The sequence below is a fragment of the Thalassophryne amazonica genome, chromosome 14 (assembly GCF_902500255.1).
Source record: "Thalassophryne amazonica chromosome 14, fThaAma1.1, whole genome shotgun sequence".
Taxonomy (NCBI): Eukaryota; Metazoa; Chordata; class Actinopteri; order Batrachoidiformes; family Batrachoididae; genus Thalassophryne; species Thalassophryne amazonica.
The window spans coordinates 70,661,256-70,793,119 of record NC_047116.1 but is presented as its reverse complement, the minus strand read 5'-3'; the positions used below and the strand labels follow the sequence as shown (position 1 = coordinate 70,793,119).

The 131,864-nt window shown below is 42.3% G+C and overlaps 2 long non-coding RNA genes across 2 annotated transcripts; both read right to left on the bottom strand.

The window, feature by feature from the left end:
* Positions 1 to 44,238: 44,238 nt before the first annotated feature.
* On the bottom strand, positions 44,239 to 45,027 carry LOC117525211. The gene is made up of 2 exons (XR_004564987.1): positions 44,484 to 45,027; positions 44,239 to 44,376 (listed from the first exon to the last, which is right to left on the bottom strand). It is a non-coding gene; the product is annotated as an uncharacterized LOC117525211 (long non-coding RNA).
* A 12,901-nt stretch (positions 45,028 to 57,928) lies between these two features.
* Positions 57,929 to 98,629, bottom strand: LOC117525212. Its single transcript, XR_004564988.1, has 2 exons — positions 98,544 to 98,629; positions 57,929 to 58,116 (listed from the first exon to the last, which is right to left on the bottom strand). It is a non-coding gene; the product is annotated as an uncharacterized LOC117525212 (long non-coding RNA).
* Positions 98,630 to 131,864: the final 33,235 nt, after the last annotated feature.

The following is a 131,864-nucleotide window of genomic DNA, read 5'->3' as shown; positions in this document are numbered from 1 at the left end:
GTCTTCAGTTATATTATTCATGTCAGTTCCATTCTAGTTTTAGCTTTTGATTTTCTTGTTCTCCAACCTGATTGTGTTCATGTCTAGTTTCTATGCCGTCTTGGATATTTTAGCATCATTTGTCATGTTCATCTTGTCACTGCACTCCTTTGTCTCAGTTCTCATATTTTCACATCCAGTTTCATTTGGATCACAGTCACGTCCTCAGATCACTCCACTCTTGCCCATCACCTTCTCAGATGGCCACGCCCAGTTTTGTTTGTCACCTCCTTGTCCACCTGTCACAGCCTTCTCTTGTCTCACAGCCTCTCTCCTCTGTTAGTCCTCCCCTCCTCCTGCCTGCACACCACACCTGCTCCATATCACTTCCTAATTAACTCAGTGTATTTAAGCACTGCATGTTTTCTTTTCCTTTGCTTGCTTGTTGATTTTGTTATCTTCGTCCTGGCTCCTTTGTAACAGGTTTTTTTGCTCCTGCGTTTTGCTCAACCTCGCTTCTATTCTGGATCTGGATTTTGTCTTTGCCCATGTTACACTGTTTGCTGTGGTATCGAACCCCACCTGTTTTTGACAACGCCTCTACTTATCACCTGCCTGTACCTCCGCAACGCTGACTGCCATTCTGTGTACCAGACCCTGCCTGATTTATTGATAAAGCCTTTTTCTTAATCCACCACCTGCCTGTGTGTCTGCATTTTGCTCCCTCCCACTTGCTGTGCCCTGACTACCTGTGAATCATGACATAATTAGGCCAGGTGCAAGATAATCAAGAATAGTAGACAAAAAAAGAAAGAAAATCTGGACACCGGTAAAGCTCCCAAAGTCTTTAATTGACCAAAAGCAACGTTTCGACCCTGAGGTCTTCTTCAAGCAACTATGCATTTTGTAACATTTTGTATAGTTGACTGAAGAAAACCTCAGGGTCGAAACCAGTGGCGCCAGCAAAAAAAAAATTCTAAGGGTGGCTAGTGGAGGCTAGGCAAAATAAAATAAAAAAAAACACAAAAAAAAAAAAACTTTGACGTAGCAACGCGGCTGTGTCTACTTTTAGGGCCCAAGCACCGAAGGTGCGGAGGACCCCATTGTGGTCTGTTTCTTATTCTTATTATATTATATATTATTATTGTTGTTGTTGTTGATGATGTTGCTGTTGCTCTTGTTTTTAACACCGTTTTCACATTATTCACTGTTGTGATTTAAAATATATTCCCTAAATCCAAACAAATCCAATGCGCCCTCATGTGGTGGCTGAGGGGTGGCTCAGAGTAATCTGGTGGTGGCTGTAACCACCACATGGGGGCGCCACTGGTCGAAACATTGCTTTTGGTCAATTAAAGATTTTGGGAGCTTTACCGGTCTGTGGATTTTCTTTCTTTTTTATTTGCCATAGAACACCAGAATTGGTTGGTCCACTGTGCTTTTCACAGATGAGAGCAGGTTCATCCTGAGCACATGTGACAGACATGAAAGAGTCTAGAGAAGCTGTGGAGAACGTTATGCTGCCTGCAACATCACTCAGCACGACCAGTTTGGTGGGTCAGTGATGGTCTGAGGAGCCATCTCCCTGGAAGGACACACAGACATCTACAGGCTAAACAACAGCACCCTGACTGACATCAGGTATGAGGATGAAGTCCTTAGAGTCATTGTCAGAGAATCGATTTCCTCCTTCATAGTTCTGACTCACAAATCTGCATTTGATGACTTCATGGCCTCCTTCAGAGTTCGGTGTATATCAGATATAACTCCTCTCCCTTCTTGGATAACGTGGATTGTGTCGACTCTCACCCTCCCCTGTAGTTGTATCTGTGTCACTAATCTCTGCTTTATGCTCCTGTCTGATTGGTTTGATGATGTCAGTTTTTGGTAGGTGGCTTTCAGTCATCTCCTTGTACAGAATCTTTTCACTCATGTTGCGATCTCTCTGAGTCTGACACTCATTTACACATTTGGTGATGAACTTCACCAACCTGTTTTTGAGTTCTCTTCCTGTGTCTGGATAAAAGACAAGATATGAAGAGCTGTTTTTGTCACAACCCACAAAAACTCCTTTTTCACACTGTGAGTTCAGTTTTTATCTTGTTCTGTTTGTGGACACAACACACCGACCCTAATGTTCTCATCCTTGAAAGCTCAGACTTCTTCCCTGTCCCATTTTGATGGAGACAGTAAGGAGCTGAGGTCTCAGGCTGAATGGTGTTTTAACAAAGTAGTGACTGAAACTCTGGAGATGTAAACTCGGTGCCATTATCTGATCTCATGCTTTTGATTTTTCAATAAGATGCTCCATCATCAATAAACTTCTCTGTAGCTTTAACTGTGTCACTCTCAGCTTTAAAAAAAAATACACAAAAGTAGCTCCTGAATAGTGATCAGTGAAAGCAGTAAATAATATAATCTGTGACGCTCTCATGAACAGTTTTTTGAAGGGATGTCAGCTCCGTATACAGGCTGATCACATGTGGCTTCACCTTACCAGCATCATGGTCTCTGAGAATCTGAAGCACCTGCCTTCTGTCTTCCGCTGCATCTCTCATCACAAGTGACAGACTTTTCTCATCCAACACATGAATCAGTTCAACAAACACCTCTTCATTTCTTTCAGCGTCTTCATCTGTGCCCTCCTCACCTTCATCTGGCTCTTGCAGTTTGGTCCTCTTTAGACCGAGCAGACGCAGGTGTGTGAGAAACTTAGTTTTCCATAACTCAGATTTTTTTCTCATCATCAAAACATAATCCATTCCATCGGCTTCCATACTCCTTTCTGGGTCCATAACCTGTTGATGTTGTCATCATAAAAGGACTTGAATACTGTGTCTTAACATAATGGAGGAACAAACTTACAGACAACCTTCAGTTTGTTTTACTGGCAGGAAAACTGCTCACAGGAGCAAAGTCACAGTCATTATTGATTATCTGCTGCACTCTGACAATGACAGCAGTATGAAGAGCACACTGAAGAACCCAACAGTTCAACATCTTTAAATTACAGGATTGGTGGACAGAATATCGCTTTTTTTCTTTCTTTTTCTCATCTCTGCGAATCTCTTGTCAATACTCCAGTCCAGTAGGTGGCGATAATGCGACGATAAGTTCGCAACGTGATGAGAATCCAACGAAGAAGAACTGTTTCACGTTGTCGTCCGAGGCTAAAGCTAGCTAGCTGTAGATGCTGGAAACTCTTCTCTGAACCGATAAAACTTCACTCTGTGATCCTCGAATATGCTTTTTGAAGAGCTCCAGAAGCACAAAGGTCGACAGTAAACCGGAAGAAGAAGAAAAGGCGAAGTTACCGCGAAAAGGTGGAACAGCTGAGAAGGTTGTTGAAACAGTGGCTAATTGCTGCTAATGCCGAGATATTTGAGTTGGTAGAAACAAACAGATCGTAGAGCAGCAAGAAGAAACGAGTGGATTTAAAGAAGAGAAGAAACTAGTCAACGTGCTGGATGCTGTTTTCAAAACTGAATTTCGCTGATCCAGAGCAGGTCTGTCCACTAAACTTTATTTCAGACCAACTCCATCACATCCAAATGATAGCTGTTAGTTTGTGTTGGAGTTCTTATTATAGAATGAACACCAAATATCAGCAAAAAAAAATCAAATGAATCAATGAATACTGTCAATTATAGTTTTTCCTCATTTTACACACAAAATGGAACTTTCACACAATTCATAAAATCTGAAGCTCATGAATCAACATCATGACTCCAAACTGCTGAACTCTGAGCACACTAACCACCACGCTACCCTATAATAAAAATAGCCAAATTAGAAGAAAATCAAATTGAAGATTCGTCAGGATAAGATAACTTTAAAAACCTCTTTAACACTGAGGGTGAATTATGGCTCCTGATAGTGTTGATAATATCACACATACAAATGATTTATTGCACATTCTGAGAGTGGAAGAGTTCTTGGACATGTGAGCAGCTGCAGACATGTTACTATTGGACATTTGAGGAACATAAAAAGATGGACTGATGAGACACAGGGGGGAGACAGCTGTTACTAGGGATGTGAATCGTACAACTCATGATTCAATTCGATTCCGATTCGTGGGGTGACGATTCGATTCAGAATCGATTTTTGATTCAAAGAGCTCTGAGAAATAGTTATATTACTTAAAAATGTTCATGTTTAAGAAAATGCAGCTTTACTAGGTTAATCAAGTGATTCTAGATGTAAATTTACTTATCTGCTTTGCTCGTTCGGAGTTGGCTGGCAGTTTAGTGAAGCTCTGGTCAGTAGTTGGCAGATACCGCTGCTCCCCTCTTTTAGCTCCGGGTGATGGCGTAGCATGTGGGTTTGCAGATTTGAAGTGTTTACAAAGTACTTGACTTTCATTTTGCAGATTTTGTACACTGCATAAGTCATGTCATGCTCCTTACGCAGCAAATAATAAAATCCAAAACCCAAACATTTGCCTTCAGCAAAGATGGTGCTGGCTGAATTATCTCTTCGTCTGCCATGCTAAGCTGCAGCTCACGAATGTTTGAAGCATGCCAGACCCTCCCCTCGCAGGGACACTGTAGTACGGAAGCCGTTGCCTGACAAACAGTACACGCAGCGAGTAAGCAAGAAAATGTTTAAAAAATGTTTTAAAAATTGATTCTTGGACATTTTGGATCGATTCAGAATTGTAATAAATAAGAATCGCGATTCAAACGTGAATCAGTTTTTTCCGACACCCCTAGCTGTTACGTTAATGAGTGTCAGAGGAGGAGTTATAGAGTCTAATATCTAATTTTGAGGCTACATTGCCCACCGCTAGGCTATATGACGTCATCAGTTGGTTGCTCGGTGTGAGCAGTAGATGTGATTGGCTGCTGCATTTTTTTTTTTTATTGCTGTAGGGTTTTTCTGTGTGTTTTGACTATTTTTCTGCTTGTGAATATTACTGTGCTGTTCAATGTACTGTACTGTATGTACATCTATCTCTGCCAGATCTATATCAGGGGGAGTCTCCCTGATGTTACTCCAGAGTGGCTGTTGTTTTTAAGGGTCTGTCGGAAAAATTATCATTTCTCTACATTGACTGCAGACCCGCTGTTTCTGCAGTAGGTCTGCTTTAAGGTTGAAGCAGTGGAGCAATGAAGCAGCGCTGCGACCCGCTGCTTCACTGGTTCTCTGCTTCGCTCCTTTTCAGAAGTGGTAGGTCTGCAATTTTTTCATTAACTCCCTCTCAAAGCCATTTAAAGATGTCAATCGTGTATCACCTTTGTGCTGATTAAAGTCACTGACTGGGACTCTTGTCTTGTTGCGGGCAAGAAACGAGAATCGTTCTCTGTTCCTCACCAGAGTTTTAAGCGATGATTCTCTGGTGTGGGCTGGACCTGTTTCGCCGATGCATAAACTGAAGTTGTCCAAACAAAATAATAATAGCCTCTGATTTGTGGGACTAACTGCATAACTCCAAACACTGCACAGCTCTCTGCCGAGTAAAGTTGGAAAGATAGATTTTCGTCGGAATTAATAACTTCAAAGGGAATTGGTGTATTAAATCAAATGACACCTTTTTCCAAATGTTGTAATATAGCTGATAAACTACAACTGACCCAAACCGTTTTTTTTTCTCCCAAAATGAGACATTCTCTGTTCTTTATGAATTGATCTTGATCATTGATCTTGATGTGTCTCATTTATATCTGAAAGGAAATGCTTTTGAAAAAAAAAAACTACAGATTTTGTTTATTTCTATCTATGTCCGGAGATCACAGATCCAGTGACCAATTTTATATTTATTTACTTTAAGACTCAATAAAATGTTGTTGACATAGAAAACCTATAAAGCCTACTTGTAGCACTGTGACGGGGTGCTTGCAGCACCGCGTCCCTCTCTGCCTTGCGTGCCCCTTTTCCTCTCTCCCTCTGTGCTCAGGGACTGTGTGATTACAGCCACTGGTTCTCTGCTTGAATTCATATACACTTCCTCCCCAGTTGTAGTGCAGTTGAGGGTGCACATTTTGGGTCTATATGTCCCTATTTTTGGATATTGAATGTTGACAAACTCTCTTACCTGTTGTTGCGCAGCTCTCAACTATCCTGACGGGGCTAAACTGAAGCGCTTTCTGGTTGTGCTTTAAGTAGCACATTGTGGCGTGCTTCAAGGGGTCAGCTGACCTCGGGCTGAACCATTTTTGTGTGTGTAGATTTGTTGTCTGATTTGTTACGTTTTCTTGTTTATTTTTCGGTACCAAAGATGGGTAATGAATTTTTATTGTGATTGAGTTATAGATTGGTGGGCAGAGTTAAAAGGGAAAAAAAAAAACACATTCCCCTCTGATTATCTCTTGGTACACCCAGGGGCGGGGCGTTGGGTATTGGGGGGGGGGTATTGCTGCTGGGGGGAGATGGTGTTGGAGCTTTGGTAGTGATGCATGGGTGGTGCTGTTGTCCATACGCTATCTGAGGTTTTTTTTTTTCCCTCTTCCCCTCCTCGTGGGTTTTTTTTTTTTTTGGAAATTGCTGGCCCTGAATAAAGTATATTGCTGGGAGACATCTTGGACTCAGCCATTATTATTATATTTTTGAGCAGTTTGAGCAGAACCCCGTGACATATGGTGTCAGAAGTGGGATGGCGAGTCGAAGAAAACGTTGGTCCCAGCGGCATAAAATGGAGGAAGAGGAGGAGCTGGTAAATCATGGAGAAGCTGAGTCAATAGGTGAGCTCCTGGACCTAATGAAAACCTTTATGATAAGCCAGCAGACACGAGAGGAGGGTTTCCTGGCTGAGTTTAAAGAACTCCGGGTGTGTTTGGCAGTAGCACAGCAGGACCAGCAAGCGCCCATGGCTGAGCAGAGAGCAGCAATGTCTGTCCCCTTACCTGAGGGGGCTCAGTCGCCAACTGAGGAGTCTAGTCTAAGCCCACGGCTGACGTCAAAGTTCCTCTATAGATCTACCCAGTGTTCATGTGAGTGGTGAAGAGGAACGTCCCAGGTCTGAGGTTCAATCCTATGGTGACCCTAAAATCCCTCAGTATGTGGCGGGAGAGGACATTGAAAACTATCTCCTTCCCTTTGAGCGTATTGCTAAGACATGGGGGTGGCCTCAGGATGAGTGGGCCTGCCGTCTGGTGCCATTACTTAGTGAGTAAGGCAGTGGAGGCCTATACGGCAATGGATGAGGAGAGGGCCCACCTGTATCCTGACCTGAGGGCGGCGCTCCTGGCCAAGTTTGACATCTCGCCGGAGACGTATCGTCAGCAGTTCCGGTCCAGCCTGGTTCCACCTGGGGAAAACCCACCGGGGACATACAATCGCCTGAAGGGACTCTATCGTCCATGGATCCGTCCTGAGCAGCACTCCAAGGAGCAGATCGGGGAACAGGTCATCCTGGAGCAGCTTCTGCGGGTCTTTCCAGCTGACATCCGTACCTGGGTGAAGGAGCATGAGCCTGTGGACGGACTAGCTGCGGCCAAGCTAGCACTGCAGTATCTTAATGCACGGAGGGGAGGCCTACCTGTACATCCCGGTGGACTTGGCTGTCAATCCATGGTGCAGCCCCGACGAGCATTTCGGACTAGCTACCAGCCACCAGCGGATCTGGGCCCAGCTCCTGGTCAACAAACAGACATTCCTATCCAACAGCAGACCTGACGGTGGTGGTGGATGAACAGCCCTATTTGCTGACGGTGGGGGTAGTGGACAAGCTACCTGTTGCGGCCATTTTGGGGTGGGACTTACCAGTGCTGCTGGATGTACTATTGGATGAAAAGGATAGTGACAGTGGGAACAGCTTATCAGGTCCTGTGATCACCCGGGCCCAGGCCAGGGCTGGAGTGATGTCCATACCGGAGACGGTTCAGGAAACGTGTAGACCCCTTTTCGATGTTGGATAGTAGTCTGTTTGACGGAGGGGTCAAAGGGCCATGGAAGTCTCGCCGCCAGCGGCGTTTTGAGAAGGGGCTGAAATCCAGGGAGCCCGACTGTGAGAAAGGGCTTACAAGGGACTTGTGGGAGGTGCCGGGAGACATTGGGGCCTTGCAAAAGGGGGATGGGGCTCTCCTGCTGCTGTTTGACAAGGTGGTTGTGGGTCAGAATTTGGCACAAGGGGACAAAGAGTGTTTTATTCTTGATAATGGCATCCTTTATGCAGTGACTGACGGTGTCAAGCGCCTTGTGGTTCCGGTGGCCTGTCGACAGATGATTCTGCATTTGGCACACACCTTGCCCTGGGCTGGTCATTTGGGTCGTAATAAAACCTTTTTGCGCATAGCCTCCCGATTCTATTGGCCCTCCATGTACTGTGATGTGCAAATGTATTGTAAGATCTGTCCTATCTGCCAGAAAACTTCCCACGTATGCCAATCCGATCGCGCCTACCTCCGACCGATGCCGGTGATTTCCACACCATTTCGGCGTATAGCTATGGACATTGTCGGTCCGTTAGTGAAGAGCAGCCAGGGCCATCAGTACATCTTAGTGGTCTCAGACCACATGTTCCCCGAGGCATTTCCACTGCACACCATCACTGCCCCTGCTGTGCTGCATTGTCTTGTGGCGGACACTGGGCGGGACTGGGATCGATGGTTACCCTTCCTGCTGTTTGCCTACCGTGAGGTCCCTCAGGCATCCACGGGTTTTTCCCCGTTCGAGTTGTTGTATGGCTGGGATGTTCAAGGGCCACTGGACCTGCTGCGGAAGAGTTGGGAGGCTCCTTCATCTGCAGCTAGTGAACGGAGTGTGGTCCAGTTTGTGCTTGAGATGCGGGAAAGGTTGGCCCAGTATCGGGAGGAAGCGGAGAGCAACCTACGGGAGGCCCAGCAGTCCCAGAAGTTGTGGTATGACCGCCACGCCCGACACCGAGAATTTAAGGCTGGTCAGAAGGTTTTGCTCCTGCTGCCGTCTTCCACCAGCAAGTTACTTGCCAAGTGGCAGGGTCCCTACACTGTGCTCCGGAAGATGGGCCCCGTGACGTATGAAATCTACCATCCTGAGAAGAGAAAGGCGAAGCAGACGTACCATGTTAACTTGTTGGAGTTGAAGGAAGTGCCTGCCTTGGTTCCAGTGGCCTCTCTGTTGGTGACGGAGGTGGATAGTGATGAGGAGGAGGAGTCATCATCTGTGGTCAGTTCCATCCAGTCTGCCGAGCCTGTGCTCTACCACCTCTCCACTACTCAGGCCAGTCAACTCGGCAAGGTGCTCCAGCGGGTGTCAAAGCTGTTTGCGGTCAGCCCGGGGAAGACCGACCTGATCGAGCATGCCATCCGTCTGAAAGAGAGGGGTCCAATCTGCCAGCAGTCCTACCGGGTGCCACAACAACTGGTGGGGAAGCTTCTGAAGAAAGTAGAGGAAATGCAGCGTCTGAGTGTGATTGAACCCTCACGGTCCGAGTGGTGCAGTCCAGTGGTCATTGTGGTAAAGAAAGATGGCTCGCTGCACATTTGCATTGACTTCCGGAAGCTCAACGCAGTGTCAGAGTTTGATGTCTATCCAATGCCTCGCATTGACGACTTGCTGGAGAAGATTGGACGGGCCTGGTTCATTACAACGTTGGACCTTTGCAAGGGCTATTGGCAGGTGCCGTTGGAAGTGTCCTGTCGCCCTTACACTGCTTTCTGGACACCCGCAGGCCTCTTCCAGTTTACTGTGATGCCCTTCGGGCTGCACGGAGCGCCTGCCACCTTCCAGAGGCTAATGGACTGTGTCTTGCATGGGTGTGAGGACTGCTGCGCAGCTTACTTGGACACCTGGAACGGGTCCTGAGCCGGATTCAAGAGGCGGGCCTGACGCTGAATCCGTCCAAGTGTGAGTGGGCGAAGGAGGAAGTTAAATACCTCGGCTGTCGGCTGGGGCATGGTGAGGTCCGTCCACAGCTGGACAAGGTGGAGGCGATCCGCAGTTGTCCACAGCCCCGCACGAAGAAGGAGGTGAGGTCCTTTCTGGGGCTGGCTGGCTGGCTGGTACAGGAGGTTTGCCCCGCAGTTTGCTTCCATCACCGCTCCCCTGACCGCCCTCACTGCGAAGAATCAGAGGAATCCTGTCCTTTGGAGTAAGGACTGCAAGACTGCTTTCCAGACCTTGAAGACTTGTCTGTGTACGCCACCTGTCCTGCGGAGTCCCGATTTCAACCAGAGGTTTCTGGTCCAGACCGATGCATCGGCCCTTGGGATCGGAGCTGTCCTGGCTCAGGGGACTCCGGGAGAAGAGCAACCCATCTTGTATCTAAGCCGCAAGCTGCTGACTCGGGAGACCAGGTACTCGATGGTGGAGAAGGAGGGCCTGGCTATCAAGTGGTCCCTGGAGAGCTTGCGGTACTATCTGCTGGGAAGGGAGTTCGACCTGGAGACTGACCACCGTGCTCTGACCTGGATGAATTCCATGAAAAATCACAACAGCCGTCTCACTTGGTGGTACCTGTTTTTTGTTTTTGTTTTTTTCCCCTCTTCCCCTCCTCGTGGGTTTTTTTTTTTTGAAATTGCTGGCCCTGAATAAAGTATATTGCTGGGAGACATCTTGGACTGAGCCATTATTATTATATTTTTGAGCAGAACCCCGTGAAGAAAATTCACAGGCAGTATCGATAAGGGAATCAATAAGGAATCAGATTGATAAGCGGAATCGATAATGGTATCAATTTCGATAAAATACGATAAGCTGCAATTTACGTATGATCCAACTAGTCGACTAATCACAAAAATAGTTGTTGACTAGTCGGCTATCAAAATAATCGTTTGTGGCAGCTCTAATCAGTATCAATAAAATCTTAGCAATACCCATCCCTACTGGTACCAAATCATTGTTAAATTACAAAATGCTTTGAAAGTTATTTACTACAGCATGAGATTATTTTGATCTGATTTTTCTATCTGACTTGGTTTCTTCAGGCTTCAGTTAAATTATGTATCACAATGAAGGTCAAAAATTTATCAGTATTCACCACTTTGGGTTATTTATTTTATTTTATTTTTTTGCAATATGGCCTAGCTCAAACTGAACCTTTGAGTTATTTTTCAACAAACCTGGGAAATGTAATTCACTCAACAAGGCTGCAAGTTTGACCATTGAGGCAACAAAACATAAAATATTTGTACATTAAAACTAAAACACAAAGTTTTATGTTAAAATTGAAGTTTTATTTATATATATATGTATATGTATATATGTGTGTGTGTTGCCACAAAATGGGGATAATGTCTCACTGTCTTCTCTTTCTGATCAATGACCGTGTTCAGAGCACTTAATTTTATTTTAACACCATCTTAGTTTTACTTAAACATCTTTTGGACATTAATATCATCTCTCGCTCTCTAATCAGCTGGTTGCAGCAGGTATGTAAGGAAAGCATGTTGATGTCTGGGATCAGGGTTGGTGACTCCTGTTTTAGGGCATTTGTCCCAGTGCAGGAACATTTCTGGGCAGCAGAGCAGCAGCAGATGATTAAATTAGCCTGTTTTTATTTTTTCCTCCACTTGGTCATTGACTCTCGCTTTCTTTTGTGTATTTTAAAGTCTTTTTTCAAACATGTCTGAAGTCCAGCAGCTGAGGGACATGTTGAAACTCCAGCTAACACCTGCTAATGAAGGAATGATCACAGACCAGGAAGAAGAAATGTGTCATTTAAAGGAAGAGAACACAAGAGGTAAAAGGCTGGATGCTGTTTTTAATCCTCCAAATCTCTTCTACAGAACAGGTTTGTTTACTCAGGATTGTTTGTGTTACTAATACTTTATAACATGTTGATGTAATGGTCAAATATTTTCCTCATCGGGTATCCATCCAGTAATTCTGCGAATAATTACGCAACAGGATGAGGATGATTTTGACGAAAGGTGCACGTAAAATTTCATGCTGAGGTTTGGTTTATTTTGATCCAGCACTTGGCACTAAAAGGTCAACATCAGTCACCTGTTGTACACGGGTAAGAGCAGCTCTGGTTATGAGCAGATGAAGAATACGAGGTCTATTAGATAATAAACCGACCCTTTTATTATTATTTTTTTAACTATATGGATTTGAATGACATGCGATTACACCAGTCTTGCTTGAACCCTCGTGCGCATGCGTGAGTTTTTTCACGCGTCGGTGATGTCATTTCCCTGTGGGCAGGCCTTGAGTGAGATGTGGTCCCGCCCTCTCGGCTGAATTCCTTTGTTTCACACGCTGCTCGAGACGGCGCGCGTTGCTTTATCAAAAATTTTTCTGGACCTGTGAGGAATATCCGAGTGGACACTATTCGAGAGATTAAGCTGGTTTTCGGTAAAAAGTTTAACGGCTGATGAGAGATTATGGGGTGTTTCTGTCGGTGTAAGGACTTCCCACGGAGCGGGACGTCTTGCAGCACTTCCAGGTGCCGTCGACAGCCTGTTTCGACCTGAAAACATCCTAATTTAAGGCTTAATTCACCCAGGACGTCGTGAGAGAACAGAGAAGATTCAGAAGAGGCCGGCATGAGGACTTTATGCGGACATTCCACTGTTTAAGGACATTTTGTAATGAAAGACGTGCATGCAAATTCGCTGAGTCATTTCCGTGACGACTCGGCAAATCTGTGTGCACCGCGACAGGAAAAAGACCTCCGTGTTGAAAACCATTTCTTTCAGGCGGCTTTTGATGGCTTTCAACAAGTGACTAACTGAGAAATTAACAGCTTGGGCATGTTCCAACTTGCCCGTGAAGGTTTCCAACGGAGGTGTTTTTCCTGTCGCGACCCCCCGCAGTCGGGTCCGGCCCGACATGCGACTCTGCCCGCACGTTCTTTCATTACAAAATGTCCGTTAACAATGGAATGTCCGAATAAAATCCTCATGCCCACTTCTTCTGAAAGTTCTCTGTTCTCTGACGACTTCCTGGATCAACAGAGCCTGAAATGTGGAAGTTTTCAACTTGAAACGGCGAGACGCTGCCGCGTTGAAGCGCAGATCGCCATCAGGCACCGTGGGCCGTCCTTAAAGCGACACTACCAGACCAAAATGTCTCATCAGCCGTTAAAATTTTTACCGAAAACAGCTGAATTTATCGAATGGTGTCCACTCAGTTGTGCCTTAGAGTTTTGAAAAAAGTTTGATCAAACAAAGCAGCAGTCTCTGAGACATTCCTAAACAATGAAAAAACGACAAGAGGGTGGGCCACTCGTCACTCAAAGAGTGACCACAGGCGAATGACATAACCGACAGGCGTGAAAAAACTCTCGCATGCCCACGAGGGTTCAAGCATGTCTGATGTAATCACACGTGATTCAAATCCATATGGTTTTTGAAAAAAAGAATAAGGTCGGATACTTTTCTAATAGACCTCGTAATATCTTTGCACCCAGAATGTATTCATTACTGCAATATTAATTCAAATCAAATCAACATGATTTTAATTAATAAAATCCATTATTTTCTGCAGCTCCCATCAATAACCCAAACTAGGGAACTTTTCCTTGGTAACCTGGTAGCATTAATAGCCAGCTTTGCTACCAGGTGTGACATGTTGACCCAAATAGTGTAAATGTGAAAGTGTGCAGAAGTGTGTGTGATATCAGTCCACTTAGCCTATAACAAATGCTGACTCAAGTCACTGAAACTCAAGTGGGTTCTTGTTGATGTTCATAACTGAAAATCTCTGCTCCCACAAATATGTGGATCTAAAAAAACTTCAGTTTTCATGATCTATTATTCTGTTCCTCTTGTTTGGCCTTGAAGGCTTTTGATGTAAATCAGCTCTTTTACTATGTTCATCTCAATGTTGGAGCCTCAAAAAAATCAGTAACTGATCAGTGTCAGAAGAATCTGTGCTTTAAATTCACCTCCGTCCCCCAGTTGTCTTTTTAATATCAGATGATGTGTCTTCAGTTCTCTGTGCCACAGTGTTACGAGCCAAACAAACGTCAGAAATTTGTTGCTTCTTCTCAGGGCAAATAACAAAATAGCAATAACATGACAGTTTTTGTTAAACTATCAAAAGTTTGTCATGTTTAGTGATCAACTTGGCCACTTCCCAGCCTGATTTGGTGATGTTTTCATGATATATCCACTCGAGGTAAGCGGCTCTGCACCTTTGCTGATAAGTCTGATCTATGAACTGCCTCAGTTTCCAAAACTGCTTTGAGGCCGCCTGAAACTCATTCTCTGTGGGCTCTGTTTCCTCCCAAACCCACTCATTTTTTTCTTTGACAACCACTGAGTTTCTGAGGAAAATTTAGACAGTGGACCCAACAAATCTTGTCGGATTGCTGCCTCACTGTGATGTTTATCTTAAATTTGAATCCTACTGCTCTTAAAAAGTTTTCAGTCTGTCTTGCATTCAGCAGTAGGAACCCTGTATTTGTGTGATAACATTAATAACAAATTTCCAAAAACATTTCTTTCACCTATAGGTCTTAAAATGGTCTTGTCATTCCTGCAGTATGTTGTATAGAACATGTAACTTGAATATGGAGTAAAAACGCTGCCAGAAAAGTCATGTGCATAAAAGTAACTATGCGTGCATGTTTGTCTGTAGTTGTGCATAAATGAAAATTTTGTAATCTCTGTCTTTAATTCTGTTGTGTGCCATTATTACGTTCAATTAATGCAAAGATATGTAGTGTGTATTCTGTCTGTAAGAATGTGACTAAAAAAGTTACAGCTTTTAAAAAATACAAATATGAAGTGTGTTTTTATGGTTGTGTTATCTTTATTATAAATCCAAATCAAAGTCTGTGACTATCAATAATGCATCATGGGGTCACAGGCATTATGTATCGAGTAGAAGATACATTGATTCCACATAGTGCGTGTAGTCATCTCATGCAACCTTTTAACATCATGGTGGCAGGATGGCTGATGAAAGAAATATTACCGGTGTTTCTTCTCTCTCTCTCACGCTTTATTCTGCTTTTCTCAGCAGTGTGTATTTTATGTACATGGACTTTTATTACCAAAATAAAATCAGTCAATCCAACACAGAACAAAATCAGGTAACATTACATTACATTATATTGTAGCAACATAATTAAAAATTTTATTTTACATTTGTTTGAAAGTGCATTTCAATCTTATATCGATTAGAGTAAAAACCAGCATGAAGTCTTTTTATCAGGTGGCTCGGCGTGGGTACTTAGTGAGTTCCCAGTGAGCATTTTTACACTGAAAAGACATTCAGAAGTGAAAGATTTTTCACACTCTATTTGTAGACATTAAATAAATGTTTGGGTTTTATTCTGTTTTTAAATGACATTTTCAAATAGTATTGTAATGAGTTAATTATAGCAAATCACAATTTTGGAACATAACTAGCAAGGCTAGTTTTTGTTGCTAGTTTTAACCAAAAAAAAAGTGATGGTCATTAATTAAGACTTCAACAAGGGAGCATTTTAACATTGAATAAATAACTTATCGATGTTGAATAAACGGCCAAAAGCTCTTTGAGCTTGTGTTTCAGACGGAAGTGTTGTAGAAATGCAGTTCATTAAGGTTGTGTTTTTGCCAACAGCAACATTACAAACTATTAATTTAATTAGTTGGCTTGTATATTTTTAATGAGTTGTAATGTCACTATACATGTGTTAATGCCATATAGGCTTGGGACTCTGGCAAGGACAGTCGCATTCCTCTCCTCTCCTCTCCTCCTTTCTGTTCTCTATCTCTTCTCCGACCTTCAAAGTCCCAGCTTCACCAGACTGTGAATTCTTTAAATTAAGATTTGGATTAACCATGGAATTGATCAGATGGTCTCTCAAGGCTATTGCCACCATTTTTTTTTCGACAAGGAAATCAGGGCTGGGGGACCCTGCGGGCCCTGATGGAACCTACCCAGCGGGCTATGCTCTCGACGCCTCAGAGAAATGGAGCGTGGCATGCTTGGCTCTACTCTCTGTGGAAGACGTTGAGGATTTATTTGTATTCACTTTTATGATGAGAGGTTTGGTGTTGATTGGTTTGTGCGCTGCCCTGAACTATGAGAAGATTAGCAAGATGGCTGCTACCAGAATCTCGTCCCCTCATCTGTCCGTCATGATTAATGAGTTGGGCAATGCTGTGTAATCTCAGACTGTGTGAACTCTTGAACTCAAACACAAACTGGATACCATCTTGGAGCATATCACTGCATTGCAAAGGAATGTGCTGCTGAGGACCGGAGAATATTTTCAGAAATTTGGACTCTAGACGGTCAGAGGTGCAGTAAATGGAATTCTGTTTCTCTCCGCTGTCAGATCCCACGCTGAGATACCCCTGTGTTGCAGGAGGCACTTGGACCAGCTCTCCGTCACAAGGGTCCAACCCTCAATCCCCCACAGGTATTACCCAACAGGGTGGATCGAAGGCTGTTTAAGCTGGTGGCGAGGAGATTCATTCAGCTGCTCACTGCCTCCATCCGGACGTCCATCCCGCTGATGCTGGACTCGCACCCCGACCAAATAGCCCTGGGGCCAGGATACAAGCCGGCCATGCCTATTAACGGCGGCTCTCCTGTAAAGGATCAGGGCTCTTGGAAGTTGCTAGATTTAGATTTTAGTGATCCATACAGCGGATCCCAGGGATGCGTTAATTTCGTTAAACTGTACCAACCCTCCAGAACTATTTGCTGTTAAACACCTAGTCACCTTACTTTTTACACCCTGAGAGGATTCAATAATCCACTGTCCACAACCAACACTTTAACTACAGGTTAACTTTTTATTGCAGAATTGGCAAGTGCTGGTAGCAGTTTAAAATGATTTTCACTCAATCTCTTTTTTGATTAGATTGATTAAAATAAAGAAAATTCACATTTAAAAATTATTAAAATGATGATGATTCAATAATATTTGGATATATTCCTGATTATATAATTCTAAAACTGATCACTCACTTCACTGGGTCAAGTCTAAATCACTTATAAAGTCCGGTTGGGAGAGAGAGGGAAAGTCCACTGGCCATGTGGGCTTATCCTTTGATGCAGAATCGCGATCCTCATCAGGTATCATCCAACTTTGTTCAAAATATTTGTAATCCACAAGGATCCTAATAGTGGTGGAGCTGAGAAAGTCGTCAATCCAAAGATTCCTACCTGGCTGAGGGATCGATGGTTATCCTCTGTAGCCTGATCCTCTTCTTTAGCTTTTTTGCATCACCAGGTTGTTGTCTAAAGTCTTTCTCTCATGATGAAAAGTGCTCCAAAAACTCTCTTCTTCAGCTGATATCTTGGGTCCAGCAGCTTGGAGTGGTCGACCCTGCGGCCACTAGATCCAGAGGACAGGAGAGGAATAACCCAGCTTTCCTCCGTTTGTCTGCTTTTAGACCCATATTCCAGTGGGCTTGTTTTTATCCTTATTTGGGCATCAGTTGATATGATGTTCTCATCTACTGATGTTTTGCATTTGGACATGTCTGGGCAAGTTCAGCTCACATAAGAATGACTTCATCCTTATTTCACAAGCTCAGTAGGCTGTTTCTCCCCCTCTCTCTCTGTGTTACTAACTTTCCTAAACTCTCTAAACCAAATACATTCTTTTGACATTAATCGTTTGAACTTTTCTCAGTACAATCATTATACATAATTCACCATCAATTAATAATCATAAAACCATTAATCAATCGAAAAAATCATTCATCAATTTCAGTACATCTCAATACATTCGTTTGAATACATTTTGTGACTACATAACGGTTCAATCATACAGTGTTAGTACAACATTACATCCTGCTGGAATTTCCCTTATTGATTAAATGAAAAGTCCCAGTCTCTCTGTATTCAGCATGGAAAGCACCCAGCCTTCTCCTCTTGATTTCAGCACTCCTTGCAGCTGATGTAGAGGGGATTCAGTCTTTCTTGACACCACCTAACATCAACATGGCAGCCGTATCAGCTCCTGAAGGTCAAATGCCCTGCTCTTCCCCCAGAAGGATCTACGGTCTTGGTGAAGGAATTCGGCTCCCCCTTCTTATCTATCTACCTGTTTCAAGTTTAGTGCACATAAACAATGTCAAATGTATATGTGTTGTCTTTAATTCTGATGTTCAACTAGTAATAATTGTGGATTAATTGCTGTATTTTGTCTGAGGTAATTGGAGTGTAAACGTAATTTCGTTGTTGTTGCACTCATGTAATGACAATGACAATAAATTTCATCTGATCTCTCATTATTTGATGAACTTTGACATCTTGTTCGAATGATATTTAAATAATAAATTTATAAAGCATTTTAAATGAAGATCCCCATATCCCAGGCAAAAACACAAAAGAATTAAGTACAACAAGCAAAAATCTTGAAAATAAGATCACAAACCATAAAACTAATTACAGGCAATAGAAAATATCTTAAAAATAGTCTTAAAAGCAGGCAGCCTTTTTCACAGGATATGCGCATGGCAAGACAAGGCTTTGAAGCCTGCTTGCTGCTTTTTCACCCTTGGGACACAGAGCAAGTCTGCGTCCAAGGACCGCAGGGCACAAGGAGGCACATAAGGCTGAACAAGTACAACAAGATAGTTGAGTTCATGACCGTTTAGAGCCTTATATGTCAGCAACAAAATCTGCTCTTCAAGGCAGAAGGACCCAGTGAAGGGAAGCCAGAATGGCTGCGATCAAACCTCCTGGTTTTCATCAAAACTCAAGCAGCAGCATTCTGTTCCGTTCTATACTATTTCATACCAATCCAGAAAATAAAACATTAAGATAGTAAATTTGTGAAATTTAAAACAAATCCTGGTATACATTTCAACTTTATCAGTTCCATCAGTGCAATAACTTACTGTCGTCATGTCAAACTCACCACTCTGATACTTTATTTTAATGAGTGTTGGTCTAACATCTATTATTAATTTTTTTTTCTTTGCAGACATGCAGCCGTTGTTGGTGATTAAAGAAGAAACTCTCCCTGAACACCAGAAATGGAATTTGAGTGTTGACCAGGAGACCTTTAAAGAAGAAGAGAAGCTGTGGATAAGACAGCACAGAGAGCAGCTTCAGCAGCTGGAAGAGGCAGATCTCACCAGGTTTGGTTTCACTGCCGTCCCTGTGAAGAGTGAAAATGATGATGACAAATCAGACGCTTCACAGCTTCATCAAAGCCAAAGTGATGAGAGCACAGAGGCAAAGCCTGTAGCCAGCAGCTTATCTGTACACAGAACACTGACAGCAGATGCTGATGGAGAGGACGATGGAGGACCACAACCAGCCAGCAATTCAGGTCCAAACAGTCACTTACAACCAGATACCAGTGGCAGGAGTTCAGACAGTTCTGGAACTGAGACTGATGACAGTTTCGACTGGGCACAGACCAGAGAACTTCAGTCAAGTTTTAACTGTCAAAAAAATACCAATATTGTTTGTTCAAGCAACACGGATGAGAAACAATTTAAAGGCTCTAAATATGGAAAAGCATCTGGTCACATGAGCAACTCAGAGAAACAAAAGGAGAGGCAAGCAAGCAGAAAACCATTTAGCTGTTCTGATCGGAGTAAAAGTCAGAAACAGAAGGGCACTCTGAATGAACACATTAGAATTCAGGCAGGACAAAAACCATTTGGCTGTTCTGAATGTGGTCGAAGATTTGGACGAAAGAGCACTCTGAACACACACATGATAATTCATACAGGAGAAAAGCCATTTGTCTGTTCTGAATGTGGTCAAACATTTGGACAAAAGGGCAACCTGAAAACACACATGATAATACATACAGGACAAAAAGCATTTGTCTGTTACGAGTGTGGTCAAAACTTTGGACTAAAGTGCAACCTGAAAACACACATGATAATTCATACAGGGCAAAAAGCATTTGTCTGTTCTGAGTGTGGTCAAAGATTTGGACGAAAGAGCACTCTGAACACACACATGATAATTCATACAGGGCAAAAAGAATTTGCCTGTTCTGAGTGTGGTCAAACATTTGGACAAAAGAGCAACCTGAACAAACACATGATAATTCATACAGGACAAAAAGCATTTGTCTGTTTTGAGTGTGGTCAAAGATTTGGACGCAAGGTCGACCTGAACAGACACAAAATAATTCATACAGGACAAAAAACATTCATCTGTTCTGAGTGTGGTCAAAGATTTGGACAAAAGAGCCACTTGAACAGACACATAATAATTCATACAGGACAAAAACCATTTGTCTGTTCTGAGTGTGGTCAGAGTTTTGGACGAAAGAGCCACCTGAACAGACACATAATAATTCATACAGGACAAAAAGATCTTTCACTGCTTCACTTACTCAAGGCATGAGTAGTGGGGCAGGAGGACAAAGGCAGTATTTGAGGAGAGGATAAAAAATAGAATTACCAACTGAAAAGAAAGAAGCCACCACAACTGCAAAACTACAATCAATTGCCTCTCAAATCATAACAAATAAAAAGGAAGAAGCCCAAAAAGAAGCACTAAAGGACCATCAGTCACTGGAGGAAGGGAAACAGCTCGAGTTTGAAAGGAGTCAGTGGAAGAGGGAGGAAGAATGGTTACTGGTGTGGGCAATGGAATATGCCAAATTAAAATACACCAAGAACCAGAGAGAAAGATGTAGAGAATGGCAGAGGATATTCCACCACCACTGCCCAAGTAAGAAAGGCATACAGGGCTGTGAAAACTCAGCGGATCCGCGATTCTGCGGATTCATCATGGGGAGGAGGGGTGGGGTGTTATTGATGTACTCTTTAATTGTGAACATCACTTAGTTTTTAAAATGCTTATCGCAAAGCGTTCTCTTTTTTTACAACATTGTGTAAGTTTTATAAGTCCGCGGACACTGATCTGTGTGTTACAGGTATAAATCTGTTTCCTCGGATCCGCGGAGTTTCGCGGAGGAAAAATGCCACTCAAAGCGTAGCTGTTGCGACAGTTGTCGTAAAGCAGGACTGGTTTGGTTGCTGCGGCGACGCTGTGTGGCTCCTGTGCGACGCTTAAGCTAAACTTAGCATGTGGACATCCCAAACTTTTAGAGCTTTCAAGTTTTTAAAAGAAGATTTGTGCAGCATGTCTGTGTCACGGGCCGACGTCGCACAGAGAGAAGATGGCGAGAAAGACTGTTTGAAAAGGTCTTATAAGGACAAGAATCCGTGGAATTGTCGCTGGCTTCATCGACACCTGAAAGATAAAAGAAACGGGAAAAGTGAAGTGTGCTCTCTCAGGAAAATGTGGTAAGAATTTTTCTCTCTGGAAAATAAACATTCTGCTGTTCAAACGGTGACTTTTTACTATAAGGTATGTTATTGATATTTTACCATGATTTTCCAAATATTCTACAAGCTTTTGCTGTGGTTTTTGAAATGCTGTAACAGTCTTTTCAGTCTTCATAAATTTCATGTAGTTTAATTGTTTTGAGTTAATGCATAATTTGGTTTACAATTAAAAGGAAAATCATTCCAGGTCCTACTTCCATGTCATATTCTGTTATTTCAACATCATCTTTGACAGGTCAAATAAAAGGTTGAATATAGGATCATTTAAATATCCACTAATTTTGAGATTTGTTCTTCCAGGATATGCTGAAAAAGTATCATTAGATAAAAATTTAATTCTGGGGCCCTACAGGGCCCTAGACCCTGGCTCCTGGGGAGCTGTCACAGTTTTCATTTCACAGCCCTGGGCATATCAAGAGGGCGACTTACCACCCAAATACACAGCTGACACAAAAAAACTTCTATGCGGAAATACAAGTGATGCAACATGAGGTTGGATAAATGGTCAGGGACAGCATCTGCCCTCTGACACAACCCATTGGACCACCGAGAAATGACTGTCTTCAAAAAAACATTCATCCAACAAAAAACACCAGACCAAGCCAGCCTCTCACACCAAAGAAGAAGTAGGAGTCAAACACAGCCCCATCAAAGTAGGAATCAAATACCACACCAACAAAAAAGGAATCTGGCACTGCTCACCCCAAAAACGAGCCATTCACTGCTTGTTTTTGAGATTGAGATTTGAGATTGAGGAAACAAGGAAAAAGGGCATGAAAGAGCGTCCAAAACTGACTAAATTAAAGGAGAATAAGAACTTAATTCAATCAATTCAATCAATTTTTTTTATATAGCGCCAAATCACAACAAACAGTTGCCCCAAGGCGCTTTATATTGTAAGGCAAGGCCATACAATAATTATGTAAAACCCCAACGGTCAAAACGACCCCCTGTGAGCAAGCACTTGGCTACAGTGGGAAGGAAAAACTCCCTTTTAACAGGAAGAAACCTCCAGCAGAACCAGGCTCAGGGAGGGGCAGTCTTCTGCTGGGACTGGTTGGGGCTGAGGGAGAGAACCAGGAAAAAGACATGCTGTGGAGGGGAGCAGAGATCGATCACTAATGATTAAATGCAGAGTGGTGCATACAGAGCAAAAAGAGAAAGAAACAGTGCATCATGGGAACCCCCCAGCAGTCTACGTCTATAGCAGCATAACTAAGGGATGGTTTAGGGTCACCTGATCCAGCCCTAACTATAAGCTTTAGCAAAAAGGAAAGTTTTAAGCCTAATCTTAAAAGTAGAGAGGGTGTCTGTCTCCCTGATCTGAATTGGGAGCTGGTTCCACAGGAGAGGAGCCTGAAAGCTGAAGGCTCTGCCTCCCATTCTACTCTTACAAACCCTAGGAACTATAAGTAAGCCTGCAGTCTGAGAGCGAAGCGCTCTATTGGGGTGATATGGTACTACGAGGTCCCTAAGATAAGATGGGACCTGATTAGTCAAAACCTTATAAGTAGGAAGAAGAATTTTAAATTCTATTCTAGAATTAACAGGAAGCCAATGAAGAGAGGCCAATATGGGTGAGATATGCTCTCTCCTTCTAGTCCCCGTCAGTACTCTAGCTGCAGCATTTTGAATTAACTGAAGGCTTTTTAGGGAACTTTTAGGACAACCTGATAATAATGAATTATAATAGTCCAGCCTAGAGGAAATAAATGCATGAATTAGTTTTTCAGCATCACTCTGAGACAAGACCTTTCTGATTTTAGAGATATTGCGTAAATGCAAAAAAGCAGTCCTACATATTTGTTTAATATGCGCTTTGAATGACATATCCTGATCAAAAATGACTCCAAGATTTCTCACAGTATTACTAGAGGTCAGGGTAATGCCATCCAGAGTAAGGATCTGGTTAGACACCATGTTTCTAAGATTTGTGGGGCCAAGTACAATAACTTCAGATTTATCTGAGTTTAAAAGCAGGAAATTAGAGGTCATCCATGTCTTTATGTCTGTAAGACAATCCTGCAGTTTAGCTAATTGGTGTGTGTCCTCTGGCTTTATGGATAGATAAAGCTGGGTATCATCTGCGTAACAATGAAAATTTAAGCAATACCGTCTAATAATACTGCCTAAGGGAAGCATGTATAAAGTGAATAAAATTGGTCCTAGCACAGAACCTTGTGGAACTCCATAATTAACTTTAGTCTGTGAAGAAGATTCCCCATTTACATGAACAAATTGTAATCTATTAGACAAATATGATTCAAACCACCGCAGCGCAGTGCCTTTAATACCTATGGCATGCTCTAATCTCTGTAATTGACGAGATACTCTATCTCCCTTACAGAGTTTAGGTAGCTACTCTGCACTGTGTTGGTATATGGCATTAGAGAACATAAAGAAGGAATCATATCCTTAAACCTAGTTACAGTGCTTTCTGAAAGACTTCTAGTGTAATGAAACTTATTCCCCACTGCTGGGTAGTCCATCAGAGTAAATGTAAATGTTATTAAGAAATGATCAGACAGAAGGGAGTTTTCAGGGAATACTGTTAAGTCTTCTATTTCCATACCATAAGTCAGAACAAGATCTAAGATATGATTAAAGTGGTGGGTGGACTCATTTACTTTTTGAGCAAAGCCAATAGAGTCTAATAATAGATTAAATGCAGTGTTGAGGCTGTCATTCTCAGCATCTGTGTGGATGTTAAAATCGCCCACTATAATTATCTTATCTGAGCTAAGCACTAAGTCAGACAAAAGGTCTGAAAATTCACAGAGAAACTCACAGTAACGACCAGGTGGACGATAGATAATAACAAATAAAACTGGTTTTTGGGACTTCCAATTTGGATGGACAAGACTAAGAGACAAGCTTTCAAATGAATTAAAGCTCTGTCTGGGTTTTTGATTAATTAATAAGCTGGAATGGAAGATTGCTGCTAATCCTCCGCCCCGGCCCGTGCTACGAGCATTCTGACAGTTAGTGTGACTCAGGGGTGTTGACTCATTTAAACTAACATATTCATCCTGCTGTAACCAGGTTTCTGTTAGGCAGAATAAATCAATATGTTGATCAATTATTATATAATTTACCAACAGGGACTTAGAAGAGAGAGACCTAATGTTTAATAGACCACATTTAACTGTTTTAGTCTGTGGTGCAGTTGAAGGTGCTATATTATTTTTTCTTTTTGAATTTTTATGCATAAATAGATTTTTGCTGGTTATTGGTGGTCTGGGAGCAGGCACCGTCTCTACGGGGATGGGGTAATGAGGGGATGGCAGGGGGAGAGAAGCTGCAGAGAGGTGTGTAAGACTACAACTCTGCTTCCTGGTCCCAACCCTGGATAGTCACAGTTTGGAGGATTTAAGAAAATTGGCCAGATTTCTAGAAATGAGAGCTGCTCCATCCAAAGTGGGATGGATGCCGTCTCTCCTAACAAGACCAGGTTTTCCCCAGAAGCTTTGCCAATTATCTATGAAGCCCACCTCATTTTTTGGACACCACTCAGACAGCCAGCAAGTGAAGGAGAACATGCGGCTAAACATGTCACTCCCGGTCCGATTGGGGAGGGGCCCAGAGAAAACTACAGAGTCCGACATTGTTTTTGCAAAGTTACACACCGATTCAATGTTAATTTTAGTGACCTCCGATTGGCGTAACCGAGTGTCATTACTGCCGACGTGAATTACAATCTTACCAAATTTACGCTTAGCCTTAGCCAGCAGTTTCAGGTTTCCTTCAATGTCGCCTGCTCTGGCCCCCGGAAGACAATTGACTATGGTTGCTGGTGTCGCTAACTTCACATTTCTCAAAACAGAGTCGCCAATAACCAGAGTTTGATCCTCAGCGGGTGTGTCGTCGAGTGGGGAAAAGTGGTTAGAAATGTGAACGGGTTGGCGGTGTACACGGGGCTTGTGTTTAGGACTACGCTTCCTCCTCAGAGTCACCCAGTCAGCCTGCTTTCCCGGCTGCTTGGGATCTGCCAGAGGGAAACTAACGGCGGCTAAGCTACCTTGGTCCGCACCGACTACAGGGGCCTGGCTAGCTGTAGAATTTTCCACGGTGTGGAGCCGAGTCTCCAATTCGCCCAGCCTGGCCTCCAAAGCTACGAATAAGCTACACTTATTACAAGTACCATTACTGTTAAAGGAGGCTGAGGAATAACTAAACATTTCACACCCAGAGCAGAAAAGTGCGGGAGAGACAGGAGAAGCCGCCATGCTAAACCGGCTAAGAGCTAGTAGCTGCGCTAAGCTAGCGGATTCCTAAAAACACACAAAGTGAATAATGTGTAAATAATTTAGAGGTGATTCAGTAGAGGGAGTGCTTTAGTTAAGGCACGTGAAGATTACACTGTGAAACAAATCGTTATCTAGGTAACTAGATCAATCTAACTGCGCAGATTAAACAGCTAACAGATACAGCAAAACACTGCTGTGCTCCGGAACAGGAAGTGATACCGCAGTGAGAGCCAACCACCAGTAGAGGCAAGCAAGAGCTCAACATCAACATCAAAGAGTCTAGATTAATAATAGTGTCACATAATCTTGTCTAAAATCTTGTCTGAACAGCACAATGTTATCTTCCAGGGAGAGAAAAAAATCTTACTGTGTTTCCTGATGGCACAGTTTGCTTTCATGTTCATCTTTCAGATGTGTTCATGAAGCCAGCGACAATTCCACAGATTAATTTAATTTAATTGAATTATCTTATAATGCTCCAAATCACAGCAAAAGCTGTCTCAAGGCACCTTACATAAAACAAGTCAACATAAAATTGAATAAATAATTAAAAATGAACAAAAAATTCAAATATTCAAACGGATTCTTGTCCTTATCAAACTTTCTCAAACATCTTCGCTCTGTCCGATGTCGCTCCGTGACACAGGCATGCTGCAAAATTCTTCTTTTAAAAACTTGAGCTCTAAAAGTTTGCGATGTCCACATACTACATTTAGCTTGAGAGTCTTGCAGGAGCCACACAGCATCGCCGCAGCAACCAACTAGTCCTGCTTTACGACAACTGTCGCAACAACTACACTTTGAGTGGCATTTTTTTCAGGTCTGGGTGACATGTTAGGCTGGACGCAAATGTAGGACTCTGACAACAAGCTCTGTAGGTAAAAGCAGTTTACTGAAACATTAAACAGGGTCCGGTACACAGTGCGGCTGTCCAACAAGTGTAAGAATACCAAAAACATCAGGTCAAAGGCATGGTCGAGGATACAGGCAGGTAGCCGTAACGCACGTGAGGCAAGCAGGTCGAGAATACACAAAACAGAGCTGGAGAGAAGGCCATAGGCGCATCAGTCTGGCAAAGGAATAAGGCAAAAAGAGGAGCTTAAATACACCCAGGTGCTGATTGGAAGCAGGTGTGTGTGTGGAACGCACCAGAAAGGGGGTGTGGCCATAGAGAGGGAAACACCCATCACCAAGAGCCAGCAGAGACAGACAGGAGAGAAAAGGACAGACAGACCCAAACAGGAAAAACTCCAGCAAGAGAACAAACAGAAAGTAACCGAAAAACAAAACGAAGAAAAATAAAAGCAAACCAAACTCAAATCCTGACACAAAGTTCCGCCGATCCGAGGACACAGATTTGTATCTGTAACACACAGATCAGTGTCCGTGGACTTCTAAAACTTGCATGATGTTGTAAAAAAAGGAAACATTTTGCGATAGACATTTTAAAAACTCAGTGACGATCACAATTACAACACTTATACCGCCTCCCCACCTCCTCCCCATGATGAAATCCGCGGAATTCCTTGGATCTGCGGAGTCTTCACAGCCCTGATAAAAAGATAGATGGTGAACAGCTTGAAAAAAAAAGTAAAAAAAAAAAAACAAAAAACAATCAGAAGGACTGTACCAGTTGTGGTGGCGAAACAGGCCTTACAAAGAAAAACCTGAAGAAATACCTTGAGGCAATCCCTGGTCCCAGTTATATATGGATTTTTTTTTTCTTTTACTCTGTTCACAATTCTGTCGGGCCAGACGGCACCAAGTGATCGGACACAAATGTATGTAGGATTCAGGTCTCAGCTTCACAGAGTTTAATGTCAGGACTTGCGTGAGTCGGTACACAAAAAGACAGTCGAAAAATATCAACAGTAACCGAAGCATTTGGCAGAGACAGGTTCCAGAAACAGGCAGACAGGTCGATACACGGTAAAGCAAAAACAGGACTGTGAAAACTCTGAAGGCAAACGCTCGAATGAGGCACAAGGAACAACAATCTCACAAGTGAGAGAGGAAGCAGGTTTGACTAATAAAGGGGATGTGATCAGGGTAAATGCACCGCAGGTGTGTGAGGAAAGATCCAGAAAGAGACGTGGCCACAGGAAGGGCAGACAGGAGGGAAACACCCAACACCAAACAAAACAAAAGAAATCCAGCCACCAAACCCCAGTGCAAAAACTGAATGCATACCCAAAGCAATAAACAATAACCCCCCCACAGACCCAATCATGACATCACCCCCGCCCCACGGCCGGCACCGGACGGCCCAGGAACCCCCAAAAGCGAGGCATGAAAGTCACGGATGAGAGCCGGATCCAGGACGAAGCGGGACGGCACCCAGGAACGCTACTCAGGACCGTAGCCCTCCCAATCCACCAAGTACTGTATGCCCCGGCCCCAACGACGAGCAGCCACGAGACGGCGGACAGAGAAGGCGGGACCGCCACCCACAAACCGGGAGGGCGGTGGGGGACTGGCCGGAGGTCATAAAGGGCTAGTCCTCACAGGTTTCACCCAACTCACGTGGAATGTAGGATGGACCCACAATGCCCCAGGGAGACGCAGACGAACTGACACAGGGTTGATCACCTTGATGATGGGAAAGGGACCCACAAGCCTGGGCGCGAGATTGCGAACTGTCCCCTGAAGTGGTAGATCCCTGGTCGACAACCAAACCCACTGGCCGGGCACGTAGGGAGGCGCGGGAGAACAATCTCGGTCCGCTGCTGTCTTGTATGAGGAGGAGGTCTTGAGCAAGGTTCGCTGAGCCCGAACCCAGATCCTCCTGCAACGCTGGATAAGAGCTAGTGCAGAGGGGACAGAAGAAGATGAGTCCGTGGAAAAAAACAGAGCTGGCTGATAACCGTGTACCACATGGAATGGGGAATAACTGGTGGCTGAGGTCGGAAGTTGGTTATGGGCCAGCCCATTGGGCCACCCAATGAAGTTGTGCAGCCCAGTTTGATTGACTGTGGGATGCTAGAATGCGAAGTCCCTTCTCCAGTTCTTGATTAGCACGTTCGACCTGGCCATTAGCCTGTGGATGATACCTAGATGTAAGACTAGCTGTTGCACTGATCAATTTGCAAAACTCAGCCCAGAAATGGGACACAAACTGAGGGCCCCAGTCGGACACTATATATATCCTACGGAAATCCATGCAGCTTAAACACATTCTGAAGCAGAACCTCAGCGGTCCTCTTGGCTGTGGGGAGTTTAGGGAGAGGCAAAAAGTGACACATCTTGGAAAACTGGTCAGTAACTGTAAGAATCATGGTGTGACCTTGCGGAACCGGAAGTCCGGTGACAAAGTCTATGGCTATATGCGACCATGGATGTTTGGGGACTGAGAGAGGAAGTAACTAGCCGGATGGTCTCTGATTGGATGATTTTTGGGCAGCGCAAATATGGCAGGCATTAACATAGTCAGTCACATCTCGGCCCATACTGGGCCACCAAAAGCGTTGAAGTATCACCCACTTAGTCTTTCTAATGCCTGGGTGGCATGTAAACTGACTATCATGAGCCCAGTGAATGACCTCGCCTCGGATTGTCTGTGGCACAAACAGTAACCCCTCCGGGCACCCTTGAGACACAGGCTCTTCCAAAACTGCCTTGACCTTATCCTCTATTCCCCATGTGAGGGCAGAAACAAAGCACGCTGAGGGAAGTACAATTTGTGGTTCAGAGGTGTGGTCCCCGGACTCGAACTGGCGTGACAGAGAGTCCGGCTTGCCATTCTCAGAGCCCGGTCGGTAGGAGAGTGTGAAGTTGAAACGGCTGAAGAACAGTGACCATCGAGCTTGCCTGGCATTAAGTCTTGTGGCTATGCGTAAATATTCCAGGTTCTTGTGGTCAGTTAGAACGAGGAATGGTAACTGGGCCCCCTCTAGCCAGTGATGCCACTCCTCCAAGGCCACCTTAATGGCCAACTAACTTGTGAAAGTACCGCCCCCACCCCAACGTCCGAGGCATCTACTTCGACCACAAACTGCCGACCGGGGTCAGGGAGGAGCAGCACAGGGGCGGACGTAAACCTTTTCTTTAGCTCCCAGAAAGCTTCCTCACACTCACAAGACCAGACAAACGCCTGGTGAATGGAGGTAAGATTGTGTAAGGGAGCCGCCACGGTACTAAAATTTCGTATGAACTTACGATAAAAGTTGGCAAAGCCTAGAAACCGTTAGACCTCCTTGCGATTGCGAGGAGTTTCCCATTCCTCTACAGCTGCCATTTTGGTTGGATCCATCTGAATCTCCCCCTCAGATATCACAAACCCCAGGAAAGACACAGTGGGTTTGTGGAACTCACATTTTTCCACCTTGACGTATAGCTGGTTCTCTAATAGATGTTGCAAAACGGTCTGGACATGTCGCTTATGTGTGTCTTCATCGGGGAGAAGATCAGAATGTCATCCAAATAAACAAAAACAAGTTTATCTAGGAAGTCCCTCAGTACATCATTAACCAACCCTTGAAACACAGCAGGTGCATTAGTAAGCCCAAAGGGCATAACCAAGTATTCATAATGGCCGGTCGGGGTGTTGAAGGCAGTTTTCCATTCCTCGCCTTCTCGGACCCAAACCAAATGATAGGCATTACGAAGGTCTAGCTTGGTAAATATCTTGGCCCCATCTAACAGTTCAAAAGCTGAGGACAATAATGGAAGGGGATATTTGTTCTTAACTGTGACCTCATTAAGACCTCGGTAATCAATACACGGACGAAGGGATTTATCCTTTTTTCCAACAAAGAAAACCCTGCACCCGCAGGTGAAGATGAAGGACGGATCAGACCCGCCGCGAGGGATTCCTGGATATATTCTTCCATAGCTTTACGTTCAGGGCCTGACAAAGAAAACAATTTTCCCCGCGGGGGATTTGAACCAGGTAATAAATCAATGGGACAGTCATAACTGCGATGCGGCGGAAGAGACTTAGCCTTAACTTTGCTAAACACCTTAGCCAAATCATGGTAGCACTGTGGGACTCCAGTCAGATCAGGATCTGAAGTAGCAGGCAGGTCTTGGCGGTTTAATAAACATGTCTTGCTACAATGTGGATCCCAAGAAACAATATGGCCATTGGCCCAGTCAAATGTGGGCCAGGGGTGCCCCAATATTGCCTGGTGAGTCATATTATTGAAAACATGAAAACTGATGGTCTCAGTATGGTCATCAGCAAAAGTCAATTGTACGGACTGAGTTCTGAGAGTGATTTTTCCCAAAATACTGCCATCCACCGCTTTAACCTCTAGAGGGCGCCAGAGACTGTGTTCTCAGGTTCAGATCTCTGACGAAAGAGGTGTGAAGTAAATTGGCGTCCGAACCTGAATCCAAAAAAACTGGCAACACAACTGATTGACCATTACCAGAAAGCGTGGCTTGAATAGAGTTTTTTGAAGGAGAAAAAATCTGGTTTTGACTCACCCGGACTGCTGGCTTATTTTGTGGAGCACCCCTGACCTGGCTACATGCAATCAGATGTCCATGCTGACCGCAGTAGAAACAGTGTCTCTTAAGTTGACGTCGGCGGCGCTCTTCTGCTGACAGACGGGTGCGTCCCAGCTGCATAGATTCCTCTTGCTTCTTTCTTGATCCAGAAGGAGCCGCATCACTTGGTGGTGCTGTGAGCGATGATTCCGATCTTCAGTTGGGGAGTTGTGTGTGCGGTTCGTGAGGACGAGCCCGATCGCGCGCCGGTCAGTCAGCCGTCTGTCGATCGTTATGGCGAGAGCGATTAATGCGTCGAGATTGTCCGGGAGATCAACAGCAATCAGCCGATCCTTAACTTCATCGGCGAGTCCTTGGACGAAAGCGTCTGACAGCGCCGCGGCGTTCCACTTGCTTTGAGTGGCCAGGATGCGGAAGTCGATGGCGTAGTCCGTCACCCGCTGTCTGCCCTGTCGGAGGTGCATGAGAGATCTTGCAGCCTCACGGCCTGGTGACGTGTGCTGAAACACCTGCTTCAAAGCTGCAGTGAATCTCTGGAGTGATTGGCAGGTGTCGGAGCGGCGGCTCCACTCAGCGGTGGCCCAGGATGCAGCTCTCCCCGTCAGATTGGATATCATGTACGCCATCTTCGCCCTGCCGGATGGGAACGTAGATGACATCAGCTCAAAATGGAGTTCACACTGTGTAATGAATGGATGAACGTCTCCTGATTCCCCTGAGAATCGTTCGGGTGGGGAGAGCTGGTTACACATCACTGGGTTATAATAGGGTGATGGTGTCTCTGGAGCTGGACCTGGAAGTGGATTAGCAGTTGCTTCGGCTCAGGACGGCCGTGGGTGTGGCACGTCCAAACGGCTCAGGAGCTGGCTCACCTGCGTGCTGAGGGATGAGAGGAGCAGGTCTTGTCGTTTGGATAGTTCACTGAGGCTGGTATGAAGAGCGAATAATTTGTCTCCATGCTGCGCCAGCTGGTGAGCTTGTACGCGCAGCGTCAGACAAGTGGGATCTGAATCCGCTGTGTCCATTGTTGGCGAGATTGTTCTGTCGGGCCAGACGGCACCAAGTAATTGGACACAAATGCAGGATTCAGGTCTCAGCTTCACAGAGTTTAATGTCAGGACTTGCGTGAGTCGGTACACAAAAAGAAAGTCCAAAAATATCAACAGTAACTGAAGCATTTGGCAGAGACAGGTTCCAGAAACAGGCAGACAGGTCGATACACGGTAAAGCAAAAACAGGACTGTGAAAACTCTGAAGACAAACGCTCGAATGAGGCACAAGGGACAACAATCTCGCAAGTGAGAGAGGAAGCAGGTTTGACTAATAAAGGGGATGTGATCAGGGTAAATGCACCGCAGGTGTGTGAGGAAAGATCCAGAAAGAGACGTGGCCACAGGAAGGGCAGACAGGAGGGAAACGCCCAACACCAAACAACACAAAAGAAATCCAGCCACCAAACCCCAGTGCAAAAACTAAATGCATACCCAAAGCAATAAACAATAACCCCCCCACAGACCCAAACATGACAAATTCTTCCTCACAGAATTTTGAAAATTTTAATTGTGGTAAAAGTGGTGAAATTGGTGAAAGGAAAATGATGAAAGGAAAGTGGTGAATGGAAAATGGTCTCACGATTTTACAGGAGGATGTAAGGAGGGCCCTGCCCAGGTCTAAGGTCAGGAAGGCGCCTGGGCCAGACGGTATTCCTCCTCGTGTTTTGAAGCTGTGCTCAGAGCAACTTGCACCTGTTTTAACTGTCCTTTTCAATATGTCTCTGAGGTGTTGTACTGTTCCACTCAGTTTTAAAAGGTCAGTTGTCATTCCAGTGCCTAAGAAGTCACCTATCACTTGTTTAAATGACTATAAGCCAGTCACGCTTACATCAGTGTTGATGAAAACCTTTGAATGTCTTGTGCTGGAGTACATTAAAGCCCACATTCCTCTGTCTGTTGATCCACTCCAGTTCGCATATAGACAGAACAGAAGCGTGGAGGATGCTATTTCATTTGCTTTGAACTCAGTGTACAAACACCTGGACAAGGAAAAATCCCAGGCTATGCTTTTTATTGACTGTAGCTCTGTTTTTAATTCTCTTGTCCCTGCAAGGCTCATCCAGAAACTGAGATTTTTGGGTTTGAGTGATGCCGTTTGCAAATTAATTTTTAGTTTTTTAACTGGAAGACTACAAAGAGTCAAGATCAATGGCTTTGTCTCTGATGAACTTATTGTTAATGCTGGCTCGCCACAAGGTTGTATTTTAAGCCCATTGTTGTACACTTTGTATACTTATGACTGTGTTGCGTCCTTTCCTAATAAGTTGATAATTAAGTATGCAGATGACACAACTATTATTGGTTTGATCTCTTCTCATGACGACTCTTTGTATAGATCTGAAATGCAAAAGGTGGTTTCCTGGAGTGAGGAAAACAATTTGAAGTTAAATACTGCAAATACTTTTGAGTTAGTTGTTGACTTCAGTAAAAATAGTTCTTATATTCCCATCATATTAAATGGCACTGAGGTGAAAACAGTTGAAAACTAAATTTCTGAGAGTGTTTTTATCTGATGACTTGAGCTGGAATTATAACACCAGTGAAATTGTTAAAAAGACTCGACAGCAGCTTTTTTTTTCTGCATAAGCTGAAAGAATTCACTCTTAAGAATATTCTTGTAAATTTTTATCACAGCTGCATTGAAAGTCTTCTTGCAAATGCTATAACTGCATGGTTTGGAAATGCCACTGCTAAAGAAAGAAATGCTTTGAATGTAGTGGTTCGTTCAGCCAGTAGGACTATTGGTGTGGAACTGTCTGTCCTGGAGGACATTTACAAAAAAAAAAAAAAAAGACTTCAGTCTTGGTCTTTGGCCATTACTAAAGACCTCCTGCATCCCGCCAGGGACCTGTTTGAGCTTCTTCCCTCAGGTAGGCACTATCGGCCTATTAAATGTGGGACATCACATTACAGAAAAAGTTTCTTCCCACAAGCTGTGGCAATGATCAACACTCTTTGACTAGTTTTAAATGTATCTTAAATTATTTTGTGGCTTTGTCATTTTTTATGGCGTTTTTTATTTTCTTTTATGTCTTTTTATTGTTTTTGTATGTCTTGCTAGTGCACTTTGAGCTCCTTGCACCCTTTTTCCAGTGTCGTTTTAATACTGCAAATGGCAAATGAACTTGATTTATCACATTTTCTCCTTCCATTTCAAATTTTCATTCTGAGGATTTTGTTTGATTCATTTTAACACTTCACAATTCTTACTCACAAAATTTAGAATTTCGTTGTAAACAGACTAGTTGTTTAAGAAAATAATAAAATTCACCCAAAATGCTTCTTTTTCTACAGTTTCTGATAAATTTTAATGCTGATGCTTTTGTTTGATTCATCAAAGCTCTGTTCTTGAACGCAAAGTTTTGAAATTTGAATTTGGGGAAAAATATGAACTTTTGGTCATGGAAACTGAAATTCACCAAAAATTGAGCATATTCCTGTCAGGTTCTTCCCCAGTTCAGGGTTCATGTCTGGGTTTATCACCTGCTCATGTCCAGGTTTCCTCTGAGGATTCTATGGTTTTATTTTTCATATGATTATACTTCTGTCATTTTAGTCTTCATTTGGTTTTGTTTATTTCTTTTCTTTGTCATGCTTTTGTCACTAGTTTCTTTTTTGTTTTATCATATTCTTTGTTGTGTAATCATTCTTTGCATTATCTGTATTTCATAGTTTCTGGTTTTGTTTCCTGTTCCTGTTCCTGTCCTGTTCTGTTTAGTCAATTGTTTGTGTTGTCATTTTATTGTTGTTCATTGTATTTACATTTTACTTTAGCCATAGTCAGCAGCTGCTCTGCTCTGTGTAAGCCTAATCCGTCAGATCTCACAAGCTAAGGGCCCTGTCCCACTGGCGTTTAGGAGGATTTGCGCATGAAATGAGGAGACAAAAGCTGAGCATCCGCAACAAAGGTGGGCGGAAATGACAAATGTCCCGGGGTGGATCAGCGAATACATGAGGAAGAAAAGCGGATATAACAGGGAACAGAAGCGAAGGCGACCGCGGAGGCGCCCCCATGAGGGGCACAGCGGCCGTGATGCACTTGCTTCATCCGTGCCCACTCTGTCTGCATTAGAGGATGACATTTTTCGGGAATTCCCGTGGGTCATGTGATTCCCGCGGGATGGGAGTCAAAATTTTATCAATCCCATGATTGGGATGGGACGGGAATAAAAATGAACGGGAGTGGGAATGCCAAAAATAGATGATGTTTTTCATCTATTTAATGCCGCGTTCACACTGGGCGCGATCAGACGCTACAAATTCGCGGGGGTCGGGTGGCAACAGATGCGCCTCCTTTGCCCGGTGTGTCGCTCTGCTTTTGCTGCGAAAATTCGCCCCGATGCGTTATCAAATAGGAGGAGCTTCCATTCCGCTCGCCGGCTCCGGTTGTCAGTCAAGTTAACATGATGGACCTTGATCACACGGAGCGAGTTGTGAAAAGCTCCCAATACAGAGAGTATCATTATTTGCTGCAGGAGCTGCATCTGGATGACGGCTGCTTTCAGTGGTCCTTCCGCCTCTGCAGGACCCAGTTTGAGGACCAACTGTCCTGTTCACGCGCGCACATGTAAACAATTAAAAAAAAAAAAAAAAAACTCCGCTGCTTGCTGCAGCTCGCTCTTCCACCAAAAAACTGTCATAATTGTGTTTAGGAACCAGTCACCATTTGTTCTATTATACATCTGTGTAGTTAATAAGTAAAATAATCTCCATTCACTTGCGCGCGCACGTAACATAAGAAGAAAAAGAAACTCCGCTCCTGCTGCTGTGGGGCTGCTGCTCGCTCCAAAAACTCTGTCATAATTGTGAAATAAAGGACAAAAGAGACATAAGTCCTGCTCACAGGCTGCTACCAGATACAGGACATGTTCATATCTTCAGTCAAACTCCAGACATCTCCACGTCACTACATATTCAGTTCCTGATTGATCATCACGGCGCGAGACATACGGGAGTGGGATGGGAGTGGGACTGATTTTGAGTGGGAGCGGGATGGGATTGGGAGTCATCTTTACAGGAGTGGGATGGGATAGGATTTATTTTTTTACTCCAGTCCAGGATTGGGACAGTCTGCATGCGCGATATACCATTTGCGACCGTGATGTGGCCGTGCTGGGCACGCGTCATATCTGTTTTGCACGCCGTCCCGGTCCGCCACCAAGCCGCGCCAACCCGTCGGTTGCGGATATCAGCAGATGACAGGGGATATGCGGCACATTGGTTGTGTATGTCCTGCGTATGTCTTCAGTATGTGTTCAGGCAGTGATGCGGATCTCATCTGCACCAGGATTTTTGAGCTGCTCAAAAATCCTGGCTGCGGACATGTGTGCCTCTGCAGATGATCACGGACGTGTTCAGATGGCGGCCGACTCATACAGGAATGTTACACGGTTATTGCGGTTGTTTGGCGGATGAGGGCCACTTTTGTGCGCATTCCATCCGCAAATCCTCCTAAACGCCAGTGGGACAGGGCCCTAAGCAGTGCGGGACCTGTTTGGAACACCAGCGGCTGTGTGTTTCTCCAGGTTGCACTGGAGTTGCATCAGGAAGGGCATCCAGCGTAAAACTTGTGCCACATACCATTGCGGATCTGGTTGTATCCACTGTGGCCACCCAGAACAAAACGGGAGCAGCCGAATGGACAAGAACAACTACTTTAGCCATAGTCAGTTTTGTTCTAGATTTTGTTGTAGTCATTTTTCTTGTTGTCCTCTGTTGAGGCTGATCATGTTGTGTGGGCCGCCAGAAGAGGAGGTACTGCTGGCCCACCACCAGAGGGCGCCCTGTCTGGAGTGCGGGCTCCAGGCACCAGAGGGCGCAGCCGCCTCACAGGAGCAGCCAGGGTGACAGCTGTCACGCATCACCTGCAACAGCTGTTACCAATCATCTGATCGGCAGGAGTATATCAGCAGGACGACGTCTCCACCTCTTTGCCGAGATATCGTTTCTACCTAGAAGGTAACGTATCTCAGCTGACGGATTGTATCCTTTTGGATTTTGTGCATTGTTCTGGAGATTACTTTTCCAACGAGAGGTGGAGGTAGCTTTCCTACCGTTCGGATTCCTGGGTGCAAACGCGCAGGTGGAGGCGCGCCCTCAGGGCGCTGCTGCGGCTCCCTCCTGTCGACCCTGTGCGTAACAGTGACGTTCCCCAGGTTGTTCAATGACCCCTCCCACCTTCCCCGGAAGCATACATAAGCCCTCCAGAGCCGTACGGAGGTTGTGTGGAGACGTGCGTGGACTTCCTTATGCAGTGTTCGCTCGTCTTCGCACAACGTCCTGTCATGTACGCGACTGATGCTAGCAAAATAGCTTATGTAATAAACCTGCTTCGCGGTGAGGCACGCGCTTGGGCTACAGCGCTCTGGGAGCAGAATTCACGGCTCCTTCAGACATATGATGGGTTTGTGAGGGAGTTCAGAACAGTGTTCGATCACCCAAATAGAGGAGAGACCGCTTCAGCCGTGCTGCTGTCAATGAGACAGGGGCGCCGGAGCGCAGCTGCCTATGCAGTCGACTTCCGCATCGCGGCTGCGAGGTCCGGCTGGAATAGCACTGCCCTCCGCGCCGCCTTTGTAAACGGACTGTCATTGGTTCTAAAGGAGCACCTGGTGGCTAAGGACGAACCGCAGGATTTAGATGGGCTTATTGATCTCGTCATACGATTAGACAATCGGTTAGAAGAACGGCGTCGGGAACGAGACGAAGGGCGTGGCCGGGCACGCGCCGTCCCTCTCCCTTCCGGTTCCGACCGCGTTCCGCCCTCCCCACGCTCCACGGCCCCTGCGCTCCGTGTGGTTACAGCTCCCCCTGCTGACGAAGCTATGGACACGAGCAGGGCCACATTTAGGGCACCAGATAGACAGAGGAGGCTGGCCCGCGGAGCGTGTTTTGTTTGTGGCTCGATAGAGCATCAGGTAAGAGACTGCCCCGAGCGGTTAAACACCAACGCCCGCCCCTAGAAACTGGGCTAGGGGTGGGCCGAGACATTCACGTGGGACACACCCACATTGCCACACGACTCCCAGTTACAATCCTTTGAGGATTCAACCCTGAAGGCCCCAGCACTGGTGGACACGGGCTCTGAAGGGAATCTGTTAGACAGCAGATGGGCCAGGGAGATAGGGCTCCCTCTGGTGGCGCTTACCTCGCCTGTGCAGGTGCGGGCACTAGATGGCTCCCTACTCCCTCCAATCACGCATAAGACACCACCTGTAACTCTGGTAGTGTCAGCAAATCACCGGGAGGACATCGAGTTTTTTGTGACTCCTGCTACCTCCCGTGTGATTTTAGGGTTCCCCTGGATGTTAAAACACAATCCCCGGATCGATTGGCCGTCCAGGGTAGTGGTTCAGTGGAGCGAGACCTGCCATCGGGTATGTTTAGGTTCCTCGGTTCCTCCCGGTTCCCAGGCTAAGGAGGAGGTCAGAGTCCCGCCCAATCTAGGGACGGTGCCGGTGGAGTACCACGACCTTGTAGATGTGTTCAGTAAGGATCTGGCGCTCACCCTTCCCCCCCACCGTCCGTACGATTGTGCCATTGATTTGGTTCCAGGCGTTGAGTTCCCGTCCAGCAGGCTGTACAACCTCTCACGACCTGAGCGCGAATCAATGGAGACCTACATCCGGGACTCTTTAGCCGCCGGGTTGATCCGGAATTCCACCTCCGCGATGGGTGCAGGTTTCTTTTTTGTGGGTAAAAAAGACGGCGGACTTCGTCCATGCATTGATTATAGGGGACTGAACGAAATCACGGTTCGTAATCGATACCCGTTGCCCCTGTTGGATTCAGTGTTCACGCCCCTGCATGGAGCCCGAATATTCACTAAGGTAGATCTTAGAAATGCGTATCACCTGGTTCGGATCCGGAAGGGAGACGAGTGGAAGACGGCATTTAACACCCCCTTAGGTCACTTTGAGTACCTGGTCATGCCGTTCGGCCTCACAAACGCCCCCGCGACGTTCCAAGCTTTGGTTAATGATGTCTTGCGGGATTTCCTGCACCGATTCGTCTTCGTATATCTAGACGATATACTCATCTTTTCTCCGGATCCTGAGACTCATGTCCGGCATGTACGTCAGGTCCTGCAGCGGTTGTTGGAGAACCGGCTGTTTGTGAAGGGCGAGAAGTGTGAGTTCCACCGCACATCTTTGTCCTTCCTGGGGTTTATCATCTCCCCCAACTCCGTCGCTCCTGATCCGGCCAAGGTTGCGGCGGTGAGAGACTGGCCCCAACCCACTAGCCGTAGGAAGCTGCAACAGTTCCTCGGCTTTGCTAATTTCTACAGGAGGTTCATTAAGGGCTACAGTCAGGTAGTTAGCCCCCTGACAGCCCTGACCTCTCCAAAAGTCCCCTTCACTTGGTCGGATCGTTGCGATGCCGCGTTCAAGGAGTTGAAACGGCGCTTCTCGTCTGCACCCGTTCTGGTGCAGCCCGATCCTAGTCGCCAGTTAGTGGTTGAAGTGGACGCCTCGGACTCAGGGATAGGAGCTGTGCTTTCCCAGAGCGGGAAGACCGATAAGGTCCTTCACCCGTGTGCCTATTTTTCCCGCAGGTTGACCCCGGCCGAACGGAATTATGACGTCGGCAATCGAGAACTCCTTGCGGTGAAAGAGGCTCTTGAAGAGTGGAGACATCTGTTGGAGGGAACGTCCGTGCCATTCACGGTTTTCACTGACCACCAGAACCTGGAGTATATCAGGACCGCCAAGCGGCTGAACCCCAGGCAAGCCCGCTGATCACTGTTCTTCGGCCGTTTTGACTTCCGGATTACCTACCGTCCCGGGACCAAAAACCAGAGATCGGATGCCTTGTCCCGGGTACATGAAGATGAAGTCAAAACGGAGTTGTCGGATCCACCGGAACCCATCATCCCGGAGTCCACTATCGTGGCCACCCTCACCTGGGACGTAGAGAGAACTGTCCGGGAGGCCCTGGCACGAAGCCCGGACCCCGGAACTGGGCCGAAGAACAGACTCTACGTCCCACCAGAAGCTAGGGCTGCAGTCCTGGACTTCTGTCACGGCTCTAAGCTCTCCTGTCATCCAGGGGTGCGAAGGACCGTGGCAGTTGTCCGGCAGCGCTTCTGGTGGGCGTCCCTAGAGGCCGACGTCCGGGATTATATCCAGGCCTGCACCACCTGCGCCAGGGGCAAGGCTGACCATCGCAGGGCTTCGGGACTGCTCCAGCCGCTGCCCGTGCCCCATCGCCCCTGGTCCCACATCGGCCTGGATTTTGTCACGGGCCTCCCGCCGTCCCAGGGCAACACCACCATCCTCACGATAGTGGACCGATTCTCCAAGGCGGCCCACTTCGTGGCCCTCCCGAAGCTCCCGACGGCCCAGGAAACAGCGGACCTCCTGGTTCACCACGTCGTCCGGCTGCATGGGATCCCAACAGACATCGTCTCCGATCGTGGTCCCCAGTTCTCCTCGCACGTCTGGAGGAGCTTCTGCCGGGAACTGGGGGCCACGGTGAGTCTCTCATCCGGGTATCATCCCCAGACCAACGGGCAAGCAGAACGGGCCAATCAAGAGATGGAGCAGGCCCTGCGTTGCGTGACAGCCGCGCACCCGGCGGCCTGGAGTACCCATCTGGCCTGGATCGAGTATGCCCATAACAGCCAGGTGTCGTCAGCCACCGGCCTCTCCCCTTTCGAGGTATGTCTGGGGTACCAACCTCCTTTGTTTCCGGTGGTTGAGGGAGAGATCGTTGTGCCCTCGGTCCAGGCCCACCTACGGAAGTGCCGTCGGGTGTGGCGTGCCGCCCGTTCTGCCTTGCTGAAGGCCCGGATGAGGACGAAGGCCCATGCAGACCATCGGCGGACCCCGGCCCCTACGTACCGGCCAGGGCAGGCAGTGTGGTTGTCTACCAAGGACATACCCCTTCAAGTGGACTCCCCTAAACTGCAGGACCGGTATATCGGTCCGTTCAAGATCATCAAGGTCATCAGTCCAGCCGCAGTGAGGCTTCAGCTTCCGGCCTCACTGCGGATCCATCCCGTTTTCCACGTGTCCCGGATCAAGCCCCATCACACCTCACCCCTCTGTACTCCCGGCCCGGCACCACCTCCTGCCCGGATCATCGATGGCGAGCCGGCTTGGACTGTGCGCCGGCTCTTAGATGTCCGTAGGATGGGCCGGGGCTTCCAGTATTTGGTGGACTGGGAGGGGTACGGACCTGAAGAACGCTCCTGGGTGAAGAGGAGCTTCATCCTGGACCCGGCCCTCCTGGCCGATTTCTACCGCCGCCACCCGGACAAGCCTGGTCGGGCACCAGGAGGCACCCGTTGAGGGTGGGGTCCTGTTGTGTGGGCCGCCAGAAGAGGAGGTACTGCTGGCCTACCACCAGAGGGCGCCCTGTCTGGAGTGCGGGCTCCAGGCACCAGAGGGCGCAGCCGCCTCACAGGAGCAGCCAGGGTGACAGCTGTCACGCATCACCTGCAACAGCTGTTACCAGTCATCTGATCGGCAGGAGTATATCAGCAGGACGACGTCTCCACCTCTTTGCCGAGATATCGTTTCTACCTAGAAGGTAACATATCTCAGCTGACGGATTGTATCCTTTTGGATTTTGTGCATTGTTCTGGAGATTACTTTTCCAACGAGAGGTGGAGGTAGCTTTCCTACCGTTCGGATTCCTGGGTGCAAACGCGCCCTCCTTTAATTGTTCTTTGTTCCTCGCCAGCAGTACCAGGTCCGACACGCGGAGGCAGTGGCCACCTGGGAGTTCGGGACTTGGCGGCTCCAGTATTCCCGGGGTCTGGTGGCGGAGGAAACCGTGTGGTTCCGGTTCTACTTTGGAGAGGCGTCTCCTATCTTCAAGCCTGCCCACACGACACCTTTGTGAATTGACTTTTGTCCATTATTGTAATCTGTTGTATTTGTTGTGCACATTCACAACAGTAAAGTGTTATTTGACCTTTTCCATTGTCCGTTCATTTGCGCCCCCTGTTGTGGGTCCGTGTACTTACACTTTCCCAACAGATCACGTTATTTCCTTGGTTGCCCCTTTGTTTTGTTCACGTTAATTATTGTTGGTCCTTGGGCACGTAGTGTTTTGCACTGTTGGTTTTTTCTCTGTCACTTATTTCTCTTGCTTTGGACTGCTTTGTTTTTTTGTCACTTCACCCTCTTGCACTTGCCTTTGTGTTCCTCGGACATGCCCCTTCCAGAGTCTTCCTCACATCTGTTCCTCATTCACACCCTGATTTAGCCTGCCCATAATTTAAGCCCTCACAGTTCCACAGTTCCTTGCCAGTTTGTTGAATTATTTCACATTCCAGCCTCACATCCAAGTCCTGTTTGCATAATAGTTTTTGACCTTGCTTGTTTCCTCTGACATCCGCCTTGCCGTAAAGCCTGAACTTGGCTTGTTTTTGACTCTGCCTCTGACTCCTTTTGTACACCTTGACGCCATGTGTTTGACCTCTGCTTGTTTTTTGGACCACGCCTCAGTTTGTAGCCTGCCTGATACCTCTGCCTCACTGACTGTAAGCCTGTGTACCGAATCTCCTGCAAGTTTACCTTTAATTCACTCCAAACCTTCGTGTCTGTGAGTCTGCGTTTGCCTCCTACAACTTTCTGTGCCAAGCCACCTCAAACCATGATAATTCTTAAATTTTATGTTTTCTGATAAGGAAAAAAAAAAACAAAAAACGATGGCATTCAAGAAAATTATCATTAAATATTTGGGAAAGAACTTACAACTTCCAGCAAAAATATTTCCAGCAAATTTCTGTCCCCTGATACAGTTGACACACTGCTGTCAACATTTCAGCTGGTACTTCAGGTTTCATTCAAAAGTCTATTAACACAATAGTGTAAACACCAAAATGAGTCTTACAAAATTTACAGCCATTGGTAAAGAAATTTATTTGGGGTACGTCATCATTTTCCTCGCCTGCATAGTGCGGGGAAATAGTTGGAAAATAAACCTGGGTGAGCTCTGGTTATTAACTAGAACTGGTTCATTATGTCTGCTGCTGTACCTGTAAAGTCAGAGGTCAAACCATCAATGATGACAGAAGTTGATGGTGGAGGTGGAGCGAGGAGTGTCTTAAAGGTGAACATTTTTTATATATATATAATGTTGTTGTTGTCCAATCGGCTGGTCCCGTTGTGTTCTGAGTCACCACAGCGAATACAGCCAGGTCCGCAATGGCATTTGGCACAAGTTTTACGCCAGATGCCCTTCCTGATGCAACTCCAGTAATTCGGAGAAACACACAGCCGCTGGTGTTCCAAAGAGGTCTCCCATCCAAGTACTAACCAGGCCGTGCACTGCTTAGCTTCTGAGATCTGACGGGATCAGGCTGACACAGAGCATATAATAACTTGTTTAAATTGTAAAGAGACTTTGTGGACACCCTGTATATATTTCTTTCTCTTCGAGACATTTTTTTTGACAGGTTCAACTTAAACTCCAGAAAATACGGTAACTGTTTGTAAATTAATCCATCTTGAAAGGCATCATTCAGTTTTTTGCCTTTAGTCAAACTAACAGCAAAATGAAGTTCATGAGTATGGGTCCTTGGACTTTGAGACTGAGAGACACAATTATGGATTCATTGGGTACAGTACAAGTCCAAACTTTGGACAGTTTTCTGTTTATTTGAATGGGAAAGTTTGTCCGACAGAGTTGTTAGTGTCTTGGTGGCTTCCCTCACCAGTCTCCTTCTTGCAGGGTCACTTATTAAGAACTGCAGACTCCAGACAGATTTACCACAGAGTACCACATGGTTTATATTTCTTGATGATTGATGTCAATTAAATTCAAGATAAATTTGGTGCTTGAAAATGTTCTTATATCCAACCTCTGACCTGTCTAAAGAAATCTGGCTGTAAAAGTGATGATTTAGTTTTGTTTACAATAACACATTCCATTATTTTAATTTAAATCAGATTGTAGACATACAGTGTAAGTTTAAAGAGCACAGTTTTGGAAATTTTAGTAAAGAGAAGCTTGAATTCTTTGATTTAATTTGCCAACATAATAAATACATTAATGTTTATGTCAAAGGGACCGGGTCCAACTACGAGGTCTGTCCATAAAGTATCGTACCTTTTTATTTTTTTTTTAAACTATATGGATTTGATTCATATGTTTTCACGTCAGACAAGCTTGAACCCTCGTGCGCATGCGTGAGTTTTTCCACGCCTGTCGGTGACGTCATTCGCCTGTGAGCACGCCTTGTGGAAGGAGTGGTCCCACCCCGTCGTCGGATTTTCATTGTCTGGAAATGGCGGAATGATTTGGGGTTTTTTTCCATCAGAATTTTTTCAGAAGCTGTTAGAGACTGGCACCTGGAAACCATTCGAAAAATTTATCTGGCTTTCGGTGAAAATTTACTTTATGGACAGACCTCGTATAACTCAGTATTTTGCCTGAATGTGAACTAACAAAACAAGAAAAACACCAAACAGCAGGACGATCAATTTATTAATTCAAACAAAAACTAACCCATATTTCACATTCAAACAGCTTTTGTCCCATTTTAACGTCGTCGTCCTTTTCTTCTGCACTCCTGTGCTCCACAAGCTCTGACCTCTGCTTCACCGCCTTAATGACAAAGTTAAATCAGTGCAAAAGCACAATTTCAAATTTAGCATCTGACATTATAATTGATTTATTTAAGAGAGAAACCACAACACTGAGGAAACGCTCACTTCTGATTCTTGAAGACACCCGGCTCACTGGAAGCTCCCTGAACAGGACTGGAGAAACCAGATGGTTGTCTTCTTCAGAGTTTTGTCCTCACTGTCTCATCTCCACGGGTCATCTCGCTCATCCATGTTGATGTCTACATTCTGGGTGTTCAGCATGTGATGAGCCTTTTGGAGGCCAGGACGCAAAGGATTGGCCACGTGCAGAGGCTACTCCCACTGCAGAACATTCACAGCTGAAGAGCAGAGGAGAAGACAACATGCATTTAGGACATGAACCAGAAATAAAACATCACTCATCTTTGACAGCTGAAGTGGGCGGAGATTTGAACAAGTATATTTGTCAACATTTGCGGAACAATAAAACTGACGTGTTTCAGGGCGGGGCTTCCATCAGGCTCCAGCAGGTCATATGATAAGTTGACATCAGTTTCAGCAGCAGCACATACAGTAGTGTTCAGAATAATAGTAGTACTATGTGACTAAAAGATTAATACAGGTTTTGAGTATATTTCTTATTGTTACATGGGAAACAAGGTACCAGTAGATTCAGTAGATTCTCACAAATCCAACAAGACCAAGCATTCATGAGATGCACACTCTTAAGGCTATGAAATTGGGCTATTAGTAAAAAAAAAAAGTAGAAAAGGGGGTGTTCACAATAATAGTAGCATCTGCTGTTGACGCTACAAACTCAAAACTTATGTTCAAACTGCTTTTTTGGCAATCCTGTGAATCACTAAACTAGTATTTAGTTGTATAACCACAGTTTTTCATGATTTCTTCACATCTGCAAGGCATTAATTTTGTTGGTGTGGAACCAAGCTTTTGCTTGTTTACTAGTGTGCTTGGGGTCATTGTCTTGTTGAAAGACCCATTTCAAGGGCATGTCCTCTTCAGCATAAGGCAACATGACCTCTTCAAGTATTTTGACATATCCAAACTGATCCATGATACCTGGTATGCGATATATAGGCCCAACACCATAGTAGGAGAAACATGCCCATATCATGATGCTTGCACCACCATGCTTCACTGTCTTCACTGTGAACTGTGGCTTGAATTCAGAGTTTGAGGGTCATCTCACAAACTGTCTGCGGCCCTTTGACCCAAAAAGAACAGTTTTACTCTCATCAGTCCACAAAATATTCCTCCATTTCTCTTTAGGCCAGTTGATGTGTTCTTTGCCAAATTGTAACCTCTTCTGCACATGTCTTTTATTTAACAGAGGGACTTTGCGGGGGATTCTTGCAAATAAATTAGCTTCACACAGGCGTCTTCTAACTGTCACAGCACTTACAGGTAACTCCAGACTGTCTTTGATCATCCTGGAGCTGATCAGTGGGTGAGCCTTTGCCATTCTGGTTATTCTTCTATCCATTTTGATGGTTGTTTTCCATTTTCTTCCACGCGTCTCTGGGGGTTTTTTTGTGTTTGTTTTTTTTTTTTTTTTGTCCATTTTAAAGCATTGGAGATCATTGTAGATGAACAGCCTGTAATTTTTTGCACCTGCGTATAAGTTTTCCCCGCTCCAATCAAAGAGAAAAGCATGTTCAACAGGTGCTGGCTTCATCCTTAAATAGGAGACACCTGATTCACATCTGTTTGTTCCACAAAATTGACGAACTCACTGACTGAATGCCACACTACTATTATTGTGAACACTCTACTTTTTTTTTTTTTTACTAATAGCCCAATTTCATAGCCTTAAGAGTGTGCATATCATGAATGCTTGGTCTTGTTGGATTTGTGAGAATCTACTAAATCTACTGGTACCTTGTTTCCCATGTAACAACAAGAAATACGAGGTCTGTCAATAAAGTATAGGTCCTTTTTATATTTTTTCAAAAACTATATGGATTTCATTCATATGTTTTTACGTCAGACATGCTTGAACCCTCGTGCACATGCGTGAGTTTTTCCACGCCTCTGTTGGAAGCCTTAAGGACAAGTTGGAACATGCCCAGCTGTTAAACAATTTCTCAGATACTCACTCCACTGAAAGCCATCAAACGCTGCCTGGATTTTACAAATGGTTATCAACACGGAGGTGTTTTTCCTGTGGCGGAGCGTCGCGGCAGCTGCGAGCCAAAGCTGCAATCCGTCCGCACGTCTTTCATTAAAAAATCTCCTTTAACAGTGGAATATCCGGATAAAATGCTGAAACCGACTTCTTCTGAAACTTCTCTGTTCTCTCACGATGTCCTGGATCAATAGAGCCTGAAATGTGGAGGTTTTCAGCTTAAACAGGCTGACAATGGCGGCTGGGAGCGCTGCGCAACGTCCCGCTCCGTGGGAAGTCCTTAACGTGACAGTATCACCTCAAAATCTCTCATCAGCCGTTAAAATTTTCACCAAAAACCAGCTGAATTTTTCGAACCGTGTCCACTTCGATGTGCCTCACAGGTTTAGAAAAAATTTTGATCAAACAAAGCACCAGTCTCTCAGCAACTTCTCAGACAAAGGAATTCCGACGAGGGGCTGGACGACTCCTCCCACAAGGAGTGCTCACAGGCGAATGACGTCACCGACAGGCGTGGAAAAACTCACGCATGCGCACGAGGGTTCAAGCATGTCTGACGTGAAAACATATGAATGAAATCCATATAGTTTTTGAAAAAAATAAAAAGGACCTATACTTTGACAGCCCTCGTATACTCAAAACCTGGATTAATCTTTTTAGTCACATAGCACTACTATTATTCTCAACACATTCTCAGATGTTCAATCTGTTCACTGAAGCCTGAAACCAAAGTCCTGGTGTGTATGAAGCATCCTAAGGCTAAAAATAGCTCCTACTGATGTTATTCTAAGAAATTCCTAGACATTTCTTAGAATTTTCCCTCAGTAAGACGAAAGTTATCCACAAAGCACCTTAGGCCTTAAGAGCTCCTAAGGTGCCAAACTGGTAAGAGTAGTGAGGAGGACTTTTAAGAACCCTAAGAGTGTCTTAAGCAGACAAGCTGGTGGAAAAGACAGAGGAAGCAGAGATATTCTCTGTATGTAGGATGACTGAGTCAGTAACACAATACCAGCTTGATCTGGTGGTTGGCTCTCACTGCGGTATTGTATCACTTCCTGTTCCGGAGCACAGCGGTGTTTTGCTGTATCTGTTAGCTGTTTAATCTGCGCAGTTAGATTGATCTAGTTATCTAGATTACGATTTGTTTCCCAGTGTAATCTTTACGTGCCTTAACTAAAGCACTCCTTCTGCTGAATCACCTCTAAATTATTTACACATTATTCACTTTGCGTGTTTTTAGGAATCCGCTAGCTTAGCGTAGCTACTAGCTCTTAGCCGATTTAGCATGGCGGCTTCTCCTGTCTCTCCCGCACTTTTCTGCTCTGGGTGTGAAATGTTTAGTTATTCCTCGGCCTCCTTTAGCAGTAACGGTACTAGTAATAAGTGTAGCTTATTCGTAGCTTTGGAGGCCAGGCTGGGCGAATTGGAGACTCGGCTCCGCACCGTGGAAAATTCTACAGCTAGCCAGGCCCCTGTAGTCGGTGCGGACCAAGGTAGCTTAGCCGCCGTTAGTTACCCCCTGGCAGATCCCGAGCAACCGGGAAAGCAGGCTGACTGGGTGACTGTGAGGAGGAAGCGTAGTTCTAAACAGAAGCCCTGTGTACACCGCCAACCCGTTCACATCTCTAACCGTTTTTCCCCACTCGACGACACACCCGCCGAGGATCAAACTCTGGTTATTGGCGACTCTGTTTTGCGAAATGTGAAGTTAATGACACCAGCAACCATAGTCAATTGTCTTCCGGGGGCCAGAGCAAGCGACATTGAAGGAAATTTGAAACTGCTGGCTAAGGCTAAGCGTAAATTTGGTAAGATTGTAATTCACGTCGGCAGTAATGACACCCGGTTACGCCAATCGGAGGTCACTAAAATTAACATTAAATCGGTGTGTAACTTTGCAAAAACAATGTCGGACTCTGTAGTTTTCTCTGGGCCCCTCCCCAATCGGACCGGGAGTGACATGTTTAGCCGCATGTTCTCCTTGAATTGCTGGCTGTCTGAGTGGTGTCCAAAAAATCAATCAATCAATTTTTTTATATAGCGCCAAATCACAACAAACAGTTGCCCCAAGGTGCCTCATATTGTAAGGCAAGGCCATACAATAATCATGTAAAACCCCAACGGTCAAAACGACCCCCTGTGAGCAAGCACTTGGCTACAGTGGGAAGGAAAAACTCCCTTTTAACAGGAAGAAACCTCCAGCAGAACCAGGCTCAGGGAGGGGCAGTCCTCTGCTGGGACTGGTTGGGGCTGAGGGAGAGAACCAGGAAAAAGACATGCTGTGGAGGGGAGCAGAGATTGATCACTAATGATTAAATGCAGAGTGGTGCATACAGAGCAAAAAGAGAAAGAAACAGTGCATCACGGGAACCCCCCAGCAGTCTACGTCTACAGCAGCATAACTAAGAGATGGTTCAGGGTCACCTGATCCAGCCCTAACTATAAGCTTTAGCAAAAAGGAAAGTTTTAAGCCTAATCTTAAAAGTAGAGAGGGTGTCTGTCTCCCTGATCTGAATTGGGAGCTGGTTCCACAGGTGTGTAAGACTACAACTCTGCTTCCTGGTCCCAACCCTGGATAGTCACTGTTTGGAGGATTTAAGAAAACTGGCCAGATTTCTAGAAATGAGAGCTGCTCCATCCAAAGTGGGATGGATGCCGTCTCTCCTAACAAGACCATGTTTTCCCCAGAAGCTTTGCCAATTATCTACTATGAAGCCCACCTCATTACACACCTCTCTGCAGCTTCTCTCCCCCTGCCATCCCCTCATTACCCCATCCCCGTAGAGACGGTGCCTGCTCCCAGACTACCAATAACCAGCAAAAATCTATTTAAGCATAAAAATTCAAAAAGAAAAAATAATATAGCACCTTCAACTGCACCACAGACTAAAACAGTTAAATGTGGTCTATTAAACATTAGGTCTCTCTCTTCTAAGTCCCTGTTGGTAAATGATATAATAATTGATCAACATATTGATTTATTCTGCCTAACAGAAACCTGGTTACAGCAGGATGAATATGTTAGTTTAAATGAGTCAACACCCCCGAGTCACACTAACTGTCAGAACGCTCTTAGCACGGGCCGGGGCGGAGGATTAGCAGCAATCTTCCATTCCAGCTTATTAATTAATCAAAAACCCAGACAGAGCTTTAATTCATTTGAAAGCTTGTCTCTTAGTCTTGTCCATCCAAATTGGAAGTCCCAAAAACCAGTTTTATTTGTTATTATCTATCGTCCACCTGGTCGTTACTGTGAGTTTCTCTGTGAATTTTCAGACCTTTTGTCTGATTTAGTGCTTAGCTCAGATAAGATAATTATAGTGGGCGATTTTAACATCCACACAGATGCTGAGAATGACAGCCTCAACACTGCATTTAATCTATTATTAGACTCTATTGGCTTTGCTCAAAAAGTAAATGAGTCCACCCACCACTTTAATCATATCTTAGATCTTGTTCTGACTTATGGTATGGAAATAGAAGACTTAACAGTATTCCCTGAAAACTCCCTTCTGTCTGATCATTTCTTAATAACATTTACATTTACTCTGATGGACTACCTAGCAGTGGGGAATAAGATTCATTACACTAGAAGTCTTTCAGAAAGCGCTGTAACTAGGTTTAAGGATATGATTCCTTCTTTATGTTCTCTAATGCCATATACCAACACAGTGCAGAGTAGCTACCTAAACTCTGTAAGGGAGATAGAGTATCTCGTCAATAGTTTTACATCCTCATTGAAGACAACTTTGGATGCTGTAGCTCCTCTGAAAAAGAGAGCTTTAAATCAGAAGTGTCTGACTCCGTGGTATAACTCACAAACTCGTAGCTTAAAGCAGATAACCCGTAAGTTGGAGAGGAAATGGCGTCTCACTAATTTAGAAGATCTTCACTTAGCCTGGAAAAAGAGTCTGTTGCTCTATAAAAAAAGCCCTCCGTAAAGCTAGGACATCTTTCTACTCATCACTAATTGAAGAAAATAAGAACAACCCCAGGTTTCTTTTCAGCACTGTAGCCAGGCTGACAAAGAGTCAGAGCTCTATTGAGCTGAGTATTCCATTAACTTTAACTAGTAATGACTTCATGACTTTCTTTGCTAACAAAATTTTAACTATTAGAGAAAAAATTACTCATAACCATCCCAAAGACGTATCGTTATCTTTGGCTGCTTTCAGTGATGCCGGTATTTGGTTAGACTCTTTCTCTCCGATTGTTCTGTCTGAGTTATTTTCGTTAGTTACTTCATCCAAACCATCAACATGTTTATTAGACCCCATTCCTACCAGGCTGCTCAAGGAAGCCCTACCATTATTTAATGCTTCGATCTTAAATATGATCAATCTATCTTTGTTAGTTGGCTATGTACCACAGGCTTTTAAGGTGGCAGTAATTAAACCATTATTTAAAAAGCCATCACTTGACCCAGCTATCTTAGCTAATTATAGGCCAATCTCCAACCTTCCTTTTCTCTCAAAAATTCTTGAAAGGGTAGTTGTAAAACAGCTAACTGATCATCTGCAGAGGAATGGTCTATTTGAAGAGTTTCAGTCAGGTTTTAGAATTCATCATAGTACAGAAACAGCATTAGTGAAGGTTACAAATGATCTTCTTATGGCCTCGGACAGTGGACTCATCTCTGTGCTTGTTCTGTTAGACCTCAGTGCTGCTTTTGATACTGTTGACCATAAAATTTTATTACAGAGATTAGAGCATGCCATAGGTATTAAAGGCACTGCGCTGCGGTGGTTTGAATCATATTTGTCTAATAGATTACAATTTGTTCATGTAAATGGGGAATCTTCTTCACAGACTAAAGTTAATTATGGAGTTCCACAAGGTTCTGTGCTAGGACCAATTTTATTCACTTTATACATGCTTCCCTTAGGCAGTATTATTAGACGGTATTGCTTAAATTTTCATTGTTACGCAGATGATACCCAGCTTTATCTATCCATGAAGCCAGAGGACACACACCAATTAGCTAAACTGCAGGATTGTCTTACAGACATAAAGACATGGATGACCTCTAATTTCCTGCTTTTAAACTCAGATAAAACTGAAGTTATTGTACTTGGCCCCACAAATCTTAGAAACATGGTGTCTAACCAGATCCTTACTCTGGATGGCATTACCCTGACCTCTAGTAATACTGTGAGAAATCTTGGAGTCATTTTTGATCAGGATATGTCATTCAAAGCGCATATTAAACAAATATGTAGGACTGCTTTTTTGCATTTACGCAATATCTCTAAAATCAGAAAGGTCTTGTCTCAGAGTGATGCTGAAAAACTAATTCATGCATTTATTTCCTCTAGGCTGGACTATTGTAATTCATTATTATCAGGTTGTCCTAAAAGTTCCCTAAAAAGCCTTCAGTTAATTCAAAATGCTGCAGCTAGAGTACTGACGGGGACTAGAAGGAGAGAGCATATCTCACCCATATTGGCCTCTCTTCATTGGCTTCCTGTTAATTCTAGAATAGAATTTAAAATTATTCTTCTTACTTATAAGGTTTTGAATAATCAGGTCCCATCTTATCTTAGGGACCTCGTAGTACCATATCACCCCAATAGAGCGCTTCGCTCTCAGACTGCAGGCTTACTTGTAGTTCCTAGGGTTTGTAAGAGTAGAATGGGAGGCAGAGCCTTCAGCTTTCAGGCTCCTCTCCTGTGGAACCAGCTCCCAATTCAGATCAGGGAGACAGACACCCTCTCTACTTTTAAGATTAGGCTTAAAACTTTCCTTTTTGCTAAGGCTTATAGTTAGGGCTGGATCAGGTGACCCTGAACCATCCCTTAGTTATGCTGCTATAGACGTAGATTGCTGGGGGGTTCCCATGATGCACTGTTTCTTTCTCTTTTTGCTCTGTATGCACCACTCTGCATTTAATCATTAGTGATCGATCTCTGCTCCCCTCCACAGCATGTCTTTTTCCTGGTTCTCTCCCTCAGCCCCAACCAGTCCCAGCAGAAGACTGCCCCTCCCTGAGCCTGGTTCTGCTGGAGGTTTCTTCCTGTTAAAAGGGAGTTTTTCCTTCCCACTGTAGCCAAGTGCTTGCTCACGGGGGGTCGTTTTGACCGTTGGGGTTTTACATAATTATTGTATGGCCTTGCCTTACAATATAAAGCGCCTTGGGGCAACTGTTTGTTGTGATTTGGCGCTATATAAAAAAATTGATTGATTGAAACCTGGATCAGAGCAACTGAACGGCAGCGTTGTAAATCTGGACATCCTGTTGTCCTCAGTTCATGTCCGTCTCTTCTGTCATGTTGATCTTCCAGCATTTCTGCTGCCAAATTGTCTACATGACAGAATCAGAAATGCCGCTGATTTAGGAAAAATATTGTTCAACTTTATGACACTCCTCGTTACACCTCCAACACTGACCTCTGACTTTACAAGTATAGCAGCAGACATCATGAACCGGTTCACCAGGGTTTATTCTCCCAACTATTTTGGGCAAGGAAAATGACATACCCCAAATAAAATTCTTTACGAATGGCTTTAATTTTGTATGTCATTTTAGCGTTTACACTATTGTGTAAATACACTTTTGAATGAAACTTGAAGTTCCATCTGAAATGTTGACAGCACTGTCTCAACTGTATCAGGGACTGAAATTTGCTGCTAATATTTTTGTGGAAGTTGAGGTTCTTTTCCAGTGTTAAAGACAATATGTGAATTATCTTGAATGCCATCTTGTTTTTTTTCCTCTCTCATGGAACCTGGAAACCTAACCAATTTTGGGTGTATTTCATGCTTTTCATGACCAAACATTAGTATTTTGCCCATATTCACAATTCTGGAATGCAGAACAGAGCCTGAATGAATCAAACAAAACTACCAGAATTCTATTTGATTAGAAACGGAAAAGAAGCATTTTGGTTGAATTTTATTGTCTTCCAAACAAACAGTATTTGACAACAAAAACAAACTGTTATGAGGAAGAAACATTTTGCAGAAATTTCTCCCCAAAGAAAACCGTATTTTCCCAAAAGTTGTAATTTCATATTTCCACAAGGAAGAATTGTGAACAGTGTTCAAATTAATCAAACAAAACCATCAATGAAAAATGAGAAACTAAGAGAAAATGTGTTTTGGTAAATTTCACTATTTTCACCATAAAAAAAAACCTACATTTACCAAAACAATTCAAAATTTTAATATTGTGTAAGAATTGTGAACAGTGCTTTGATGAAGCAAACAAAACATGATAATCAAAATCCACCAGGAACTAAAGAAAGAAAAAATTGGGGTGAGTTAAAGTTTCTACCATAAAAAGTCTGAATTTCCCCAAAATTTATAATTTCAACATTCAGAGAATCATAATGTATCGCTGCATGCAGCAGGACTCCTGACACACTGCAACACCTTGCTGACAGGTTAAACACCACAAACATTCAAACACATCACACCTTCACACCACCTTTTAGTCCAAATCTTCTGACACACTGAGCCACCTTTTTTTCCCCTCTTGGATTTCCTCTTTCATAGAGTGCAATGGTCCCAGACCTGGGGTCTATAGTTGCACCCTAAACATTGCTGGCAGTGGATCCAAGGGCTCTCTTCAAGATGGTGACCCTTCCCTTAATTGCAGACAACTGCACCTCATGTGCACTTGGGTGACCGGGAATTGCCTCAAGGTATTTCTTCAGGTTCTTCTTCATAAGGCCCGTTGCCCCACAACAACTGGTATTTTATCTATTTTTTTTTTTGCCAATGACCATGTTCTTCAAAACAACAGGATCCCACTCCCCTCAATCTACCTGGCAAATGTTCAATCTCTGCCCAACAAGACAGACGACCTGTTAAGCCGCATCCAGACCCAGCGTGAGGCTCGGGGCTGCTCTGTGTTCTGCCTGACAGACTTGGCTTCACAGTAACATATTGGATTCTACTTTTCAGCATCCGGGATTTTCTATCCATCTTTTGGATCGTTCAAAAGAGCACACCGGTAAAACGAAAGGAGGAGGTGTGTGTTTCCTTATTAATAATCTTTGGTGCACAGACAGTGCTACTGTGAACAAAACATGTACAGCTAATCTGGAACACCTTGTTCTGAAGTGCCGCCCCTTTCATCTCCCTCGAGAGTTTGCAGTTATGTTTTTGTGCGCAGTGTACATACATCCACGTGTGGACGCTTCTGTGGCTATGAACTGAGTGACATTATATTAAAATGTGAGAACTCTAAATTAGACGCAGTGGTTATAGTAGCTGGTGATTTTAACAACACCAATCTCAAGTCTGTTTTTCCCAACTACTATCAATATGTGAAACATCCCAAAAGTGGCACACAAATTTTGGATCACTGTTACAGTAATGTGAAATCTGCATTTAGGTCTACTTTGAGACCAGCTTTTGGCAAGTCTGATCATTCCTCGATTCTACTTCTTCCTATTTACATACAGAGGAGTAGATACGTTAAGCCCATATCACGCACTGTACAGTGCTGGACTAAGAATAATGAATTAAAATTGCAAGGCTGTTTTGACGCTACGGATTGGTCTGTCTTCCCATCTGAGGATCTGAATGAATATTGCGAGACTGTTACGGGATATATAAACTTCTGTATCGACTATTCCAAAGAAAGTTGTGAAACAACGGGGAAGTAAAAAACCATGGTTTAACGCAGATGTGAACATGAAGTTAAAGGAACGTGCTCGAGCCTTCAGCTCTGGTGATGTTGATGTCTATAAGCAGGCCAGATACTCTTTTGAGAGATTGGTTAAAGCTGCTAAGCAGGCCTATGGTGATAAGATTGAGAGTTATTTGAGAGAGGACAATCCACAACAGATGTGGAAGGGATTGAGTGCCATCACCTCTTGGAGGCCCAGGAGCGAATGCATGGTTCCTTTTGGTAACTCTCTCCCTAATGATTTAAACAAATTTTATTGTTTAAATTGCCAATTGTTTATTATTGCCAATTGTTGTACACTTTGTACACTTATGACTGTGTTGCATCCTTTCCTAATAATTTGATAATTAAGTATGCAGATGACACTATTATTGGTTTGATCTCTTCTCATGACGACTCTGTATAGATCTGAAGTGCAAAAGGTGGTTTCCAGGAGTGAGAAAAACAATTTTAAGTTAATAGTAGAGAAGCTTGAATCTTCGACTGGACGGGGTTGCTTGATGCGAGGACGTTTCGCTCCAAATCACAGAAGCTTCCTCAGCTAAAATTCTTGCTCTGGTAGTCTGACTTCTGTCTGACCCTTGTCGAGAAGAACTTTAAGAATTTTAAGTTAAATACTGCAAAAACTTTTGAGTTGGTTGCTGACTTCAGTAAAAATATATCTTATGTTCCCATCATATTAAATGGCGCTGAGGTGAAAACTGTAAATTTCTGGGATTGTTTTTATCTGATGACTTGAGCTGGAATTATAACACCAGTGAAATTGTTAAAGTCTCGACAACGGCTTTTTTTTCCTGCGTAAGCTGAAAGAATTCACTCTGAACAAGAATATTCTCTTAAATTTTTATCGCAGCTGCATTGCAAGTCTTCTTACAAACGTGATAACTGCATGGTTTGGAAATGCCACTGCTAAAGAAAGGAAGGCTTTGAATAGAGTGGTTCATTCAACCAGTAGGACTGTTGGTGTGTAACTGTCTTTCCTGGAGGACATTTACAAAAAAAGGCTTAAGTCCCGGTCTTTGGCTATTACTAAAGATCTCCTGCATCCTGCCAGGGACCTGTTTGAGCTTCTTCCCTCGGGTAGGCGCTATCGGTCTATTAAATGTGGAACATCACGTTATAGAAAAAGGTTTCTTCCTACAAGCTGTGGCAATGATCAATACTCTTTGATTAGTTTTAAATATATCTTAAATTATTTTGTGGCTTTGTCTTTTTATGGTATTTATGTTCTTTTATGTCTTTTTATTGTTTGTGTATGTCTTGCTAGTGCACTTTTGAGCTCCTTGCAACCTTTTTCCAATGAGGTTTTAATACTGCAAATGACAAACTTGAAGTTGAAAAGGTCATTTTTCAGTTCTTGGCAATTGTTAGCTCCATTCAGGTCATAGTCATTGGGGACTGTCACATCAATGATTTTGGCTGTTTTGTCTTGCTTGTTCCAGATGACAATGTCAGGTTTGAGATGGTGATCGTTCTTTATTTCTCTTAGATTTCCTTGGGCCCCAAGCCTGGGGTCTACAGTTGCATCCTAATCATTACTGGCATTGTATCCGATGGCTCTCTTCAAGATCAATCAATCAATCAATTTTTTTATATAGCGCCAAATCACAACAAACAGTTGCCCCAAGGCGCTTTATATTGTAAGGCAAGGCCATACAATAATTATGTAAAACCCCATAATTAAATAAGATGGTGACCTTTCCCTTAAACTCGTTCTGTATGAGTTAGCATGTGCCTGGTCAGGTTGCTCTTTAGTCCAAATCTGTGGCCACATTCAGAACAGACAAATGGCTTTTGTCCTGTATGAATTATCATGTGTGTGTACAGGCTGCTTTTTTGTCCAAATGTTCGACCGCATTCAGAACAGCTAAATGGTTTCTGACCTGTATGTATAATCATGTGTTTGTTCAGGTTGCCCTTTACTCCAAATCTTCGACCACATTCAGAACAGACAAATGGCTTTTGTCCTGTATGAATAATCATGTGTGTGTTCAGTTTGTTCTTTACTCCAAATCTTCGACCACATTCAGAACAGACAAATGGCTTTTCTCCTGTATGAATTATCATGTGTCTGTTCAGGTGGCTCTTTTTACCAAATCTTCGACCACATTCAGAACATCCAAATGGTTTTTGTCTTGTATGAATTATCATGTGCTCCTTCAGATGGCTCTTCATCCCAAATCTTCGACCACATTCAGTACATCCAAATGGTTTTTGTCCTGTATGAATTAGCATGTGTCTGTTCAGCTTGCTCTTATGTTCAAATCTTTTACCACATTCAGAACATCCAAATGGTTTTTGTCCTGTCTGAACTATCATGTGTTTGTTCAGAGTGCCCTTCTCTTTCTGACTTTTGCCACAATCAGAACAGCTAAATTGTTTTCTGCTTGTTTGCCTCCTCTTGTGTTGCTCTAAGTTGTTCATGTGACCAGATGCTTTTACATGTTTAGAGCAATTTAACTGTTTCTCAGGAATGTTGCAAATGGTTGAACTTGCAATATTGATATTTTTTCGACAGTTAAAACGTGACCGAAGTTTTCTGGTCTCTTTCCAGTCATAACTATCATCAGTTCCAGAACTGTCTGAACTCCTGCCACTGGTATCTGGTTGTAAATGACTGTTTGGACCCGAGTTGCTGGCTGGTTGTGGTCCTCCATCGTCCTCTCCATCAGCTTCTGCTGTCAGTGTTCTGTGTACAGATGAGCTGCTGGCTACAGGCTCAGCCTCTGTGCTCTCATCACTTTGGCTTTGATGAAGCTGTGATGACTCTGGTTTTTGATCGTCATTTTCACTCTTCACAGGGACGGCAGTGAAACCAAACTTGGTGAGATCTGCCTCCTCCAGCTGCAGAAGCTGCTCTCTGTGCTGTCTTATCCACAGCTTCTCTTCTTCTCTAATGGCCTCCTGGTCAACAGTCACATTCCATTCTTGGTGTTCAGGGACAATTTCTTCTTTAATCACTGGCAACGGCTGCATGTCTGCAAAGAAATGTTAAACTAACATTAAAATGGCACTCATTGAAATAAAGTAGCAGAGTGGTAAGATTGACCTGTTGACATTACGTTACTGCACTGATGGAACAGTTTGATGGAAAAAAGTAGAAATGTACATCAGGAGGATTTGTTTTACATTTCACACTTTAAACTCAAAAGTCATGAAACATAACATGAACATCTACAGTGACATTACAACTTATTAAAAATATATAAGCCAACTATTTCAATTTTTATTTTATAATGTTGCTTTTGTCAATGTTAATAGACTTCGATTTCTACAGTACATTTTACCATCTGATAAACTTGCTCAAAGTTTTACAGTGATGTTCACATGCAGCTCTTCACACTCATGATGTGGAAACAATTTTCATATTTAACAACCTTGTCTCTGACATCTATGGCTTGTACACTGTACACCCTGGTTTCCAAAATTGTGTAAATGCCTGTGAGGGGGTGTGCCACAGAAAATGTATGATGGTGTTCATAAAAATATACCATACCAGCGAAGCAACAAGCAAAGCAACAAGCAAAGCAACAAGCAAAGCAACAAGCAAAGCAACAAGCAAAGCAACGCGCAGCAGCGTGAAGCTCGCTCATTGCACAGGGAGTCCCAAACCGGAAGTGCCAAATATTGAGTCCACGGTTAAACAGAAAATGTCAAATATCAAACACTTCCTGGATTGGCAGACGAGATCTCGTGGAATCTCGCGGGAACTCAGTGGCGAGTTTCTTTTTTTTTTCTTATATAGCGCCAAATCACAACAAACAGTTGCCCCAAGGCGCTCCATATTGCAAGGCAAGGCCATACAATAATTATGAAAAACCCCAACGGTCAAAACGACCCCCTATGAGCAAGCACTTGGCCACAGTGGGAAGGAAAAACTCCCTTTTAACAGGAAGAAACCTCCAGCAGAACCAGGCTCAGGGAGGGGCAGTCTTCTGCTGAGACTGGTTGGGGCTGAGGGAAAGAACCAGGAAAAAGACATGCCGAGAAGGGGGGCAGAGATCGATCACTAATGATTAAATGCAGAGTGATGCATACGGAGCAAAAAGAGAAAGAAACAGTGCATCATGGGAACCCCCCCACAGTCTACGTCTAAAGCAACATAACCAAGGGATGGTCCAGGGTCACCCGATCCAGCCCTAACTATAAGCCTTAGCGAAAAGAAAAGTTTTAAGCCTAATCTTAAAAGTAGAGAGGGTATCTGTCTCCCTGATCTGAATTGGGAGCTGGTTCCACAGGAGAGGAGCCTGAAAGCTGAAGGCTCTGCCTCCCATTCTACTCTTACAAACCCTAGGAACTACAAGTAAGCCCGCAGTCTGAGAGCGAAGCGCTCTAATGGGGTAATATGGTACTACGAGGTCCCTAAGATAAGATGGGACCTGATTATTCAAAACCTTATAAGTAAGAAGAAGAATTTTAAATTCTATTCTAGAATTAACAGGAAGCCAATGAAGAGAGGCCAACACGGGTGAGATATGCTCTCTCCTGCTAGTCCCCGTCAGTACTCTAGCTGCAGCATTCTGAACCAACTGAAGGCTTTTTAGGGAACTTTTAGGACAACCTGATAATAATGAATTACAATAGTCCAGCCTAGAGGAAATAAATGCATGAATTAGTTTTTCAGCATCACTCTGAGACAAGACCTTTCTGATTTTAGAGATATTGCGTAAATGCAAAAAGGCAGTCCTACATATTTGTTTAATATGCGCTTTGAATGACATATCCTGATCAAAAATAACTCCAAGATTTCTCACAGTATTACTAGAGATCAGGGAAATGCCATCCAGAGTAACGATCTGGTTAGACACCATGCTTCTAAGATTTGTGGGGCCAAGTACAATAACTTCAGTTTTATCTGAGTTTAAAAGCAGGAAATTAGAGGTCATCCATGTCTTTATGTCTGTAAGACAATCCTGCAGTTTAGCTAATTGGTGTGTATCCTCTGGCTTCATGGATAGATAAAGCTGGGTATCATCTGCGTAACAATGAAAATTTAAGCAATACCGTCTAATAATACTGCCCAAGGGAAGCATGTATAAAGTGAATAAAATTGGTCCTAGCACAGAACCTTGTGGAACTCCATAATTAACTTTAGTCTGTGAAGAAGATTCCCCATTTACATGAACAAACTGTAATCTATTAGACAAATATGATTCAAACCACCGCAGCGCAGTGCCTTTAATACCTATGACATGCTCTAATCTCTGTAATAAAATTTTATGGTCAACAGTATCAAAAGCAGCACTGAGGTCCAACAGAACAAGCACAGAGATAAGTCCACTGTCCGAAGCCATAAGAAGATCAGTTGTAACCTTCACTAATGCTGTTTCTGTACTATGATGAATTCTAAAACCTGACTGAAACTCTTCAAATAGACCATTCCTCTGCAGGTGATCAGTTAGCTGTTTTACAACTACCCTCTCAAGAATCTTTGAGAGAAAAGGAAGGTTGGAGATTGGCCTATAATTAGCTAAGATAGCTGGGTCAAGTGATGGCTTTTTAAGTAATGGTTTAATTACTGCCACCTTAAAGGCCTGTGGTACATAACCAACTAACAAAGATAGATTGATCATATTTAAGATTGAAGCATTAAATAATGGTAGGACTTCCTTGAGCAGCCTGGCAGGAATGGGGTCTAATAAACATGATGATGGTTTGGATGAAGTAACTAATGAAAATAACTCAGACAGAACAATCGGAGAGAAAGAGTCTAAACAAATACCGGCATCACTGAAAGCAGCCAAAGATAACGATACATCTTTGGGATGGTTATGAGTAATTTTTTCTCTAATAGTCAAAATTTTGTTAGCAAAGAAAGTCATGAAGTCATTACTTTTTAAAGTTAATGGAATACTCAGCTCAATAGAGCTCTGACTCTTTGTCAGCCTGGCTACAGTGCTGAAAAGAAACCTGGGGTTGTTCTTATTTTCTTCAATTAGTGATGAGTAGAAAGATGTCCTAGCTTTACGGAGGGCTTTTTTATAGAGCAACAAACTCTTTTTCCAGGCTAAGTGAAGATCTTCTAAATTAGTGAGACGCCATTTCCTCTCCAACTTACGGGTTATCTGCTTTAAGCTACGAGTTTGTGAGTTATACCACGGAGTCAGACACTTCTGATTTAAAGCTCTCTTTTTCAGAGGAGCTACAGCATCCAAAGTTGTCTTCAATGAGGATGTAAAACTATTGACGAGATACTCTAACTCCCTTACAGAGTTTAGGTAGCTACTCTGCTCTGTGTTGGTATATGACATTAGAGAACATAAAGAAGGAATCATATCCTTAAACCTAGTTACAGCGCTTTCTGAAAGACTTCTAGTGTAATGAAACTTATTCCCCACTGCAGGGTAGTCCATCAGGGTAAATGTAAATGTTATTAAAAAATGATCAGACAGAAGGGAGTTTTCAGGGAATACTGTTAAGTCTTCTATTTCCATACCATAAGTCAGAACAAGATCTAAAATATGATTAAAGTGGTGGGTGGACTCATTTACTTTTTGAGCAAAGCCGATAGAGTCTAATAACAGATTAAATGCAGTGTTGAGGCTGTCATTCTCAGCATCTGTGTGGATGTTAAAATCGCCCACTATAATTATCTTATCTGAGCTAAGCACTAAGTCAGACAAAAGGTCTGAAAATTCACAGAGAAACTCACAGTAACGACCAGGTGGACGATAGATAATAACAAATAAAACTGTTTTTTGGGACTTCCAATTTGGATGGACAAGACTAAGAGACAAGCTTTCAAATGAATTAAAGCTCTGTCTAGGTTTTTGATTAATTAATAAGCTGGAATGGAAGATTGCTGCTAATCCTCCGCCCCGGCCCGTGCTACGAGCATTCTGACAGTTAGTGTGACTCGGGGGTGTTGACTCATTTAAACTAACATATTCATCCTGCTGTAACCAAGTTTCTGTTAGGCAGAATAAATCAATACGTTGATCAATTATTATAACATTTACCAACAGGGACTTAGAAGAGAGAGACCTAATGTTTAATAGACCACATTTAACTGTTTTAGTCTGTGGTGCAATTGAAGGTGCTATATTATTTTTTCTTTTTGAATTTTTATGCTTAAATAGATTTTTGCTGGTTATTGGTGGTCTGGGAGCAGGCACCGTCTCTACGGGGATGGGGTAATGAGGGGATGGCAGGGGGAGAGAAGCTGCAGAGAGGTGTATAAGACCACAGCTCTGCCTCCTGGTCCCAACGCTAGACAGTCACAGTTTGGAGGATCCAAAAAAATTGGCCAGATTTCTAGAAATGAGAGCTGCTCCCTCTAAAGTGGGATGGATGCCGTCTCTCCTAACAAGACCAGGTTTTCCCCAGAAGCTTTGCCAATTATCAATGAAGACCACCTCATTTTTTGGACACCACTCAGACAGCCAGCAATTCAAGGAGAACATGCGGCTAAACATGTCACTCCCGGTCTGATTGGGGAGGGGCCCAGAGAAAACAACAGAGTCCGACATTGTTTTTGCAAAGTTACACACCGATTTAATGTTAATTTTAGTGACCTCCGATTGGCGTAACCGAGTGTCATTACTGCCGACGTGAATTACAATCTTACCAAATTTACGCTTAGCCTTAGCCAGCAATTTCAAATGTCCTTCGATGTCGCCTGCTCTGGCCCCCGGAAGACAATTGACTATGGTTGCTGGTGTCGCTAACTTCACATTTCTCAAAACAGAGTCGCCAATAACCAGAGTTTGATCCTCGGCGAGTGTATCGTCGAGTTGGGAAAAACGGTTAGAGATGTGAACGGGTTGACGGTGTACACAGGGCTTCTGTTTAGGGCTACGCTTCCTCCTCACAGTCACCCAGTCAGCCTGCTTTCCCGACTGCACGGGATCTGCCAGGGGGGAACTAACGGCGGCTAAGCTACCTTGGTCCGCACCGACTACAGGGGCCTGGCTAGCTGTAGAATTTTCCACGGTGCGGAGCCGAGCCTCCAATTCGCCCAGCCTGGCCTCCAAAGCTACGAATAAGCTACACTTATTACAAGTACCGTTACTGCTAAAGGAGGCCGAGGAATAACTAAACATTTCACACCCAGAGCAGAAAAGTACGGGAGAGACAGGAGAAGCCGCCATGCTAAACCGGCTAAGAGCTAGTAGCTGCGCTAAGCCAGCGGATTCCTAAAAACACACAAAGTGAATAATGTGCAAATAATCCAGAGGTGATTCAGCACAATGAAACAGGAAGTGCCCAATTTTGAGTCCACGGTGAAACAGGAAATGTCAAATGTTGAACACTGGGTGTAGCTGCATGGGTGTAGCTGGGTCGCACTCGATGTCCCCAAAATCTGATTGGACACCCCAGGTGCCACCTAGATGACTGACATGTCACAGCGCCACACGTCTGGTACAAAAGAGCATTTTGAAATTGGTGACATGTTGACTGCTAGGTCCATCCTGTACAATAGTTGGTGCTTTGTTTCACAAAAAAGTTCTAAATCCACCTTGGTAGAAGAAGAAAAATGTTTGAGCCAGTTTTGAATTTGAACACATCATATGAACCACAGACTCCTACTTATATTGGTGAGTAAACAGCTGTTTTCTAATGTCAAAAACTACCTTCCTTAAACTCATATTGATAGCAAATCTCTACAACGTGGTCTAAATGTAATTAAAAATATAAAATACAGCCTCCTGATGGAGTGGTGTAGAGGAGGTTTTAAATAGAAGACCTAAAACTTCAGCTAATTTGGCCATATTGTGCAGCCCTACTGTGAAATAGCCAGAAAGTTAGAATTTACATCAACATAAAAAACGCTTAAAGTAGCAGTGGGTTAAGAGGGCTGTAGTTGGGGGTGCGGGGGTGTTAGGGTTAGATTTTTAGCCATGTATATCCTCCTCAGAAGAATTTATTGAAAAAAAGTTTGAAGGACCTAAATTACATGGTGAGGAATCTTTTCCAGGCATGTAAGATGCAAATAAAGGAAATCCTTAAAATGGCAGCAATTAAGAGGGCAGTAGTTGAGGGAGGTCTGGGGAGCACCCCCAGAAGCTGAAGATTTTTAGCCATGCTAATGCTCTCCAGAAGCATTTACTGAAAAAAGTATGAAGGACCTAAATGACATGGTGAGAAGCTGAAGAGCTTTGCTCGTTCATGTCCGTGACATATACATATTAAAAAATAAATAAATACATAAATTTAAGGGAGTTTTCATACATGCAAGTCCAGAACAAGACTTTAAGAATTTATCAATTAAAAAACAAAGAGCAAGATTTCGCTTTGGATGACTTCTGTATGAGTCGAGTGATATATAAAATCAAAAAAAAAAAAAATGCATGATGTAGTGTTTGTGTGTAACAGTATTTTGTTCAGACAGCCATGCCATAATTCTTCAACTCCAATATAATAATGTTGTTTTTAAAGCTGTCTGGCAGTTTTTATGGCCTAAAGTGGAGCTGAAACATAATTAAGTATGTGGGAACTCTATCCCACATACTTCACTTCTCCGAGCATTTCTCCGCTCAAGGCGAGCTGATTCTTCCGTGCACTGCATGAGAGACGAGTTTTAATCCACTGGTAATGGCAAATGAAAAACTTAATTGTTACTGAAAATCAGCGGCTTCTGCCCGGAGTGAGTTCAGTTCATTTTTCGGAAAACCCATGCTCTACAGCACAGACCATTTGAACCTGAGAGCCGCAAACAGTAAAGAAAGCAGACAGCACAAAGAGGTTGCACAGGTTTCTCTCCAGTATCGGAAAATAACGCAGGTTGGATCGGGAATTTCCAAGCTGCGAATTACGCTGGTATCGGAACCTGATACCGATCCGGGATGTTGAATGCCGCTTACATTGGCTGTGAAGCCACAGCCGCAGGTCGCTCGGAGCGCTGCGGCTCAAGCGCAGCTGAAGAGAACAGCCGATCACATATTCACTTTCTCCCTGCTCCCTTCCTGCTGAACGGTAAATCCACCACTTGTTTATCCAGTTACTCCCATGAGCACTGATGAATTTAGTTTATTTTACAGTTGAAAGGCTTTGTGTTTGCTCAGCAGGAAAACGGTGAAAGAAAGACAAAGAGGGAGGGACAGAGAGGGGGGAGAGAGAGAGAGAGAGGACTTTTACGTCAGCGTCTGTTCGCCACCTGTGGCTTTCTGTGCCCATTCTACATCACAGCAGCGCTGCAAGCGATGCAAGGTTTTTTCTGATTGGTTAAAATAGTGACATTTATGAAATCGTTAAGTTATGCTTAAATGCCGAATTTCCAAGGGGATATTTCAGTTGTAAGAGCTCCTTATTTTCACTGATACACATCAATCGTTAGTTTACAGTACAGTCTATCTTCCCAGCTGTATTTTATCAGTGGGTTTTCTTTTCCTTTAACAATACAGCAGGGATTGTGATTTGCTTATTTAGGGTCTGCTCCTTACTCTGCCCATGACCAAGACAGCATCTCTACACCTGGAGCTGTTCCCCAGGTGCTGGAATGTGCCTGTCTGCCCACTGATCCTAGTGGTTTGATTGAACTAATTAAGATGGTTAAATGCAGATGACAAATTCCACTGTATGCATGTTTAATGACAATAAAGGCCCTTCTGATGATGATTGATTCTGCAGGAGATCGATGCTGTGATTAATTTCTGCCATAACTGTGTATTTTCAGCCATCTTGGTGTATTAAATATGAATCAGTTTTAGGGTTCTCTTTTAATATTTAAATGTATAACACAATGAAAACAAGGTTTTTTCTTCTGTGTTGTCATGTTCAGAAGCAATGTTGACACAATAGCAGATAGCCAAAAATGAAGGGAAATCAGCGATTTGGAATACTAATTTTGAGGTGAGTGATTTTCCGCCACTGCACCGTAACACTGGATTTTAGGGTTCAAAGTCAAATCCCACTTTAACTACTGTCGACAGTAGGGATTAGGGATGTGAATCGTACAACTACTCACGATTCAATTCGATTCCGATTCTTGGGGTGACGATTCGATTCAGAATCGATTTTTGATTCAAAGAGCTCTGAGAAATAGTTATATTACTTAAAAAAATGTTTGTTTAAGAAAATGCAGCTTTACTAGGTTAATCAAGTGATTCTAGATGTAAATTTACTTCTCTGCTTTGCTCGTTCTGAGTTGGCTGGCAGTTTAGCGAAGCGCTGGTCAGTAGTCAGCAGAGACCGCTGCTCCCCTCTTTTAGCTCCGGGTGATAGCGTAGCATGTGGGCTTGCGGATTTGAAGTGTTTCCGAAGTACTTGACTTTCATTTTGCAGATTCTGCACACTGCATAAGTCATGTCAAGCTCCTTCTTATGCAGCAAATAATAAAATCCAAAATGCGCCCAAACATTTGCCTTCAGCAAAGACGGTGCTGGCTGAATTAGCTCTTCGTCCGCCATGCTAAGCTACAGCCACTGAACTCTGCAGCGCACGAGTGTTTGAAGCACGCCGGACCATCCCCCCCCCTCGCGGGGACGCTGTAGTACGGAAGCCGTTGCCTGACAAACAGTACACGCAGCGAGTAAGCAAGATTATGTTTAAAAAATGCTTTTAAAAAATTGATTCTTGGACATTTTGGATTGATTCAGAATCGTAATAAATAAGAATCGCGATTCGGACGTGAATCGATTTTTTCCGACACCCCTAGTAGGGATGTGAATCTCATCAATGACAACGATTCGATCCACATATTGATACACTACCGGTGATATGACACATCTTGCAATACATGACAATACCTACAATACAATGTGATACGATTCGATATATGTATTCAATGATGATTCAATTCCTCACAACGTGATACAATGCGATTCAACATGATGCAAAGATGTTTCTTCTCTACAAGAGTCAAGACAGAAGTCAGACTACCAGAGCAAGAATTTTAGCTGAGGAAGCTTTTGCGATTTGAAGCGAAACGTCCTCGCGTCAAGCAACCCAGTCCAGTCGAAGATTCAAGCTTCTCTACTATGATGCAAAGATGTTATACCAAAAATTTAAATAGAAAATAAGAAGCTGCAATACAGTATGGTACTATGGTATTCTTCTTCTTCTGTTTCTAATCAGTTCCCTCATATTAGAAACCTGACTGATCACACTGTCAGAACTGAAATAGTACAGTAAACAGTAAAACAACGTTACTCTGAGTCACTCATTGAGAGAGTGCCACCTTGGCAAAAGTAATTTGAGATGCTTTCTTACTAGTCTTGCCAAGTGGTGCAGCGGCAGCCATGGGATTAGGGCTGAAACGATTAATCGAGTAACTCAAGTAATTCGATTATAAATGTTCGAGGCAAATTCTGTGCCTCAAAGCTTTAACGTTGTAGTACATATGCCAGGCCTGTGTGTGGCGCTGCAACATCCGCAGGAAAAAAAAACAGAAGAAGACTGGAGCATAACAGCTAATTAGCAAATTAGCAACGATAGCTACCGCTTTCCAGTGCGACACAAAGAGTAAAATAAAGCCTTTTTAAGAGAAAGATGGTCCACGATGATCATCTGAAATAGCTGTGCATTTAAAGTGAAGCAGTGTGTTTGTGTATTTTTAAAAAACACGCGGTCTGCTCTACGTGGGGAGGGACTATTGACCCGGTGGCCGGCTGCTGTCTCTCTGTGCCCGGTGTGAGGGGCTCTCAGACCGGGCGAGTCACAGCTTTGTCCCCGGCTACACTGACAATCAGCAGAAGTCCACTGTTTCTTCTGTGTTTCCCTCAGACTTACACTGTTTGACTTTTTATTTTTTTGCTTTTTTGGGCAACACACAACTCTTCACAAACACGGTAACTTAAATAAAATAATAATAAAAAAAAAACTGACTGCGAGGCTGCATGTTCAACCTCCAGCTGAAATGCATCTGCTGAATTGCACAGAAAGAGGGATTAAAAAAAAAAAAAAAAAATCACGCAGGGACCCAGTCCATCAACCTTTATAAAAAACAAACAAATAAACAAAACTTAAAAATGGTTACATTTTACAAGTTGGAGAAAACAAAACAGAAAGCCACATCCCATCGGCATTTCAGCAAAATGCCAACACTTTGGCGCAGTGACATTGTGCCATTGCTTAGGGAGAGCCCTGGACTATTGATGTTGAAAAACGTAGAAGTACTTTTTATCCGATTACTCGATTAATCGCCAGAATAATCGATAGAATACTCAATTACTAAAATAATCGATAGGTGCAGCCCTACACGGGATTCTTTCCAAACAGCCTGCATCTTGTCAAATTTCTCATCTAAAAAAAAAAAAAAAGCCAAAATATCTGCAAAACGCCTGATTTAAATGTTTTAGGTGTGTCAAAAATGTCTTCCGTTTATTGCTGTTCACCCAGGCCTCAATTTTCAAATAGATTTGTTGCAGTAGAAATGTGTTTTCAAGCTTCCATCAGTAATGATGCATTCAATGAGCCGGGAGGGGGATGCAAGCACGCAGCGACCGATGCATCGCGATTTCAGATGACAATTGGATCGATGCACACTGACATTGTGCACATTTGTGTCTAGATACCAATTCGTATTGATTAATCTCCACATCCCTAGTCCACACTGATTTGTAAGTGTCAGGAAAATTTATAACCTCATGTAACCTTGTGATAGTGCAAGAAATTCTTATGATTGTTGTCCCAGATAGAGGTTGTGCAAACTGTGACCTGACTACAGGCTAATCTTGTGAAAGCAGATGACCCATACATACCTGTATAACAGATGTGTTGTACCGACAGTTTCACGCTCCTACATAAGACCGTGAGAGCCCACAGATCAGTGAACAACTTTTGGCTTGCATGCTGACTGTTGTTCCCTTTATGCAAATATTCACTAAAGATCTGATGAGATTTGAATCATATTTGTCTAATAGATTACAATTTGTTCATGTAAATGGGGAATCTTCTTCACAGACTAAAGTTAATTATGGAGTTCCACAAGGTTCTGTGCTAGGACCAATTTTATTCACTTTATACATGCTTCCCTTAGGCAGTATTATTAGACGGTATTGCTTAAATTTTCATTGTTACGCAGATGATACCCAGCTTTATCTATCCATGAAGCCAGAGGACACACACCAATTAGCTAAACTGCAGGATTGTCTTACAGACATAAAGACATGGATGACCTCTAATTTCCTGCTTTTAAACTCAGATAAAACTGAAGTTATTGTACTTGGCCCCACAAATCTTAGAAACATGGTGTCTAACCAGATCCTTACTCTGGATGGCATTACCCTGACCTCTAGTAATACTGTGAGAAATCTTGGAGTCATTTTTGATCAGGATATGTCATTCAAAGCGCATATTAAACAAATATGTAGGACTGCTTTTTTGCATTTACGCAATATCTCTAAAATCAGAAAGGTCTTGTCTCAGAGTGATGCTGAAAAACTAATTCATGCATTTATTTCCTCTAGGCTGGACTATTGTAATTCATTATTGTCAGGTTGTCCTAAAAGTTCCCTAAAAAGCCTTCAGTTAATTCAAAATGCTGCAGCTAGAGTACTGACGGGGACTAGAAGGAGAGAGCATATCTCACCCATAGTGGCCTCTCTTCATTGGCTTCCTGTTAATTCTAGAATAGAATTTAAAATTCTTCTTCTTACTTATAAGGTTTTGAATAATCAGGTCCCATCTTATCTTAGGGACCTCGTAGTACCATATCACCCCAATAGAGTGCTTCGCTCTCAGACTGCAGGCTTACTTGTAGTTCCTAGGGTTTGTAAGAGTAGAATGGGAGGCAGAGCCTTCAGCTTTCAGGCTCCTCTCCTGTGGAACCAGCTCCCAATTCAGATCAGGGAGACAGACACCCTCTCTACTTTTAAGATTAGGCTTAAAACTTTCCTTTTTGCTAAAGCTTATAGTTAGGGCTGGATCAGGTGACCCTGAACCATCCCTTAGTTATGCTGCTATAGACGTAGACTGCTGGGGGGTTCCCATGATGCACTGTTTCTTTCTCTTTTTGCTCTGTATGCACCACTCTGCATTTAATCATTAGTGATCGATCTCTGCTCCCCTCCACAGCATGTCTTTTTCCTGGTTCTCTCCCTCAGCCCCAACCAGTCCCAGCAGAAGACTGCCCCTCCCTGAGCCTGGTTCTGCTGGAGGTTTCTTCCTGTTAAAAGGGAGTTTTTCCTTCCCACTGTAGCCAAGTGCTTGCTCACAGGGGGTCGTTTTGACCATTGGGGTTTTACATAATTATTGTATGGCCTTGCCTTACAATATAAAGCGCCTTGGGGCAACTGTTTGTTGTGATTTGGCGCTATATAAAAAAATTGATTGATTGATTGATTGATCTTTAAACGTACTCATTCCGTCTTGTGTGATCTGTGACTTATTAAAATTTTATTCTGACAGTCATATAGTCAGAGACGTACGAGCAAATCTTCAGCTTCACTGTGAAAAACATCTCAGTTTGGATCTTGTTATTAAACCAGCGGAAAAGACAAATAACTTCATTCACTCTACCACCGCCGGTTTCAGCAGTTCCTGCTCGACACCCATGCTGAATACAGAGATTACATCACAACAACATAAGGTGGCTCAGTTGACATTCAGCACTGTAATTAATTTTCTCCCATGGGGAAAATCTAATAATTTTTGGCTCCCATGGGATTAAAGGGCCCTTCACACTATATACGTCAGATGCGTCAAATATCAGTTCTAAAAAGCATTATTTTCAATGAGATGCGTTGCTTTTTAGATGCATCAGAAGCGTCGCGTCAAAAGCAGAGCTAAATCAATACTTCTGACGGGAGTGCGCATTGACGCTTGTCGCGGCAATGCGCGGTCAAAGTTCAATCGAATCCAACTTTCGACGCTCTGAGCTGTGACGTACCTTTGCGTTGTCCAATAGGAACGACGCGTCGGGCCAAAACACGAAAGACTGGTGGCAGAAACCACTGATCTCTACAAAATGGATCGGTGTAGAAACCACTGATCTCTACAAAACGGATCGGTACAGAAACCACTGATCTGTACAAAACAAATGTGTCACAGGACTGCTTATTTATGGAGCAGTTTTCTGAAGAGAAATCCTTGGAAATGATTTTTGTTGTTGTTGTTTGTTGCCTCAGAATTTCTGATTACTGTTTAAAAAAAGTTTAGAACACTTGTAAATAAAATAGCTAAATAAATCAATAAATGGTTCTTTAGAAAACTTTCATCTGTAAATGAAAACCACCTGTTATTTCAGATTAGATAATTTCTTGTTTAACATAAGGAACCTCTGAAATTTATGTTTAGACATAATAACATGGAAATTTGTACATTTAAGTCTAGTAGATTACTAAAACAGTGAGGAAAATAAGTATTTGAACAACCTGTGATTTTGCAAGTTCTCCAACTTAGAAATCATGGAGGGGGTCTGAAATTTTCATCTTAGGTGCACGTCCACTGTGAGAGACATAATCTAAAAAAAAAAAAAAAAAAAAAAAAAAAAAAAAAAAATGGAAATCACAATGAATGATTTTTTTAAATAATTTATTTGTATGTTACTGCTGCAAATAAGTATTTGAACACCTGTGAAAATCAATGTTAATATTTGGCACAGTAGCCTTTGTTTGCAATTACAGAGGTCAAATGTTTCCTGTAGTTTTTCACCAGGTTTGCACACACTGCAGCAGGGCTTTTGGTCCACTCCTCCATACAGATCTTCTCTAGATCTTTCAGGTTTGGAGTTTCAGCTCCCTCCAAAAATTTTCTATTGAGTTCAGGTCTGAAGACTGGCCAGGCCACTCCAGGACCTTGAAATGCTTCTTACGGAGCCCCTCCTTAGTTGCCCTGGCTGTGTGTTTGGGGTCATTGTTATGCTGGAAGACCCAGCCATGACCCATCTTCAATGCTCTAACTGAGGGAAGGAGGTTGTTTGCCAAAATTTCACAATACATGACCCCATCCATCCTCCCTTCAAAATGGTGCAGTCATCCTCTCCCCTTTGCAGAAGAGCACCCCAGAGTATGATGTTTCCACCCCCATGCTTCACAGTTGGGATGGTTTTCTTGGGGTTGTTCTCATCCTCTAAACATGGTGTGGAGTTGATTCCAAAAAGCTCTATTCTGGTCTCATCTGACCACATGACCTTCTCCCATGCCTCCTTTGGATCATCCAGAAGGTCACTGGTGATCTTCAAACGGTCCTGGACATGTGCTGACTTGAGCAGGGGGACCTTGCTGCCCTGCAGCATTTTAAACCATGAACAGCATCATGTGTTACTAATGTAATCTTTGTGACTGTGGTCCCAGCTCTCTTCAGGTCACTGACCAGGTCCTCCTCTGTAGTTCTGAGCTTTCTCATAATCATCCTTACCCCACATGTGAGATCTTGCATGGAATCCCAGACTGAGGGAGATTGACAGTCATCTTGTGTTTCTTCCACTTTCTAAGAAATAATCATAACACTTGTTGTATTCTATCAAGCTGCTTGCCTGTTGTCCTGTAGTCCATCCCAGCCTTGTGCAGGTCTACAGTCAACTCCACACAGAGAAGGAGCTAAGCTGCAATCAGCATTTTTTTCCTGTGGTCTTTTTTTTTTTTTCCAGAGTGTAGTTTTTACTGCATTAAGTACACGGTATAAAAACAATCCTGCGTGAGTTATACTGCGGGAACAACACAACACAGCAGGAATCATAAATTGGCTTCTGAGTCACGCCAGGTAATGCCTCTTTGCCCCGACCTGCACTGGAACCACTTCCTTTCTGCGTCGAGCACAGGACGCCAAAAAAATTAAACAGGTTTAATTTTTCGGCGTCTTTATTTTGAGTAAATGCTTCAGCAGAGCATTAGCATAGCAAAAACCTTTCAGCTTTTTAAGCATTTTTCTTTATTTGCCTCTCACATGCCTGGAAAAACTCCTCGTCATCTAAACATGTCATTTAGGTCCTTCCGACTTTTTTCAGTAAAACTGTTCTTGGGAGAATGAGCATGACTAAAATCCCCACCTTTTTAAGCATTTTCCATATTTTGCCTTTCAGCTTCTGGAGGGGTTCTGTCCCCCATAGTCCCCACCTTTTTAAGCATTTTTCTTTTTTTTGTTTTGCAGGTGACCCCCAAATTACAGCCCTCTTAACCCCCTGCCACTTTAAGGATTTTTTTTAATGTAGATGTAAAGTAATATTCAAAGTTTTCAGCTAGTTGACAGTAGGGCTGTACAATATGGCCAAATTATCATATACCTATAAATGATATGCCAATATGATTGGATAAAACACTAAAGAATAAATAGCAATACACCCTTTTCGCGGACGGGTAATATTTTTCATACCACCCGAGTAATCAGCCAATCCGGACAGCGGAGCAGCGCCATGACGAAGAGGCATGGTCAGAGGAACTGTGAAATACTGGTGAGTCACTATTAATAATTTCTTATGTGTCCAACCTTGTAGGTTGATCGCTATAATTAAATTTGTTAGTTCTAAAAGCCATCATAATTATTTATAGGAAAACGTTCTATTTTTTTTCTACTAAGGTTTGAACTTGAGTGTTTACATAGGAGAGAAAAGTGAGAAAATGTTAATGCCTGTTTGAGAAAAGTGTATAAAAGGTGTAGTGAGGGGTTTTACAGCCTTAAAACATCTACAATAATTGTAAAAAATAACGCTGACTACTTCGTGGATTTTGCCTATCGCGGGTTATTTTTAGAACGTAACTCCCGCGATAAACGAGGGGCCACTGTATATGATAAAATCGTTATCAAGTTGTTTTACCAATGAATATGGCTTTATACATACATATCAACCCCTTTGAGGGTCCACCTGTATAACCAAGTGAGAAAATCCATAAAATCAACACAAAATCCTTATAACCTCCAAATCGCACCAAAATCAGTTTTATTACAGTACACACCACCGCATAGCGGTGTCACATAACTGGGTTTTTGTCCACAAATTATGAGTTGCCGCAATGACATTAAAGTCAGGATCATTAGTATTTCCTCCACAGTTGAATTTCAAACAATAGCGATCTAGTATTCATACGTCAAGCTGAATTTTATCAAACTGAATGTGTCAAATTTAGTTTTTTACAGAAACAAGAACTGTCTGTCACTAATAGAAATACATTAATAAAATCATGAAAAATAAATTGAATAAAGTAAATAAATATGAAATTGGTCACTGGATCCTTAAACTTTGGACATAATAAACTCTTTATGGTGTATTCCTTGATCTCTGGACATAAATGGGAATAAACAAAATCTGTAGTTTTTGTCAAAAGCATTTCCTTTCAGACATTATTGGCATAAATGTCTCTCCATACCTCTGAGCTCGCTGTGCTTCACGTCAGCTTCAGTTTAATTCATAAAGAATGCAGGACGTCTCATTTTGGGAAGAAAAAATGTTTTAGTCGATTGTAGTTTCTTGTCTGTAATACATTTTAAAGGTGCCATTTTATTTAAAAGCGGCAATTCGTTTTGACGTTATTAATTCCGACCGGACTCTGTCTCAGCAGACAACGGAACAGAGGACGATTCTCGCTTCTTGACTACAAGACAAGAGTCCCAGTTAGTGACTTTAATCCATACAAAAGTGACTCACGGTATTTTAACGGCTTTGACAGGAGTTAAGAAGCGGACTTGCCGTTTCTGAAGAGCAGCGAATCAAAAAAACCAACGAGCTAGTGGATTGAAGCATTGCTTCATTTGGTTCACGCATCAAAGTGGAATCGCGCTGCAGAAACGGCTGATTACAGACACGCTGCAGACCAAACCCTGAATATCCGTAAGACTTTATTTGTACGTCCGTATGACACTGAAACTCGGAAAACTCCGTATAATTTACAGACAATCCGTATAGGTTGACATGTATGTTTATACACCCTTCAGAAAACCATACACCCTTCAAGCCTTCGGCCTCAAGGTGTATGGTTTTCTTCAGGGTGTATAAAGCCATATTCATTGGTGAACAACTTGATAACTGATATTATCATATCTCAATACTGTCATATAAACTGTCATGTACATGGCTGCAAGCAACTGAAAATTTTTTGACTGAACATTTTCCGAGAGTGGACGGACTGCGACGAAGCCGCGATGTCATCTAGGGGGGTCTGGGGGCATCCCCCCCGGAAATTTTGGAAAAAAAAAAAAGGTGCAATTTGGTGCATTCTGAGTGCAATTTGGACAGTTTTCCTTTGCCTAAAACAGTGCTTTTTGACTATCATACTGCAAAAAATGACTAAAGTGTATTAATTTCATCAAAATGTATTTACTATTTTGTATGACAGTATGTGTCCACATCCACAAATGGAATGACTGTCTGCAATGATTTAACTGACTATAATTTCTGCTTTCATTCTACACAATTAATCAAATCCTAAGTGTGTCTTACAAAATAAATAAATTATTCGAACCTTTATGCTATTACCTGGTAAAATAAATAATACACTTAAAGACACTAAAAGACATGATAAGTATTGCCAATGAAAAGTCTTTTTCCAAGTTGTTGAAGCTTATCTCTTCTTCTGCCATGTAGGGCAAATGAAGTTCCTTCAAGTGGCATCCCACTTACTTGGTCATAAACTCCCACACTTCTGGCAAGTACTGGTCATCAACCCTGTACATCTTCACCTCTCTCCAAAGACTTGGTGTGCGGATGGATGGCATGTGGCCGTAGGCCTTCTCCACATTCAGTAGGTCCACGATACCTACATACTTCAGCACCTCAACCTGCAGTTCTACTGGCAGCAAGTCCATGGCTGTTATTAGATAAAAAAATTGAAGTCTATGGTGGCATTCTGCATTCATGTTATCTGTGTGGCACTGCTGAGTTTTCTTTTTTAATGTTTTATTTAATTTGGAGATCACTTTTTGGGGGAAATTGTAAATATATTTAGGTATTGTAAATTAACTGCAGTTGTATTTACTGTCAATTAAGCAACCACTGAAGATATGTGCACTGGGGGTGGGATTTTTACTTCTTCCCACTCCCTTTCGAACTTTCTTGTCATTTTTTGATTTGCTTCTTTTTTGATCTTGTTCATTTTTTCATATGAGTGTAGAGGTACAGAGAGTACAAAGAAGCTTTGTTCATTTGATTTGCTTATATTGTGAACTGCCATGATACTGGAATTGACAAAGTTCGAAAAAAAAAAAATTGATTGATTGAACCACCAGACCAACTGAATTTTAAATAAAGTCTTGTGAAATACTGTCACCACAATCCAGCACTTTCAAATGCCACAAGTTTTAATATAAATGATAAAAAGCATAACCAATGAACACTTTTACAGTATTAGCATTTTATTTTACTTCAAAATATTTTATTTTACAAAATATATCTTGTCATTTTTTAATCTATTAAAGAGTAAAAACTTAATAAATCAGTTGTAAGTACTAAAAGAAGTTTATGTAGAAAGCAATTTAGCCACAAGGTCGAGAGGGGGAAGTGTTGACGTTTTAAGTACTTGAAAGACACTGGACTCATCGAGAGGATTTAGTACTGCTATAATGGACTGATGCAGCAGGTGGCAGCAGTACGATGCCATTAAGTGCCGTAGAAGAGAGGGGTAAGTTAGATTTCATCACCGGGACACACGTTTGGAGAGCAGTGCATTTCATGTCAAAATAAAGTTATAAAGTGTAAAAACGGAAGGAAATCAATTGTAAGACCTGAAATGAGTTTCTGTAGTAAGTATTTTAGCAGTAAAGTCCAGTGAGAGGAGGAAGTGTTGCCTTTTTAAATACTTGAAAGACACGGGACTCAATGAGAGGATTTAGGGTTGCTTTAACAGCCTGATACAGTAGGTGGCAGCAGTCCAACAATAAGGATGCCGGCTGCCATTAAACGCCGTAGAGGAAGAGAGGGGTGAGTTTGATTTTCTCGTAGGGACACCCGGTTTGACAGGAGAGCGTTTCGTGTCGAAATAAAGCCATAAAATATATATTTTAAGTTAGCGGTTTTATACGATGATATAAACGGAACACGGAAAAAAAATGGACGAATATCCATAAACGGAGGTTTTACTCATGTTTACCTTCAGAAAGCAATGGAGCGCGGTAACAGTCGCTGCCCAGAACACCACTGCGCACACACGACCGCTTCCTGTAATGGCGGCCTCCATATGGAATACATTTTAAAGCAAATTCCGTCCTTCTCTCCCATTTTGTGTCGAAATGAAGCAATAAAATATTTTTTTCAGTTAGCGATTATAAGTGACGGAATAAACGGAACCAGAAAATAAAAATTGACAGACATCCGTATACAGACGTAGATTTTGCAGCCATGCATGTAAAATGTCACATATACATGCTGTCCATATTCTTGAGCCACTTAGGTGGGTAGGGAGAGTTCCCATGGGATAAAAAAAAAAAAAAAAAAAGCTTTTCAACCTACCATCCCTGGTTCTCAAGACCAGGCACCTAAGTGGTTCCACTCTCTCTCTCTTTTTAAAGATATTTAGGTGCACCTTAGTAAACACTAGTAGAGTTTCACCTTAGATTTGGAATGTATAATAGAAGATATACCTTACTGAATTTTCATATCAACATGATATACGGTGACTATGATTTGCCACAAAATGCAGCAACAGTGAAAATCAAACATTCTTAAACAAAATAGTAATAATACCACACTCATTTTGCACTCATAAGGTTGGGATACTGTGCCCTCCAAAAGTATTGGAATACTTGGAATTTCACACAATTTGTTTATGCCATTTTAAATACAAAAGCAAAAAATAAAGAATAAAATTTTCTAAAATTATCTTCCTCAAACTGAAAGCAAATCTCTAACACTTGATATAAACAGTAAATAATAATCAGTTTTATTGCCAGTTTTCTTTAGACAAGTCAGGGGATAAAATCACATAAGTGATAAGAATGAAAAATGATAAGAATGGTGACAAAGGTCAGTTTCAGTTTGAACTGAGGTCAAAAGTTAAAGTTGCTCCATTAATTTTGCTGCAGCTGTATTTGTGCTGAATTTGATGCTTGTATCATCATTTGAAGAATTGTTTCAGTTATCTGCTGCACTAATAAGCCAACAGAGAACCAGCTGTTGTCTGTTACCTTAAACATGTTTGCACTCTTAAATAGCTAACAGACAGACATGGCAACCAGAATTAAAGGAGAAATGCTGCTTCTAACAACCTGGACCTCATTTCTGGCATAAAATAAGGTCATTTACTCACCAATATAAGTTTGGTGTGATTAGAAGTCCATAGTTCAAACAATGTGTTCAGTTCAAATCTGAAGCAAATTTTCTTTTTCTACTAAGGTGAATTAGAACTTTTTGTGGTACACAGCACAAACTACTGGACAGGAGGAACCTAGCAGTCAATGTGACTCACTGATCTGAAAATGCAACTCTTTCAACCAGACGTGTGGTGCTTTGACATGTCAATCATCTGTGTCCAATATATTAGATTTCAGGGGAGTCCAGTGAAACCCCAGCCTCCACTCTAGCTCCACCCATGCCAGGAAGTGTTCAACATTTCCTCTTTCACTGTGACTGAGAATTCTGCACTTCCTATTTGAGTGTGAGCTTGCCACTGAGTTCCCGCAAGATTCCATGGGATCTCGTCTGTCAATCCAGGAAGCATTTGACATTTGAACATTTCCTGTTTTACTGTGGACTTGAATTTTGGCAATTCCTGTTTAGGAAGCCCTGTACCATGAGTGAGCTTTGCACCGCTGCATGACGTTACGCTCGTATGAATGTACTGGCGCTTTTCTACTACACAAAAGTAGCACTACTCGGCACTACTCTGCTCGACTCTACTCGTTTTTTATTTTGCTTTTCCATTAGGGTTAGTACCTGGTACCGGGTGCTTTTTTTTTTTGTACCTGCTCAGAAGCGGTTCCAATGCGAGCTGAGCTGATACTAAAATGTGACGTCAACAGACTGCCGGCCATTGACTGCTCAGAGAGTGTGAGTCATAAGTGCGACGTTCGACAACAACAATCAAACCCGCCATTTTTCACTAGCGTTTGCCTTTTCGTTGAACATGAGTAAAAAAGATGACTAACGTTCGCAAAATTACACGGTGGTCTGTCAATGAGGTGCAGACATTTATCTCTTTAGTGGCAGAGGACAACACACAGAGACAGCTCGATGGAGCCACCTAAAATGAAAAAATATTTCGGGAGGTCTGTGAGCTGTTGGCTGCTCATGGATACCTACGGACATTGCAACAATGCCGTGATAAACTAAAAAAGCTGAAAAGTGACTACAGGGCAATTAAAGACCACAATGGATGAAGTGGGTCCAACCAAAAAAGGTGGAAATGGTTCGGCCAAATGGACGCCATTTACGGGCACCGACCGGAGAGCAACGGGAAGGAGGTTGGCGTTGACTCTGCCACGGCTTTGTTGGAGGCGATGGTGGAGAACGGTGATGGCACGTTTATTATTTACTTATTTTTGAAAGCAGTTTAATTGAATGTTTAACGTTACTTAACCCAATGGTCGGAACACCCATAACGCGTGTTGTCTGTGAGCTACCTGCTAACTAGCTAGCTAGCTGTGCTCTGCATAAAAGTATTCTGGAAAAAAAGTTAAGTCAGCGTATCAACGTCTAAGTCTGACTAGTGTCATTACTGTTACATTTTATGCAATGTGTGTGTGTATAACCTAACCCTATATTTACACACACACACACACACACACACACACACACACACGTGTGTGATTTTGCATGTTGCCATGTTGTGTTGTGCTTGTACTTAAGTCGTTTGTGTACTTTGTTCAAGATTCACCTTCCTTAAGTGAGGAGGGTTCAGCCACCACCTTTGAGGATGACTCACCAACCGTCCCATCGCCAGCCCCAACCTTGCCGCCAGCCTCAAGGCCCTCACCGGCACCGTCAGCAGGTTCTGCTTCCACATCTTTAACTGCTTTTGTAATCACATCCCATTTCTTTCATTCTTCTATAGGGAAGAGAAAAAGGAGCCTGTACCAAGACCATCTGACCATAATGAGTCAGATGGAGGCCAACTCTGTTGCACAACAGGAGCTAAACTGGTCACAGCGCGAAGAACATATCCGGTTGATCCTGGATGACGCCCATGAAGCACGACAGACCGAAGCTGTGTTTAATCGACTCAAAGTGCTGGGTGACCTTGTCTAGGCAACACCCCAACGGCGTGAGTGACCCATCAGTCTGGACTGGACCCAATATAGGTCATGTAAATTTTGTATATAGTTTGCTGTGTTGCACTTATTTTATTTGCTCATTTGTTTGAATAAATAATCAGACTTATGCGATTGTGTCATAGTTTTGTTACATAATGAGTGAACGGTATGAGGTCAGAATGTCCACAAGCAAAACGTCCACACTCTGCTATAGTAATTATATTATATAAAATGTTCTCTAAGCATTTCCCACAGAAAATAATCATGAAATAAGACACTAAACAGCACTCACATTAAAAGCAGACTATATTTCGCTTATACATTCACTTTCCATGACAATCATAAATGAAAACGAAGCAAAATTATATGCACAAAAAAAGATTAACATTTAGTAAAAGCAACAAATTTCATTTATGATATTTGACACTTCATTTGAACAGGAAGCAGAACTAATAATAAATTCAAACTGTGGACATGTGGACGTTCTGGCATTTGGACGTTTTAGGTGTGGACCTTTTGGTTTGTGGACGTTTTGACTACAAAGCGAGTGAACAGTAAAAATATTTGTCATTGATGATTTGAAGCAATGATTGTTCATCCATAAGAATTTTTCATCAGTTATTTCACACTAAAGAAGTCAGTGCCCACAGAACCTGGATGAATCTTTGCAATGATGCTGAAGAAATCATGTCCAAACTCAGGTTTACCAAACAGTATTTAACCAAAACAGGTTATACTCAACAATGGTGCTAACCAGTGACAGCACCATTATGAATTCCCGGCTATACAGGGGTTAGGGTTTAATGAGGTGTGATATTCTGACACAAAAAGAAGAAATTTATTCAGATATTTTGGACAAACAGTTGTATTATCAATATTTGCCTCCATCTGAACTCAGACGCAAATTGGATGACACCTTGGAGCTGATGCGTGCCTTGCAGTTGAAGCTGAAGGTTTCGGAGGCCGGTGAATATTCTTAATTCATAATTGGGATTTGGCTGAGCGAGTGGAACTGTTAAGTGTTTTTCATTACTCGGCTGCAACACTACAGGCTATTTAGCATCAAGGTCAATTGCCCACTGTTTACCTCCAGAGGAATTTATCCAGGCTCTGGTGAGATTATTCGGCTCCATTCTTATCTCAACCCACAAGGACAATAAACTGACAGACTTACACATGGACTGAAGCATGCCCCAGCTTTCTCCACTTACCTCTCTTCCTGCCCCTCCCTCCCTGCGGCAGGCTTCTGTCCTTCCCAAGCTGGCAGGCGGCGCGACTTGACAGTTGCAGGTGGCCTTCACCCACTTTGCCTCAATTCGGAAGATGGACTACTTCAAGTTCAGTGCACATAAACAATGTCAAATGTACAAGGTCTATTAGAAAAGAAACCAACCTTTTTATTTTTTTCAAAAACTATATGGATTTGAATCACGTGTGATTGCGTCAGACAAGCTTGAACCCTCGTGCGTATGCGTGAGTTTTTTCACGCCTGTCGGTTGAGTCATTCGCCTGTGGGCAGGCTTTGGAAGGCAATTAACAGGAAGCCAATGAAGAGAGGCCAATATGGGTGAGATATGGCCTCTCCTTCTAGTCCCTGTCAGCACTCTAGCTGCAGCATTTTGAATTAACTGAAGGCTTTTCAGGGACCTTTTAGGACAACCTGATAATAATGAATTACAATAGTCCAGCCTAGAGGAAATAAATGCATGAATTAGTTTTTCAGCATCACTCTGAGACAAGACCTTTCTAATTTTAGAGATATTGCGCAAATGCAAAAAAGCAGTACTACATATTTGTTTAAGATGCGCATTGAATGACATATCCTGATCAAAAATGACTCCAAGATTTCTCACAGTATTACTAGAGGTCAGGGTAATGCCATCCAGAGTAAGGATCTGGTTAGACACCATGTTTCTAAGATTTGTGGGGCCAAGTACAATAACTTCAGTTTTATCTGAGTTTAAAAGCAGGAAATAAGATGTCTTTATGTCTGTAAGCAATCCTGCAGTTTAGCTAATTGGTGTGTGTCCTCTGGCTTCATGGATAGATAAAGCTGGGTATCATCTGCGTAACAATGAAAATTTAAGCAATGCTGTCTAAGGGAAGCATGTATAAAGTGAATTGGTCCTAGCACAGAACCTTGTGGAACTCAATTAACCTTAGTCTGTGAAGAAGATTCCCCATTTACATGAACAAATTGTAATCTAGATAAATATGATTCAAACCACCGCAGCGCAGTGCCTTTAATATCTATGGCATGTTCTAATCTCTAATAAAATGTTATGGTCAACAGTATCAAAAGCAGCACTGAGTTCTAACAGAACAAGCACAGAGATGAGTCCACTGTCTGAGGCCATAAGATGATCATTTGTAACCTTCACTAATGCTGTTTCTGTACTATGATGAATTCTAAACCCTGACTGAAACTCTTCAAATAGACCATTCCTCTGCAGATGATCAGTTACAACTACCCTTTCAAGAATTTTTGAGAGAAAAGGAAGGTTGGAGATTGGCCTATAATTAGCTAAGATAGCTGGGTCAAGTGATGGCTTTTTAAGTAATGGTTTAATTACTACCACCTTAAAAGCCTGTGGTACATAGCCAACTAATAAAGACAGATTGATCATATTTAAGATCGAAGCATTAAATAATGGTAGGGCTTCCTTGAGCAGCCTGGTAGGAATGGGGTCTAATAGACATGTTGATGGTTTGGATGAAGTAACTAATGAAAATAACTCAGAACAATCGGAGAGAAAGAGTCTAACCAAATACCGGCATCACTGAAAGCAGCCAAAGAGAACGATATGTCTTTGGGATGGTTATGAGTAATTAATTTCTCTAATAGTTAAAATTTTATTAGCAAAGAAAGTCATGAAGTCATTACTAGTTAAAGTTAAAGGAATACTTAAAGCGACAGTAACACTCCATAATCTCTCATCAGCCCCTAAAATTTTCACCGAAAACCGTCTGAATTTCTCGAATCGTGTCCACTTGGATGTGCCTTACAGTTTCTGAAAAAATTTTGATCAAGCAAAGCGCCAGTCTCTCAGGAAGAAGTCAGACAAAGGAATTCTGACGAGGGGGGTGGACAAGTGCTCACTCAAAGCCTGCCCACAGGCGAATGACGCAACCGACAGGCATGAATAAACTCACGCATGCGCACGAGGGTTCAAGCTTGTCTGACGCAATCACACGTGATTCAAATCCATATATTTTTGAAAAAAATAGAAAGGTCGGTTTCTTTTCTAATAGACCTCGTATATGTGTTGTCTTTAATTTTGATGTGTGCCATTATTATGGTAAACAAGTAATAATTGTGGATAAATTGCTGTATCTTGTCTGAGGTAATTGGAGTGTAAACGTAATTGCCCTTTTTTGGGATCAATAAAGTTGTCTGAAGTCTGATTTACATTCATGGCCTCAATACATCTGATTTTTTTTTTTGTTAAATCATACTAAATTACACATAAACAGCTTTTCATTCTTTAAGCATTTACGTGTGAGCAAATCTTGGTAACTTAAATGTCTGGAACAATGTTCCAGACATTTGTGCAAAACCTGCAAGTTTATTCAGTGTGATTCAGGTCACAAGACAGGCAAAATTTATGAATTTGACAGTAGGTACTGCATCAGACCTTCTCTTACATCTCTGCCCTCCTCTTCTGCCCCCTGTGCCACTGCCACCACAGGCTCAACTGCTGCTGCAGGTGTGTCCCACTCCATGTCATATGGCTCTCCGTGACTTTCACACAAGTTGTGTAACGCACAGCAAGTCATCACCATCAACTTTGTCAGTTTGAGATCGCAGTCATTCCTTTTCAGGAGGCAACGCCATCTTCCTTTCAACCTGCCAAAAGCATTTTCCACAACCACCCGTGCTCTACTGAATTTTTTGTTAAAGAATTGTTGTTCTGCTGTAAGCCGTCCAGTGTCGTGGAATGGTTTCAGGAGCCAGTTCTGTAAGGGATATGCTGAGTCTCCAAGGATGTAGTAGCCAGCAGTCACCCCACCGATGTTTCTGGTGTGAGATCGGAACCAGTTTCCTTCAGTGGCTAACTCCCACAGTGTGGACAGTCTCAGGACCCTGGCATCATGCAAACTCCCTGGCAGTCCAGCGAAGACATTCCAAAAAAGCCCCTTTCCATCAACAACACCTTTAAGTACGATTGAGTGCCAGCCTTTGCGATTGAAATAGTCACAGTGATACTCCTGAGATGCAGGAGGGTACGTACACCTCCTGAGAACTGACAACTGATAATTCCCGTACTGTGGGGGGTGGGATTTTCCCACAAGGACACGTAGTTCATGCAAAATAAGGGAGGCGCAAATGTATAAAAGCTTGCACCGCAGCCCTCTAGCCAAATTATTCCTCATTGTGCTCCATCAGTACTGCAATCTTCATGACGTCCCTCTTTCTCTTTCTCTCTTGAAAATGTCATTTGGAAATAGATTTATAGTGAATGAAGTTTTACAACAGCACTTTGACAGTGAAAGTGAAATAGAGGAGAATGTGTCTGAGACCGAGAATTGTGTTGAGGAGGACCCAGATTTTGAAGCTTTCTCATCTGATGAGAATGAGAGTGTCTTCACTCCTGTCTTCACTCAACCGCGAGCAGACACAATCATAATTTTATTACTGGTAAATTTTAGAATTTATTTACATGAGACATACTCATTATCTCACAGGAATATAATCAGTTATCTGGGAACTACTTTTTGTGCAGGAATTCGTCAAGCACGTCAGCTGTAGGCGCGTACTAACGCAGAATACCCAGAAACAGGACAGTTGTTCGGCCATAACGAGAGCGTCCACTTTTAGCTTACCATAAGCTAAGCTAGTGGCGCTCGTGAGAGTGTGACTGAGTGTGACATGACTACTTTCGCCTGACCCGGTCTCCGGCAAGACGGCGGACTAAGCGGACGCGCCACCGAGAGCGCACATAAAAACTTCCTCAGTAAGATAAATAAGGACTGTTTCCCCACAGAAAAGGTCTTGAGTTACTTGTTTAAATGCCGAACAAAAAGGACAAGCCAGTCTCCATGGCTAAAAGTAACATCGGGTTGTCAACGAGTGCCGAACTAGGCAACATGCAAGCTAGCAAGATGGAGGCTAGCCAGATGAAAGCTAACAACGAGGCAGCGGTACCTGACGTGCTAATGTTTCATGAGTATGCAATGGAAGCTACTAATGCCGGGACTGACAAGCGTGTGATCGAGGAGGTTGATGTTTCTCCAATGAACACTCCAACAAAAAGCTCTCACATTCAGAAATGGGTAAGGCCAAACGAGGAGTCATCACTTGAATCCATACTCACTGCAGTAAATACCTTGTGTGCCAGATTTGATAAACAAGAAAAAAATCTGGAAGATATCATCATTCGTGAAAACACCACAATGATTCGCAGCCTGGCGAAGGCATTGGAATTCAATGCAGCAGAACTCAAGGATTGCCAAAGCAAAGTGTCAATTTTAGAAAAAAAAAAAGTTGGCAGCCATGGAAAAAGAAAAGACCAGCCTTAAAGAGAGAGCTACAGAACATGAGAGGTACAGCAGAAGGTGGAATCTGAGAGAAAAACGTATGAAAAAAATCTGAGAATAAAAACACAAGAGAGGAGATCATTAATCTACTCCAGAGAATTGCATCACAGTGGGCACAAAAGATGGATGAAATATTGGACACTGTTCACCATATAGGGAGAAAGAAGGAGAAGACGCGCCAGGTCATCATCCAATTTGTGAAACGTCAACACCGAGACGAGATATGGAGATTGACAAAGGAATCAGAAACAAGCAAGGAAATGTGAATTCGCTTCACGGAGGACTTAACCATGACAGACAAACAGGCGAGAGAAAGGCTTTGGCCCCAAGTACAAGAAACGAGAAATGAGGGGAAGAAGGCATATTTTGGAGGGCCTTTCGGATTCATTAATGGGCAACGAATCCAGTAGGATGTGTGTATATCTTAATGTAACACTGAGGGATAAGAATATGAACCTGTAATGGTGGGGACATAAACTGGTTGCTGTTCAGAGGAACCTTCAGGGTTTAGAGTACAGTTGAAGAGGTTGGTTATTATCTGCGTTCATTTCAGAGCATTTACAGTTACACAACACACTTTCATTTCTATATGTCTTTTTTGAAGTCAGAGCTCTCTTTTTTTTACCATTAAATGCAAGAGGTCTTAAGGACAATGTTAAGCGTAAGGCTACCTTCCTATTTTGCAAAGGACTTAATGCACATTGCATTTTTTTTTTCGCAAGATACTCATTCATGTGAAGAGGACACCCTTTTTTGGAAAGCCAAGTGGGGAGACAAGATTCTTTTTTTCTCATGGAAGCAATCGTTCTGGAGGTGTGGCCATATGCTTCTCAAAATTTCTGGGGGAGGTTATAACCTCCAAAATTGATAAGGATGGTCATTGGATTGCAGTAGTTCTTAATTTTGAAGGGTCTTTTGCAATTTTAATTAACATCTATAGATACCATAACATTGGTCAAAACATTATTACGTACCCTTACAGATATTATTGAGGATTATAAGCAAAGTTATTCTATAAGATTTACTTTAGTAGGTGGAGATTTTAACATGGTTCCAGATGAGTGGCTCGATAGATGTCCATCTATTTATAATGATAACCACTACAATATGTTAAAGAAATTCATGAACGTTAACTCTCTTTGTGATATTTGGAGGGAAAATAACAAATAGGAGGCAATTTTCTTGGTTGAAACCTAATGGAAGATCAAGGTCTAGAAAAGATCTATGGTTGATATCTCCAGATGTGCTAAATTATGTTGCTAATATTTCAATGTCTGCTGTGCCCCTAACAGACCACCGTGTAATTGAATTTACAGTGAAATCAAATAATTATCCTAAATTCCAGAAAAATTTATTGGAAATTCAATTTGGCTTTGTTAAGCTCAGATGATTTTGTTGAGGAAGTTAAAAGCTTGCTAATGCTAATTAGGAAGGATAAGGATATCGATACTCATTGCAGAAAGTGGGAATATATCAAGTTAAAGGTCAGGAATCTAGCTGTTAAATTTAGTACAGCCAGATGCAAACAACAGAAGGAAATTGAATTTAAACTGGTCCAAGAAATTAATCAGTACTGTAGACAAACTGTATAATCAGAGGAAGACAATTTTAATTTATCAAGTTTACAAGCCAAATTAGATCAATTTATTCAAAGGGCACAAGGAGCTTATATTAGATCCAGAGCAAAATGGATTGAACAAGGAGAAAAGAATTCTTCTTATTTCTTTAGCTTGGAAAAAAGAAGCCAAGAAAGAAATAAAATAAATGCCTTGATGGTTAACAATGTAGAATGTTCTGATAGAAAAAGAACTGCAGAAGAAATGTATCCGTTTTACTCTAAGCTGTATTCTTCATCCTATTTACATGAGGTATCATTATCATTTCTAGAGAGTATTAAACAACATGTTCCTCAAATTGATTCTGGATTTAAAGAGCTATGTGACTCAGATTTAACGATGAAGGAGTTAGATACAGCTATTAAACAAATGTCAGCAGATAAAGCTCCTGGTCAAGATATATATAATATATATATATATATATATATATATATATATATATATATATATACACACACACACACATATACACACACACACACACTCATTACCAACCCCCAGAGCAAGCATACAGGCGACAGTGGTAAGGAAAAACTCCCTCCGATGTATTGAGGAAGAAACCTCAAACAGACCAGACTCTAAGGGGTGACCCTCTGCTTGGGCCATGCTACAAACACATTTAACACAACACAAACTCAAGTCCCATCATCATAAACATCTCTAGTGTAGATACAAACATATATACACATACCTACATACATATGCAATGCGTGTGATTTTATACTACATATTTACAAGATAGAAAAACAAAGTGCACAAAACTAAACAATGTTCACCAAAACACCCTAACCCTCAACACCCTTCCTCCTCCTTATACCTAGAAAAAAACATGTACCGATACCGCTGCTTAAACTGATTCATGCTTGGACACTGCTTGAGCTCCACCCTCAATCTGTTCCACATCCTCACTCCACAAACAGAAATACAAAAACCTTTTAATGTTGTACATGCCCACTGATGTTTTAAGTTAAACTCCCCCCTCAGATTATAATCCCTTACTCTATTAAACAACATGTTTTTAATGTTTCCAGGAAGTAAATTGTTTATTGCTTTATACATGATTTGTACTGATTGAAAATGAACCAGATCAGTACATTTTAAAATTTTGATTTTAAGAATAGTGAATTTGTGTGGTCTCTATAACCAGTATTATGAATTATTCTTATAGCTCTTTTCTGCAGTATGAATAACGGTTGTGTTGTACATTTATAATTATTGCCGCAGACCTCTGCACAATAGTGTAAATATGGTAAGATCAGTGAGCAATAGAGAATGCGGAATGAGTTGTGGTCCAGAATGTATTTAACTTTGTTCAGAACTGAAATGCTTCTTTACAGTTTGCTCTGTATATGTTTTATATGAGACTTCCAGTTTATTTTATCATCAATTATTACCCCAAGAAACTTAGTTTCATATACTCTTTCAATATCCACCCCCTGTACTTGTAAGTCTTTATTACAATTGCCAAATAACATTTTGTTTTACTTAAGTTTAATAATAATTTGTTTCTGTCAAACCACATTTTCAGCTTTCCCATTTCTGTAGTGATGTCATTTCTGTAGTAATGCCATAAAGGAATATATTGCAAATCATAACAATGTCTACAATGAAACAAGGCATAATCACTCTGTTATCCAAGCCTGGCAAGGATAAAAGGTATATTGAAAACCTTAGACCAATAGCCTTATTAAAATGTTGATTATAAATTACTTACACATATCATTGCAAATCATTTAAAAGTGGGTATAAGACAGATAATTAGTGAAACTCAATCTGGATGTATTAAAGAAAGATCGATACATAATAACATTAGACCGGTTTTGGATCTATTAGATTATAATCATCTGATTGAAGGTAAAGGCTTAATTCTTTTTCTAGACTTCTATAAAGCCTTTGACTCAGTTGAGCATCCATTTATTTTGAAAGTCTTAGAATACTTTGGCTTTGGCTCAAAATTCATTAAGGTTATTGACATGTTGTATAATGACAAATTGTTCTGTCTCTCTCCCTCAGGGAACTTCCAAAAGATTTGAGGTCAAACGTTGCATAAGACAAGGTTGCTCTTTCTCTCCTTTACTATTCATTTTAGTTGCAGAATTGTTGGCTATTCTCATAAAAAAAAATAGCCCAGAAACTGAAACTTTAAATGTGTTAGGAATGAATTTGAGCATAATTCAACTTGCAGATGATTCCACAATCTTCCTTAAGAGCTCAGACCAGATCCACCAGGTTATCAAAAGAATAGAGGTTTTCTCTAAAACATCTGGAACTTAGGGCTGTCACAGTTATTACAATATTCGTCAATCGCGATTATTTTTCATATTCGCAATTACCGTGAATTATTTATTTTATCCACAAAGCATAAAATGACTCAGAATCTGACATCATTGTGCTGCAGCCTCGCTCTCATCTTAAGGCGGGACAATAACATGGAGGCTGAAGCGCAATCCGTCCTGCCGTTTGGATAAGACGGCCGATTAAAACAGTGGCCGTCTTCTTCAACAGCCGTCTAAAATGCAGAGCTGTCGGTGTGTGTGTGTGCGTGCGCGCGCGCGCGGAGTCAACAGGCTGCAGACTGCGAGGGTGCATGAGGGAGATTCCTGAATGCAGGCGCGACACGTTACAGTCTGAGAACCATCAGTGCGCATCGAGTGCAGAGCAGAGAGAGGATTTTAACCCGAGTGAACAAGTTAAAAAAAAACAAAAAAAAAAAACATGAAGCTGCTTTTACGCCTCTCTGAACTTTCTCTAAAGGTGTGATTCTGCCGTTACCGTCCTGTTCACACCATGTGCGCATCGTATGCTGAATTTATGAGATTATGAGATGAAATAAATGGTCAAATAGCTTTAAAAACATATTTAAAAAATGAGAATATATGAATGAACTGAGCCACAAAAAACCCTGACATGGAGAAGCTGTGGTGATGTTCAGACGCACAGATCACAAAAAGCAGGTGAGAACTCTGAACTTTAACAGCTGTTATTTTCCAAAGGTATTTATTTGTTCAATCTTGAGCTTAATGCAGTGTTTAAGCACAAAACGTGACTGATGAGGAGAAACAATTTCAGAAATGCAACTGAAACAACCACAAATCAGAAAAAGTTGGGACTGTATGTAAATGAAAATAAAAATGTTGCACCACTCAAAGAAGCCAAACATTCTTCCAGAGTTGTGTAATTATACTACAATAAAATCTATTTAAGCATAAAAATTCAAAAAGAAAAAATAATATAGCACCTTCAACTGCACCACAGACTAAAACAGTTAAATGTGGTCTATTAAACATTAGGTCTCTCTCTTCTAAGTCCCTGTTGGTAAATGATATAATAATTGATCAACATATTGATTTATTCTGCCTAACAGAAACCTGGTTACAGCAGGATGAATATGTTAGTTTAAATGAGTCAACACCCCCGAGTCACACTAACTGTCAGAATGCTCGTAGCACGGGCCGGGGCGGTGGATTAGCAGCAATCTTCCATTCCAGCTTATTAATTAATCAAAAACCCAGACAGAGCTTTAATTCATTTGAAAGCTTGTCTCTTAGTCTTGTCCATCCAAATTGGAAGTCCCAAAAACCAGTTTTATTTGTTATTATCTATTGTCCACCTGGTCGTTACTGTGAGTTTCTCTGTGAATTTTCAGACCTTTTGTCTGACTTAGTGCTTAGCTCAGATAAGATAATTATAGTGGGCGATTTTAACATCCACACAGATGCTGAGAATGACAGCCTCAACACTGCATTTAATCTATTATTAGACTCTATTGGCTTTGCTCAAAAAGTAAATGAGTCCACCCACCACTTTAATCATATCTTAGATCTTGTTCTGACTTATGGTATGGAAATAGAAGACTTAACAGTATTCCCTGAAAACTCCCTTCTGTCTGATCATTTTTTAATAACATTTACATTTACTCTGATGGACTACCCAGCAGTAGGGAATAAGTTTCATTACACTAGAAGTCTTTCAGAAAGCGCTGTAACTAGGTTTAAGGATATGATTCCTTCTTTATGTTCTCTAATGCCATATAACAACACAGTGCAGAGTAGCTACCTAAACTCTGTAAGGGAGATAGAGTATCTCGTCAATAGTTTTACATCCTCATTGAAGACAACTTTGAATGCTGTAGCTCCTCTGAAAAAGAGAGCTTTAAATCAGAAGTGTCTGACTCCATGGTATAACTCTCAAACTCGTAGCTTAAAGCAGATAACCCGTAAGTTGGAGAGGAAATGGCGTCTCACTAATTTAGAAGATCTTCACTTAGCCTGGAAAAAGAGTCTGTTGCTCTATAAAAAAGCCCTCCGTAAAGCTAGGACATCTTTCTACTCATCACTAATTGAAGAAAATAAGAACAACCCCAGGTTTCTTTTCAGCACTGTAGCCAGGCTGACAAAGAGTCAGAGCTCTATTGAGCTGAGTATTCCATTATCTTTAACTAGTAATGAGTTCATGACTTTCTTTGCTAACAAAATTTTAACTATTAGAGAAAAAATTACTCATAACCATCCCAAAGACGTATCGTTATCTTTGGCTGCTTTCAGTGATGCCGGTATTTGGTTAGACTCTTTCTCTCCGATTGTTCTGTCTGAGTTATTTTCATTAGTTACTTCATCCAAACCATCAACATGTTTATTAGACCCCATTCCTACCAGGCTGCTCAAGGAAGCCCTACCATTATTTAATGCTTCGATCTTAAATATGATCAATCTATCTTTGTTAGTTGGCTATGTACCACAGGCTTTTAAGGTGGCAGTAATTAAACCATTACTTAAAAAGCCATCACTTGACCCAGCTATCTTAGCTAATTATAGGCCAATCTCCAACCTTCCTTTTCTCTCAAAAATTCTTGAAAGGGTAGTTGTAAAACAGCTAACTGATCATCTGCAGAGGAATGGTCTATTTGAAGAGTTTCAGTCAGGTTTTAGAATTCATCATAGTACAGAAACAGCATTAGTGAAGGTTACAAATGATCTTCTTATGGCCTCGGACAGTGGACTCATCTCTGTGCTTGTTCTGTTAGACCTCAGTGCTGCTTTTGATACTGTTGACCATAAAATTTTATTACAGAGATTAGAGCATGCCATAGGTATTAAAGGCACTGCGCTGCGGTGGTTTGAATCATATTTGTCTAATAGATTACAATTTGTTCATGTAAATGGGGAATCTTCTTCACAGACTAAAGTTAATTATGGAGTTCCACAAGGTTCTGTGCTAGGACCAATTTTATTCACTTTATATATGCTTCCCTTAGGCAGTATTATTAGACGGTATTGCTTAAATTTTCATTGTTACGCAGATGATACCCAGCTTTATCTATCCATGAAGCCAGAGGACACACACCAATTAGCTAAACTGCAGGATTGTCTTACAGACATAAAGACATGGATGACCTCTAATTTCCTGCTTTTAAACTCAGATAAAACTGAAGTTATTGTACTTGGCCCCACAAATCTTAGAAACATGGTGTCTAACCAGATCCTTACTCTGGATGGCATTACCCTGACCTCTAGTAATACTGTGAGAAATCTTGGAGTCATTTTTGATCAGGATATGTCATTCAAAGCGCATATTAAACAAATATGTAGGACTGCTTTTTTGCATTTACGCAATATCTCTAAAATCAGAACGGTCTTGTCTCAGAGTGATGCTGAAAAACTAATTCATGCATTTATTTCCTCTAGGCTGGACTATTGTAATTCATTATTATCAGGTTGTCCTAAAAGTTCCCTAAAAAGCCTTCAGTTAATTCAAAATGCTGCAGCTAGAGTGCTGACGGGGACTAGAAGGAGAGAGCATATCTCACCCATATTGGCCTCTCTTCATTGGCTTCCTGTTAATTCTAGAATAGAATTTAAAATTCTTCTTCTTACTTATAAGGTTTTGAATAATCAGGTCCCATCTTATCTTAGGGACCTCGTAGTACCATATCACCCCAATAGAGCGCTTCGCTCTCAGACTGCAGGCTTACTTGTAGTTCCTAGGGTTTGTAAGAGTAGAATGGGAGGCAGAGCCTTCAGCTTTCAGGCTCCTCTCCTGTGGAACCAGCTCCCAATTCAGATCAGGGAGACAGACACCCTCTCTACTTTTAAGATTAGGCTTAAAACTTTCCTTTTTGCTAAAGCTTATAGTTAGGGCTGGATCAGGTGACCCTGAACCATCCCTTAGTTATGCTGCTATAGACGTAGACTGCTGGGGGGTTCCCATGATGCACTGTTTCTTTCTCTTTTTGCTCTGTATGCACCACTCTGCATTTAATCATTAGTGATCGATCTCTGCTCCCCTCCACAGCATATCTTTTTCCTGGTTCTCTCCCTCAGCCCCAACCAGTCCCAGCAGAAGACTGCCCCTCCCTGAGCCTGGTTCTGCTGGAGGTTTCTTCCTGTTAAAAGGGAGTTTTTCCTTCCCACTGTAGCCAAGTGCTTGCTCACAGGGGGTCGTTTTGACCGTTGGGGTTTTACATCATTATTGTATGGCCTTGCCTTACAATATAAAGCGCCTTGGGGCAACTGTTTGTTGTGATTTGGCGCTATATAAAAAAAAAATTGATTGATTGATTGATTGACAATAGTAGAATATAAAAAAGGGGGAAAAAAGAAAAAAAATAGACAATATACTCCTCAATCGCAATTATTTGTCTGACAATTAATCGTCTCCAGAAATTCCTAATCATGACAGCCCTACTGGAACTTAATTTGAATAAAAAAAAAAAAAAGTGAACTTATGGCCATACATGACCATCCACTAATAGCTCTGTATAAAATCCAAATTAAAAAAGAAGTGAAATATTTAGGGGTGATAATTACAAAAGATTATAAAGCCAGAGAAGAACTAAATATTGTGTCTAATAAAAAGAAAAGTGAATTGATTCTTAACGCCTGGTTACAAAGAGACTTATTATTTGGACGCATACTGATTACCAAAATTGAGTCTTTATATAGAATAATGTATCCCGCTTTCTCAATAGCTATCCCTTATACTTTAATTAAATCAATTAACCAAACGAATTTCTACTTTATCTGGTGAAATAAACATTACTATCTCAGAAAAAAGACTCAGTAAAACCATTAGATGAAGGAGGCTTAAATGTAATTGATTATGAGGCAATGCATGGTATGATAAAACTAAAATGGTTAAAACAATTTACTCAAAATACTAATGGTTTCTGGTTTCATATTCCCTTCAAAATATTTGAGGTATGTGGGGGTATTGATCTGTTGTTGAGATGTGATTTCTGTTTGTCCAAACTTCCCATTAAGTTATCCAAGTTCCATGAACAGGTCCTGCTATATTGGAAAATGGTCTATAAGCACAATTTCACTTGACATAACTCCCCTATCTGGAATAATAGATTCGTATTATTCAAAAGGAAATCCTTTTGCTATTATCATTGGGCAGAGAAAGGTATTTGGTCTGTTTTACACCTGATGGACTCAAGTGGCAAGTTTCTTAAATATAATGAATTTAAGCTAAAATATTCAAGGTTCTCTGTACTAAAAGGCAATACTCAGTGGTGACTAAAGCAATACCAGAAGTGATGGTGAATACAGTGTCTCACTGTATTCACCATCTTCTTTATATGGTGTTAGTACCACGGCTTCCTTCACTTAATATCGATGACATTGATTTTAAAAAGGGAAAATGTACAAATAAAATTATAAGATATGCGCTCACTTCTGAAATTTTCCTTCTATGGCTAAAAAGGATACACTTGTTAAAAGGTTACCCTGATGAAGTCAAAGTTTGAATCAGAACCAGATACCTCTCTCTCCCAGTCCCACCAAAAACTAAAGAAGTTCATTTTAAGATCTTAAATGATATTTACCCTTGTAATGAATTTCTTAGACAAAGATTTAATCCGGAAAGTAATGTATGTAACTGTAAAAAAAAAAAAAACTGGTCATGTCAAACTGCCATCTTCACTGTTTAACATGGCAACCAAAATGCAACTTGTTGCAGTAGCCTGTTTGCTCTTTTTATTTTCTCGCCTTTCTGCGTAAATGCAAAGAAATAGAAGTCACAGATTTCTTCGATGCATCGCAATCATGTCATGTTAATTAATTTAATTTGTAATTTATAATAATAATTAATAGTATTAATAAAATAGGAAAAGTTGATTTAAAATAAACACGAATTATATCAGCCTGTGTGCAGTGAATGTATACATTATACAAGTTTCACGTTTTGAATGGAATTACTGAAATAAATCAACTTTTTCATGATATTCTAATTATATGACCAGCACCTGTATGTATGTTATGGGCTGGATCTTGTTCTGTTAACCTTATATTTCTTTTTCAAATTCTCCCATTTTTTGCATCCAGCCCTATTTCCTTTAGAAATCTCCTTGACAAATAATATCAGTCTATTAGGACATTAGGTTATGTGTTACACATATACATGTGTGTGTATATATTTTCCAACTTATTCCCACTGATGAAACTTCTCCTCCTTTTCTGCCGGAAAGCTTATTAGGAGACGAGTGTGCTCAGGGCTGTTTGTTTACAAAATACACACACGTTACAGACCTTGAAATCCAACAGCAGGGATTGATATTATCCAAAGAGAACATACATATTAACGTGCTTATCCTTTATCATGATTTTCTCCGTTGTGAGATATAAAAGTGTCTTATCGTAGCGTTCGTGTGTACGTGGTCTATTCGAAAAGAAACCGACCTTTTTATTTTTTTCAAAAACTATATGGATTTGAATCACGTGCGATTACATCAGACAAGCTTGAACCCTCGTGCGTATGCGTGAGTTTTTTCACGCCTGTCGGTTGCGTCATTCGCCTGTGGGCAGGCTTTGAGTGAGGAGTGGTCCACCCCTCCCGTCTATTTTTTCATTGTTTAGATATGGCTCAGAGACTGCCGCTTTGCTTGATCAAAATTTTTTCAGAAACTGTAAGGCACATCTGAGTGGACACTATTCGAGAAATTCAGCTGGTTTTCAGTGAAAATTTTAAGGGCTGATGAGAGATTATGGAGTGTTACTGTCGCTTTAAGGACAACCCATGGAGCCGGAGGGCGCGTCGCGCCCTGAGCTGCCGTCGTCAGCCTGTTTCGAGCTGAAAACTTCCAAATTTAAGCCTCTGTTGACCCAGGACGTCGTGAGAGAACAGAGAAGTTTCAGAAGAGGTCGGGATCAGCAGTTTATCCGGACATTCCACTGTTAAAGGAGATTTTGTAATGAAAGACGTGCGGACGGATTCGCGCGTCGGCAGGCAGCCGCTCATGGCTCGGCGCCAGAGTAACACCTCCATGTTGATAACCATTCGTAAAATTCAGGCGGCTTTCGATGGTTTTCAGTTGAGTGAGTATCCGAGAAACTGTTTAACAGCTGGGCATGTTCAAACTTGTCCCGTAACGCTTCCAATGGAGGTGTTTCTCTGTGGCGCTGGGCCAAGAGCGGCTGCCTGTCGACGCGCGTATCTGTCCGCACGTCTTTCATTACAAAATCTCCTTTAACAGTGGAATGTCCGGATAAACTGCTGATCCCAACCTCTTCTAAAACTTCTCTGTTCTCTCACGACGTCCTGGGTCAACAGAGGCTTAAATTAGGAAGTTTTCAGCTCGAAACAGGCTGACGGCGGCGGCTCGGAGCGCGGCGCGCCCTCCGGCTCCGTGGGTTGTCCTTAAAGTGACAGTAACACTCCATAATCTCTCATCAGCCCTTAAAATTTTCACTGAAAACCAGCTGAATTTCTCAAATGGTGTCCACTCGGATGTGCCTTACAGTTTCTGAAAAAATTTTGATCAAGCAAAGCGGCAGTCTCTGAGCCATATCTAAACAATGATAAAAAAATAGACGGGGGGGGGTGGACCACTCCTCACTCAAAGCCTGCCCACAGGTGAATGACGCAACTGACAGGCGTGAAAAAACTCTCGCATGCCCACGAGGGTTCAAGCTTGTCTGATGTAATCGCACGTGATTCAAATCCATATAGTTTTTGAAAAAAATAATAAGGTCGGATACTTTTCTAATAGACCTCGTATATGCATTATCACGCCTCAGCGCACGAGTGAAGTTACAATATTCTTCAGAACAACAATATACGCAACATGCATCCAGCAGCATACACGTTTCTGTCACAGACAACTGCCTGTAAAGTTATAACTTTCTAAACAGTGTAATTTGTAATGAAAGCCACTTCATTGTGCAGCTCTTTCGGCGCCATGTTTGTTTTTCAGAGACAGCAGTAAGCTCCTCCTACCCCTCCAAGCGGAGTGTGCATCCAGATTCACTCCAAACGGAGGGGTTTGTAGCCCTTCGCCTTCCCCTCTGCCTTGCTCCAAAAACAGAATTGAGACACCCCTCTGTCTCTCGTGCCCACACAAAACGGAGGGGAAGGGGAAGAATTGAGATTCAGCCTTTATTTCATAGAGTGTAATATTTCTGAATGAGACGCTTAATTTCAAAAATATTTGAAACATATAAAAACTAAACAAGCCTTATGTGTCTATAATAGCTTAATAACCTTAATTCCTGATTAAATCTGACTTTGTGTTTTTTTTTCCTCTTGTTTGTCTCTCTTTACACTGCACTTTATTTTTGTGGTTACAACATTATTATACTGTTCATACTTGTATTTTCATGTTTGCTTGCTACTGATTGAATTTTATGACTTTGTAATGCCGGAATTTGTTAATAAAATGAGTTATAAAAAAAAAACAACTTTCGCCTGACCAAGTGTTTGCAAAATGGCGCTGAATTTGCCAACATGAGAAGATGCTGCTGGATGAGTGTATTGACTTACGATCATTTAGGCCTAAAACACACGAGATACACAAGTTCCTGTGCCAAATATCACAATTATCTGGGAACTACTTTTTGCGTAGCAATTCATCAAGCACATTGGGCGCGTACTAACAAAGAATATACAAAAACTGGATAAACTGGTTCGGTCAAAAAGAGAGCGTACACTTTTAGCTTGCTATAAGCTAAGCTAAAACTCGTCTGGAGTGTCCGTGATATGTAACTGCACTGAACTCAGAAGCTGCTCTAACTTACGGACACGGCTCTCTCAGAGGGCCACCATGTCTGACAACATCTCACAAATAATTTTGAAGTGTTGAGCACAAAGAAAAGAACAAGCGAGGAGCAAAAGCTAGCACAAGCTAAGCGCCAAGGAGAAGCTAACCACTGCTAGGATTAACACAGCAGTAAATTAATGCACTAAAATACTTGGCTGTTGCACTTAAAGACTACCAAAAGTAATTAACAGGTAACTAAGATAAAAGAGGCGATTCCAACCTTGTAGAAGAGCGTCGTCCTGTCCGTTCACTGAGGTCCGTTCGGGTATTCCGTGGTGGCAGGAGGACCTGCTCTCCTGGCAGTCTGATTGGTCATCCCGTGTGCTTCCTCAACTGTCATTGGCTAATCGTTATGTCAATCATTGTGCTGATTGTCATCCACCGTTGTATTATCAAACGGAAACAAAACTGAAACCTAGTGTAAGACATCTGTGTATGAAACTCTTACAAGGCTTTTATTTTGACACAAATTTAGGAAGTGGTTCCGCGGCTGCATTGATGAAATGCTGTAGCTCGACACCAATTTCCTTGCGTTGACAACTACAGCAGCAAAGCAGCGCGCGCGGAGTCAAAAGGGCCTGAGCAGGGGCGTCGGACTGGGGGGTAAAGGGTACTATGTACCCAGGGCCCAGAGCATGGGGGGTGCCCACAAAAACTGGCATTAAATACATTTTTGTGTTGCATGTTATTAATGTCCATACAATTCATGTTGTAAAAGAATAACATTAGAATTAATGTATAAATGTTGCAAAACATAATTCTGCTCTAACAATAATATTGAAAGATCTCTTGAGGGCCCTTCCCACCCCTGCACAGTTGTACAATGGTTTAGTCCAGGCGCACAGGCGACACTCCTTCCCCCCCCCCCCCCCCCCCCCACACACACACACACGCCCCAAACGGGATCTCACAGAAAGAGGGGGTATTTAGTAGTGCTGAAACAACTAATCGATTTAAATGATTATTAAAATAGTTGTCAACTAATTTCGTCATCAATTAGTTGTTAAATAACTTTGTTTTACCACAAATGTTTCATTTCTTCCATATAAATCAACCGTTTCTGCAGCACGGCTTTGCTTTGAACCTTGAACCAATCGAAGCAGTGATTCGCAGATCGAAGCAGTGATTCGAACTGATGTTTTGTTGATTCAGTGTTTTATTTCGCTTAATCTTAATTTTCCCCACTAAAACCCCAAAGAGCATATGTCTGTGAGTAATATTTAGCTTTTTATGTTAATCTGACCTGTTATGGTCTTCTGAAACAGTTGATAGATGTATTTTATAACTTCAAAACGGGACCAATGCTAACACGTTAGCATGTCTATGGCGTTTTCAATGCTGAAGTTAGCATTAAGCTGTTGCAGCTGTCAGCACATTTGTTTTCTGTATAATAATTCATGGCTCAGCATTTGTTGTCGTAAAAGAGTCAAATGTATTACAAATTGTAAAATTTTATTCATTTATTTTTATTTATATATCAATAATAATAATAATAATAATAATAATAGAACCAACAATAATAATAGTAATAATAACTAATAATGCCACAATACAGTTTTAGAGAAAGGGACAAAAAGAATCTGATAAAACAAAACAGAAAAGATTAAACCAACTAACAATGAACATAAATAAATATAGAAATACGGTAACTGTTTCCTGTGAACACCTAGTGACTCTTAAACCTCCACTTCATCCCTGTTTTTTGTTTCGGTCAAACCACGTCTAAGCTGTGTTTTTACACAAGAAAAAAATAAAATGCAGTAAAGTGCACATTTGTGTCTTTTTTCATGAATATATCTTATTAAATATAACATATTACACTTTCGTCAGGCCTTTAAAATACTTTTGTGGACTCTTGCTGTAATATGTTGTCAGTGGTTGAGATAGTTGCTGTACGCATCTAAAAATGCTCATAATCGGGTGAAACCTGATGGAAATCTCTTTGCGGTGTGTCAGTGATGTATGTGCAAAATAAAACAAAACATTACTCCAGGTATTTTTGACGAGAATATAACATAACTTTGTTACAAGGTCAAACGTTGATGTTGCCTGATAAGGCCTTTTAATAATAACTCACTTAAAGAAATATTGGCAAAACTCACATGTAAGAAAAAAAACAATTAATCAAAAAATAAATCGACCGATGAACTGATTAGTAAAATAATCGTTGCAGCCCTACTGTTTAGGCTGAAATAAAATATGTCTTTCCTAAAAAAAAATCAAAGTCCAGATTTCAAAAAAGAAGAGGGGAAAAAAAAGGACAGGGAAAGAAAACTTAAATGAGGGAAAGCAGCTGGTAACCAAATTCTTTGAAAAGAGAGGTGAGCTTGAAAGCTAGCTATATTGAGTTGGGGGGGTCTGGGGGACCAAATTGCACCATTTTCTAGAAAAATGGTGCAATTTGGTGCATTCCTGTGCATTTTAACAGATGGGAATGGTGCAATTTGGTGCATTCCTGTGCATTTTAACAGTCAAGATGTCATAACTCCTTTAATATTTGTCCGATTTTGATGATTTTTTATTTTATTTTGAAGCTGAAGATGTCTTCGATTTCATCATACAAAGAAAAGAGTGCGGCGAAGCGTCAAAGCAAAAATGTCTCACACTTCTAGATCTAGTCTACAGTCTGCATCACAAATGATATTTCATATTGTATATACCCTCCATCACAAAACAAGGGCCAGGTTTAAGATTAGTATTAATTAAACTGGTTGTTGTCAGTCTACACTCTACTCTGTAAACCCTCAATAAAATAAAGATCATCATTATTATCATTAACATTTTTTTAATTTTTACATGCAAGCATACGCCACTGACAGTAGATACGTAAGCACCCGTAAGTGGCTGATTTTAAAGATTCAAGTTTAACTAGGACTGCAAGCAGTCATATACGGGCCCTTTTCCATGCGACCGCCTACCCAGGCCAGAGCGTCCCCTTGTGACCAGATGTGGGCATGTGCGTACAGGGGCAACCACTCATCACATAGTTCAAATTTCAAGCAAATCACACAATGCATGAAGAAGTTATGACATGTTGATGGTTCATCCACTAGGGGGCGCTCAGTGTACAAACAGAGGGGCCAGGTGTGTTCAGGGGCCAACCGTCATCACACGTGAAGTTTCAATTCAATCAGGTAATGCATGAAGGAGTTATGACATGTTAATGGGTCATCCAGTAGGGGCGGTCAGAGCACAAATAGAGGGGTCAGGTGTGTACAGGGCAGACAATAATTACACAGTTCAAGATTCAAGCAAATCAGTCAATGCACGGAGTTATGAGAAGCTGATGGTTTATCCACTAGGGGGCGCTCAGTGCACAAACAGAGGTGCCACATGTGTTAAGGGGCTGACCCTCATTACACACGTAAAGTTTCAAGTCAATCAGGTAAAGCATGAAGGAGTTATGACAAGTTGATGGTTCATCCACTAGGGGGCGCTCAGAGCACAAACAGAGGAGCCAGGTGTGTTAAGGGGTGACCCTCATTACACGTGAAGTTTCAAGTTAACCAGGTAATGCATGAAGGAGTTATCATGACTTGATGTTCCATGGTGAAGGGTCAAAATGGCGGCACCATAGCGGCCACACCCTTGGACATAGAGAAAAGCTTTCGATAACTTTTGATCAATATCATCTCTGGATGCTGTGAAACAAATTTGAAGAGCATTGGACAAAATCCCTAGGAGGAGTTCGTTCAAATACAATGTGGAAATCATGCCAAAATGACAAGAAAATTCAAAATGGCCAACTTCCTGTTTGGAGTCGACCAATGGTGCAAGAGTACATCTATGCAAGTCACACATGTGTACCAATTTTCATCTCCCTACTCAAAAAAAAAAAAAAAAAAAAAACCCTATGAGGAGAGGTTTTTGAAATTTTCAAGAGGGCACTATTGAGGCATTTTGCCCCGCCCATGGGCAACACCCCTATGAATTGTAAGAGGTTGTTGTGCTTGACCTGTGTATCAATTTTCATGATGATATGACAAAATTAAAGCTGTCAAAAGGAAGAACGTAATTTCATGGAGAATGGGCGATATTTGGCATGCCGCCACACGGACGCCGTTACTACTACTGGCAATCATTGCCTATGTTCACCAACTTGTTCTGCATGTTTTAGAAGTCGAAGGAAGTTGATGGAGTTAACTATGTGACATCAGAACCTGTTTAAGTATAATGTTCCATGGCGAAGGGTCAAAATTGCGGTGCCATAGTGGCCACACCCTTCGACATAAAGAAAAGTTTTCGATAACTAAGGCCCACTCCAGCAGATCCCTGGAGACTCTCAGAAGACGAGCCGACCTGGTGCCCCCCTGATGTTTGATGTGGTAGACAACCGAGGTGTTGTCCGACCACACCAGCACGTGTCTCCCCTGCAGGTGGGGAAGAAAGTGCCTCAGAGCTAGATGCACTGCCCGCAGCTCCAGCACACTGACATGCTCCAAGCAATCCCTTCAGCTCTAGAGCCCCCGAACCACTCTGGAGCCGAAGCCCTGCAAAGGAGGTCGTCGGTCACACGGCACTGAGTCCGTGGGCACCAAGCCTCGCTGCGTAGTGCCTCCTCCAGAAACACAACCAGCGAGGTCACTGCCGGGTCAACTGCTGGCATGCGGTCCAAACCAGCCCTGGCGGACTCATACATAGAAGCCAATGCCTGACTGTCCGCTGAGAGCCGTGAGAAGGCGCGAGGATCCCACCAACATGCCTGCAATTCCCTCAAATAGTCCACCAAAGGGGGAACAGAAAAGGCAGTGGGCGCACGCCCACATCTGAACAAAGCGCTCTCAGGGGCAGGCCCCTCTGCCACCGGAACATCCAACTGCAGCAGAGTTAAGGCCCTACGTATAACATCCTGCACAGCGACATCGCTCGACCCGCTTCTTCTTAGGAGGAGCTGCGGTAGCAGTGACCTCACTCTGACGCTTTAAACGCCAGGGCGCAGTCACCCGCACCGAAGGCGGGAGCTGGTTGCCCTCTTGTTGAGGCCGCACCTGAGCCAGCCGAGCCACTCTCACAGCACGAGCCATGTAACTGCAGTTCATACAGGGATGGTCCGACAGCGCCTCTGTTAGGTGGTCAACCCTGAGACAAGCTGAGCACAGATCATAACCGTCATCTGCTCAGAGTGTGATCCCACAAGCGGCACAGCAGTGGGAGCCATCCAAAAGCCAGACCAACAGGCTAGCACACGGCTAGCAGTCGCCAGAAAAAAAGCCAACACCAGGAGAGGGGGCGCGAATGCTGCCGTCACCAGTAATAGCGAAACCGGAGACCCATGCCATTAACAGACAGAAAAAGAAGAAAAAGAAAAAAGAAAAAGGCTAACACAGCTGTCAATGTAGCCAGGTCCAAAACCGGGAGAGGGGGCACTCACACTGCCGTCACCGGTAGTAGCAAAAACTAAACAACAAAAAGGAGGCCAACACCGTCAGCCACAAACACAAATAGGCCCAAAACCGGGAGAAGGGGCACTCACCCTGCCGTCACTGGTAATAGCAAAACGAAACAACAAACGGAGGCCAACACCGACAGCTAGCCACACAAACAAATCAAATCAATTTTATTTATATAGCGCCAAATCACAACAAACAGTTGCCCCAAGGCGCTTTATATTGCAAGGCAAAGCCATACAATAATTATGGAAAAACCCCAACGGTCAAAACGACCCCCTGTGAGCAAGCACTTGGCGCCAGTGGGAAGGAAAAACTCCCTTTTAACAGGAAGAAACCTCCAGCAGAACCAGGCTCAGGGAGGGGCAGTCTTCTGCTGGAACTGGTTGGGGCTGAGGGAGAGAACCAGGAAAAAGACATGCTGTGGAGGGGAGCAGAGATCAATCACTAATGATTAAATACAGAGTGGTGCATACAGAGCAGCAGTATACCCCAGCAGTCTAAGTCTATAGCAGCATAACTAAGGGATGGTTCAGGGTCACCTGATCCAGCCCTAACTATAAGCTTTAGCAAAAAGGAAAGTTTTAAGCCTAATCTTAAAAGTAGAGAGGGTGTCTGTCTCCCTGATCCGAATTGGGAGCTGGTTCCAGAGGAGAGGAGCCTGAAAGCTGAAGGCTCTGCCTCCCATTCTACTCTTACAAACCCTAGGAACTACAAGTAAGCCTGCAGTCTGAGAGCGAAGCGCTCTATCGGGGTGATATGGTACTATGAGGTCCCTAAGATAAGATGGGACCTGATTATTCAAAACCTTATAAGTAAGAAGAAGAATTTTAAATTCTATTCTAGAATTAACAGGAAGCCAATGAAGAGAGGCCAATATGGGTGACATATGCTCTCTCCTTCTAGTCCCTGTCAGCACTCTAGCTGCAGCATTTTGAATTAACTGAAGGCTTTTCAGGAAACTTCTAGGAAATGCATGAATAGTTTTTCAGCATCACTCTGAGCAGTCCTACATATTTGTTTAAGATGCGCATTGAATGACATATCCTGATCAAAAATACTCCAAGATTTCTCACAGTATTACTAGAGGTCAGGGTAATGCCATCCAGAGTAAGGATCTGGTTAGACACCATGTTTCTAAGATTTGTGGGGCCAAGTACAATAACTTCAGTTTTATCTGAGTTTAAAAATTAGAAATTAGAGGTCATCCATGTCTTTATGTCTGTAAGACAATCCTGCAGTTTAGCTAATTGGTGTGTGTCCTCTGGCTTCATGGATAGATAAAGCTGGGTATCATCTGCGTAACAATGAAAATTTAAGCAATGCTGTCTAATAATACTGCCTAAGGGAAGCATGTATAAAGTGAATAAAATTGGTCCTAGCACAGAACCTTGTGGAACTCCATAATTAACCTTAGTCTGTGAAGAAGATTCCCCATTTACATGAACAAATTGTAATCTATTAGATAAATATGATTCAAACCACTGCAGCGCAGTGCCTTTAATACCTATGGCATGCTCTAATCTGTGTAATAAAATTTTATGGTCAACAGTATCAAAAGCAGCACTGAGGTCTAACAGAACAAGCACAGAGATGAGTCCACTGTCTGAGGCCATAAGAAGATCATTTGTAACCTTCACTAATGCTGTTTCTGTACTATGATGAATTCTAAACCCTGACTGAAACTCTTCAAATAGACCATTCCTCTGCAGATGATCAGTTAGCTGTTTTACAACTACCCTTTCAAGAATTTTTGAGAGAAAAGGAAGGTTGGAGATTGGCCTATAATTAGCTAAGATAGCTGGGTCAAGTGATGGCTTTTTAAGTAATGGTTTAATTACTGCCACCTTAAAAGCCTGTGGTACATAGCCAACTAATAAAGATAGATTTATCATATTTAAGACCGAAGCATTAATTAATGGTAGGGCTTCCTTGAGCAGCCTGGTAGGAATGGGGTCTAATAGACATGTTGATAGTTTGGAGGAAGTAACTAATGAAAATAACTCAGAACAATCGGAGAGAAAGAGTCTAACCAAATACCGGCATCACTGAAAGCAGCCAAAGAGAACGATATGTCTTTGGAATGGTTATGCGTAATTTTTTCTCTAATAGTTAAAATTTTATTAGCAAAGAAAGCCATGAAGTCATTACTAGTTAAAGTTAAAGGAATACTCGGCTCAATAGAGCTCTGACTCTTTGTCAGCCTGGCTACAGTGCTGAAAAGAAACCTGGGGTTGTTCTTATTTTCTTTAATTAGTGATGAGTAGTAAGATGTCCTAGCTTTACGGAGGGCTTTTTTCTTCTTACAGGCCCAAAACCGGGAGAAGGGGCGCTCAAGCTGCCGTCACCGCTAATAGCAAAAACGAAACAACAAAAGGAGGCCAACACAGACAGCTACCCACACAAACAGGCCCAAAACCGGGAGAAGGGGCACTCACGCTGCCGTCACCAGTAATGGTGAAGAAAAGAGACACTTACTGCAGTAACAAGAACCATCGCAGCCCCGGGAAGGTGAAAAACGCTGCTCCTGCGAAAAGGAAAGGCGAAAGTGCATCCAACGATGGCAAAACTACAAGAAATATCCAGCACAAAAATGGCAGACGCCAACCGTAGCGAACCGCACGCAAGAAGAAAAAGGGACAGAGCCTCGGATGACGTATGCTTATATACACTGATTGGTCATCCGTGGTGTCATTGGTGTGACTATTTTGGTATTATTACTCGAATTGCGCATGAGCGAAGGGATTATTCAGTGCTTTCAGCACTGCCCTCTGGTGGTAAGGAGGGATGAAATGGAACTGTACATTTTTCAGTCTCATTGCTGTAGTACAACCAGAGAGAATGACTTTCGGTGGGCTGCAACGCGGTTTTGGCAAACATTCAGACGAGTCAGGAAACGGATGCAGTTCTTAGATCAGGCTGTTTTCAATGAGGGTGCAGAGCAGCTTACCTCGAGTGGACATATCGCGAAACCATCACTAAATCAGGCTGGGGAGTGGCCAAGTTCATCACTAAACACGACAAACCTTTGACAGAGGCGGAGTTTAACAAAAACTGTGTCATGCTGTTGGTGGAGAACATTTGTCCTGAGAAGCAGTAACAAATTTCTGATGTTTGTTTGGGTTATAACACTGTGACATAGAGGACTGAAGACACATCATCTGATATTAAAAAACTGGGGACGGAGGTGAATTTATAGCACAGATTCTTCTGACACTGATCAGTTACTGATGTTTTTTTTTTTTTTTTTGAGGCTCTGATGATGACATGAACACAGCAGAAGAGCTGGTTTACATCAAAAGACTTCAAGGACAAACAAGAGGAACAGATTAACAGATGAAGAAAATGCTGAATTTTTATATTTATATATATATATATATATCCACAGAGTGTCCTCCAAAAGCATTGGAACACTTGATATTTCACATTTTTTAATTTGTTTATGCCATTTCAAATACAAAAAAAAAAAAAAAAAAAAAAAAAAATCTAAAATGATCTTCCTTAAACTCAAAATGAAAGCAAATCTATACAACTTGGGTTGCAGAAGTAATGGAACACTTTGGTATAATACCTGTAAATAATCAGTTTTATTGCCAGTTTTTTTCAGACAAGTCAGGGTTTGGATACATGAACATTTCCAAGTCACTGAATATGTCTGACTATATTTATATCAATTATTAAGAAATACAAACAGTAAATCTGTCTGGAGTAGACGGTTCTCAAAAACTGAGTGACTATGCAAGACAGAGAAGAGTGAAGAAAGATACCAAGACAACCCAGAATTTATAGGCTTCTCGGGCTGTGATTGGAGAAATTGTGCACAGTGCATTTATTGCATTTTATATCTCCAGTTATACAGCTTCATGATGAAGTGGTACAGAGGAGGATTTTCTTTCACCAAAACATTAAATCTAGGCTTCATCTCAGATGTACCTTCTGCCAAAATGTAGCTGAACTTTCAGGTCCTTTTTTTTTTTTTTTTTTTTTAAGAAAGTCCTGGCTGCCTCAAGGCTTTTTCCTTGTGGATTTATGTCACATCAACAAGACATAAATTACATACATGTGAAACACATAAATTAAAATTAAGACATAAAAGTGTCTTCAAACATGATATTGGACACATACAGAGAAATGGCAACAAGCACATGCTCAATCCACTTTGTGAGGGGTTGCACATTCTGGGGAGAGGCTCAGCTCTTCTCTTGTCTCTCTGTTGTATTTCAACAGGAAATACGGGATTTCAGTGATTTTGATGATATAAATGATCAAAACTCATTTGTGCAACCACAATGACACTGCATTTAAAACATCCCGTGAAGCTCCTTGAGGAAGATCTGTTGTGGGCAAGGGGGAGGGGTCATAGTCAGAGAAGCAGTGGGGGGTTGTCTGTTATTATAAGCAGGCTGTAGTGTGGGGAGGGGCAGCTGCAGATTGGGCTCAAAGACAAAAGTGGCTTCAGCAGATATGGTTGGAGGGGGGAGGGGTATGTTTGGTCTCCCTCTTCTCCTCCTGAGGGGGGCTCCATTGTCAGCATCCTTCTCCCTATATACCCTGGGTCCCTCCTCTGCACATGTCCAAACCATCTCAATCTCACCTCTCTGATTTAGCTAGCTCGCTAGTTAGCAGTCAGCTAGCTCACTGTGTCCACGTACATGAGACAACGATGTTACTTTAACACAAGTTTAGACTCACAATGTTAGTTTGTTAAAGTGTGCTTCCCACCAATCAATCAATCTTTTTTTTATATAGCGCCAAATCACAACAAATAGTTGCCCCAAGGCGCTTTATATTGTAAGGCAAGGCCATACAATAATTATGTAAAACCCCAACGGTCAAAACGACCCCCTGTGAGCAAGCACTTGGCTACAGTGGGAAGGAAAAACTCCCTTTTAACAGGAAGAAACCTCCAGCAGAACCAGGCTCAGGGAGGGGCAGTCTTGCTGGGACTGGTTGGGGCTGAGGGAGAGAACCAGGAAAAAGACATGCTGTGGAGGGGAGCAGAGATCGATCACTAACGATTAAATGCAGAGTGGTGCATACAGAGCAAAAAGAGAAAGAAACAGTGCATCATGGGAACCCCCCAGCAGTCTACGTCTATAGCAGCATAACTAAGGGATGGTTCAGGGTCACCTGATCCAGCCCTAACTATAAGCTTTAGCAAAAAGGAAAGTTTTAAGCCTAATCTTAAAAGTAGAGAGGGTGTCTGTCTCCCTGATCTGAATTGGGAGCTGGTTCCACAGGAGAGGAGCCTGAAAGCTGAAGGCTCTGCCTCCCATTCCACTCTTACAAACCCTAGGAACTACAAGTAAGCCTGCAGTCTGAGAGCAAAGCGCTCTATTGGGGTGATATGGTACTACGAGGTCCCTAAGATAAGATGGGACCTGATTATTCAAAACCTTATAAGTAAGAAGAAGAATTTTAAATTCTATTCTAGAATTAACAGGAAGCCAATGAAGAGAGGCCAATATGGGTGAGATATGCTCTCTCCTTCTAGTCCCCGTTAGTACTCTAGCTGCAGCATTTTGAATTAACTGAAGGCTTTTTAGGGAACTTTTAGGACAACCTGATAATAATGAATTACAATAGTCCAGCCTAGAGGAAATAAATGCATGAATTAGTTTTTCAGCATCACTCTGAGACAAGACCTTTCTGATTTTAGAGATATTGCGTAAATGCAAAAAAGCAGTCCTACATATTTGTTTAATATGCGCTTTGAATGACATATCCTGATCAAAAATGACTCCAAGATTTCTCACAGTATTACTAGAGGTCAGGGTAATGCCATCCAGAGTAAGGATCTGGTTAGACACCATGTTTCTAAGATATGTGGGGCCAAGTACAATAACTTCAGTTTTATCTGAGTTTAAAAGCAGGAAATTAGAGGTCATCCATGTCTTTATGTCTGTAAGACAATCCTGCAGTTTAGCTAATTGGTGTGTGTCCTCTGGCTTCATGGATAGATAAAGCTGGGTATCATCTGCGTAACAATGAAAATTTAAGCAATACCGTCTAATAATACTGCCTAAGGGAAGCATGTATAAAGTGAATAAAATTGGTCCTAGCACAGAACCTTGTGGAACTCCATAATTCACTTTAGTCTGTGAAGAAGATTCCCCATTTACATGAACAAATTGTAATCTATTAGACAAATATGATTCAAACCACCGCAGCGCAGTGCCTTTAATACCTATGGCATGCTCTAATCTCTGTAATAAAATTGTATGGTCAACAGTATCAAAATCAGCACTGAGGTCTAACAGAACAAGCACAGAGATGAGTCCACTGTCCGAGGCCATAAGAAGATCATTTGTAACCTTCACTAATGCTGTTTCTGTACTATGATGAATTCTAAAACCTGACTGAAACTCTTCAAATAGACCATTCCTCTGCAGATGATCAGTTAGCTGTTTTACAACTACCCTTTCAAGAATTTTTGAGAGAAAAGGAAGGTTGGAGATTGGCCTATAATTAGCTAAGATAGCTGGGTCAAGTGATGGCTTTTTAAGTAATGGTTTAATTACTGCCACCTTAAAAGCCTGTGGTACATAGCCAACTAACAAAGATAGATTGATCATATTTAAGATCGAAGCATTAAATAATGGCAGGGCTTCCTTCAGCAGCCTGGTAGGAATGGGGTCTAATAGACATGTTGATGGTTTGGATGAAGTAACTAATGAAAATAACTCAGACAGAACAATCGGAGAGAAAGAGTCTAACCAAATACCGGCATCACTGAAAGCAGCCAAAGATAACGATACGTCTTTGGGATGGTTATGAGTAATTTTTTCTCTAATAGTTAAAATTTTGTTAGCAAAGAAAGTCATGAAGTCATTACTAGTTAAAGTTAATGGAATACTCAGCTCAATAGAGCTCTGACTCTTTGTCAGCCTGGCTACAGTGCTGAAAAGAAACCTGGGGTTGCTCTTTTTTCTTCAACTAGTGATGAGTAGAAAGATGTCCTAGCTTTACGGAGGGCTTTTTTTATAGAGCAACAGACTCTTTTTCCAGGCTAAGTGAAGATCTTCTAAATTAGTGAGACGCCATTTCCTCTCCAACTTATGGGTTATCTGCTTTAAGCTACGAGTTTGTGAGTTATACCACGGAGTCAGGCACTTCTGATTTAAAGCTCTCTTTTTCAGAGGAGCTACAGCATCCAAAGTTGTCTTCAATGAGGATGTAAAACTATTGACGAGATACTCTATCTCACTTACAGAGTTTAGGTAGCTACTCTGCACTGTGTTGGTATATGGCATTAGAGAACATAAAGAAGGAATCATATCCTTAAACCTAGTTACAGTGCTTTCTGAAAGACTTCTAGTGTAATGAAACTTATTCCCCACTGCTGGGTAGTCTATGAGAGTAAATGTAAATGTTATTAAGAAATGATCAGACAGAAGGGAGTTTTCAGGGAATACTGTTAAGTCTTCTATTTCCATACCATAAGTCAGAACAAGATCTAAGATATGATTAAAGTGGTGGGTGGACTCATTTACTTTTTGAGCAAAGCCAATAGAGTCTAATAATAGATTAAATGCAGTGTTGAGGCTGTCATTCTCAGCATCTGTGTGGATGTTAAAATCGCCCACTATAATTATCTTATCTGAGCTAAGCACTAAGTCAGACAAAAGGTCTGAAAATTCACAGAGAAACTCACAGTAACGACCAGGTGGACGATAGATAATAACAAATAAAACTGACTGGGATAAGTAACGTTAAACGGTGCTTTCAAGCAGACTACAGTCACAAAAACACTTACCATCCGTCACTTCTAACAAAGCCGAGTTGCGGTCATCCTTCCTCCTGTTGCTCGCCGGTCGGTGTCCGTAAACAATGTTCCTGCGGTGGAACCGTTTCCAGCCCTGACGGTCCGACCTACCCCGGTCATTGTGGTCCTGTAATCACTTTTAAGCATTTTCAGCTGTTCTCTGAGTAGCTGTAATGTCCGGTGAGCCGAGTGCGGCCAAAGACTGGGAGATTTTCTCATTTCGGATCACTTCATCCACCAAACACAAACGTCCGCAACTCATCCACAGACCACGGTGTGGTTTTGTGCGAGTAAAAAAAAAAAAAAAAACAAACAAACAAAAAAAAAAACGCCGTGAAACGAAAGAAAACGACGGTCGCTGTAACGCCACTGTGACTATTTAAAAATGGCAGGTTTTGATTTTTGTCTCGGACGGTGCGCTCATGACTCGTCCAGTGACGACATTCTCTGACCAATCAGTGGCCGGCAGCCCATTGACGTCACATTTTAGTATCGGCTCGGCTCGCTTGGAACCGCTCCTGAGCAGGTACTAAAAAAAGCACCCGGTACCAGGTAACCCTAGTGGAAAAGCAAAAAAAATGAGTAGAGTCAAGCCGAGTAGTGCCGAGTAGTGCTACTTTTGTGAAGTAGAAAAGCGCCATTTGTCTCCAAACCGTCCCACCTGACCTGTCCCTCTGATATGTTCATCCTTAATCCTGCCCATTCTCGCCGCGCCAAAATAGAATCACAACATCTTAAACTCGGCCTCCTGTCTTTTTGTTAGTGCCACCGTCTCTCAGCAAAACAACATAGCTGGTCTCACTACTATCTTGTAAAAACAACAGGACATAATAAAGTATTTACACATTATTAAAACTGTATTTGCAGTATATTTTAAATAAAGTCTAAAAATATACAAAGTTATCAGTAAAACTGTTGACCATCAGGGAAAAAACATGATGTTTGACCCTATTTTTAAAATCCATTTTTTAAGTAGGATTTTTTGTTTGTAGATCAAGTTTCCCCTGAGCACCAGAAGAAGAAAAGGATGTTGCCCCAAAGGACCCGACCAAGGGGATAACCAAGAACAAGGCACTAGATCTAGTATTAATGCTGTGGTTTTCTGAATTTAATTTAAATGAAGAAATGAGGTTGTCTGGGGTGGATTTCTGTACCACAGTTGAACGTGTGATTTAGTTTAAGTTGGTCCAAGTAATTTAGATATTCAAATGCGAATCTTTATATTCTGTTTCAATACTACAGCATCTTCAATGGAATCATTTTGCTGACTTGTTACTGAACTCTCTGAAGAGGTGGCAGTGGTCATGGGGTCATAGGTCAAAACAGGAATGTTTGGTCATTTGCAGAAAAAAAGTTGAGCTGGAGCAAAAAGAAACTTGTGGTCTCAGTAATTTAAGACCCAAATGTGTGGCCTCTCCACTCCCCCCCCCCCCCCCCCCCCCCATGCTCCTCCCCCCAATACAGCCTGCTGACAACAACCCCCTCCGCCTTGCCCACAACAGATGTTCCTCAAGGAGCTTCACATGAGGATCTTTTAAATGCAGTTTTGATGTGGTTGGACAAATGAGTTTTGATCATTTTTATAGTCAAAATCACTGAAACCCTGTATTTCCTGTTGAAATACAAAAGAGAGACAAGAGATGAGACAGTTACGAGCCGAGCCCCAGATTGCGCAATCCCTCACAAACTGGACTGAGCGTGCTTGTTGCCATTTCTCCGTATGTGTCCAATATCATGTCTGAAGACACATATTTGTCCATTGTCCAATTTCCATAGTGTTCTGTAATGTATTTCACATATGTGTGTAATATTTATGTCTTGTTGATCTGAAATAAATCCACAAGGAAAAAGCCTTGAGGCAGCCAAGATTTTCTTCAAAAAGACCTGAATTTGGCAGAAGGTACATCTGAGATGAAGCCTAGATTTCATGATTTGGTGAAAGAAAATCCTCCTCTGTACTACTGGAGCGGACCTTTTACTACAGTATCACACAACTGTAAAGCCAAAACATCAACATGAATTTGTTTAGTTTGCCTCGGTCACACCCCGCGTGTCCATTGATGAGAGGAGGAAAGATGACCAGGACTCAGTCCAGTTCTCAGATTGACCTCACCTTTAATACAGAGAATGAGCCAAAGTAACAATAACAGAGTATCTGGGTTCATGCTTAGTTTGCCCTAGCAATCAGGCTCTGAGCAGGAACCCCGTCTACCGCTTCCTGAACCCATATATACTATCCGAGTCTCTGTCGAAACATTGCATCACTACGCTAAAATACTGTATTCTTTCTTGATTGATCTACTTCTCATCCTGCGCGCAGTGCAGTCTTGTTTCTTCTTGTATCCCAGCACTGATCATGACCTAAAAAGGAAATATCAAACAACCCCCCCATCCTGATTGAGTTGCACTTCACCCCTGCCTCAATGAGAAAAACAACTTGACTTCATCTCCTGATTGCCCACAAGAAAAACATGTTTTCACATCCCGTCTCAATACTGGTTTATCAGCACTTTTTAGCACACAAAGGCACAGGGGTTTTATTCAGGTCACAATAGAAAAACAAGCGAGCATAAGAAAAAGAAAATGTAACGAATAAAGAATAAAATCACTATAATATTTTTACAGTTCCACTTCATCATGAAGCAGTATAACTGGGGATACAAAATGCAAAGCATGCACTGTGCACAATTTCTCCAATCACAACCACAGAAGCCTATACAGTAACTTCTTCTGGGTTGTCTTGGTGGCTTTCCTCACTCTTCCCCTTCTTGCACAGTCAGTTTTTGAGAACTGTCTGCTTCATACAGATTGACCATAGAGCACCATACGGTTTGTACTTCTTAATAATCGATGTAAATATCATCAAAAACATATTCAATGACTTGGAAATGTTCATGTGTCCATCACCTGACTTGTCTGAAAAAAAGAAAAAAAAAAAACTGGCAATAAAACTGATTATTGACAGGTGTTATACCAAAGTGTTCCATCATCTTGGTTTTTATATTTTGAATTAATTTATATCAGTTGTAGAGATTTACTTTCAGTTTTAGTTTAAGGAAAATAATTTCAGAAATTTTAATTTTTTGTATTTTTTGTATCAGAAATGGCACAAACACTAAAATATGTGAAATACCAAGTGTTACAATACTTTTGGAGGGCAGCTCTTCTGTGACATTCATGTCATCATCAGAGCCTCAAAAAAATCAGTAACTGATATGTGTCAGAAGAATCTGTGCTTTAAATTCACCTCCGTCCCGCAGTTGTCTTTTTAATATCAGGTGATGTGTCTTCAGTCCTCTGTGTCACAGTGTTAAGAGCCAAACAAACATCAGAAATTTGTTGCTTCTTCTCAGGACAAATGTTCTCCACTAATGGTGTGGCACAGTTTTTGTTAAACTCCGCCTCTGTCAATGGTTTGTCATGTTTAGTGATGAATTTGGTCACTTCCCAGCCTGATTTGGAGATGTTTTCATGATATGTCCACTCGAGGTAGGCAGATTTTCGGCGTAGAGCACTAGATGCAGAAAGGAAGTAGTTTTCACATAAGTTGAGGCAACGTAACGCTAACGTGACTGGATGCCACACCCACACAATATAATGCTACCCGACGCCAATTTATGATTCCTGCTGTGCTCCATTGTTGCCGAGCTATAAATCACGAAGCCTGGCTGCAGCTCCTCTGCACTCTCACCTCCTCATGAATTCTATCACATTGTGTTAAATAAAGTCCATCAACTTCTGCTCACAGACCGATCGCCAGGTAGAGGACATGTCCACATCCAGTGTCCTCACGGAGGACAGCTCCACATCCACTCACGGAATAAATGTAAATAAAATCTCATAAAATCTCTTTTTAATTTATCACTTGTAATGTCACCAAACTCACATACAACACTTAGATTGGAAAGATGTATGATGATATAATTTTGAAGACTTTTTACAGTAATAAATTTGAATTAAATCTCAATAACATTTTATTTAAAGCTTGTAGTGCAACCAAACTCACATCACACGCTGAGCTTCCTCTGGTTGTATGACTGCACTCAGTTTGGAAAAATGTTTTTTTTTGTTGTTGTTTGTTTGTTTTGTATATTTTTGAAGAATTTTTCATTTTTTAAATATTCAATAATGTCATCGTTATAAGGTGACTTTGAGATGGAGAAACTTTCAAAGGAAAGTAATAAGTACGGTGGGATGGAGGGTCTCGTTCAGCCATACCTTATTATGAAATATACGGATATGATCCAAATATACTCAACAAAAATATAAACGCAACACTTTTGGTTTTGCTCCCATTTTGTATGAGATGAACTCAAAGATCTAAAACTTTTTCCACATACACAATATCACCATTTCCCTCAAATATTGTTCACAAACCAGTCTAAATCTGTGATAGTGAGCACTTCTCCTTTGCTGAGATAATCCATCCCACCTCACATGTGTGCCATATCAAGATGCTGATTAGACACCATGATTAGTGCACAGGTGTGCCTTAGACTGTCCACAATAAAAGGCCACTCTGAAAGGTGCAGTTTTATCACACAGCACAATGCCACAGATGTCGCAAGATTTGAGGGAGCGTGCAATTGGCATGCTGACAGCAGGAATGTCAACCAGAGCTGTTGCTCGTGTATTGAATGTTCATTTCTCTACCAGAGAATTTGGCAGTACATCCAACTAGCCTCACAACCGCAGACCACGTGTAACCACACCAGCCCAGGACCTCCACATCCAGCATGTTCACCTCCAAGATCGTCTGAGACCAGCCACTCGGACAGCTGCTGGAACAATCGGTTTGCATAACCAAAGATTTTCTGCACAAACTGTCAGAAACCGTCTCAGGGAAGCTCATCTGCATGCTCGTCGTCCTCATCGGGGTCTCGACCTGACTCCAGTTCGTCGTCGTAACCGACTTGAGTGGGCAAATGCTCACATTCGCTTGCGTTTGGCACGTTGGAGAAGTGTTCTCTTCACGGATGAATCCAGGTTCACACTGTTCAGGGCAGATGGCAGACAGCGTGTGTAGCGTCGTGTGGGTGAGCGGTTTTCTGATGTCAATGTTGTGGCTCGAGTGGCCCATGGTGGCAGTGGGGTTATGGTATGGGCAGGCGTCTGTTATGGACAAAGAACACAGGTGCATTTTATTGATGGCATTTTGAATGCACAGAGATACCGTGACGAGATCCTAAGGCCCATTGTTGTGCCATACATCCGAGAACATCACCTCATGTTGCAGCAGGATGATGCACGGCCCCATGTTGCAAGGATCTGTACACAATTCTTGGAAGCTGAAAATGACCCAGTTCTTGCATGGCCGGCATACTCACCGGACATGTCACCCATTGAGCATGTTTGGGATGCTCTGGACCGGCGTATACAACAGCGTGTACCAGTTCCTGCCAATATCCAGCAACTTTGCACAGCCATTGAAGAGGAGTGGACCAACATTCCACAGGCCACAACTGACAACCTGATCAACTCTATGCGAAGGAGATGTGGTGCACTGCATGAGGCAAATGGTGGTCACACCAGATACTGACTGGTACCCCCCCCCCCCCCCCCAATAAAACAAAACTGCACCTTTCAGAGTGGCCTTTTATTGTGGACAGTCTAAGGCACACCTGTGCACTAATCATGGTGTCTCATCAGCATCTTGATATGGCACACCTGTGAGGTGGGATGGATTATCTCAGCAAAGGAGAAGTGCTCACTATCACAGATTTAGACTGGTTTGTGAACAATATTTGAGGGAAATGGTGATATTGTGTATGTGGAAAAAGTTTTAGATCTTTGAGTTCATCTCATACAAAATGGGAGCAAAACCAAAAGTGTTGCGTTTATATTTTTGTTGAGTGTATTTACAGATGAATCTAAAGATCCAGTTACAGGAAAGACAGAAACAGCAGTTTACATTCCCCAATTTGATAAGATGATAACAGAAAGACCAGTTAGCTGTCTTTTCTGTGGAACTGCTAGAAATTTTTCTTGCACTATGGTGGGTAGAAGAGCTGAAGTTCTGTCACCATGTCATCTGTTCAGATTCAGTGGCAACATTAACATGCAGGGAGCACAGTAGTTGGAATGAAACATCCATAAACCACTGAATGGTCTGAATTAGTAGTTTAGATGAATGGACAAATTTATGGTTTCTGCAAGACAGAAACAAAAATAAAAAATGTGATTTTTGTCCCAAATCCTAAACATACGTGGTTATTAATACAGCAATATCAGAGAAACACCAATAAAACTGGCACTCTTAACAACAGTATTGGGGAGGAGTGAGAGATGTGCTGTGGGGCCCTTCTGGAAATAAGCCTTAAGCCTTAGGCTTTCATTGGTGACCCACGTTAAATAAGAACCTCTTCTTCTTCTTCTTAAATGCAGTACTATGTAAGTATAATACGCATAACAGTAGGTGGCTGAAATTATTTATCATAATAAACAGATATATCTAATGTTAGGACCAGGTCACCGTTGACCTTGCCTGTGTTACCCCCTGGTCACTACCTGATCCCTGCGCATCTGTTGATGTGGAAAAAAAGGAAGCCAGTCTCAATTTATGATGTGAACTGTCCCTGAAGATAGACCTCTTACGCAGGAATTTATTAACAAGTTATTAATCAAACAAAAGAGAGTGAGTACAAATAAGTTTACCAGACTCAGAATTCTGTGGATCCGTTCGGCTGGCTCCTTCTCATGTAATTCTTTGCAAATCACCAGCAGGGGAGGGAGCAGAAAAGACTAAACTGTCTCTCCCTTACACTACATTTTTATAATCAGAATCTGCTCTTTGTTGATTGGTCAGAGTCCCATCCATCTCCACGGTCCAATGGTGGTCTTCTCCCCCGGACCACCCACTGCACTGTCCTCGTCTTCTTTGATAGGCAAAGTCTCCACCACATCCTTGTCAGCTTGCTTTGGGCCTCCTCGTACCTGGCGCTGCAGTGACTTCACTCCTCTCTCAAAGCCTCCATTCTCTGACTCCCAACTGAGCCTTTACCTGAAAAGGAACTATTGGACCTGTCTCTAGCTGATACCAAGTATACTCAACAAAAATATAAACGCAACACTTTTGGTTTTGCTCCCATTTTGTATGAGATGAACTCAAAGATCTAAAACTTTTTCCACATACACAATATCACCATTTCCCTCAAATATTGTTCACAAACCAGTCTAAATCTGTGATAGTGAGCACTTCTCCTTTGCTAAGATAATCCATCCCACCTCACAGGTGTGCCATACCAAGATGCTGATTAGACACCATGATTAGTGCACAGGTGTGCCTTAGACTGCCCACAATAAAAGGCCACTCTGAAAGGTGCAGTTTTGTTTTATTGGGGGGGGATACCAGTCAGTATCTGGTGTGACCACAATTTGCCTCATGCAGTGCAACACATCTCCTTTGCATCATCCGTGAAGAGAACACCTCTCCAACATGCCAAACGCCAGCGAATGTGAGCATTTGCCCACTCAAGTTGGTTACAACGACGAACTGGAGTCAGGTCAAGACCCCGATGAGAACGACAAGCATGCAGATGAGCTTCCCAGAGACGGTTTCTGACAGTTTGTGCAGAAATTCTTTGGTTATGCAAACCGATTGTTCCAGCAGCTGTCCGAGTGGCTGGTCTCAGACGATCTTGGAGGTGAACATGCTGGATGTGGAGGTCCTGGTCTGGTGTGGTTACACGTGGTCTGCGGTTGTGAGGCTGGTTGGATGTACTGCCAAATTCTCTGAAACGACTTTGGAGACGGCTTATGGTAGAGACATGAACATTCAATACACGAGCAACAGCTCTGGTTGACATTCCTGCTGTCAGCATGCCAATTGCACGCTCCCTCAAATTTTGCGACATCTGTGGCATTGTGCTGTGTGATAAAACTGCACCTTTCAGAGTGGCCTTTTATTGTGGGCAGTCTAAGGCACACCTGTGCACTAATCATGGTGGCTAATCAGCATCTTGGTATGGCACACCTGTGAGGTGGGATGGATTATCTCAGCAAAGGAGAAGTGCTCACTATCACAGATTTAGACTGGTTTGTGAACAATATTTGAGAGAAATGGTGATATTGTGTATGTGGAAAAAGTTTTAGATCTTTGAGTTCATCTCATACAAAATGGGAGCAAAACCAAAAGTGTTGCGTTTATATTTTTGTTGAGTGTACATTTGCACTTGTCAACAAACCCACGGTTAACCACAGTATTCACAATACATTCCTAATATGGAATAACACCCTGACAAACTGAAACTAAACACTTGTTTTTACCCCCGCGCACAGACAGCTAACTGCATCATACTTTCAATAAGCTCTTTTTAACAGAAAAGAAAATTACCACTTTTAACAATAAAAGAAAACAAATGAACACTTCTAACAGTTACTTAGAAGTAAAAAAACACTCTCATAATTGTGAAGTAATTATCCTTAGCTCAATAAAAAGGGTGATAAAATGACACAAATGGTTAATGCAGGAGTTGTTAAAAATTTATATATATATATATATATATATATATATATATATATATATATATATATATATATATATATATATATATTCCTTCACTAAGCAGAATATAGTGGCTAGTTAGCTTAGCCCTTAGCCAATAATGCCAAATAACTTAAAACATCCCGACTCGGCAGGAATCACTATCAGCCCCACGCAACATCTATCCATGATAAAACAAAACTCTCTGCAAATAGGCAACTCACCCTCTTCACGAAGGAATTCTACTTTAAAAACAGGTTGTCGGTAGAGGTGGGCGGATCGATCCTAATATTGATAATATCGATACCAATGCTGGTATTGATATTGAACGATCCTCGTGTAAAAAGATTGATACTTGAGCTTTTTTTCTCTGACGGATGCACTGACTGTTGCCACACAGATTAATCAAAGTCTACCCTGTCTGTAAGAGCAGCGCTGCGCTGTCACACAACATGGAGCAGTGCACCCTTGTATTGTGGTTTGTCAGCCCTCTACCTCAGGAGATTTTAAGTTGTGTTAAGTAATATTTTTTCAACAAAAATGTTGATTGTGATATAAAGTATTTTGTTGTCATGTACAATGCTTGGTGAAATTCTATCCTAGGTCTTTTGGATCATTTGGATCTATGAAAAAAAGTATCAGTATCGATATCGGCGATACTGGGCCTGTATTTAAGATAAGAAAAAATTTATTGATCTCACAGAGGAGAAATTCACATGTTACATCAGCTCTTAAAAAACACACAAGATGGGTGCAAGTAGAGGAAAATGTTCATCAAGCAGCATGTGCAAGGATAAGCAATAATAATACTTGTAACAGTACAAGACATAAGAAAATGAGGTAGAAATAGAATATGTATGTATGTATATATATATATATATATATATATATATACACACACACACAGACACACACACGCACATATTTACTTGGTATCGGATCAATACTAAAATTCCCGGTATCGCCCCCTCTAGTTGTCGGTGCTAAAAATAAGTGGTCCTCTAAGTGACTGAAGCTAACAGCGCACTGGGGCTGCCCAAACCGATCCCTGACCTAAATAACAGAACAAAGACACAACAACACGTGATTGGCAAAAAAAAAAAAAAAAAAAAAAAAAAGCAGAAATCCACCAGAAAGCTGAGAATTTTCATCCCTGCATTTCTGTACATAAATCTGTAAGTAAACGAAGTGCTACTCAACTGAACAAACTTGTGCAATTTTTAAATAAAATAATTAGTATTGGTATGTATTTATCATTCAAACAGCATCATCTAGCAAAATCTCAATGTTTCAAAAGAAGCATAATTTAGCCTCAGGGGACCATTACAATTCCACCATTTTTGCACCAACTGGAATAATTGCCAACTTTGCCATCACAAACCTACTTAGTAAGAGCTATCTGGAGGCATTCTGATAGCAGAAACTAACATTTTGTGTGCCACATACAGTGAGGATACACTGTCGATTTTGCAAGTTTTCCCACTTACAAAGAATGGAGAGATCTGTCATTTTTATCGTAGGTACATTTAACTGTGAGATACAGAATCTAAAAATAAAATAAAATAAAAATCCAGACAATTGCATGATTTTTGAACAATTAATTTGCAATGTTATTATTATTATTATTATTTGCTTGTCAATTATATACAATAAGCCCCTTCTGTTCTTTTATTTTTTACGGTGTTATTTACGGGGTCTGTTTTCACATGTCCAGAATGTGACTCCCATAGACATTAGACGCCTCATAACTTGCTGCAACGTATTCCAGCGTCGCCGCCATATTGGATGGGTCGTACCGTATGTCCCGTGCGTGTGTGTGTGTGTGTGCGTGCGTGCGCGTGTGAGAGAGAAATAAATGCAAATGAACAATACAAACTTATTTCTTTACTAAATTATAAATTAATTTTAAACATTTATCTGTAAGCCATAGCATATGTCTTTATTAAACAGCATAAGGCAAAGTCTTTTAGCATGAAAGTACGTATTTTTAATGTGTGACAGCATCCTATATCGTAACTGAATTTCTGCTGTTTCTAACAAATCAAACCGTGGGAAAATCAGGTAAAAATTCGGGGAGTTACTGATTATTGTAGTTGGGGATACACCTTCTTCAGTACAAATCCGGTTAAGCGCTGACGTAACGCATCACGTGATAAATCTGTTTCCGGGTCCATAGACCTCCAAGTTTAAAATTAAAGTTGCGTCTGTTTGATCCTTATAAGGATTTACAGTTTAAGTTTAGTTTGTGTTTACATGGTGCGCAAACCTCCGTCCCTCTCTTCTCCGCCTCCACCTCTGTTAACCGCATTCGTCTGGTTCTATGGTCAGAACACTTAATAAAACTTTTTTTTTCTTTTACTTTACATATTTTATTATGCACAGGTAAAATATACATGTCTGTTTGTTAATAAAAATATTTCTTAAAATAAACAGGACGTTAAAGTGCAAACTTCACTTTCTCCTCGAACCACAGGAACAGGAAGCGATCACAGCTCACAGCAACTCCCATTGAAAATAACGGAGAAACAACCTGAGCGTCTGACATTTTTACATAAAACAAACGCAGTAACAACGTCTAAAAACCCAGTTAATATATCCAGGAGAGTTTTAGGCACGATATACAAAGAGTTTTATGTTGCAATGTTAATGCTGTTGTCCGTGTGTAACGATATAAATGCAGCCTATCAGATCGTCTCAGTGCAGTTCTCAATGTTAATGACAGCGCGCCTTTTTTGTTTGGAGCCGGAAGTTGAAAATCACATGATGCATTACGTCACACTTAACCGGATAAATGCACTGCGGGCGCAATTGGGACCTATCCAAGATGGTGGCCACCGATAGACAGCGGTAGTCCACGAGGCGTCTACGTATATAATGTCTATGTTGGTGCCCGTGGCTAAAGCTAATTAGCTGGAAATTCTTCACCAAGCTTCACTCTGTGAATCTCGAATATGTTTTTGAAGTGCTTCAGAAGCACAAAGGTCGACAGTAAACCGTAAGAACAAAAAGTGACGTTAGCGCGAAAAGAAGGTCGAACAACTGACAAAGTTTTGAAACAGCGGCTAACTGCTGCTAATACAGTCTGGACATATCTGGTGGAGTTTCGTCTTTTGGATGGTCATTTGCGTCTTTTTTATCTCTGCTGTTGGCCGCTGATGATCAGGTAAATTTTTTAAACTAGATGACGTTAGTAAGTGCTAAATGTTGGCTTATTGTTTGTTTCATCGGGTTATTTTTTTTTTTTACGAAGTGGATATTTTACCGGACACGGCAAACACGCACCGAGCGCTATTTGACCGGATCTCCTCGCAGATTGGCTAGTTCAAATGACGTCATCGAAGTTTATTTCAACATGGCGGCGCCTTCGGCATTGAGCCGTTTTGAGTGCCATAATCAACATCTGGCGGAGGGATTCTATGCCGTTTTGGGAGCCATCGCTAAAAGCAGATCAAAAACGTGGCATAGCCGTGCTCGAAATTATTTCCATCGCCGCGCCCAAAATTATTTCCACTGGCGCTTTTCGCCACGCGGTGAAAATAATTTCGGGCACGGTGGAAATAATTTTTGCAGTCAACTTATTTTTTATTTGGCCTTAAGTGGCCTCATTTTGTTTAGCTAACACGGTGAAACATTCAAAATGCCATGGTAAACAGAAATACAGAATTCCACGTCGGCATGTGTTTATCCTGTTTTTTCTCTGTCAGTGTCATGTCTGCAAAACCTTCAGTCCACCCCTGAAAATAGTGAATGGTAAAATATGCCAATTTTCAATAATGAACATCACCAATATCGAGCTACTATCACGAATGTGAAATACGTAGAGCTTAAACTCCGATCGCCTTTAACTTCCCGCCCGGCCGCGGCCGTTCCGTCCGTCGTGAATAAATTTAGAATGATATCATTTGAACTAGCCAATCAGCGAGGAGAACCGGTCAAATAGTGCTAGGTGCGTGTTTGCCGTATCCGGCAAAATATCTACTGCCTTTTTTTTTTTTTTTTACTGTGGTTGTTCATTTGTGAAGAAAACGCCATAATGTTGACTCAGAGTTAAAAGGCTTTGGTGTGTTCTTGTATGAACTCATCTTCATAACTTGTAGTGCCATGTGCGCAGGCTGTGAACGTTGTCGAAAACCCAGAACCTTGCGTCGAGTCCTGCAGTGACTGAAGCCTGAATCAAAGTGCATGTCTGCCGTTTTTAACCAAGTCTATGCAACACTCCGTTACTGTACACCAAGCCTCTGCAATTCTACACGCCAGGGCAAAAAATCCTTTTATCAGTATGTTTTTGGATTGATAGATTTTATTCATCCCACCAGACTTTGCTGGCCGTGAAGCTTCAAAATCACGAAAGAAGAGGTGAGCCAAGCGTCCACGTTAAGAGGACATGTCCATTCCTCATGGACAAATGGGTAGCAAGAGGACGTTTCTACTGTTCACTTTTCATGGACGGATCACGTTCGCAATTGTATTGCAGCTCTTCAGCTTGCTTTCACCTCCTCCACTTCTCTCAAGATTGTGGCAAGTTAAATAAAGTCCATGAACTCCTGCGGACAGACTGATCGCTAGCGAGAGGGCATGTCCACGTCCACTATAACTCCTCACGGGCCAATCACCAGTGAGAGGATATATCCACCGTTCACTCCTCATGCATGGAACGTGTAACGTATTTATTTATTTGGAGACACTTTACAGATATTCAGGCCTTGCAATGGGGACCCATAAATATGTAATGTTTTTGTTTAAATCTTTATGCCTCCACACGGGAGCATCACTAGATGTGTAACAGTTTTAATAATGAAGCCTCCACATGTGGGCACCAAAAGATGGAAGTTTATTTATGGAATAATCTTTATTACTGAATCGGCTCACACGTGGGGAACCAGAGGCATGTAGCAATTTATAGTGAATAAGTAATTAAACTCCCAAATTGAATCAGATTGGATAAGGCCCAATGTAACAGGTCGCCAAAATAATGAATTTAGGGTTTAATACTGACTATTTAATTATTACTCGAGGGGGCACCACCTATTTATTTTTAATCAATCAATCAACTTTTTTCTTGTATAGCGCCAAATCACAACAAACAGTTGCCCCAAGGCGCTCCACATTGCAAGGCAAGGCCATACAATAATTATGAAACACAGTCTACGTCTAAAGCAACATAACCAAGGGATGGTCCAGGGTCACCCGATCCAGCCCTAACTATAAGCCTTAGCGAAAAGGAAAGTTTTAAGCCTAATCTTAAAAGTAGAGAGGGTATCTGTCTCCCTGATCTGAATTGGGAGCTGGTTCCACAGGAGAGGAGCCTGAAAGCTGAAGGCTCTGCCTCCCATTCTACTCTTACAAACCCTAGGAACTACAAGTAAGCCCGCAGTCTGAGAGCGAAGCGCTCTAATGGGGTAATATGGTACTACGAGGTCCCTAAGATAAGATGGGACCTGATTATTCAAAACCTTATAAGTAAGAAGAAGAATTTTAAATTCTATTCTAGCATTAACAGGAAGCCAATGAAGGGAGGCCAACACGGGTGAGATATGCTCTCTCCTGCTAGTCCCCGTCAGTACTCTAGCTGCAGCATTCTGAACCAACTGAAGGCTTTTTAGGGAACTTTTAGGACAACCTGATAATAATGAATTACAATAGTCCAGCCTAGAGGAAACAAATGCATGAATTAGTTTTTCAGCATCACTCTGAGACAAGACCTTTCTGATTTTAGAGATATTGCGTAAATGCAAAAAGGCAGTCCTACATATTTGTTTAATATGCGCTTTGAATGACATATCCTGATCAAAAATAACTCCAAGATTTCTCACAGTATTACTAGAGATCAGGGAAATGCCATCCAGAGTAACAATCTGGTTAGACACCATGCTTCTAAGATTTGTGGGGCCAAGTACAATAACTTCAGTTTTATCTGAGTTTAAAAGCAGGAAATTAGAGGTCATCCATGTCTTTATGTCTGTAAGACAATCCTGCAGTTTAGCTAATTGGTGCGTATCCTCTGGCTTCATGGATAGATAAAGCTGGGTATCATCTGCGTAACAATGAAAATTTAAGCAATACCGTCTAATAATACTGCCCAAGGGAAGCATGTATAAAGTGAATAAAATTGGTCCTAGCACAGAACCTTGTGGAACTCCATAATTAACTTTAGTCTGTGAAGAAGATTCCCCATTTACATGAACAAACTGTAATCTATTAGACAAATATGATTCAAACCACCGCAGCGCAATGCCTTTAATACCTATTTAATAGCATAGGTACTATAATCTAAACATTAATTTATCAGTCTCAAATGAATTAATCAGTTTCAACCTCTGATCTGAAAGTCATGAATTCTACGATATGGTTAACCAAGAGTTTCCTTCTGTACACAAATGACCACGGCAGAATTATTTATAATTTATACGAGAAATGAACATTAGACTGGCATTTTATAGACAGTGGTGAAAAAGCCATTCATTCATGGAAACAATTTTCTTACTTGCTCATGAGACGTTGGAAGAAAGAGATAAAGCTCAAAACTTTAAGAAATAAATCTGATTGGAATTTAGTGATGAATTTTGAAGCCAATTATTAAGAAAATTATTAAACAAGCCTGAATGTTTAAAAAGGGAGCCACCTGTATCCATTGACAACAATCCTCTTTCATGGAGCCTGGACTGGGTCAGTTAGCTGCGGTTGGAGGGTTGGTTCCGTCCTTCTGTCGTCGATATTTCTGCTCCGGACAGCGTGAGCTCACCTGGGTCAGGGGGGTTAATTAGAGGTGTCCCCGAGTGATCCCAGGCATGGGTTGAAATACATTTTTTAACCTACTTGCACTGGTGCTAGTAACAAAAAAATGACTTGCACCAAAAAAAGTTACTTGCACAACCAAAAGTCAGTCTTATATCAACCTTAAAACTCCTCTGATGTGTCACTCTTGTCTCTGGGGAGAGTTTGAGGGGAGAGCAGCAGCAGTTTTTTTTTTTTTTTTTCTTTCACGTGCGTGCGCGAACGAATCGTCTGTGAAGATTTTATTATGATGTATAATAAAACAAATGGTGACTGGTTTATAACACAATTATGACAGAGTTTCAGGGGAGAGAGAGCGAGGAACTACGGAGCCCTGGAAGTGTCATCGCAAAATGTTTTGCATGTGGAGAGAATGTGCACACGTTTTATGATATTGTGCGCTCGTTTTAAGCATTGTTTGAGTAAAACAAGGGCACGATCTACTTAAACGTGGCCACAATTTGGAAAACGTGTACTCAATATTGTCCCGACACATAAATGTTGGCTATTAGCCAACAAACCAGCAGACAGTGTAATACATTTCCCCATTAGAAATGGATCTGGTCAGGGTATATCATCATGGTTTGGGCGCACAAGGACATACACAGAACTCCAGCTGCCCAGCATGGCATCATCTGGAGTTTAAGCACATGAAAAAGGATGCTGAGGGCGAAGCGTCTCCCCATTGTGAGGATGACAGTATAGGTTATATCATTTTGAACGAAAGGAAAACGTGCGCACATTTTATTAATTCGAAGGCTCAATTAAAGGAAAATGTGCGCACAAATTTTCACGGCCAGAAAAAATATCACTTTAAGTGACCTCTCCCGGGTTCCGTAAAGGAACTGCAGCTGTTGTGAACGTTGTGCGTGTGTATTGACTGGCTAGTTACAGCTGGATATTCCTATCCTCTGTCAGAAGGTACAGGAGACTTGAGATGACGTCTTATCCACAACCTTTGGGTTCCAGGACTTTATTAGGACATGCAAGTAACAAGTGTTTGTGTGTGTGTGGTTTCTGTAAAACAATAAAAGGAAAAAATAATTACAATTGAATGAATAATTATAATACAATCTAAATCTACATGTCAAACCAGCATGAAAAACACACTCAAATTCAGGCCACTCATAAGTGGTAGAATACCGCCCTCTTCTGGACAAAAAAATGTACTACCCTACTAACAAAGGAATGTAGACATCTTTACTGAGGGCTCCTTATTCTGGTTGAAGACTATGGGCGCCGCCATTATGGTCGAACGCCCCACAGCCAAATAAACCACCATAACCAAACTAACACCACGCAAACTTAACAATTACATCATGCAGTGCAGTATTAAACATAGCACATGTAATGACAACAGTATACAGGATACTCACGTTAATATTCACGCACACACGGCACACGTTAGGAGCAACAAACTCTCAACCAGTTCAACAAGGCACAAAAGGTCTGGACAAGCCAGAGACAAAGTGGGATGTACCATTTTACCATAACCTGGAGGGTGGGCGGAACAGCCCAACTAGTCCAGTCACAGGGGGTTTTATACCGCCGCCCCCTAATATGTGTAGCATATTAGTAAACACTAAAACCCTTGTGAACACTATGAACTGTCATCAGACATTGCAGGTAATGCAATAAGTTTGGATACTGGGCGTTGGTAAGTGTGCGAACCAGTGGTCACTTCCGCCACTCGGACCTGTCCGTCCGGGCTGGGAAACACCTGTGTTACCTTCCCCACAGGCCAAGACGCCCGTGGCAGCTGTGGGTCCACCACCATAACAGCTTGTCCTACTGTTACAGCGGGTGTAATTTGTGTCCATTTTTGACGGTGTTGAAGTCCGGGTAGGTACCGCCGAGTGAACTGAGACCAGAAATGGTCAGCTATGACCTGGCTGTGGCGCCACTTGCACCGTCCAAGTTGTTCTCTTGTACCGTACGTTGCCTGGGGCAGAGAAGCATCTCGCCACCCCATAAGCAGCATATTTGGGGTAACAAGGTCTACATCCGCAAGGTCAGATGACACATATCCCAGTGGTTTGGAATTGAGCATGCCTTCCACTTCAATAAGAACGGTGAGCAGCAGGTCTTCTGAAACGGATTGTCCTTTGAGTATCACCTGAAGTGCAGATTTCACTGAGCGGATCTCCCGCTCCCAGGCTCCACCAAAATGTGGCGCATGTGGGGGATTGAAGTGAAAGGTGATGCTCTGTTCACTGAGTTTCTCCTGTAACTGTGGCTCCATAGCTTTAAATGCCTCTTGCAGCTCGCGGTCACCTCCTCTGAAGTTGGTGCCCTGGTCACTCAGTATTTCAAAGGGTTTTCCTTTCCGAGCGATGAATCGGCGCAGGGCCATGAGAAAAGAGTCGGTGTCCATACCAGTAAGTAGATCAAGGTGGATGCAGCGGGTGGTGAGACATTTGAAAATAATGCCCCAGCGTTTCTCTTGTCTCCTACCTATCTTTATGGTAAAAGGACCAAAGCAGTCGACCCCAGTGGACCAGAAAGGAGGTTGATGAAGGCGCAGCCTGTAGACAGGAAGGTCAGACATTCTAGGTGATACAGGATTAGCTCTCCACTTTTTACATTCCAAACAGGTGTGTTGGTGCTTCCTCACAGCCTGTCTTCCTCTTATAATCCAGTATGTACGCCGCAATTCAGCATAGACACGTTCAGGGCCAGGATGTAGAAGCCGGGAGTCATAATCTTTAATGATGAGCTGAGTAGTAGGATGGTCCGGTGACAGCACAATAGGATGTAGGGTATCAATATCTGTTTTCTGCATGTCAGAGACGGCCACCTACCCGAATGAGGTCAAGCTGAGGGTCATATTCAGGTGACAGGTTGTTAAGTCTGCTGTCTGTGCACACTTCCTTTCCTGACTTACGTGCATGGACCTCAGCAGGGAAGCTGTCGAGTTGTGCATGTTTGAGGAGCTGAACTTCTGTCTCCAGGCGCTGGGCTGCGGACATGGGGGAAGCAGCCGCTCTGTGACAGGAGAGGTAGGTGGCCTGCACTAAGTCAGCCCAGGAGTTGTACTCTACAGGATTAGGCTGTACAGGACCAGCGGTGACATGAGCACAGAATACAGATCTTTTCAGCTCCTTGTTATCCACAGGATCCATACTCACAGTAGGCGGCGTAGGCCAGTGCTCGGATGTTTGTCTCAAAAAAACAGGCCCATTCATCCACTGGCTTTGTGCAGATAACTCTTGCAGTCATTTCCCCCGGGTGATGTCATCAGCGGGGTTGAGGGCAGAGGGTACATATCTCCAGTTAGCAGACTCTGTGAGCTCCTGCAGTTCAGCAATACGGGTGCCTACAAATACTTTGTAGTGGCAGGACTCAGATTGGATCCAGTTTAGCACAGTGGTGGAGTCTGTCCACAAGGTAGTGTCACTGACAGGTTGTGTGAGCTCACTGAGGAGGAGTTTAGACAGCTGTGCTCCGGCCAATGCAGCACATAGCTCTAAACGGGGAATTGACAGTTGTTTTCGGGGAGCTACATGTGATCTAGCCATGGCAAAAACAGTATGTACCTCGTGTTGTGGGGACTCATATCTCAGGTATGCCACTGCTCCATACGCTCGCTCTGATGCATCACAGAAAACGTGCAATTGGACAGTTCCATCTCGTATCTGTGGAATGGTGTAACAGCGCGGCATGCAAATAATAGGCAAATACTGCAGTTCACTCACCCATTCTTGCCATTGCTGGAGCAGCTCACCTTCAATAGGCTCGTCCCATTGTCTCTCTCTCTGCCACAACAGCTGCACAATAAGTTTAGCCCTTGTAGTAAAGGGGATAATGTAGCCCAGCGGGTCATATTGTGAAGCGAGTATGCTGTAGATGTTTCTCATAGTTGGTTCATGTGGAGATACTTTTCGACATCTGTAGCTGATCTGGTCCGTGGAACAATGCCAGCCTAGGCCTAGTGTTGGTTCTTGTGGGTCTGGTTGATGTGCGGTTAACCACAGCTCACAAGTAGCTGATCTTGCTGCTGTGGGGAGATGAGCTATGGCCTCTGGATAGTTACTGGCCCACCGTCTGATCTCAAAACCACCTGTAGATAAGAGCTCCCTGATGTTATCAACCAGTGACCATACCTGTGAGGAAAAAAGCAGAGACTGCAGACAGTTATCGACATAAAATGAGTGCAGAACTGAATCTAGAACTTGTTCGTTCCCTTCCTTGTTATCCTGTACATGATGCTGAAGAGCATATGTGGCACAGCATGGGCTGCATGTGGTCCCAAAAGGCAGAACACACCACTCATAAATGTTGGGGCTACGCTCTCTCTCCATATCTCTCCATACAAATCTGAGCAGTGGTCTGTCCTGGGGCAGGAGCCACACCTGGTGGAACATGCCACGTTTGTCCCCGCTCACTGCAAAGGGGTGTTCTCGGAATCTCAACAGGACACCTATGAGTGAGGGACCAAGCGTTGGGCCTGGTAACAGCTGGTTGTTAAGGCAGTCATTTTTGTAGTGGAATGAACAGTTGAAAACTATCCTGGGCTTGTTATTGTGATGTACAATATGATGGGGAATGAACCAGGATTCATCTGTGCTGCTTGCCTCTTCATGAGTGATTTTCCTTGTGTATCCTTCCTTTTCCATTTTTCGTATTTCTGCATTGTACACAGCAGCTAAATCACAGTCTTTAGCCAGACGCCTCTCTGTAGACCGCAGGAGAGCCATAACTGCTTCAGGGCCAGCCTGTAGTTTGTAAGCAGTTTTACGCCGGAGTAGAGGGGTTGCGTAGTGGGATACTCCATCAATCTGTACTCGTTCAGTAGCGCTCTGCAGTAACTCTAGTGCCTGTTTATCCTGTTTGGACCGAGTTGCCTCCCTTTCAGACCGAAAGGGAAGCACATCCAACTGCCACAGCTTCTCTACATTGTGCCTTAAAACTTGAGAAGGAGATGGAATTAGGGATGTATGCAGACATGATGTATCAGTAGGCTGGTGCAAGAAGGTCGCAGGCCCCTGGATAGCCCAGCCAAGCTTTGTGTGCACAGCCACAGGGCTAGGACCAGCTCTCACCGGTGACAGAGGTGTGATGAGCTGTGCATTGTCTGAGCCTATAAGGAGCATAGGCTGCACATCTTTAAATGCTTCAAAGCGAGTGTCTGTC